This window comes from Emydura macquarii, unplaced genomic scaffold (genome assembly GCF_026122565.2).
Source record: "Emydura macquarii macquarii isolate MOO-44397 ecotype Brisbane River unplaced genomic scaffold, CSIRO-AGI_Emac_v2 contig_1253, whole genome shotgun sequence".
NCBI lineage: Eukaryota > Metazoa > Chordata > Testudines > Chelidae > Emydura > Emydura macquarii.
Window position 1 is genome coordinate 38,899,369 of NW_027131390.1, and position 137,101 is coordinate 39,036,469.

General features: G+C 48.1%; 2 protein-coding genes across 5 annotated transcripts; one reads left to right on the forward strand and one right to left on the reverse strand.

Moving 5' to 3' along the window:
• Positions 1–18,634: 18,634 nt before the first annotated feature.
• On the reverse strand, positions 18,635–50,334 carry LOC137154038 (protein eva-1 homolog C-like). Of its 4 annotated transcripts, XM_067549786.1 has the most exons (8): positions 50,131–50,334; positions 38,670–38,869; positions 28,613–28,736; positions 27,355–27,507; positions 26,424–26,567; positions 25,760–25,831; positions 24,146–24,235; positions 18,635–21,749 (listed from the first exon to the last, which is right to left on the reverse strand). In XM_067549786.1, exons 1-8 carry the CDS (start codon positions 50,234–50,236, stop codon positions 21,361–21,363), a joined length of 1,278 nt encoding a protein of 425 aa, XP_067405887.1. In that variant the 5' UTR covers positions 50,237–50,334; the 3' UTR covers positions 18,635–21,360. The 4 variants fall into 4 exon arrangements, with proteins under 4 accessions (XP_067405887.1, XP_067405889.1, XP_067405888.1 ...); XM_067549788.1 differs by lacking the exon at positions 27,355–27,507; XM_067549787.1 differs by lacking the exon at positions 24,146–24,235.
• An 8,063-nt stretch (positions 50,335–58,397) lies between these two features.
• On the forward strand, positions 58,398–81,211 carry CLIC2 (chloride intracellular channel 2). Its single transcript, XM_067548530.1, has 6 exons — positions 58,398–58,881; positions 71,811–71,920; positions 72,832–72,957; positions 75,509–75,615; positions 76,393–76,574; positions 79,095–81,211. The coding sequence occupies exons 1-6, from the start codon at positions 58,825–58,827 to the stop codon at positions 79,254–79,256; spliced, it is 744 nt and encodes a 247-aa protein (XP_067404631.1). The 5' UTR covers positions 58,398–58,824; the 3' UTR covers positions 79,257–81,211.
• The last annotated feature ends 55,890 nt before the right edge of the window (positions 81,212–137,101 follow it).

Here is a 137,101-nt window from a genome sequence, read left to right on the forward strand (position 1 = left end):
CCAGTTAGTGTTTTACAGACAGGAAACTGAGGTACAGAGAAGCCAAGTGACTTTCCCAAGGTCACACAGGAAGGCTGTGGCAGAGCAGGGAATTATCCCAAGTCCTATGCTAGTGCTCTAACCATTGCACAATCCTTCCCTCCAAGGCTAAACTTTTCTTTTAGTAGAGCTCAAAGGTCCACATCTGCAGTGGCAATAATGCAACCCAGTCTCAGACACTTGCTGGCATTCAGCTGCTGTATTTCCCTGAATGCTCCGGGCAAATGCCATCAGTCAGAGCCTGAGCATCAGCACTGGTGCACTTAGCAGATATCTTTCACCGTGGCCTCTCTCACATGGTGACTGTAAGTGTTCCCCTTCTATTGCACTTGAAAACACAGTGGGATTTGGGACGTGGTGTTTATGGCATCAAGGAATAATGGGTCAGATTCCTGGAAAGAGGTGGGACCTTCCTCTTTGACAGAGCGTTTCAATGTAGCAAACACTACCCACAATATTGACACTCTATCTACCCAGCCTCCCTCCCCCCACCCCCCGCAACAAACAAATCAACCAACAAAGCCCCTCCAAGCAGCATGTTACCCAAAGAGAGAGATGAGCTGGAGACTCCAGGAAATCCAATCAGCCTTTGCTATTGCTGTGAATTGGCCTGTAGGATGCTGTGATGATGGGCAGCTGTATCAAATCGACGGATGAATGGATTCTTGGCCCTGCCAGGTTTGTGCTGCCTTAGCAGAGAGAAATAGCTGGAAATCTGCCTCAAATGGGCCAGAGAAGATTTCCTCTCACCAAGTGGGTGCCTGGGGCAGGACGAGGGCATGGATGGGATAGGAAGGAGGGGTGGGAGCAGATTTGTGACTGGCACATCAGTCCCCATGAGACCACCTGCAGCCAGCATAAAACTGAGCAGCCCTTGGGTTGCTCTCATTTACACAGAGGACTATTCGAGCCCTCAGTTGGCCTAGACTCTGGGGAGCAGAGAGGTTGCTCAGGTGAGGATCTAGCCCAATAGCACACACGAATAAAACCCCTGGGGAAGACTGGACTCACAGCTGGCACGGCACGCTGTCTCCTGGCTGGGTATGGCAGAGCAGCTCTTTCCCCTCTAGTGCCCCCTGCTGACAGCTGCGCTAGTCCCACGGTGCTCTGCCTCGTCTCATGACTCAGCCCTGCAGCTTGGTCACGTTTTCGTTCTGTCCCTTCTGGGGTAACAGGAAGTGCAACAAATGGAAGTCCAGTGTCCTTACATCTGGTCTTCGGCCCTCAACTCTGGGCCCCTTGGTCCTCACGTCCTTCTCTCAGAGCGCCCAGCCAAACATATCCCCTTCTCAGGGGCCTCCTGTCACCTCCCGGCGGCTGGTTAGGGACCCCAGGGCCTCCCACTACACTGAGTTCCAGCCCAGGAACCCTGAAACCAGCAGCCAACCTCAGCTCTGTCAGGCTCCTGGCTGCTGCCTCCCTGGACTTCTCCCTACCATGGCCCTTTGTCAGCCCTTCTCCCTACCACCTCTCGAGGTTCCCCTTCTCTCAGGGCCAGGACTCAAGGGCCTTCCCCACAATCCCCAGCAAAACCCCACCTACCAATACAAACATAACCTAACTTCCCCTTCTGTGCTCTGCCTTTCATTCTTCACCTTCCCCTTGGCTGAAGGCCTTCTTCCAGGCTTCCTCCCTTGGATCAGGGCTTACCACCAGCTCTTGCTCCACCCCAGCAGCCACCCTGGGTCTCCCCTAGCCTCTCCCCAGCACTCTCTACTCAGGAGAAGCTCTCTGGGCCAACTCCCCCCTGGGCTGCCTCTTCCACCCTGCTGGTGTCACTTGCAAAGAGAGGGATAGAAGTGCGTGTCTTCCCCCTCTCTCTAGAGCCTGGGCTTCCTCTCCTCCTTCCTCTCCCAGTTCCCCCCACTGCTCGGACTCCTCTTTAACTGGGCCTAGCCCACCCTCCAGGGGCAGCTCTACAGCAGTGGTTAACACTTTCAGACTCAGATGGGGTGTACATCCCATCACACCTCCCTGTGGGGACCAGGGCATGGGCAAACAGGCCTAATGGTTGGAGTCAGGGGCCTGGAACCAGAGCCAGCTGCCAAGCCAAAGGTCAGAGCCAGAGGTCAAACCCCTGGGATAAAGCATGGGTGCAGGGGCCTGGAGCAAGGCAGGAACTAGGGACCGATGGGTCTGGGATAAGGAGGACAAGAACAGGTAGGCAAGTGGGCCCCCATCCATAGCAGCAACCAGCAAGGGATTCAGCTAACAGCTCAGACAACCTCCTGTGCCTCTTTGCAGTTTAAGTAGTGCATCCCAGCCAATGGATGGGGCTGGACTTCTCCCCCAATCAGAAGCTTTGTGGGTGGGGCCCTTCACGAACTAGAGCATCACTGGGCCCCTTCTCCAGTGACTATGAGATACCGGGCAATTGTCATGGCCTGAGAACAACCTTAGAACCAAAGGGGCTGGTTTTGAGGCCTGCAGCCACAGCTAAGAGTCCACAACTTATTTCTGGTCTATTAGAACATGCATGCAGAGAATGGGCAAAGCAGAGCTTGGATTTGTGCAGAGATTTAACCCCCCATGTGGCCATGAAATTGTTTGGAGATATAAAAATAATCCTATCAGACATCCCAGTTACTCCTGTATTGAGCCCAATAACTTGGGTTTGGATAAAGCCGATCTTCAAGAAAGGCATCCAGGCTGGATGTGAAGAAGCAAGAGATGGCTGATTTTCCCTCTGTGTACAGCGTTGGAGAGACCTGGTGTTCATGTTTTTAAAAGGATGTTGAAAACCTAGAGAAGGTGCACAAAAAAGCCAGAAAAATGATTAATGTGCTGGAGAAAATGCCTAATACTGAGAGAGTTAAGGAGCTCAGTTTGTTTAGCTTGTCAGAAATAAGATTGAGAGGTGACTTGGTTACGGTATATAAATATGTTCATGGGGACACTCTGTTGGGTACTGAAAGGGGCTCCTTAGTGGAGAAAGGCATAAGGGAAACCAATGGGAATTAAACCAAGCAAATTCAAATTAGAAAATAGGCACAAATTTGTAGCAGTGCGGGAGACAAACCATTGGAACAAACTGCCAGAGAAAGCGGTGGTTTCTCCATCTCTCAATGTCTTCAGATCCAGACTGGAGGCCTTTCTGGGAGATGCGTTAGTCAACCACAAGTTACTGGGCTCAGTACAGGGTTACTGGGTGAAATTCTCTGGCCTGTGCTACACAGGAGGTCAGATTAGATGATCTCATGATCCCTTCTGGCCTTAATATCTATGAATTTATATAAGACTTTTCACATGAGGACCTCACAGCACTTCACCGCTATGAAGGAGACAAGCATTTGGATTCTTGTTTAACAGATGGGATCTGGAGACCCAGAGAGAGGAAGGGAGCTGCCCAGGGTCACCCACTGAGTCAGTGTCCTAGTGAGGGCTGGAACTTTGATCTCCCTGTGTTTGTAAAGCACTCAGAGGTTGGCAGATAAAGGGCACTATAGAATTATGCAGTGTTATGGCCCCACTTCCACTGGCCTCTGTTAAAATCTCTGGCTGGTTTGAAAATAACAGTCGTCGTTGCTGTGCCATTTCTCCTTTTGGGGGGAAAGAGAAACCTGCATGAGACAGCACCAGTGAAAAGAGCTGCCTGTCCTCAGAACCAGAGGAGAGGCACAACTGTCTGTGCAAAATACAGCGCTGAGTGTGTCGCATTGCCTTGGACTCTTGCACCCAGCCCTGGCTTTTATGGACTCAGCTGTGAGGGAGGTGCTGTAGGTGAAGGGCCCTAGTGAGAGGGGTAAGGAATGGCCTCATAAACATTCCTGGAACTAATAAGTGTGAGAACCCTGCCCTTTCTCTTGAATCCATAACACCTAAGGGGGAGGGATGATGAGGTCATGAAAGGGCTCTCCCTGCAGAGAATCTAGCCACAGATGGGACTTGGAAAGTGGCCGAGGCCCAAGAAGTTTCAGATTAGCCAGCTGGCTGCCAGCCCAAGCCATCCCGGTGCCAGTGCAGGGACTGAGAAGAGGTTATTCGAATGGACTGGGTTCATGGGCTACTGGAATCATCAGGGGCCAAAGCAAAATGAAACAGAAATAATCCACTAACTGCTGGACAAAGTAAACTCTGAGATGAAGGAGCTGGTGGGCTGCCATGGGGAGTGAATCCCAAAGCTCCCTGCTGCTGGGCTCTGAGTGTGTCACCCTAAGAACTATCAATCAACAAAAACATCTCAACTTTCCTGGCTCATACACTACCCCGGTTTAGCTGATTATCAAAAGGAGTCCTTGCTCTCACTCCCTTTACCCACAGGCCGGACTGACCTCCAGGACTCCCCTCCCACTCTCCTGTGTGGGCCCAGGATCCCTGGGAGCTCAACCCCCAACCTTGTCGTGGTCACTGAGGGCAGGGGCTAGAGTGTCCCCACCCTGGGGTGCCCTCTCTGCACTGGACACTTCCCTGACCCACTGCGCGATGCACAGAGTTCACAGCAAATACAATTGATTAAACAGCCACCAATTAACAAATATAAAGAAAAGATGAGAAAGGTTAAAGGAAAACATCCAACGCTGCCCCCGGCCTGGGGACTCCACTCAGCGTCTCTGGGGTATGAGGGATGCTCACAGCCTGCTCCTCACACGTTGCAGGCCCCCTGCCCAGGTCCTGGCTGCGCTGCAGGGACGCCGCGGGTTGGACACACTAGGGGCGAGGCCCTTCTCCCAGCGTTGCCCTGTCGGAGTCACAACCCCCTTCCAGTCCGGCCTGCGCGGCCTCTGGGCTGGGGGCGTTTCCCTGCACTGGGCCCTGGCCAGGCCCCCCTCACATTGCTGCCCCCGGCCGCTCGCTTACTCACTGCACCCGGCTCCAGGTGGCCTGGCCCCAGGCCCTGCTCCACTCAGCTCGGCTCCCAGGCCTGGCTTCTCCCCCACCTGCCGGCTGCTCTGTCCTTAGCTATTCCCGCTCTGCTGAGGCAGCTCCAGTTCAGGGGGAGGACAGGACCCGCCCACATACCCTCCTGGCTCCCTCATTGGCCTGTCCACCTTGTCAATCAGGCTGACCTGGAGCATTGGCCGCTCCCCACTAGCCTTGGGGGCTGTCCATCTCAGGGTCCTGCATCTTCCTCAACCCGCCCCTGTTCTTTGGTGCTGAGAGATGCCAGCCCAAAAGACCTACTGAGTGTCAGTGAGGGGCTAATTCCCCCCGGCTAAAATTCTGCCACACCCAGGATGTTCACACCAGCACATCCGGGTCCATGTCAATAACATTTACCAGCTTTAACCTCATTAACAATTGATAAGAACATTTAACATATTTCACACTCTATGTCCACTTTCTATGCTGTACAGGGTAATATTCATCAACACTACCTAGAGTTCATAACACAGTCATCTCTAAGTGTAACAGGTGGTACACCCTTATTAGTTCTCTGGGACCTTCTTAAAACTGGCGGTTCATTATCCATATTTTCTACCCTCCTGTCCTCGAGTAACACTGGATCAGTTTGAGAGGTCTGGTCATTTTAGTTAGGGTTTGGGGTTGCCCCACTCTGTTCCCCTCAGTTTTCGGTTTGTGGGACTAGAAGCATCCCCCCTATTGGTTTCAGTCTCCTCAGGGCATGCTGGCCTACTTCTCCTATCGTCCCTGATGGGACAAATCAGCAATGTTTTAGCTGGTCCCTATGTACTACTCTCTCAGGGCCGCCTCGTTCGTGCCAGACAGTGTAAACTGGCAGCTTGGGATTGGTACAAGCATCTACAATGTAGGGATTCAACTCCCACTTGTCCTGTATTTTGTTGCACCCCTGGTGTCTATGGTTATGAACCAGTTACACACGGTTGCCAGGCCTGATGAGAGCTCCACTGAACTTGTGATCATAAGTCTTTTTCCTACTTTGGGCTGTGTTTTTAGTTATACTGAGAGCAACTTCACAGGCAGTCTTCAGCCTGTCATGGTGACCTTTGACCTAGCCATTCAAATTGGTCACCTCCTCCTTCTCCGGGCTCTCTGCCCAGAATATCTAACGGCAACCTGGGATCTCTCCCGAACATGAGATAAAAAGGAGCATAACCCGTCGACGAATGAACGTGGCTGTTATAGGCCACCACCAGCTCAGGGAGATGTTCCTGACAGGCTGGCTTCTTTTCAGGTGGGAGTGTTCTTAGTATGTCATGCATTACACGATTAAACCTCTTGCACTGAGCACTTCCTTGTGGGTGATACAATGGTGTTCAGCTTTTGGCGCTGCTGTACAGTTTGCACAATTCAGATATCACATGGAACTCAAAATTCCTCCCCTGATCCAAATGTAATTGTGTTGAGCAACCATAGTACACAAACCAGTGTTTTATGAGGGCTTCGGATGTAGTCCATGCCATCTGGTTTCTAGTTGGAACCACGGCGGTGAACTGGGTAAACATGTCCCTAAGAACCAATATGTTCTCATACTCCTCTGAAGATCTCTCTACCCATGTGTAGTGCATTGCTAGGACCTCCACTGGGGCAATCACATTAGTACAGGTCAAAGGGGCTCGGGTGGGGGAAACACATCCTTGGTTAGGGCACCCTGTTTGCACTAACAGATCCACGATTGCACATTGCTACCCATCGTGGGCCAGTAGTAGTTTCTCCTCATCACCTCAAGAGTGGTCCTGTCTCCAAAATGCCCCCAGTGATCATGCCTGGCTTTCGTAAACTTGCCAGCATAGCAACACAGGCACCACTAACTGCCACACTTCTTCGCCATCTTGGGGATGGTATGTCACTTGGAACAGCACTCTGCAGTGTAATCTAAGTCATTCCCACTGTCTGGCCAGATTCTTAGACTGTGGGTATCTGACCCTAAATGCTCGGTCTGGTTTTGTTTGGCTTGTGACTGCTGCTAAAACAGGTCTGATGTCACCTTCTTGTTGCAGAGTTTGAATCTCCTCCCATGAGTACCCTGAGATTATCGTGATATCTTACCAGGTTTTGTACTGCATCCTGTACTGCCACTTCATCCTCAGGCTTTAGATTCTCTAGCCACAGACGGGTCTGCACAACATCTGCAGGAATGACAAGGAAATCTTTCTCCAGATCTTTGCCCTCTTCTGGTTCCTCCTCTAGAGAAAATCTAGACAAGGTGTCTGCATTGATGTTCTGCTTTCCAGGCTTATACTGTACTTCAAAAGTGAATTCAGCAAGTTGGGCTATCCACAGGTGTTCAATTGAACTTAAGTTACCTATTGCCAGGTTTCGGAGTGGATTGTGGTCAGAGATCACTGTGAATTTAGAGTACACTAAATAATCCTTAAGATTTTCAGTGACTGCCCATTTCAAGACCAGCAATTCTAATTTAAACACACTTATTCTTCTGACGTTCTCAGCCGTTGGCTCGCATATGCAATCACATGCTCAGCCCCTCTTGCCTCTGGCTGAGCGGCAGGCTAAAGTTGGGATATGCGAGTACAGGTGGGGACATTAGCTGGTGTCTTAATTCATCGAAAGCTGCCTGACAGGCATCATCCCATACAAAGCATTGGTCTTGTCTCTTCCTCTGAGCCAGTTGGCCCACTAGTCCATATAGAGGTGCAGCAACGTGTGCAAACTTTGGGATGAATTGTCTGTAATAACTCATGAAACCTAGAGCCTCCCGCACTTGCTTGACATTCTTGGGGACTGGCCAATTTTCCAGTGCCCTGGTCTTCTCACCTACCTGGATTCCATCCTTCGAAATCACATGGCCCAAGAATTTGACTTTTTCATGTAAGAGGCAACACTTGCTCGGCTTCAGCTTCAATTAGTGTTCCTTCAATCGTATGAAAACCAAGTCCAATTTTTCCATATGACTTGAAATCTTTGGAAAACACAATGACATCATTCAGGTATATCAGCAAAGTGTCTAGGATATAGTCTCCCAACACCCCATCCATTAGCCCCTGGAACATAGCAGGCACATTGCACAAACCGATTGGCATATGGGTCCATTCGAACCGCCCAAATGGAGTCGTCACCGCCGTCTTTCCCTGATCTTGTTCTTCCACTGCCACCTGGAAGTAACCAGAAATTAGATCGAGGTTTGAAAACACTCTTGCACTTCCTAATGCATCCAGTGACTCTTCCACCTGGGATAGAGGGTAGGTATCCTTGCAAGTAATCTCATTCAGTTTCCTGTAGTCACAGCAGAATCGTACCCCATCATCTTTATTTATTACGCTCACTGTGGGTGATGCCCAGCGGTTGTGGCTTTCTTTAAGGACACCTTGAGCCATTAGGTCCTGGATTTGTCTTTTTACATCCTGGAACACTGGTGGTGAGATCCTCCAGTGTCTCTGCTTTATCGGGACAGCATCTCCCATAGGTATTTGATGTGTCAGCTGTACAAATTGGGTATTTGCATGGTCAGCTCTCTCTCCTTTAGGTAGTTTTGGAAGTAGGATTTGGAAATAGGGGTGACTTCTGAGCCAGTGTCTATCAAGCAGCGAGTCCTCACACCTGCTATGGTTATCTACACTGTCAAGCAGTCTCCAAAATCTTGACCACAGAAGTCATCGAACACACTAGCATCATCAGGGTCTTCCTCCTGACTGCTGGCATGCTGTCCTTTTCCTAGGGACAGCCATAGAAACCCTTCTGTTCCCACCCGGTCTTCTCCTAACGTGGGTTACTTGCTCCTGGTGCCTCTTGGGATTCAGTCACCTGGGACTCTGGTTTCCTTCTCAGTGGACATTCTCGGCTAGTATGTCCTGGCCTTTCACAAGCGTAACAAATGTACCTTCCCAGCTCGTCCTTCAGTGGGGGATCTTTGGGACCCTGAGGCCCTGGGGTGTTTTGGTATGCTAGCGGGGAGGGGTTTCCTTTCGTCACCTCAGTCACCACTTTCAGCATCTCCCCCTTCTGGATTGTCAGCTTCTGGACAGTTTCACTTAAACTTTCCAATGTTAACTGTGTTTGGGGAAGGGCTTTTTCCCCAGTCGTTGCATTCACTAGGCCCCCACTTTGTGTACAGGGATTAGGCTAGGCCATCTCTTCCACAGGAACTTCCTCTGCTTTGGACCAGATAATAGCAGCCTGCATTAGTTCCTAGAACTTCTTACTGGGCTCTTCCTTAAACCTCCTTTTCATTTGATGGCGGAGGGAATCATCCCGGAGCCCCAGCACTAGCTGCTCTTTCAGAACCATATCTGGGTCTGGGACTCGTCAAGGGTCTCGCCACTCCATCTTGCTCATTTTCTCCTGGAGATCAGATGTGTATGCCTGGACAGTTTCACTGGGCTCCTTCTCTCTCTCAAAAAACTCATTTAGTCAGGTACCTTGTCCCTATACACTTCTAGGAGTTCAAACACCTTTTCCACATATTTCTTGTCTGCTCTTGCTATGAACTTTATCATGACCTTGGCCTGGTCGTTAAGGTGTTCCTCAACGAAGTCCATATGATCTTCCTCAGGTACTTGTAGCACACACATAGCTGCCTTCACAGGCTCGATCCGCTCCTCCACTGTAATGTCTCCTGGTGTCATCGGGAAACTGCTGAACTCTGCGACCTTCTGCTCCCGTGGGACATAAATGGTAGGAGATTTCTTAGCTTTTGCTGTCTGTTGGTCTATTACAGCCTTAGCCAGTGATAAGGTTTCTCTGTTCAGTTATGGCTTGTTGTAATGCTTCAGCTTGGTCTGAAAATCTGCACTGAAGTTCAGCAAACTGGGCTCGTAGTTCTTCAATTCCAGCCATGGTAGGAATCTCAGCCAGGCCTGGACCATGCTACTGAAACTCAACAAGTAAACCAATGGGGTAGATCCTATCCATAGGATCCTGTTTGTGACACCAATTATGTTGGTGGGGGAATGGGCCCGCTATTGTGGGGAACTTTCCTGGCTCATACACTACTCTGCCTGGTGGAGTTGGCTAGCAAAAGGATTTGAGTCCTTGCTCGCCCTCCCTTTGCCCACAGGCCTGCCTGCCCTCGAGGGCTCCCCTCCCACTCTCCTGTGTGGCAGGGTCTTTGTAACCCAGACAAGGCTGGGCCCAGGATTCCTGGGGGCTCGACCCCAAACCTTGGCGTGGTCACTTAGGGCAGGGGCTAGGGTGTCCCCACCCCGGGGTGCCTTCTCTGCACTGGACACTTCCCTGACCACTGAGCGATGCATAGAGTTCACAGCAAATACAATTGATTAAACAGCCACCAATTAACAAATATAAAGAAAAGATGAGAAAGGTTAAAGGAAAACACCCAACGCTGCCCCCTGGCCCGTGGACCCCACCTAGCATCTCTGGGGTATGAGGGATGCTCACAGTCTGCTCCTCACACATCGCAGGCCCCCTGCCCAGGCCCTGGCTGTGATGCAGGGACGCCGTGGGTCTGACATGGTCTCTGGGCTGGCCACACTCCCCCAGGCGCTAGGAGGCAGGGCCCTTCTCCTAGCGTCGCTCCATCAGGGTCACGACCCCCTCCCAGTCCGGCCTGCATGGTCTCTTGGATGATGGTGTCTCCCCACGCCGGACCCTGCCCAGGACTCCCGTCATTCCCCTCAGCCGCTCATAGCACCTGGCCCCAGACAATCCCATCCCCAGCTCTGCTCTGCTCAGTTTGACTCTCTGGGCTGCTCCTCTGGCCCTGCTGCTGGGGGTCTGCTCAGCTCAGGTCCTTGGCCTGGCTTCTCCTCCAACCCCCGGCCACCACCAGCTGCTCTGTCCTTAGCTCTGCCCACTCTGCCCAGGCAGCTCCAGCTCACACAGAGGACAGGACCTGCCCGCCCTCATTGGCTTGCATGCCCTGTCAATCAGCTGACCTGGTGCGTTGGCCTCTCCCCACTGGCCCTGGGGGCTGTCTGTCTCAGGGTCCTGCTTCCTCCTCAACCCTCCCCTGTTCTTTGATGCTCAGAGATGCCAGCCCAAAAGACCTACTGAGTGTCAGTGAGGGGCTAATAGTCCCCTTACACATGCATAACTCTGGTTGAACTAAAGTGCATCTCTCATTAAAAACACACCCAGTCTTAATCTGAAGACTTTATGGTCTGTGTTATGCACAAGGTCAGACTAGATGATCACAATGGTCCCTGCTGGCCTTGGAATCGACAAGAATCCAGCATATCCCTTACGTGTTCCAAGAGGCCAGTCCTCTTCCTCGGCTGATCTCACTTCTCTTAGTGGAGGTAGCACAGGATCTGCTCGTGCAGGGGGTGTGTCTCAGGTTCCCCTTTCCTGGCTACCATTTTTAGGACAGAAATGCTAGCGGGAATTCTAGGTTCTATGTCTTATAATGCACTTGAGGCAAATGTCTATTGCTGCTACACAGCCTGTTGTGCAACAGACAGGTGTATGTGTCACCATCGGTCTCAAAGTCACATGATAGGTACATGTATGCTACCATAGCCAGCACATCTCGATAGATGTCTTGGGGCTGAATGAAGACGTGTAGGTAGGACATGTACGCTACATTGTAGCACACAAGGCAACACTGGCAAAATTTTCTGCTTCTAACTGTGCGTAAAGACTGATGTTGCTAATAAGGAAGTCAGTCTTTGTGGGTGTTTTCTTCCCCTCTCACCGAGCTTGAGAGAAAAGGAGTAATTCGCCTATCAGGAACGCAGAGTTCCTGCTCAGAGAGGAGTCCAGGGCACTGCACCTCTGGCTTCACTGCTCCAATAAGACATGCACCGAAGTGTCTCGTGTTCTGTGACTCATTGTGCAAATGGCAAGATTTCCTCCAGCACTGATGCATTTAGTAAGAGAGAGGATAGGTGCATAGGACTATGGGACAGCCACTCACCTCTGCCATGCGTAGAGGGAGTCATAAGATGGCTTCATTCTCTCTGCTGAGCTCCCAGGGAGCAATGCATGCTTGGGGCCATTCAGTGTTTTGATAGGAAGTAAATGTCTCCTGTGCAGAGTCTCAGCTGGAGTAAATTGTCACAGCTTCTGTAGCTTCCCTGGAGCTGTGGCAATTGATACCGGCTGAAGATCTGCCTCATACTGTTTGTATTACAATAGTGCCCAGGGCCCCAGCCCTCGGTGCACAAACACAGAGGAAAACAAGCTGAAGAAAGTAGTTTTTTGATGGCATCCCTCCTGTCCAGAAGGCTGTGAACATCCCTGCAGCCAGGGTACTTCCTTTGCTTCTGGGGGCTGGTTTCCCTCCCGAGAGCCCTGCTCTTCCTCTCCTGATCCCCACCATGGGGAGTCGCTTGGGGCCTGGCACGCTTTGCAGGGCACACCTCTACTAACGCGCTTTCTCCTAAGCAGAAGTGAATTGGCCTCAGTGCCAATGTTGTTCGAGTCCCATCAGTGGTTGTTGCTCATTGGGAAGAGGCGGGACTCTGGTAAAAGGCAAGTGATCCAGTTACCAAGCTTGAATGTTGTGTTCTCAGGCAAGTGATCCTTAAGTTTCCTCCCCAGGTACAATGGCAGGAGTTTTAATCCTACGGCCTCCAACTGAGAAACTCCAGGAAACTGTTATGGAAGAAGGTGTGTTTGTTCCATCTGGGCTGAAACTTGGTGGAGACAACATTAATCAGATGGCCAACAATCCCCACCCCTTCAGAGGCTTTTAGTCTTCATCACAGCTGTTGCACAGGAATGTAAAAATGACTCATATGGCAACCGATCAGATCGAACTCTGGACTTTCATCATCTGCTTGAGTCCTTGGTAAGCAATGGTGAAGTGTGAGCCTGAGGCTATTGTAAAGACCGTCAGGTCTAGGACAGAGCTCACATGTTTGTGGCTGTAAAGCAATAAAGTAATTCTCCCTCTATTACAGAAACTTTAGAACCATAAATTCCAAATGATGAAGGTTGACTCTCTTAAGAAACAAAGTGGAGTTTTATGGTTGGTTTAAAGGGCCTGTCATTTTCTGCTGATGTTTGAAACAGCTGACATTACTATAACACGTGCAGCTGTCTCGGCAGTCAGCTATGGCTGTCCGCTTTCTTCTGCTGTCGCTCCAGCACATGGCCACGACTCGAGAATGGCAAGTCCCATTGAAGTCAGGGTGTAGGGTGGCCTCTCTCTCCCATGCACTCCCCATACTGAGCCCAGTCACCGTGGTGAATGGATGTGTGGATAAGGATGCTGATCCAAATTCCCTAGAGTTTTTGGCTCCAGGGTTTAGTTCTGGCCCATCTCTACTGAGTCTTGGTCATTCACTGCCTGATCGACTAGTTACAAGACAGAGCATTGTGGCTGCTCCAGTTGTCACTAACTGTCCCCCGTAGGGCTTGATGCACAGCCTTAGACACTAATCCATGGTCTGCTTGCTGATCAAAGGGCTGGCAGCTCTATCTCTTCTTGCTGCTGTAATCTGCTTCTTTTAGGATCTTAGCCTCTGCAAAAGAAAGTGGATGAGACCTTGGGAGAAGTTGCAAAAATGGGTAGTTCCTTGGTAATACAACTTGTTGGGTGCATGTCAAGGACTGAGCTGTTTATGGAGGGCATAGCCAGCACGGTTCCCTTTAGCTATCCAATATGGCTTGGGTTCTTTTCCATGTTGAGCACTGCAGGTGTACCTGATCTGTCTACATGGTAGTTAATGGGTTTACGTAATACAGAACCACTTCAGGCGTGTGGACTTGTGCTCAGAGTGAGGAACTTACTGGCTAAGAATGATGTGATTTGGCATTTCCTGGTACGCACCCCAGAAACGCCACTTGTATAATAATGTATTTTGTCAGGTTCTTTTGAAGAGTAAATAACATTCTCTGGCCCACTCCCTCTCTGTCTTACCTTAACCCAGTAATTATACCCAAGGGGTTGCTGTAAATATGTTTGGGTAGAAATTCCTTGGCCTCAGCTGAGTCTGAACAAACAGAACAAAGTTTTCCTCCTTCTTTATCAACAAGAAAGCGAAACCAGTCCCAAACTAACCTGCAGAGTTGGCTTTTAGCATCGCAAAGTTCATGGTCTTGTACAAATGTTTTATTCTTGTGTAAGATAAGAGGAAACATTCTGAACTGTGTTTAGAACCTTAGATTAGAAACGTAGTAAAAGCCTATGCAAAAAACTTCCATTAATGCAATTTGTACCTATGAATTCACGGTATTCTTACAGCATCATTAGACACTTCATCATGATCCCATTCTAAACAGTGGGAGTTTTGGTTTTAGCTCCAATGAAAAGCACCCAAGTGAAAATATGTAAAACCATGGGATCCATGGCATTTGTGGGCCCCAGGACAAACCTGATGTTCCATCGATTTTCACAACCCAGAGGAGACAACACAAAAGGTAACAGCTACATAAGAAGGAGCAGCTCCTTTGTGTCATTTTAACTGACAAATGGTTTGTCACGTTGCCGAGAGTTGTGGTTTTTTTTAAATGAACGACCCTATTGTAATGCACAACTCCAAGGGGGACTCATTGGACCAGATTTTCAGCCCCATGCACTGCATGGCCCAGCCCCTGTGCAATCAATGGAGCTATGCCCACTGGCACACGTTTACGATCTGTCCCATTATTCCGAATGGCCTGACACAAGAGAAATAAACTCTGTGCTCCTCATTATCCTCTCACTTATTTCAGTGTAAACCTGGAATAACGCCGGTAAAGTTCATATAGGCACTGCAGTGGGAGAGGAGAATCGATCTCTGAACCTTTGCCTGGCAAGTACTGCGGCACCCATCTAAAGCCCATTTAAGTCAGTGGAAGTCTTTCCATTCACTTAGCTGACTTTGAATCAGGCCCTTCGTTTTTAGTATACAATTGCTGCGGCTTTATGTAATTGTGGCGAGAGAGCCAGGCACATCACGCCTTTGCCACCTCAGCCACGTAACATGGAGAACCACAGTGAACTGCTGCCCAAAGGGAAGTTAGAGGCTGAAGAAAAAGAGTGTTGATCAGGGCTAGGGTGACCAGAGAGCAAGTGTGAAAAAGCAGGACAAGGTTGGAGGTAAGAGCCACCTATATAAGAAAAAGTCCCAAATATCGGGACTGTCCCTATAAAATCGGGACATCTGGTCACCCTAAGCAGGGCTGAGTGACTGAGCAAAGCTGCCAGATGCTACCCTAAATACATAAACGTGCAGAGCGCTAGCTGTATAATTCTCTTTACCCTTTTCTGCTCTACCCTGCTGCTAGTGGAATCAATGCATTTGCAGGGGATAAAAGGGATACGTATTCAGTGATATGCGGGGAGCATATCTGCACGCTTGGCTGAGTCAGGAAGGAAGGATGGTCCAGTGGTAAGGACCTGCTCTCAGTTCTCTGCTCTGCCACAGACTTCCTATGTGACCTTGGGCAAGTCACTCTGGGTGCATTTTTTCAGAGACCAAGGAACGTCTACACTGCAAAAAAGGTCCCACAACAGCGAGTCTCAGTGCCTGGATCAACTGACTTGAGCTAGCACTATGGGGCTAAAATTAGCAGTGTAGACTTTCCCACTTGGGCTGGAGCCCAGCCTCTAAGATCCACTCCTCTGGCCAGGTGTCAGAGCCTAGGCTCCAGCCTGAGCCTGAACATCTACACTGCTATTTTTAGCCCTAGAGCCCAAACCCCATAACCCTAAGCCAGTTGACCGGGGGTCTGAGACTTGTTGCTGTGGGTCTATTTTGCAGCGTAGACGTACCCTTGCTCTCTGTCTCAGTTCCCAGCTGTATAATGGGGATAATAGCACTTCCCCAACCACACAGGGGTGTGGGAGAGTCAATACATAAAAGATTGTGAGGTGCTCAGACACTCCAGTGAGGGGGACACATAAGTACCCCATAGAAAGGCAATGAAGATTTTATAAACCTCTTTTCCTCTCCCCCAGTAACAAACTCTGCTTCTGGGCTGAGGCCAAGCATGAGAGATTTGAGCCCAGTGGTTATTCTTTGAGACTGTTTTATGTGGTTGAAAATAGGGGCTTAGACTCTGATCCTGTGACTCCCCCTCCAGTTAAAAGAAGAACCCGAGAATCCACACGTACCTCTGCTGGCTGCACTGTAGAAGAATAATTGATCTCTCTTCCCTTGGTAAATATTGTGCTGATAAGATACTGAATTGCGGCTGTTATTTCACCTGATCTCCAGCTGTTTGTGACACGCTCACTTCTGCACACATGATTTCACAAATATCTACACAGATATTTTCAAGGCCAGGCTATTACTGAGGCTCAAGCTCCGGGCTCTGTCTGCCAGCCAATTATCCAGATATCATTAGGGACGGAGAAGCCGCCATTTCTTCACATCCAAACCTCCCAGAGCATGAAATTATAGCGCTTACATGACAATACCCCAGGGTAGAGTGGTGACAAAAACCGGCATCTAGAATTACAGATATGTATGTAGCAAACCAGCTGTGGAATCATACCCTCTGGTGCCCCTTTTGATACTCCACCTGCAGTTGCGGAGTGATGGGAAGCTGGCTTCTCTAAAAGGGCCGTGGTGAGGCAAACCAAAACGCTTCATAGATTATAAAGCCAGAAAGGACTGCTGTGATCCTGGCAACTCTGCCGGAACTCTTTAAGGCAGAGGGTATTCCCTAGGGGGCATTTCTATGGTGTTTTGACCCCTTTATGCTGCGTTGGTGAAAGAAAGAATATGGGGCCTTTCTATATTTCCACTGATCAAACAAATATTTTTCCCCCTTTTCAGAAACTCTTCCCTGACATCTAGGACTATCCATGAAATTACACTGAATCACTTCAGAAGCACAGCATCTGAAACATGTTAAAAACCAGTTATACCCAAACTGTAAGTGTAGCTGCTTTCAACACAGCCTAGCAGTTAGAATGGAGAAGAAGCCAGATCCATGTGAACTGCCACCAGCAAGTATCTGCAGGCCAGTTTGGGAACCTCTAGTTTCTGCCAAGCACACAGGTTGGAGGAGCAGGGCGGAACAAAGAATGGATTTTTCAGGAGGCCAAACCAAAAAGCTGGGAAAAAAAATCTTCTAGATTTGAACCCAAACCCATTGTTTTCAGGTTCGCTGTGGGTGGTGGTGGGGGATGGGTTTGGGCCAAATTGGAAAAAGAAGAAAAATTGTTTCAGATTAGCTGACATGTCTCCGTCAAACCGAAATTAATTTTGGTGAGCTTTTGGTTTCATGTTGTGTTGTTTTTGGGTGGTTTACACATTTCTTTCTTTCTTTTAAAATCACCCAAATTTGGAACAAAACGTGGTTTCGAATGGCAAAGTTGGAATGGAATGTCAAAACATTTTGTTCTGAAATAGTTCAAATGAACCATTTAGTCTTTTCTGAATTTTTTTTCAATTGAAACTATTTGTCAAATTTATGTGAATTTGGGAATCATTTTGGTGCCCTAAAATACATTTTTCAGTGAATTTACTATTTGCTGAAGAGCTTTCGCCAAGTTCTCCAGGATAGTATGTTATTAATCTCACTATTGAATGGCTTGTGCCAGATTTGCTAACTCGGGGGTTCTCAAGCAGGGATACGCAGAAGTCTTTCAGGGGGTACATCAACTCATTTAGATATTTGCCTAGTTTTACAACATGCTACATAAAAAGCAGTAGTGAAGTCAGTACAAACTAAAATTTCATACAATGACTTGTTTATACTGCTCGAGATACTCTATTCTGAAATGTAAGTACAATATTTAGTTTCCAATGGACTTATTTTATAATTATATGGTAAAAATGAGAGTGTGCTGTCTGGTTTTGTAGGCAAGTAGTTTTGAAGTGAGGTGAAACATGGGGGTACGCAAGACAAATCAGACTCCTGAGAGGGGTACAGTAGTCTGGAAAGATTGAGAGCCACTGTGCTAATTTGTTTTGGAGTGCAGATTGCCTGCCCCCACTAATGATACATGCACCATATGTCAGCCTGGCCGGGTGTTTCCTGCACAGCCTGGGCAGGAGAGGAGAGACTTGTGTAAATACAGTCTCTTTGCAGCTTCTGTCTGAAAGGAAAAAAACCTGCTCCAAAGTCTTTTGATCGGAGCGCTGGGTTTGGGTCCAATTGCCCTAGCAACCAGAGCCCACCCTTCCAGATATAAGCCATAATAACAACACCTAGCGCTTATAGAGAACTGTGCAAAGTGGATCTCCAAGTGCTATAAAAAGCAGGTCTGGGGCATTAGTCCCATTTTACAGATGGGAGAACTGAGACACAGAGCAGGCAGATGACCTGCACAGCACAAAGACACCCAGCAGGCCAGTGGCAGAGCCCAAGAATAGAACCCAGATCTTCCAAGTCCCTGTGCTCTAGCCACTAGGACACATTGTTTCCAAAAGTGCCAGTGGGACTAGGAAAGTTTGCCAGAGGCTTTTTGAAACAATCAAAACCAAAGACTCCCCTCATACCCTTGCCCCAGGGAGTAGGGCAGTAGAAGGGAGATGAGCGCTGCATGGATACAAAAATTTGGATCCACATCTGATCCACATCCACCGTAATTAACTTGTATCTGACCTGTAATCCGCATTCCACCTTTTATAGGTATCCGCATCCATACACGCACCAACACCCTATTTCTCCTTTAGAGCCATGTGCAGATACAAAAATTTGGCTCCACCTCCAATCTGTGATCCCTGGAGATGGTAAACAATACAACTCTGTTCATATCCGAGGATGCAGATATCTGCAGAGATAAAGCAGATATCCGTGAATTTGCAGGGCTGTAGCGATGAGAGGCCATCCAAAGCTGTTGAGTCAGCCAGAGCTCCTAGGGCATTGTCTGGAGGGCCAATCCGAATCTGAATTTTTCAGTGAAAAAAGGCTCGCCACGTCTGCCTGTGTGTTGGCAGTAGCCCAAGTTTAATGAAATGTTTCACGACTCAACCTTGTTTATTTGCTGAAAAAGGACCACGCCAGTGTAGCATGTTACCTAGAAACGGAGTCTCGCTGGCCAAGATAGAATAATGAAAGCAATGATAAAGGTGTTAAAGCTGAAATGTAGCAAAAGAATTTCACAAAGCTTTCAATGAGCGTGAAATGACGCATTACTTTTGGAGCTGTGATGAGAGCACCAGGAAGAGATCATTAATTTACCTCTAGCTATGGAAAGTAAACCTGTTTGAGAAGTCACACGTGTATAGCACCTTACTGGTATTTTTGGGGAGTGGTTTTCTTTCAGGGCAAAATCAGGTCATACTGAAAGTGAGGGACAGAAAACAGCAGCTGCAGACAGAAGAAGGCAAAGCAGGGATTGCTGTTTGCCAGAGACTGGGAATGACCGATGGGATGGATCACTTGCCTCTAACTGCTTCTTTTACTTTGTTATTTAGTCAGGGAGGCACTTTTTTGGTCCTCTTACTATGTATTTTTTAATTTGGGATATACATTGAAATCGAGCCTCTATTATGGTATCTTTAAACAGTTTCAATGCAACTTGCAGGGATTTCACTTTTGGCACTGTGCCTTTTAATATCTGTTTAACTAATTTCCTTATTTTTGTGTAGTTCCCCCTTCTGAAATTAAATGCTACCATGGTGGGCTGCTTTGGTTCTCCCCTCCTGCCCCTCCCCCACAGGATGTTAAATTTTATGTTATGGTCACTATTACCAAGCGGTTCAGCTACATTCACCTCTTGGGCCAAATCCTGTGTTTCACTTAGGACTAAATCAAGACTTGCCTCTCCTCTTGTGGGTTCCAGGACTAGCTGCTCCAAGAAGCAGTCATTTAAGATGTCAAAAAACTTTATCTCTGCATCCTGTCCTGAGCTGACATGTACCCAGTCAATATGGGGATAGTTGAAATCCCCCATTATTATTGAGTTTTTATTTTTATAGTTTCTCTAATCTCCCTGAGCATTTCACAGTCACTATCACCACTCTGATCAAGTGGTCAGTAGTATATCCCTACTGCTATATTCTCCTTAGTCAAGAATGGAATTACTATATATAGAGATTCTATGGCACAGTTTGGTTCATTTAAAATTTTTATTTCATTTGACGCTATGCTTTCTTTCACGTATAGTGCCACTCCCCCACCAGTATGATCTATTCTGTTCTTCCGATATATTTTGTATCCTGGTATTACTGTGTCCCATTGATTATCCTTATTCCACCAAGTTTCTGTGTTGCTTACTATATCAAAATCCTCATTTAATACGGGACACTCAAGTTCACCCATCTTAATATTTAGACTTCTAGCATTTGTACATAAGCACTTAAAAATTGTCACTTTTTAGCTATCTGCCATGCTGTGATGTAACTGAATGGCACTCTTTTACATTTGACTGTTTCTCATAAGATCCTACCCATCTTTTATCCTCTTCCATCCTCTCCTCCTTACTAGGATATAGAGAATCTCCATTAATAGATCCTCCCCTAAGGGATGTCTCTGTCCAAACAATGTGCTCTTCTGCACCTGTCCCAGCCCTTAGTTGAAAAACTGCTCTACGACCTTCTTAAGAGCATTCAGTATGGATTACATAATTAATTTGGCTAAAATTAGTCATATGTTGCCAAGAAAGCAGACAAAACACTTTGTAATTGATATTGTAACAACAATGCAAGATTTCCACTTCTGATTCACTTTGCTAACCAGGGTAACTCCCAGTCAGAACTCCTTATTGAAATTACAGACAAATCTGATTCAAATCTAGCCTGCAGCACTCCTTGCTGTTTTGGACCAGGATCTCATGGAGGACAGAAGTTCCATTTTGCAAAGGATATCAAGATTTCAAAAATTGTTTGTTCCGAAACGGAAGAGCTCAGAATTTCCTGTGAAGGAACATTCCAAAAACTATTTAGTTTGAAGTCATTTGAAATGGATTGTTTCAATTTTGATGTTTTTATTTTGTATTATAAAATATATTTTAATGTTACAATACATAATATAATACAAAATGTAAAAAATCTGGAACAAAAAGTTGTTTCAAAACAAAACAATCAAAATTTTCATTCTGAAAATGTTGAAACGGGACATTTCAACATTGTTGGAATCCTTTTTTCCCCCACGTATTTCTTCCTAAACAAAATTCCAGCAGAAATCAACCCAAATTTGCAAAATTTTTTGCTTTCAACAGAACTGTATATTCTGATGGAATATGGTTGTGTCTAAATTTCTCCTACCAGCACTCTTCTTGAGCAGGGACTGCCAATCATAAAAAATGTGCTTTTGTTGTGTGTGGTATAAATAAAAATTTTGAGTAGGAATCTATGATTTCACTAGCAGGAAATGTATTACATGAAGTTCACAGATTGTAGATTAGTTTGCCTATCTTCCCCTTTGCAACACTTTCCAAAGACTACCAATCTCAGTGGAGCTTCTTGAACTATAAAAGTTCTGTTGGGCATGTTAGTAGTCATTTTTGTCTCTAATCTCTGTCAGCGACCAAATTGTTATCAACAAACTCGTTACACATGTGACCGAAGCCTGCTATGAGTTTGGGTTCCCAGAGATGAAAATGGCTTCCCTTCCCACTCGCCCTCCATTACTTGTATCTGTAACTAGGAGGAACCACTTGCTGTTGTGCAGCTGGTGTTCACTCATTGCCCTGCTGTTGGCCCCTGCTCCATGTTCTCACTTGGTGGCCGATTTGATTTTGTGAATAGCATACGGACTGGACTCTTTGAGCATCCAGATCTCCTCTCCCTCATGGCCTCTGTGCTCAGTGGAACCCTCCATGGCTGCGGTCAGCTCCGGGCTGAAGATGTTGTGAGAGGCCCGGTAGGTGCGGGTGAGGCGGCGGAATGAGGAGTCTGAGGAGCTGCCATCACTGTGGTTGTCCTCATCGTGGTCATCCCGTAACTTGGCCCTGCTCAGATCCGAGCTGCTCCCCCGTTCCGAGTCTTTGAAGACTTCCTTCATGTCCTGTATGAAGGCCAGTTTGGGGGTGAAGATACAAAGCAGGAACACCAGGCCTCCGGAGACCCCACACAGAAAATAGAGGCCCACCTTCTCAGGGACACCTAGGGAGAGAGGTGCAAACACTTCACAAGAGAGTATGAATGACTCCTAAAGGGCAACAGGTATCGTTTTCCCTTGCAATGAGCTACCTGTCTCATAGCTCTACTGGGCAAACACAAGCACAAGGGGGAGGAGGAATGTAAAAGAACAAGGGGCCTCAATCCTCATGCTTCACAGTATAGGGGTCAGGAAGGAACAGCACCTGTCTCCCATGATAACATATCATGGAATTAGGACAGTATAGGGTGTTACACCTTCCTCAGAAGCATCTGTCACTGGTCCCAGAAGGTGCCATGCTGGAAGATATTGGTTTTTCCAGCAGGACAAATTCTATGTTCCTATAACTAACACAGTCAAAGATGGGTTTGACTCTTGGCAAGGTGGAGGCAGGGAGCACAGTGAGTTGACTGGTAACTCCAAGAGTTAAAAGGCAACTCATTTGCACCAGTAACTTTCAGAATGGAGATGCTAGTTTGCCAAATGATGCCAGTGCCCTGACACAGCTCATAGCGAGCTCAGTGGTCTGAGCTCTACACCCATAAGGCACCATCCCCTTGCTCTGCAGAAACGGATTCAAATCAATTTCCTGCAGAAGACCAAGGGTCTGCACTCAGAGGCGTGACTGCGGCACGTGAAGACAGACCCAAGCTAACTTTGGCTAAGTCTACACTGCAGCACTAATTCGAATTAGCTTAATTCGAATTACAGAAAGCAATTTATAGAAAGCGCTGCAGACTGTCCACACTACAGTGTTTGAGCTGGTTTCTTGCGTCCACACTGGCCAGCCTTAATTCGAATTAGAAAGCAGTACAATGTGGGAAGCTATGCCACAGTGCAACTAACCATAGAGGCTGTTGTGACTAGTGTCATCATCCCAGGATGCAGCGCTGCTTTCCCCACCCCCAAACAAACAGGAAAAGGATTTTCATGCTGTTTTTTTATTCCCCCGATTGCCATTGCTGCTGGCACATGGAGCCAGCTGAACTATGCTCTCATTTTGACAGTGACAAATACATCACAGCTTATTCTGGATTACTTTAGAACTGCATGCTGTTTGCCTTTTATGCTCCCCCCCCACCACCCCCTGTATATTACTTGCCTTTGATTTTTCCCTTCACCAAACGAACCCCCCCCACCTGTATGCTGTTTGCCTTTTATGTTCCCCCTACTACCCCCTGTATATTGCTTGCCTTTCATTTTGATTCTACAGGTATCTGTAGAATGTAAGATAAATAACAAGGGAGTCAGGTAGTATATTAATACAGTGATACAAATGTTTCCATTTTACTGATATAATGTATCCACATGTAGTGCTGTGAATAAACTCTTAAGAAAGTATCAATTTTCATGATTGGCCACTGAAACAATGTAGCAAAGAATTTCCTCTCACTGCTGGCATTTAAAACGCATTCACCACGTGGGGAGGAGGGTGGGTGGTGAAATCTTTCAAAGGGACAAACTTTAAAGGGCTAAACTTTCAAAGGGACAAATCTTAAAGGGATAAACTGCAAAGGGCTTGTTGTGTGTGTGTGTGGGGGGGTGATTGCAGCTTGGATTTTAAACCCATTCACTGCAGGAAATGAAGATTTAAATCTTCCCGGGGCTGCTTTGGGGGAGGGTACTGAAATGGGGCATCATAGGATACAGTCTGGAGGCCAATTAATTCAAATTAAGTCCCATTGTGTCTACACTCACACTAATGTGAATTAACTGATGCGCTTCAGGCGCTAATCCACTTGCAGAGGTGGTTTTATTAATTCGATTTTAAAGGCTTCTTAATTCGAATGAACAATGCGCAAGTGTAGACGTGGGAGTAATTAATTCAAATTAAGGGACTTTAATTTGAATTAAGTCACCAGTGTAGACCAGGCCTTTGATTCAGCTAACTCCAGTGACAATAGCAAGGCAGCTTCAGCAGCATGGGCTGTACAACCCCACCCCAGATCCTGGATGTGTTACTGGGCCTGTGCTGATGCACCTTCATTGCTATCACTGTTGAAGCAAGCTAAATCACAGCCGCCACTCTGACTGCAGTGCATGCATACCCAGTGGGCAGCCAGGCTGGCATCTTTGCTTCTCCCTAGAGTGAGTGAGGAATGCAGCAGGCATCACATGCATTAATGCCCACACTGTCTCAGCTAGACTTGGTACTGACTCCTCGCCCAAGAGGAAAGAGCAATTCAGTTCCTGGATTCATTCAGTCCTTGAGTCTCCATGATCTTGCTCCACCCCTGCAGCTGTTCCTTGGATGTGACTTCAATGACTGATGGGCTTAAAGGTGTGGGTTCTTTGCCCAGTGCACCCTAACATGCCCAGCAAGAGAGAAAGGGTGGAATGTCACACTCTGCCCAGACCCTTCCCACCGAGCGCTGTGCACATGCTCCAAGAAGTCACGTACCCCAGAGGTGGACAAATGTTTCCAGAGAACTAGTAAAAAACATCAGACCTCCACGGAGCCTGGATAGCCTTGGCCCACGGTACCAGCCACCTGCAGCGAACAAGGGGACACGGTCTTACTGGCTGGGGTGCCAGGACGAGGTGCTTCTCAACGCCCTGTGGACCTGAATCTTCATCTGTCACCAGACATCTGCCACCTTTCGTTCCCGCCCCTCCCTGCTCAGCTCTGCTCCTCTTCTAGTGCTCTACACGTCTCTTCCATGATCCTCACCATCCCATCATGAAATTCTTCCCACCCACTCTTCACTCCTTCCCCTACCGTTCCCACTCTCTCCTCCATGCTATGTTCCATACCTTCTCCTCCAGCTCTTCCTAGTCCCCTGTATAGCTGGCTTTGCTCCTGGCCACTGATCTCCCTCTCGGATCTGTTCTTTCCTTAACGCCTCTATAGTCTGCTCCCCTTTGCTATGTTCTGTGGCATCCTTCTTCTGTGGGTCTGGTGCTTCTCCCATCTGCCACATGCTCACTTCTCCTGGCTGGCCTTTGCCCATCAGTCATCTCCTCTCCAGAGACCCCCAGCTTATTGCCAGACCATTTGCCACAGCCTTGCTAGCTTACTCCTGGTTTTGCAATCTTCGTTTTGCTCATGAAAAAATGTTACAAAGCGAAGTGTGTATGTGTTGGGGGGGAGGAGGAGTTCCCTCCCCAGTTATCACTAGCCTTCTACCTGCTACCTTTTCTCTAGTTCATCTGCCATGGCATTAACTCCCAGAGTAATCTCACTACCACACAGGACACTATGAATCCACCAAAGAGACAGGCCTCACGGAACAACTCCACTCCCCTTTCACCACAGTGTTTGCGAAAGTGTTGCCTGCAGTGTGGGCTGGGACCCCAGCTCAGGCTGAAATAACTGTGGCAACTGAAATCTGCCCTTAGTCAAGGAGAAGGTGCAGCCCCCAGGAAGAGCTGGGATCCATTGGGAAAGAGCCTGGGAAATCCAGGAGAGAATAAACATGGTGAATAAATTCCCAGTGGAGAGGGGCCACTCAGGGCAGAGCTGGGGTCCAGTGAGAGCATTGATGGAGCAGCATTAAGAAATCGAAGACTGAATGAGCCATGCTAGTGACCAGCGCTGCACTGAATGGCCTGTATTACCAGGCCTGGGCGCTCAAAGCAGTTTCCCCCACACAGGAGACACAGAGGCTGTGTGTGTAATTAGGAGAATAGCGCCCTCCTTCTGTTAGCGCATCTAGAATAGGCAGAAAGAGAACATGAAATGGATCTCTGTGACCCCTGGAAGTGGACTGCCAGCCTCGTCCATGGAGGTACAAGGCCCTGATTTAGATTTCTGCTTCCCTTTCTGTGGGCTCTGACTGTGGGCATTCCTCCTGTATCTGCTCTGTGCCTGGCTCAGGATTTCACCTCTTTGCTGCCAATGCAGGATCCAGATTTTTGGCCCAGTCTGTGTGAGAAGAGACTATCTCGCACGTCACACCCATGGTCAGGAGTCAAGTGGATCCTCCGCCAGCCAGGAACCCACAACCTGTCAGTCTTAAACCAGAGCCTTCCTTAGCCCACTCGGCACAGCCTTCAGGAGAACCGCAGTGCTCACCATGTGTGTAGTCTGAGAGCGAGAAGGGATCTGGTGAATCCTGGCCCACTTGCTGCAGCAGCTGCCTTGGCACTGAAAAGAGAAAGGAGAGTGAACTGAAAGGGCAGCTCATATGCAGCCCCTGGGCCAGTGGGAGCAGCCAGGGATGAAGACACGAGGGCTGCTCAGGTATCTCAGGTATGCTGTAGAGCCATGGGGGCAGAGGCAGCTTGCCTGGAGCCTGCCCATGCCTGACTGGCTGGCCGTTAATCTCGCTTTGGTGGGCACTCGGGTCCTTACGATTTGCTGCTTCCAAAGAAAGACAAAAATAGTTCAACAAATGGGGAGCTGCAAGGAGTCTCCTGCTGTATCTGTGCCCCCTGGAGTTCCCGTCTCCCCCTCCACACCGGCATGTATGGGGTAAGATCCACGCCAGAAGAGGAGCAGTTGCTCAGATCTGTGCTGCTCCTCTGGGCCTCTGCTTTGAGGTCGGTTCTGGGGTGCTGCTGACAGAATGTACAAGCATCTCTCCTTGACAGCGCTCTCATTTAAACAGACCCTCCCTGGCATTATCTATATGATTGGCTTGCTAGGCTCTTCTGGACCATGCTGCATGTCACAAAGCGCTCACTGGACCCCTTCCAGTCCCCCCCAGTGCAGTGTCAGGGTGCCCAAGGACTCTTACCACACGTATAAGAGACCCTCAGCTGTTTCTTCACACCAGGGAAGCAGGGGTCACCAAAGGTGGCCTTGTTAGCCAAGATGGTGCAGTTCTCCTTCCTGTGACACTTCCTAGAGACTCTCCTCAAGGCATCAGGAGCTAAGCACTCTGCAAATAGAGACCAGATGGTCATCAGGCCACCTCTGCATTCCCAGCAGCCGGCAGGACAGCTTAGAAATTGCTTCTGGATAAAGAAATCAGGAAGCCCAAAGCCTGTAATATCCCATTCAAATGACCCACGTTTGAGTATTTGTGTATGAGCACATAGCGGTGACCTTGTCAGGCCCCACTCAGCAGGGAGCTGGCAGTGACGGAAGGGGGCATGCATGGTGTCCATGTGGCTGGTTATATGCCCGCACCCTCTGCCCATATGGCAGTGAGCTGGCTGTGCAGCACTGAGCTGGCGATGGCAGTGCAGTGCTGTGCCCAGGTGGCAGTCACCTATCCTCACCAACATGGCTGAGAGCGTGTATGTCTCGATGCCCATGCAGCAGCGACCGGCTGTGTACATTGTAAGTCTCTGGCAGCATCATGACTTATAAGAACCGCCATCCTGGGTCAGACCAATGGTCCAGCTAGCCCAGTATCCCATCTCTAGCATGAGCCAATACCAGGTGCTTCAGAAGGAATGACCAGAACAGGGCAATTATCGAGTGATCCAACCCCTGTCGTCCACTCCCAACTTCTGGCAGTCAGATGCTAGGGACACCCAGAGCATGGGGCTGTGTCCCTGACCAGCTTGGCTAACAGCCATTGATGGACCTGTCCTCCATGAACTTGTCTAATTCTTTTTGGAACCCAGTTATACTTTTGGCCTCCACAACATCCCCTGGTAATGCGTCTTCAGTGTGAAAGGGGCCCAGCCAGATTTCCAGTTCACACCTTCCCAACATACCTACATTGGGTCCAGCCCTGTTCGCAGAGTTGCACTCCGGTTTGCCCCGCACAGAGCTGCCATAGCTTGCGGAGTAAATTGCTAGGATGGATTTAGCCCTGCACTGCAGTCTCAGTTTGTCATTCTCACACACGGTCTTAATGCGGTGGTTAGCTGGGAAAGAACATTACACAATAGTCCATTGCATCATTACCATTCAGCAAGTCAGAAAGCAATTTTTGTGCTGCCCTCTCCCAAGTGGTAGCTCTGAGCTCCTCCCATTTGGCCACCATGTGTCCCTTCCCAATCAAGAATATAAAACACTTAACAAGGAGAAACCAAGACAGTTTTCCATTGCTGTCCTCTCTGCAACCAGCTGGTGAATGCACTAGCTGTGTCCAGTTTTGGGCCCCCCACAACAAAAAGGATGTGGACAAGTTGGAGAGAGTCCAGCGGAGGGCAACAAAAATGATTAGGGGGCTGGAGCACAAGACTTATGAGGAGAGACTGAGGGAACTAGGCTCATTTAGTCTGCAGAAGAGAAGAGTGAGGCGGGATTTGATAGCAGCCTTTAACTACCTGAAGGTAGGTTCCAGGGAGGATGGAGCTAGGCTGTTCTCAGTGGTGGCAGATGACAGAACAAGGAGCAATGGTCTCAAGTTGCAGTGGGGGAGGTCTAGGTTGGATATTAGGAAAAGGTTTTTCCCTAGGAGGGTGGTGGAGCACTGGAATGGGTTACCTAGGGAGGTGGGGGAATTTCCATCTTTAGAGGTTTTTAAGCTATGGCTTGACAAAGCCCTGGCTGAGATGATTTAGCTGAGGTTAGTCCTGCTTTGAACAGGGGGCTGGACTAGATACCTCCTGAGGTCCTGTTCAACCCTCATTTTCTATGATTCGGCAGAACTTTTCATCCTATGGGATTTTTGCCAACTGTTTGCTTTGGCTATTATCTGTGTCACCTAAATTACGTTCCTTAGTTTAGTTTACGCTCCTTAGAGGCCCTATGTCTTCCTGGTGCACCAGCACAGCACCCTGTCCCACAGGGCCTGATCCTGATGGAAGCCCTGGAGCATGACTGCCAGACAAGCAAACAAATAATAATCCCCCTCTCTCTCTGGGCACAGGTGGGGTTAACTGACAATGGACCGTCAGAGACAAAGAAACCCCTTCTTGCCTCCAGTACACTTATAGTGCTGACTACACCAAGAGCCTATGGAAAAACCAGAGGGATGTGAAGCAAAACCCTCCTTTGCCCTTTAAAGCCATTTGCAGAGCTCACCTGGTCTGCACTTGTATGAAACTATCAGGTACTTGTGTGTCCCAGGACATGGGTCCGGCCCGAACACTGGGCTATGCACAGAGAACTGACACCAGCGCTGGTCCTGGCACTCGTCCAGTAGTTTCTGTGGAGGGGCGAGGGCAGAGAGGAGACAGTCGTTAATTTAACATTAGCAATCCCGAGGTCACAGTGACATACCATAGAACACCTCTATAATAATGGATCCAAGCAAAAGGCACAGAGCCCTGGTGACAGGGCCTGCTGTTGCTACTCCCAAGCTCTACGTCACTAGCAAAGCTGCACGGCATTGAACTACAATACAAGCTCCCTCATGCAGAGCTGACCATTTCCTCCATAAGAACCTTTAAAACCATTTAAAAAACTGCCAAGCAAGACATTTCCTTTTGACAAGACTTTATACAGAAAATCAGACCAGACAACCACAATAGCCTTTGAATCTGTAAAAGGGAAAACCTTACAATCAAACATCTCTCTATTTCAAATACTCCCACCGACTTTTCTCCTTTCTCTGACTGTTTAATGTATTGCCATGATGGTTGCCACTTTCGAAATAGGCCAGCCTGACTTCTCGCTGTCTTCACTTCATCTCAGGGCATACAGAACATCTCCTTGTGCATCACACAAATCACACCTCTCCCCTTGATATTTAAAGCCTTCCCATATTTGTATCATGAACCCTCCTCTTTAGTGGAACCAGATTTAGCTCTTTGAATCTTTCCTCAAATCAATTCCTTCAGCCCCTTCCATCCCCACCTCCAACCTGGCAAGATCTTTCCAGCAATGCAGTGTGTGGAATCAAACACAGTAGCCCAGGTGGGGTCCTACCTGACAAATGTAGAGTGGAAATTTTTACCCTCTCCATGCAGTGCTGATTCAACTCTGCCCTGGCCCTCTTGGAAGCCACGTTACACTGCAAATTCATGGCTAATTTATTTGTGTGTTCCCCTCTAGTGCAGTGAAAAGGATCAAGTCTCTGGACAGCACCAGTGCTGCCAACTCTTATGATTTTATCAGAAGTCTTGTGCTATTTGGTGTTTTTCTTAAAGCCCCAGCTCCTGGAGCCCTGTGATTAGGTGAGAATTTCAGCTTTTGTTAAAAAATGAAAGTAAATTTATAGCTCTCATGGGTCACGGAGCACAGCTTGAAAACGTGACCTCCCAAAAGGCTCGGAAGTCAGAAGGCAAATAAATAGAACCACAATGTATTATTTCTACAATCTCCTGATATTCTTGGCGTGACTCATGATCTGTGAGGCTCAGGGCTGGCCATACTGCACTGCGCTAGGCAGTGCGGCCACAGGCCTTTGCAGAAAGCCAAACCAAGGGCAACATGCATCACACACAACGCACAGAGTGGTAAGGAGCGATCCAGTCCTGATGGACAAGGGCACTTCTAAGAAATACTGCAGGCCCAGTCTGGTGTTGGACTTGTACTGAACCGAGAGCGCCTCTCCTCAATGCGGCTGATCTTGACTGAGTTCTGAGCCTGTCATTGAACTGGGAAGTGCTGGCCCAACCCTCCTCTGGGCCAGCCACTCTCACAGCAGGAGGAAGACATAAAGAGACAGGAACCTATTTTGAATGTAATTAACTCCAGGTGATCTCTTTGGCTATTCTCTTCCTGGGCTCTCCTTCCATGGGCTCTCCTTCTATTCTCCCACTGATCTTCTAACTTCCTGTTGCTGATCTTTATCTAAGGATGTCCTTCCTCTTCAAGCCATGAGCTGACAGTATAGCTTTGGTCATGGGATACGGCAGATAGGTGCAACCCCTACCTGTGAAGTGGGCTGAACCTGCTATCACACCTAGATCTCTTTTTGGATTACTGCTTTCCAGACTTCACCCGCCCATTGAATATCTGCCCTTCAGATTCTCTTTCTACGGAGATTCTGGCCTGGATTATTCCAAATTTAATCTAATCTGGTTATTTTCTGCCCATATACGAAAACCATTGCACAAGACCTCATCTGGAATACAGGGTACAATTCTGGTCACCCCCCGTTCAAGAAAGATGCATACAAGCTGGAACAGGTACCAAGAAGGCTAGTAGGATGATCAGGGAATGGAGGGCCAATTTCAAGAGAGGAGACTTGAAAAGTTCTGCCAACCCAGTGAAGGCTTAGTGGGGAGCTGACTGAGCTCAATAAATACATCAGAGGGTAAACACCAGGGACGGAGGAGAGCTATTTAAAGTCAAGAAAAAAGATCTGATGAGGTTTAACAGAGACAAGTGTAGAGTCCTGCAGAGGATGGAAGAATCCCATGCACTGCTACAGACTCGGGACCGACTGGCTAGGCAGCAGTTCTGCAGAAAAGGACCTGGGGGTTACAGTGGAAAAGAAGCTGGATATGAGTCAACAGTGTGTCCTTATTTCCAAGAAAGCTAACGGCATATTGGGCTTCATTAGTAGGAGCATTGCCAGCAAATTGAGGGAAGTGATTATTCCCTTCTATTCAGCATTGGTGAGGCCACATTGGGAGTATTGTGTCCAGTTTTGGACCCCCCACTACAAAAAGGATGTGGACAAATTGGAGAGAGTCCAGCAGAGGGCAACAAAAATGATTAGGGGGCTGGAGCATATGACTTATGAGGAGAGGCTGAGGGAACTAGGCTTGTTTAATCTGCAGAAGAGAAGCATGAGGGGGGGAATTGATAGCACCCTTCAATTACCTCAAGAGGGTTCCTGAGCGGATGGAGCTAGGCTGTTCTCAGTGGTGGCAGATGACAGAATGAGGAGCAATGGTTTCAAGTTGCAGTTGGGGAGGTCTAGGTTGGACATTAGGAAAAAGTTTTTCGCTAGGAGGGTGGTGAAGCACTAGGATGGGTTACCTAGGGAGGTGGTGGAATCTCCATTCTGAGAGGTTTTTAAGGCCCAGCTTGACAAAGTCCTGGTTGAGATGATTTAGCTGGGGTTGGTCCTGCTTTGAGCAGGGGACTAGATGACCTCCTGAGGTCCTTTCCAACCCTCATCTTCTATGATGCTATGATATGATTCAAGGACAATGCTGGCACAAGGACAATGGGGAAAAACTGGCCATGAATAAACCCAGGCTGGAAATTGGAAGGTTTCTAACCATCAGAGGAGGGAGGTCCTGGAATAGCTTCCCAACAGGAGCAGTTGGGGTGGCAACAATCTAACTGGTTTTAAGGTGGAGCTTGATAAATTTATGACCCGCATTATATGATGGGGGTACCCGCAACAGAAGGGGACTGGGCATGGTGACCCAGGAGCTCCCTTCCAGTCCTGTTCCATTGATCCAGATCCTTTCGTATTATTTCTCTGTCCTAACATTCACAGCTCATCTCAAGTTCATACCATCTGCCAGTTCCATTAACCACGGCAGTTACTCCAACTTCCAGACCAGTTTTCTCAACCTTTTCAGGTCAGTGACCCACTATTCAAAGTCAAACCTTTTTACTGTAAATATGATATACTATTTACTACTAAAGTAAGAATAAAAAATGTATCGACGCTAGCAATGCTACAGCTATAGGATCGATTTGTGTGTGTTTCAATAGGTGGACAGGGAACAGTTGGCCTTGAAGGGTCAGAGTACACTGGGAGTGAGATTATTTTTACTTGAGCTTGTAATGAAATTTCTGACATCTCTTGACTCATGTGCTTGCCTCTTGTGACCTACCTGGGGTTGCGACCCACCAGATGAGAAACACTGCCTTAGATCATTAGGGAAGATAGCTGTAGCCGCCCCAGTTCTATACACTCTCCAGTCTGGCATTATCCCCATGAGAGATTTTTTTTTGGTCAACATAAAAGTGTTTTCATCCCAGACCATTTTGAATTGAATTTTAAGTTCAAATTTCATGCAACCATATCAAATCCTTTGCTAAGATCCAAATCCACTGCATCTACTGCATTCCCTTTGCCTACTAGTTTTGCAATTCTAGCCAGAATCAAAAATAGCAAATTGATTAAGCAAGACGTAACCCAGCCTGGTTACTGGTCATGGTTCTGCTACCTTCTAGGTATCTGGTGCTTTGCTCTCTTGATATTTGTTCCGTCATTTTATCAGTGAAAGAAAGAACCAATTTTAATTTTACAAAATGTTCTGACATTTATTTCACTGCGTCTGGGTCTGATTCTCGCCATGTGAATGTTCAGGTGTGTGGTGCTGAGCAAAATACATCATGCAGTCACAGCAAGATATTTTTATTTATCTCCTGGATAAAGAATTAAAAATCCACACTTCCTATAAATGGTGCAGACTGCTTGTCTATGCAAAAGGATATTCACTTATTGCTCAACTTCCCTTCACCCCTTCCAGTTGGTTACACCTCATTGCGGTGTCTGTTTTATGCATAAATAGTAAGGTCTTTGATGAATGGACTGTTTATTCTCTCTGTTTGTACAGCGCCTAACACAGTCAGATCCCAATCTACATGGGGCTTCTAGTGCTACATCCACAGACAGCTCACAGGGCTTTTTCTTTTGTTCCAGTGATAGAGCTGCTACTTTGTATAACAACATGGCCAGCTGGAGTCCCAACCAAGAATAGATTTCTTCATATAATTCAAACGCCTCTTATTGCAAAAGACAGAGAATTAGGGAAGCAGGGCCACAGTGCTGCTGGACATTGTATCTGGATATTAATCTCCTTAGATTCCCAAATGAAGACATTCACACGTACTGAACTTAGCTCGTCAGCAGAGAGCTGAAAAGGATGCTAAGCTAAGAAAAGGCCCTGCACCATTCCAAAATATTGCTGCTTTCTCACTTGGCTCAGGGCTTTCCTGATCTGTCAACTTTACTGCAGCCACCAGGCATCAGACTGTTCACTTGAACTTTGCCAACAAGGCCTTGCACACCGTTTAAAGGTTGCTGACTTATTTTGTCTTGCATTATAGTGCTGCATGAGCCGCCCCAGTGTCAGGCATGCACAGCTGCTTTTCTATAGCATAGGTAGGTGAGTGATATACTCAACAGCGCAGATTATGACATGCACTGGCCACCAGATGGCACTTCCTCCCTTCACAGAAAGGCCGTTCAACAAGTACTGGCTGCAACTCAGTTGTTCCCCAAACAGAGCAGAATTTGGGTTTACTGAAATCCTTTCACATGCGAAGTATCCCAGAGCCCAAGTCAGATTCTGGCAGCACAAACACAGCAGCCAGATGTTATAGCACAGCAACTATTTTATCTTCAATAGCAGCAGCTCGCAGAAAGCTATGGCTTGTAGCCTCTGGTTTTATACTGAACAAGGGAACGTTGACCAAGACACCAAGGTTAGTGTCCCGGGCTCTTTCACTCCCACACAGACAGCCCTTGGAGATGAGCAGAAGGGACCGGGGATGATGCACTGACAGCACAGCACTGGGTTGGAGTTCAAGACCTGAACTCCTGGGCCCTGTAGAATTCGAACCCCCACTTCCTGGCCCAGAGCTGAGCTGGTCAGTATCAGGCATTTTAAAGGCAGCAATGCCCCGATGGGGTTAAAGGCAGCCAGGAACATACACAGAACAGAAATTCAGCAGTGGCCGTTGAGTGCAGAGCCGATTGTTTCCAGCAAAAGGTGCAGTTGGCTGCGGCAGGAAGGATCTGACCTGAACTGATCCAAGTTCAAAGCACTTGACTCACGGTGCTCATCATCCTGCGTGATCTCCCGTGATGGGCTGGAGCAGGTGCTCAAAAGCCCCTTCTTAAAATGCAACAACCAGTTTGAAAAGAAGTTTTGGAGTGACTCTCCTCCAATGGAGTCACTCCTGCTTTGGACTTTCTGGCAGTGAGGAAGCATTTGAATTCCTTGGGGAGACCTTCCCCAGTCCCCCCCGCCACGCTCAGCAGAGCCCGTGCGCCCCAAACACATGGGTTTGGCACACACAGAGGGGGCTCATTTTCAAGGCAGGTTCTTTGGTAAAACACTGGCTTTGCTCCAGCCTCAGTCAGCGGAAGCCCCATGTCTGCAGCCTCAGCCAGATTTCAATATCAGCAAGACCTGAGCTTTGGAAGAATCATTGGTTAAGGCCAATGTCAGCTCTTCCATTCAATAGGCAGAGCTAACGGAGCTCAGGGCAACAAACTCTGCACTAGCACTTCCAGAGCTCCGTAGGTGCCGCGGTTCACCAGCTATGGCAAGAGGGTCAGAAGAGCCTGCACAGATGCTGGGTGCATGTTCACTGGTTTGCAGAGGGCAGGGGAAAAAGCCACACCCCAGAACGGCATGGCTGAAAGTTGGGCAGCAGCCGGCAATGGCCTTGGGAGGCCCAGGAATGGTCACATCAGGGATGAGAACTGATCGGCTGATCCAAACTGCTTTAATCTAAGCTGATCTACTGCAGTCTGAGCTTGTGGCCAACCCGAGCAGTGCTGGCCTGGCTCCTACAATCCTGGATCAGTCAGGGCCAGGCCCCAGCAGACACCGTTTTGGTGGGTGGGGATATGAAAATAAACCAGGCACTCCGCAGAGAGGAAGAACAGCCCAGTGATTAGAGCACTTGTCTGAGCAGTAGGACACCTGCCATTGATTCCCTCCTCTGCCACAAACTCCCTGTGTGACCTTGGGCAAATCCCTTAGTCTCTCTATACCTCAACTCCCCACCTTGTAAAATGGGACTAACATCCCTGCTCTGCCTTGCGTGGGGGTGGTGGGGCTAAGGGCAATACTGATTGTGAGATTCCCTGGTGGTGGGCACCAGGTACAAACAGAGCATGTATACCCACGCCGTGCCGAGAAGACTTGAAACCACAGAGAGGTGTCTCTGATAGCTCTGAGGCTAGAAAGGAGAAAGTGCTCTTTGTAATTGTGAGGTATCCTTGGATTCGTTGCACTGCACCCTCAGGTGACTCTGTCTGGATGACCTGGGTGGTGTGTCACGCTACAGACGTTCTTTACATACCATTTCTTTGGTTCTAATCCCATTGTCCTGTTTATAATTAGACCATTGGAGGCTTGAATGTCTTTGAAGGGAGGTCCCTATGCTACATCCGTGAAGGGCTGGTAGCCTTCTGACCTCTTGAGAGAGGCATTCGGGGGGAAAAGCATTTACCCTGAAGCACTTGGTCAGAAAGCCCACCTAAGAAATGGCCAGAGTGCTGGCTGTGGTGAATAAGGGAAAGCCAGTGGGCCGTGAGTGGCTGGCATAGGGGACTGATGGCTACAAGCCAGAAGGACAAATAACTCAATAAGTCTCCAAACCTGGCAACTGGTTCCCTGCGCACTGTATTTGCAATGATACAACTGGAAAAGAGTGTCGAACTATTTCACCCCTAAACTGCCATATCTTAAGTCAATGAACCCTGTAATCAATAAGCATAACCCGTGCAATCTGATATGCACAGTGAGGGTCACAGCTCCTGGGGCCTGGCTTATCCTTGGTCTCCATTGCAAAAGATTACCTAGGCGTGGATAAGCCCTGGCTTCCTGTTCCCATTGGCTGTGCAGAGCACAGGGGTAGGGCTTCAGGAGGACAAACTAAAATAAGCCAGTAAAGTCTGCTGAACAAACAAACAAATGTTTGCTGAACAAACATTTCAATTCCCATGCAGGAGCCAACTGGCAGATACTATGCCGCTCAATCCAGGATCAAAATGATCAGCAGCTAGACCAGATATTTCCTAGTTTACACACTTAAACTGGCCAGCAAGGTCCAATCCAAGGAGGGAACCAGAGAGTTACTCACCCCGTCCTCTAGCTGTGTCTCTGGGCTCAGGGAGCAGTGTCCTGCCTCTCTTTAGTTCCAAGGACAGCGCAGGCTGATGTGAGATGTTTGATGGGGAACAAAAATTGGGACTGGAAAGCCCAACCCTGGGGGGGAGGGGAACCTTTGATCTGTTTCTTAAGTCAAAAGTGAGATGGCAGAGAAAGAACTAGAGATGCTGAGTGGGGAATCTCCCAAAGAGACCAAGCTACTTGGACCATTCGGGTTTGGTATATGAGCGTTCACACCACTGTTATTGGCATTCATGCTTCACCAATTTTCAGTGACAGCAGGTTGGTTTCCAGTCAGCCAGGGAAGCTGGTTGATGCTGAGGGGTAAGGGGATTGCCCCACAGGTTGCCCGTGTTAAGAGTAGTGGTAGATCCAGCTATGAGCTATCAGGAGAGGAGAATTCTGCTCTCCCCTCTCTATCTCATTCCATCTATGACCCAGGGAACTTGGTGTCCACCTCCTAACTCCCTATGGTGGGTCGCTCTTATCAGGGAGGCGTGAACTACAAAAGGTTCAGTCTGAGGTTTTAAGGAAGGTCCCGCTCAGTTCTTAGTTCTTCTGTGCTGCTCTGCCCACCTCTCGCTCTAAGTAAGCCCAGCTGCCCTCGGCAGCGAAAGGCACACGGGTGCGGATTTCCGCTCTCCTGGTGAATCTAGAACAAAGAGGTGGTGTGAGGGTGAATAAAAGGGAGCCTGGTGGTGTTACCCCAGGCCCAGCTCCCAAACCAGTCCCTGCTCTCAGTTCAAAAGCAAAACCCAGCTGCATCCTGTCCCCAAGAGAAGCCAACAGTATGCAACTGAGTTTCACAAGCCCGGCTCATGAGATCAGAGACTCAGGACCAGTGTAGGGTCGTGACTCCGGTTTGACTCCCCAAGGGGTCAAGAATGTTCAAGAATGTTAAGAATGTTTCTACTAAATGAGGAGGCTGGAGATCAGCTTATGCCAGATGGCGATAAATGGCCTGTCCCCAAACAGAAACTTCCCACTGTGACTGTGAAGAGGCTCTAACTGATGTCAGAAAGTCATCGCCTGTTCCAGACAGTCAGAGGGTGGCTCCCACCCCAAGCAATTTTCACAGTCGCTGTCAGAACCTAGTGGGGGGAGGATTCAGTTGCTTTAGAACCTCAATGGATCTCCTAGTTTCTTATCCAGGCACCCCTCCTTAAAAGGGTGACCCCCTCCACCCAGAGAATGAAAAGTCAGCTGCTGGTCCTATCAAATAATCTGTACCTCTCTCTGGCACATGCTCCTTCGTAAGCCCGCATGAAGGCAGACCACACCCCAGCGAAGGGGAATGTTTAGGAAGTATTTAACCGGGTTCAAAATTCCTTTTGCCATTGGACCCTGCCCAATGTAAACACTTCTCAAGGACTCTCTTGGGTGAAAAGAATAATGAATAATAATGAATTATTTTTCCTGCACCATACATGGCTCAGGTACCCAGAGTCAAATGAACCCCTTTGGTTCTGTATTAGCCCCAGTAAATTAAAAATTGTGATCTTTCTGTATTTAATCTCTGAAATTTATATCCCAGTGACATCAGGAGAAGATGGATTCATTCTACAACTGCCTTGACCTCTAATTACAGAGCAATATGATGGGGCAGCCTGTGATAGCAGGGGTCTGTCTGGGCTTAATGACCCTTACAGCCCTCTGTTCCTAAGGGCTGCTGGCTGGAGGTCTGAAAACAGGACCAAGAGCTACTGCTAGTGAAAATTAGTAATGTTTTTCTATTATTCCCATTGAACAGAAGGAGAACCAAGGCCCAGAGAAACTAAGGGACTTGGCCAAGATTGCATAGGAAGACTGCAGCAGAACAGGGCTTGAACTCACCGCTCCCATGGTCTAGTCTAGGGCACCAACCACTGGACCATCATTCTGCTCTGGGTTAGGCCCCAAAGGGGGCAGATTTCTCTCAAGTAATTTTGTTTTGTATGACTACTCCAAAATTTATCTTGGTTACAAATGAATCTGTAATACCTCTTCCTTGGTTTATATCCCCAGTGCATTCCCAGGAGGTGAACCCCAGCCAATCCATCAAAGAAGGTCCCGTTGCATTCGTGGTACCTCCCATAACTCCACTGGCAAAATAGCATCCCTGATTCTTCCTGCATGTATAGGAAAGGGGAGGGGCTGCACTGCAAGGTCCTACACCACCCGCAGGGTTTCGGGATGGGACTGGAGGCTACCATGTTTGATGGCCACTTGGTAGATGTGGGAGATCCTTGGGGGGCCCTGATCAGACAATCTGCTCAACCTTGCTTGACCCCAAGAGTGGTCCTGGTCTCCCTGAACACCTCCATGCGTGGCGCTGCCCTGGTTTCCCGTGAAATGTTGTTACTTGTGAATTTCCAGGAGATTTGTGCTTTTACCTGGTGGGCTGTGGCAGACACACACTCAGTGCTCTCAGCTGAGATATCGCCAGTGCTGGGGCAGAGGTCCTGGCTGGGCACTCGGCGCCCGTAAAAGGCAGATAGGATGCTAATGGAGGTCTTGTGGGGACAGATGACCTCCACTTGCTCCCCATCACAGGCATGGGCTGTGTGGTTCTTCAGCACCTTCTGAAGGTAACCTGAGGGGAGTAAAACACAGAGATGTTGTACGCAGGGTTGCTGTAGCCATGCTGGTCCCACCTTGTCCCTGCAAAACATAGAGTCATTAGTCTGGGGAGTGCTAGAGCCACAGGGAATGAGCACACGCAGTCGCAAAGCTCCTGGCAGTGCAGGGTGGAGGGGTTGGAAGGAAGATGCAGGGACCCAGTGGGTGGGGATGGTCCTAAACTGGGATGGCATTGCAGGCAAATGCAAACAGAGAGAGGGAGGGAGGGAGAGAGAGGGATGTTGTGGCCAGGAGGGGGGCAGGGGCAGGGAAATATTGCACCAAGGCCTAAACTAAGGGTTGTCCAAAGTGGGTTAAAAGTAACAAAAACTAGCTCAACCACATAGACAGAATAAGCAAGAGTTGGAGACAAACCTTCATCGTTTTACCTGTCTTTAAAAGAACTGCGCTGGGGTTTTCAAGGTTTTCAGTGACATAGCAAACTCTGTTAGAAACAGACCAAGAGGCTTCATACATTCATGGCTTCTGAAGCCAGGGGGACAATTACAACAATCGAATCTGATCTTTTGCATAACACAGACCTCAGAAATTCACCCAGCAGCACCACCTCCAACTTGTGGCTGAACTAGAGCTTATCTTTAAGGAAGGCATCCAGTCTTGACTTAACGATGCCAAGTGAAGGAAAATGCCCCACCTTCTTTGGTGAGCTGTAGTGATGGAAGGTTAGTTTCTCTCACTGTTCAAAAGCTGCAGCTTTTTCCCACTTTCATTTTCTAACTTGAACTTCCAGCCACTGGATCTTGTTATCCCTTCACCTGCTAGATCAAAGAGCTCTGTAGTAACAGATCTGTTCTGTGCAGGTACTTACAGACCAAGCTTAAGCTGCCTCTAGAGACTGCACCTGGGGGAATCTGAGTTCAGATCACCAGCTCTTCCACAGCTTGTTATTCTCTCTCCCCCCTCACCCCCCCGGTGAGCGGAGAGCGTGGGGCACTAAGGAGATATGATGTTTAACCTGGGGGGAGATTTATATTGCTCTGCAGGAACCTGCACTGAGACCTCTCCAAGGTGACCTACTTAAAAACATGTATCCCAGGCCTTCCCCTGCAGAGCCTAACCACACGAAACGGCCATGCGTGGCTCTGGTCTCATTTACCCGGGTGTAAATCAGGAATAGCTCCACTAAAGTCAGCAGAATTAGACCATAACTAAGTTGGGGTAGGTCCTGCTTTGAGCAGGGGGTGGGACTAGATGACCTCCCGAAGTCCCTTCCAACCCTCAGCTTCTATGATTTTATGATACTAGGGTGGGGCGAACGAGCCAGTGGGGGCACAAGAATGGGGCGGCACGCTGGATCTAGTTCAGCGGCAGCAGCCCCACTTCCCCTGCAGGATCATGCCCAGTGACATCAGCTAGAGCCAGGACCATGGGCCCCGTGACCCTGGCCAGAGCAGGCTCTCCCCACAGGCTAGGACCGAGGCGGGGCAGGGCGTGGGGTGCCGCTTGGCTCGTGCTGAGCATGCTCACACAGACTGAGCGTTGCTCAGTAACATCTGCTGAAGCTGCTGCCCTCACCAGGGATTAAAAAGGTTAAAGGGAGGCAAAGGGGGCAAATCGGATGGGGTGTAGGAGGAACCGGGGTTAAACCAGCATGAGGCGCTGCCAGATGGTGGCAGGGAGCAAAGCCCTGGCACAGGGAGGGGAAGAGGGGTAAGAGTTACCCCGATGGGATGAGCCACCTGCCCTGTTTGCAAAAATAAGAGGGAGGGGGAAAGAGGCTTTTTTATCCCCCCTCCCTCATGATAGTACATCACAATCTGTTCTTCCCCTGGCGGGGTTCTGAAAGGCCCAGGGCATCCCAATGCCTAGACAAGGCAGCTCTTCTCTACCTGATATAACGAGCCTATGGGCTACAGGAGACTTGATTCAGTGAAATATTTTGCAAACACCTCCCAGAACTATGTGTCAGACACTGAGTGTTTAAAAGAGCCCCTGATCAGTTTACATGTCTGCCTAAGGTCTCCTCTCAGTTCACAAATTTGTCTTTGCTGCTGCTGTGATTCCCTGAATTGCACGCCCTTTCTTGTAACCCACTGTAAATATAGGTTTGCTCCTGCTCATTGTTTACATTTTAAAATGTTATTTTTATTACTCTTAGCACTTCCTCATTTACCTCTGTTAACATTGTGCAGATAGTTGTCCTGGTGCTATTTAATTTATATATTGAAAATATTTATAAGTAAATAGTTCTAATAGTTGTAGCAATGACATCTATGTTTCTAGTTTAGCACTTCCTATGGTTTTAGTGTGATTTTTAATTTGGAGTTTTTAATTCTAAATTTTTATAGCACAAATTTATTCTGATGGATCATGTGACTTCCAGTCTGACTGATTTCCTAGCCTAGCCTGATTTCCTCAAAAGGTAGTTTTCATTTGATCCACCAATGGGAATTGCTTTTCTCAACCATTATTTTGCCTCTCAATCCAGTCCTTAGTGAGCTTTTTCGCATGTCACTGGCTGTGTGTAGATTATTGGTTACCAAATATTCACTAAGGGCTGTGTACAATCACATATTAAATCCTTCTCAAAACAAAAATCTACTGTAATTTTTCTAGTACATAGGAACATCCATCCAGGGTCAGATCAAGATCCATCAAGCTCAGCATTGTGTCTTCTGACAGTGGCCAATGCCAGATGCTTCAGAAGGAATTAACAAAACAGGCAGCCATCGAGTGATCCTGTCGTCCACTCCCAGCTTCTGGCAGTCAGAGGCTAGGGACACTCAGAGCCTGTGCTTTATTGATGGACCCTATCCTCTAGGAACTTATCAAATTGATTTCTGAACCCAGTTTTGGCCTTCACAACATAATGAACACACATCCACAACCCCAAGATAACTTGACAGCCACAAGAATTCAGAAATAATGAGTTATATGCCCCCTAGTTTGGTGGTGAGTGTACTCACTAGGAGTGTTTGTGTTGATTCAGAATGCAGTGCACCATGGATGTGTGTGAACCATCTGTCTTTGCTACCTTGCACCTTTGTCATCCCCTGCTCCAGGGGCAACAAGTTTGATGGATGGTTGATGCCTGTCACAATCTGCTACTGCCGGACCAGAGGATGACAAAGGTGCAAGGCAGCAAATTGTGACAGGCGTACTCTCTCCATCTGAATTTGCTACCTCTGAACTAATGAGAAAGGAGAGAGGTAGCAAATTGTGACAGGGCAGCAAAAGAGAACATCCATAGATGTCAGTAACTGCTACTGGTAGGAAAATCTGGTAGCAGCAGTTTTTGACATTACACCCTGGCTGCTGGCAGGCGGTGACGGTTTTCAAACTGGAGGAGCCTGCCACATAGGACAAATGGAAGGCAGAAATCTGGGGAGGGAAGAGGTGGAGCACGTAACCCTGCATACCCCCCCCCACGTGATGCCTCTGGGGGGGGGCGCCAATCTGAGTGCTCATAAAATGCTTGGTTAGGGTTCTGAAGTGTAAGTGGAGAATTAGCTTCTTCCCCATCCCCTAATCACTGCGGTTGAGCCCTTTCTAGCAGGGAAGGTGAGCCACTGGCTGACACGAAAGCGTCTACGGAAGGATTTCCCCATGGCTGAGGCTCAAGTCTGTGTCTGAAATATGTGGCTCGTTTCAGGGAGCTTTCATTTATCAGTCAACTGAGCAGTGTGGCTTCACTGGGAACAAGAGAAGCAGCAAGAAGGCAAAGCTAAGACCCAGTGAAAGCTTGTCCTAGGTATTGAGGAACCACTGTTCCACGCTTGGAGCTCTCAGGTCTGACACGTGTCATTCCTCACCCTGATCTTCTCTCTCCTGTGCCACTAATTGTACAACAACTCCACCACGTGGGCCCCACTCAGCTACACGAGGAAATAAAATCAAGGCAAGTCACAGCTGCCTCCCTCCCAGGTTTCTACAAGTAATTTAATGACATGGACCTACCAAGTGAAAGATCCAGGTGGAGAGGTTCGTCCCTGTAAATCCCTGCCCCGTCAGCCTGCGATCCTGGGATAATTGGCAGTGATCTGTACGGCAGCAGGAGGGACCAAAGCAGCAAGAGCTACACAGTGTCAGCAAGCCAGCCAAGGCCGGAGCATGGCACTGAAGGCCACCGTCAGTTCCCATTACCATGCACACGTCAGCTTGAGCGTCTCCTGATGCTCATGAGTATATCCAGACTTTGGAGGAAAGGCCACTAGGGAACCCTCCCTGCTTCACCTCTCATGACCCCATATTTAGACAGACACCATTCCATGGGGCAGCACCAGTGCCCCCGACACTGCACTCTTTGCAGCCATTGTGGACAAGATCCGCAGGTGGTTGGGCCCACATCCAGCATAAAAGTTTTCTTGGCGTCCATTGCAATCTGGGGTGTCAGACTGAAAACTCCACAACAGCTGAAGGTGAATTACAAACCCCGAGGGCCTTATGTCATTAGCTGCGATGATGAATATAATCCAATCTGGGCACGGTGTTATTCATGCCACTGATTTCACTCAGCCCCTGAAGATCAGTGCTCAGGTGTGGCAAAAACTGCCATGTAGGTATCGGCGGGGGGCGAGGGGGGAGGAAAGAGGGAGGTTCTGGCAGCTGAAGAGGAGGCAGTTGGGATTTTTGGCTGCATGGAAGGTGAGGGTGGCAGAGTGGGATTGTGGATGTCTGTGCCCAATGGGTCAGCAGTGGAACAGTTAATGAGGTTGCAATATAAGTGGTTTTCGTTGGGTTTCAGAGATAACACTGAAGCTCAGTTCTCTTAGGGCCATCGGTTAACAGTGTCGGGCTGTCTAAGGCCAGATAGCATCTTCTTCCATTCGATTCTCTTCTGGCAGTTTTCTTTGCAGCCGTCTTGGGCTGGGGTGGGTTATTTGTAGTGAAAGTTACCATCCTTTAGAACATTTCTCTGGCAAGGGCTGGAAGCTGGCCAATGCCAAAGCTGAAGAATCATGGAATACACAGGGCCCTGACCAGGAGCAACTCACCCTCTCCCTACCCAGGATGCATCGTACTGGGCCTTTAACTAGATTTGAGCATATTGCCCTTGTCAAAATTCAGAGCCAGGTCCAGGGGGAGGAAATCTGGCTGTGAGTTGCCTTCCTCAGCCCTCCCGCTATTTGAAGGAATGATTAGCAGGGAGCTGCCCCCTCTCCGAGGGAAGAGACCATGCCTTTCAGTACCAGTACTGGCCAGGAATTGCTGAGGTTGTATGAAGGCCCTGGCAGATGGGACTCCATGCAGTCCCTTATCTCCTTCTTTCTAGGCTGATCTCACACCAGTCCCCCAAAATTATCCCCTAACAGTATGGCCCTGCCCCAGGGAGGGCTGGCGGAGGGTTCTGTGCCATCCAGGGAAGATCCTTTACATATCTACAGTGCATGCCTGAACTTGGGGATTTAAATACCACAGGTGGAAGTGCTTTGCTTACCTAATTCCCGCTTCCAATCTATGTTTTAGGCCTTGTCTACCCTGGAGTTTTAACCAGTGATGTAGCAGCATCAGTGCAGATACCTGTAGACACAGTGTACACCAGCGTAGATCTCACCCGACTGGCTCTGCTAGGCGTTTGTAGACAAGGCCGTAGAGACCCCACAAACAGCAGCTGCCCCATTTTAAAGTGGCTATCTGGGGAGAGAGCTGCCATTCAGCCGTGTTGTCTCTCAGACCGAGAACCCAACCATGTATCCGCCTCGTCTCTCCCGAGTCCATCCCGAAACCCTGGTACCAGGCACTGCTGCACAATGGGCCTTTTACCTTCCACTCCTCACGGCCTGCAGCCAGCAACACAGTAACCCTTGGAGTCAGAACTCCTGTTAGTGGCTCTGACAGATCTGTGTAGGGTTACTGGATCCAGGCTCGCTCCGGACCCCAGCGGGTTAATTTTACTCTTGGATACAGCAGCTGTTGATGTTTTTGGATCTTTTCTTGCCTTCTCTTTTCATCAGTGAGAAAAGAGTAAACAGCTGAAATCTGTCTTGGCTTTTCACGACTGGTTCATTCATCTTAATGTCAGTACAAAGGAGGGAAGCAAAGGCATTTCTTGGAAATGACTTTGGTTCGAGGAAAGAACAATGCTGGCCCAACTGCGTGAAAGATGCTTTTGGGGCATTGGTGCCCCTGAGAGACCAGAGACAGGAACAACAAGGCCATAGAGCCACACTCGCAACTGGAAAAGTTCTGTTCTTCAAGGGTCCCCACGGAGCACATTGGGACCAGCTTGTAATTGATTATTTTCCATTATAGGGTGGTGCCTAGGGGCCCCAATTAGGATCAGGCCCAATTTGTTCTAGGTGCTGCACATACATGGTAAGAGATGGCCCCTGCTCCAAAGAGACAAGACCGACAAAGGGTGGGGGAAAGCAAATATAGTTATTCCCTTTGCACAGTTAGGGAAACTGAGGCACAGAGCGATGAAATGACTTGGCCAAAGCCATACAAAGGGGCAGTGGCAGAGCCTGGTTATTCCCAGCCTGGTGCCTTATGCTTTAAAACTGAATTTGGTGTTGCGAAACGAAACAGACTGATAGTCCCAAAGATTGAAGTGTTCCACTTAGCCAAAGGACAGGGGTGGCACAGACAATTTCCCCCATTGGGGCCATTCTTCGTAGCCCATTCAGTCCTTTGGGCCAATTAGTATAAATGAATGTGGGCACCTCTCCATTAGGAGCTAGACCCCTTATTACAATCTATAAATATCTACATGGGGAGTGGAGATTTAATAATGGCTCTTCAGTCTAGCAGAGAAAGGAATAACACAATTCAATGGCTGGACGTTGAAGCTAGACAAATTCAGACAAAATATAAGGTGTAAATTTTAACCATGAGAGTAATCAACCACTGGAACAACTCACCAAGTGTTGCTGTGGATTCTGCATCGCTGACCCTTTTTAAATCAAGATTGGACGTTTTTCTAACAGATCTGCTCTAGGAATTACTTTGGGGCAGTTCTCTGGCCTGTGTTCTACAGGAGATTGGTCTAGATGATCACAGTAGTCTTTGGAATCTATGAATCTGGCCTCCTACATAACCCTGACCATAGACATTCACCCACTGATTCCTGTAGCGGATGGAAGGATTTTCCCAATGATGTAAACCAACCCTAGCGAGCTCAATAATTTGGGGGCATTTAAAACATACCAGGCCAAATTCAGCCCTGGTGTAAGAATGCACCAATCCCCTTGGCCTATGAGCCAAATCCTGACCTCAATAGAGTTGCTATGGATTTATGCTGGTGTAGCTTAACACAGAATTTGGCCCGTTGGGACCACTGACTTCAGTATGGCTGCACTAGAACTGGGAGAAGTTTTTTGGCTGAATAGTAAATTCTCTCAAAAAATGCAGCTTTGAGGCGACCAAACTATTTCAATCTTGATTTAAAGGCTTCAATTTACAGAGATGCCACCATTTACTCCAGTTCAAACCAGCAAGTGACCTGGGCCCCACACTGCAGAGGAAGCGAAAACCCTCCATGGTCCCTACCAATCTAACCTGGGGGGAAATTCCTACCTGACCCCAAATATGGTGACCAGTTCGATTCTGAGCATGTAGGTGAGACCCACCAACCAGACAGCTGGGAAAAAATGATCTATAGTAGCTCAGAGCCCTCCCTTTCTAGTGTCCCATCTCCAGCTGTTGGAGTGCCCTCATTAGCAAGATTTGGCTTGATGAGCACATATTATTATTACATTTGCTGTAATTAATTATTCAGGAACCAGAACAATAAACAAACCCTTAAACAGCAAGATTCAAAGAGGGATTGGACATTTATATGTATAATAAGACTATGCAAACCTCAAAATTAATTATAATAACCAGAGTATTGGAAGGGATATAAAACTTCCTGTTTCAGGGCTTAAGACAACCTCTAACTATCAGGGATGAGGAAGAGATCTTCATGGGGGACAGATTATCACCCAGCTGCCTACTGCAGAACCATTTGGTACCTGCCACTGTTGGAGACACTGGACTAGATGAACTCCTATGTTTGATCTAGTTTGGAAATTCCTAGGTTAATTTGAACAGGAGCATTCTGGGAACTGTAGTTCAGATGGTCTCACAGGTCAGGAAAAAAAATCATACTTTTGGCACCCCACAACACCTGAGAATGTGGTCCAAACAAGAGAGATTTAATTGCTTTGTAGCCTGTAACATGGTGTTGGCCTGCTCTTTAAACTCCTGTTTATACTGAATGGCAAACTGAATTTACAATGGCAACTTAATTGATTTTGGTGGTTTTATTAAAGCTCCAGTTCCTGGAGTCAAGTGAATATATGAGACTCTCAGCTTTTTTTTTTTTTAAAGGAAGTTTCTAGTCCTGATGGTCATGGAGAAAAACATGAGCTGAGGGCACCCTAAAGGCTCAAAACTCAGAAGGCACCTAATAATCCAAATCTGTATCAACCTATAGTGGGTTTTCCTTTAATCTCATGATTTTTAAACTGATTTTATGAGATTTAGGTGCCTGAGGCCAAGCATTCAAAAATCATCCAGTACTGAAGTGTACTCCCAACACCCACTGTCTCTTGTAGATGGCATCTCCCAGCAATGATTGTCCTGACAGTTCAACAGTTTTCTTTGTAACCATTAAAACTAAAAACTTATTTTAAAATGAAATCTGAAATGTGGCCAAAGCTGATGAGGACACTGGCAGAATGTGGGCATATGGTATGTCGCGTAACAACAGGGTCCAGTTTCTGCTTTCACAGATGCTGGAGGATTGAGGCATGTTGCTTTAGGGGCGTTAGAATTAAACAGGCTTCAGGCCACATGTTGAAGGAAAAGGGCTCGTAGGGAATTATTCCGGTCTCGAGGTTTCCGTGACTCAGACCCTCTTCTCATGATTACGAAGTTACCATAACCCAGCCTGATGAAGTCACTTCCTTTAATCTTACTGCAGCCCCATCGGCTATTCTTGGTAACATCTTGATATGCATCAGTGCCTCTGTAGCATGCTTAGGCTCAGTGAAAGGCAGGCTCATTGTCCCAACTAACGCTGGGCTGGTTGTTGTGAAAGCCAAAAATACACAGCAGGTTTCAGTTTACCACAGAACAGGAAGCAGGAGGCATTTGCTTTTTCAGTCCATGAGTCTTTGGACAATGGTGGGTGAAAACATTTCACACTTTCTGGTTAGGCCCAAATCTCTAGAGGCTGAGCTGTGGTGGCCGGGGTTTGGTTGAGCTTAGTTGGAGAAATGTCACATGCAATGATGGTCACACAGCAGGGCCAGTTTCACTACTTGCATAAATGGGTGTGACTCCATCGAAGTCACAGGAGTCTGGGGAGTTCAGGACCACTGATCCCAGAGGGGTACGTGTAGCTGGGGTCATTAATTCTAGGGCCAGACATTTATAGTCTCATAGACTCTAAGGTCAGAAGGGATCATTATGATCATCTAATTTTCTGCCCTGGGGAAAATTCCTTCCTGACCCCAGATATTAAACCCTGAGCATGTGGGCAAGACTCACCAGCCAGACATCCAGAAAGAATTCTCTGTAGTAACTCAGAACCCCCCATCTAACACCCCTTCACAGGCCATAGGGCATATTTATCACCAGTAATCAAAGATCAGTCATTTGCCAAATTAGCTGTCCCATCATACCATCCCCTCCATAAACTTATCAAGCTCAGTCTTGAAGCCAGCTAGGTTTCTTGCCCCCACTGCTCCCCTTGGAAGGTTGTTCCAGAACTTCACTCCAAATCACCCTCATCCCTTGAGTTCAGATGGGTTTGGATTCCAGGGGCACAATGAAAAACCCCGGCAGCTCATGTTCCAGCCAGAGACTCCCTTTGTGGCTATGTGCTCAGCCGACCCCTCCTTTCATCCTGTGCCTCTTACAGGAGCAAAACACTGCTCAAATGAGGGTCCCAAATACATATTGCTGGGCTGCCCCCACTGGGCTGCCCTCCAGGGTCAGGCTGTGCCTGCCTCAGTTTCCCCCACACAAAGGAATATTCCTTCCCTCAGTGGCACATGCAAACCCTTTTAGTCATGCAGATTCTTCATGGTAAAACAAAACCCCCAGATCACAATGCACCAGCTCTTCAATCCCATGCAAGGGTCTCTGTCGCCAGGTCACCCACGTGAGAGTCATTAACCACTTGGTCCCAGTTCCAGCCCCCACCTGAGAGTTCCCAGACCCCCTGCTCTCCCATGAGCCTTCTCCTGAAGCCCAAAGGCAGGTCTCCTGTGAGAGGGCCCCCCTCCGGGCTCCTATCTCTTCGCCTATGTGCCCCATCCCATGCAGGGGAGCCTCCCTCTGGGACCAGCCCCTGGCTCGCAGGCCTGGCTTACACCGACCAAGCCGGTTCCTCCCCTCATTCCCAGGGGCCTCTGCACCGGCCTGCCCACAACTTGGTAGGCTTCTCCAGCTCCAGCTTACAAGAGCCTGCCCCAGAACTCAGCCTCACAGCCCCATTACTGCTCTCCTGTACAGGCCTCCTGTAGCTCTTTCCCCAGGGCCACTCAGCATCTTCTGTCTGACTGTCTGTCTCCGGCAGCTCTCCCCTGCCCCTTCCTGCCTTCCCCCTCTGGCCAGGTTCCTTCCCGTAAACCCAGCTGGCCAGCCACAGGTGTACTGGGCTCGCTCTTCTTTCAAGGGTCCAGTCACCCTGTGAGCCAGGTTCTGGAGGCTGCTGGGCTTCGTCTGTGTGCCTCACAGCTCACTCACTGGCCAGACCTCCACGGGGCAGGGAGGAAACGTTCCCGAGTTAAAGCCTCCTTGAGTTTCAGCTCACAGAAGGGATCTTCCTAGAATTTATTTGCTGCTTTGGGACTTTGCCATCCTAGCCTGGCCAGCAGCAGCGCCGGCGGCAGGCAGAGCCCTGCTCCTAGACCATTCGTAGCACACACAAAATGGCCACAGCTATGGGAAGGCATTTGTTTGCTCCAGGGTCTGATCTGGGCCAGACAGAGAATGGTCGTGCTGGTAAATCGTGGCCGGCTTGAACTCAGACAGGGTGTATTTGTTCATGTCACTCATTCCCTGCCCCACCAGAACCAACCACAGCCTGGCCACCCCCAACAAACATAACCATGCCCTGCCCTCCAGCTGCACTGGTGAGAATCCCTCCCTGGAGAGGGCAGAGAAATCGAATCTCTTGCATGTACAATTAGAGGAAGTTGTCCTCCCATCTCCACCCCACCCGATCCCCATTCACTGTCTGATAAGAAGTGGCAGCAATAACAGGGCTAAGACTTAAGACAATTCCTTCCCCCTTTTCCCCCACCTACCCTCACCCCACACTATCCCACCTCACAAACTCACCCGAGAACTCAGGAGCTGCCTTCAGCACGGTTGAGAAGCAAAGGAAGCCCAGCACTGCCCCCAGACCCGAGACCCGCGCCTCATGCAGCCGCCGAGGTCCAGTCATCCTGCAGCTTATCCCAGCTTCCCTGCTGCCTGGGTGCCGGAGCCACCACGACTCCAGTCCGGGTGGGGTCTGTCATCTTTCCTTGCTGCTGGCTCTAGAGCTCAGAGGCTCCTATTGTCCATTAACAATGGGCTGGTTCTTTGCATTGCCAGAATTACTAGGAACTGTGTTTGTGTGTGTGTGTGTGTGTGTGTGTGTGTGTGTACGCCCATGCGTGCACCTCTCACCCTTCAGTGAGAAAATGACTAATTAATTAACCAGTAAAGTCTCATTCTCAGAGCTGGGTATTTCGCCCTCCCCCCTCTCCCCCCCCTTAAAAGGAGGAATATCCTACAAGTCCCTCGGGAATTCTACAGCGGGAATGGGTGGTGAATTGTGCCATGGAGCTGGGCGTACAACGTTCTCACTGCCGGTGAAACCGGCCAAAACGGACCGAAACAATAACTCCATCCCTCTCCCAATCAGGGGTTCAGGTATTAGGCCAGGTTTCTAGCTTACACTTTAGTTTCTGGAAAAGATGCAAAGCCATTTTCACTGTTTAAAGATGAATAAAGATATTAAATATATATAATTTCCAGCTCAGCAAATGTCCGGTTATTCTCCGTTTTGCATGGAATGGAATGGTGCCAGGGGCTGCCTGCCACACAAACAGGCATTTTCCAGAGGAAATGTCCACCCTGTACCAACCACACAATTGCTCATGAAATGATCCCTTGCAGGAAAATTCACTCAGGGAGAGGTGGTGGGCTAGTTCTCCCCTGGAGCAGTAAAGCCCTGTAGTGTCTACCACTATGTATTCAGTTCTAGCTTGCCTCTATTCATCCATAGCTGTTTTTCCCTGCCGAGAAATCAGTCATTTGTTTCAGGCTATTGACCTTTTTAGAGACACACAGCACTTTCACAAGGGGGCAAAGATCTTCAACACTGTGTTGTTGTGCCTGGCAGTCTGAAAGGATTACAACTTGGTCTGTTACTTCAGCTGTAGAATTTGGATAAGCCCAAAACAGAGGATTCCCTCATCCACTGTCCAGTGAACCAGCTGATTAGACTCTGAGGTCAGCCACAGAAAGACAAGTCAACAGTGTCAGGGGCAAGGGCCCCAAGCACAACTCTTTCAAGAGCTCGCAAATGCTTATAAATTAGAAATCTGTGAATACATGGTATCAAATAATTTTAAGTGGAAAATGTCACCTGAAGCAACCTGTGTGGAAGTTGGAGGGAGGAACACAGAGTGCAGGAAAGAAGAATTTGGAGAAGTCAATCTGGTTGGAATGCTAGCTGCAGTTGCAGCGTCTCTGTAAATAGTTCTCTTAAGAAAGAGCCAGTTTAGTTTTAGAAATAAGAAGCCCTCTCATGTGATTACCCAGCAAGCAGTACATAAAATGGCCTTTTCTTGTCCATGGACTACTCAAGAACTGGCTGCAATGTCCTTAGATTTATTTATGACTAAATTGTTTGTCAGATAATTTGGGTCAGCCCCTGCTTTGCAGCAGTTTGTTGGAGTAGTCAATAGCTGTGCTCTTGTGACTGGTCACATGGCATTACTTCTGTTCCCTACTGGATGAGCATAACTGTTAAAATCTGGTTTTCCCCTTGTGGACACCCAGATTACAGACAGCAAATGTGAACATTCTCCAGCATTTGCGTAGCGTTATCTGTTTCAGGGAATATTCCTGCCAGTGAATTCGTTGGCTGGAATATTTGCTAGATGCACCCACAAAAGCGGCACAAAGACAAGCTGATTTTTTGTTTCCAAATTCAAACAAACATCTGCAGCACTCTCCTGTCTCTGGTGTGGTGTTTATTTAACAGCTGTCTGAGGAGTTGTCTTGCATGCTAAACATTCCTTCTTCCCTCTCTCCAGTGGTCTTGGAATAAGGGGACGGTTCTTTGTCTTTTTTAAAGAATTGGCAAACTAGTTCAGACCATGGGTCTATCTAGCCCAGAATCCTGGTTCTGACAATGGCCAGGATCAGCTGTTTCAGAAGAATGGGCAAAAATCCCTGAAAAAGGCATTTATTTATAACCTGCCCATAGGGGAACTTTCTTTCTAACTCCCATTAATTAGAGGTTGGTTTATGTTTTAATATTGCTCTTTGAAAATGCTTCTGTATTAATTTAATGGCCTTAAGATCAATGGTCCCACGCTGCTCCTTCCCGCCTCTTGCCCTGTCCTGTGAGCATCAATGTCATTCAGTGATAATGCTTTGCCTTCTCTGTTGCATTTTTACACCCATGGAAGTTATAGCCCTTTATAAACATCAATCTGTTATTTCCACTCCCATGACTCAAGCTCCAGATAAAGAGCCTAGGATTAATGCACTTCCTTTTTCAACTAAACAACCAGCCATTTGATATTCTACAGTACTCAGAACTCCTTCTACTTCAGACCAGTGTGTACTGTTGCCTACATCGCACCTATTGCTCCACTGCATTGTGATACGCTGCTGCTATACTGTGCCAGAGTGTGAGAGTTCCTGTCCAGACTGTTCCTCAGTGTACCAATTCCTAGCTCACCCCAAATGCACTGCTCTCTCATCTTTGTTATAGCTCTGCGGGCAGGCCTGAAATAAAGGGGGGGAATGGATATTTCACCAGGACCTGGGCCTGCTTTGAGCAGGGGATTGGACTAGATGACCTCTGGAGGTCCCTTCCAACCCTCATCTTCTATGATGTTATGGTCCAACAAGGAACCCGACTAGAGGGCCACAAGCCTGTCTCCATGAGAAAAAAATTCAGGCTAAATTCTGGACGTGTGCATTTGACTTAATGTTATTTATAGCATCTCGGTGAGTCTGTTTGTACCTATGTATCCATGCAGCATCCAGAGCTCACCAGATCATCTAAGATTTACCTGAGCTACTCAGAAGCAGCGTTAAAATAGAAGCAATATTGTGAATAATGAGCTGGTCCTCCAGGGTGCCTAGAAGGGCCAAGAGTTGAGCCCAGATCTCAGGGACGGAGAAGACAAGTTGTAAGGGGCTCAGGCCTATCGATGCCACTTCAGAAATCAAAGATCATTTTTTCATTCATTAACTAGACTGTCTGTGTGGGATGGGACGGGTCCCATGGATGAATTTGCCCTGGGCCCAGCGAAATGTTGTTGGGGGCCTGTCCATGTCCTTGCTATAATTATACTCCAAGGAGCTCATGTCTCCCACCTCCATCCTAGCTCAGTACACAGCTGATGTCCTGCATTTGTTTTTACCTGCGTTCACTGCTACCCCAGCTCCGCTGCGGGCAGGGGCAGGGGGCTGGAACAATGTGTAGAGTGGGGGTGCTGAGAGCCATCGAACCAAACTGCAAATGCTGGAAACCACTTCAAGGCAGGGAGCGCAGCTGTCCTAGCTCCAGCAGGGGATAACAGAGGCTGTCTGCTCTGATGGAAACAGACTCATTCTCCCCTACACACAGGTTCCCTTTTGGAGTTGGCAGAATGATGATTGGTTTCATTAATACTCCTGATATTCAGTAAGAGCATTTCCTGTGCCTAGGAAATCGCAAGGCCAGTCTCCCAGAGGTGGATAGGAGAGCTATCTCAAAGCGCACCCCTTCCTTCCTGCCCTTGTGCAGGAGATCAACAGCAGAGGACAACTTCAAAGCTTCAGGGTATCACCCACTGGAAAAACACGCTCCTCACCAGTGGCTGAGTCTTGTGGCTCCGGGCTGTAACATGCCGAGTTCCCAGCAGAAATGCCTCCCCAAGGCCTCCACTGCAGCAGACATTTGTCATCAAAATGTCCTTACAAAGGCAATTTTCTGACCGGGGCATGAGTATTTTCAGAAAACTCAGAACTCTCTCTGGAACTCTGGGGTGACTCATTCTCTCAAGATAGGAAGCTGGGGCTGTGCGCTGGGTTTTGAGCTAATCACCACATCCTTAAAACTTCCATGGCACTCATTATCTTAGAGCACTTTACAAAGGGATTTTTGCTCCCTTATTACAGCTAGGGAAACTGAGGCACGGAGCAGCGAAGGGACTAGACCAAGGTCATGTAGCCACACAGTGTCAGAGTGAGAACAGATAACTCCATGATCTGGCTTAAACATCAGGCATTTATCAGGCGCAAACAGCAGCATATCAAACAAGCTGCCTTCCATCGGTATTTCCAGTTTCATCCTTAAATCAAGATTGGCTGTTTTTATAAAAGACGTGCTCTAGTTCAAACAGGAATTATTTGGGGGAAGTTCCACTGCCTGTGTTGTACAGGCGGTCAGACGAGAGCTAGTGTGAGTATGTGTACACAAGCAGGACAATCACACGTCAAGCTCCGAGTGCAGCCGTAGCCTAGATGATCTCAATGGTTTCTTCTGGCCCTGGAATCTATGAATCCTCCATTTTCGCTTAGTCCCAGAGAGCCCACCCTTTCTGAAATTTTCAGTACAGCCCCTCACTACTCAATAGCACAGCTACAAGCAGCTGTCATTACAGAAAACAGCTCTCCTGATGCCAAAGCTGGGGCTTGATTCATTGATCCATACGTGCAGCCGGAACAGAATCGATCAGCACTTTGCACTGTGGCTGACGCTGGGCACTGGGCTGCTACAATACCTAAGTGTGCAATACTGTCCCACGTAGAGACATTATCCTCCTGACCCCGGCTGGGAATCCACTTTTGTCCTGAAGCATGAGCCCTGAGAGCTGATCTGTGCGAATCATTGATTTTTTGGCCACATGGGAAAAGCAAATAAAGTTTCCTTTCAGGGTGAAGAAAATGGTCTGGTTTTGAGGGGGGTTATTTTTTTAAAAGTAAGCTTGAAGTGACATTTGAAACAAAAAAGTCATTTCAAAGCTAAAATGGAAATGTTTTGGCTTCCTTCCGAATTTTTTTTAACCGAAATGATTCAGGTACTTCGGCCTGAATTCTCGACGTGTTCTGGTCGACCAGAAGCTGCATTTTTCGTTGAAAAAAGTTTCACCCAGCAATTTGCCCCCAGCTGAAATGGAGAGGCCTTGCCTTTGTTTCCCTAGCGGGTGCTCTAGAGCTAATTCCAGGGCAGAGGGGAGGCAGCCAGCCGGTAATGATACATTCGTGACCCTTCCCTTCTGGAGAAAAAGCAAGCTGGGCATGTCTTCTAATGACATGCTTCATCTCTGTATTCATCTTGGCGGTATTTTAAAGAAACTTTATTGAGGGCACAGGAACAAACCATCCCGATGTGCAGAAAGAATAGCAAATATGGTAGGCATCCAGCTTGGCTTAACAAAGAAGTCTTTGGCAAACTTAAACACAAAAAAGAAGCTTACAAGAAGTGGAAGCTCGGTCAGATGACTAGGGAGGATTATAAAAATACTGCTCGAACATGCAGGAATGAAATCAGGAAGGCCAAAGCACAATTGGAGTTGCAGCTAGCAAGGGAAGTGAAGGGGAACAAGAAGGGTTTCTACAGGTATGTTACCAACAAGAGGAAGATTAGGGAAAGTGTGGGCCCCTTACAGAATGGGGGAGGCAACCTAGTGACAGAGGATGTGGAGAAAGCTGAGGTACTCAATGCCTTTTTTGCCTCTGTCTTCACAGACAAGCTCAGCTCCCAGACTACTGCACTAGGCGGCACAGAATGGGAAGGAGGTGAACATCCCGCAGTGCTGAAGGAACAGGTCCAAGACTATATAGAAAGATTGGACATACACAAGTCCATGGGGCCAGATGCAATGCACTCGAGGGTGCTGAGGCAGTTGGCTGATGTGATTTCAGAGCCATTAGCTATTATCTTTGAAAGCTCGTGGCAGTTGGGGGAGGTCCCTGATGACTGCAAAAAAGCAAATATAGTGCCCATCTTCAAGAAAGGGAGGAAAGAGGATCCAGGGAACTACAGACCGGTCAGCCTCACCTCAATCCCTGGAAAAATCATGGAGCAGGTCCTCAAAGAATCCATTTTAAGGCACTTTAAGAAGGTGATCAGGAACAGTCAACATGGATTCACCAAGGGAAAGTCATGCCTGACCAATCTGATTGCTTTCTATGAAGCAGTGACTGGCTTTGTGGATATAGGGAAGGCGGTGGATGTGATATACCTTGACTTTAGCAAAGCTTTTGATACAGTCTCTCACAGTATTCTTATCAGCAAGTTAAAGAAGTATGGCTTGGATGAATGGACTATAAAATGGATAGAGAACTGGCTAGAGCATAGGGCTCAACGAGTAGTGATCAATGGCTCCATGTCTAGCTGGCAGCCGGTCACAAGTGGAGTGCCCCAGGGGTCGGTCCTGGGGCCAGTTTTGTTCAACATCTTCATTAATGATCTGGAGGATGGGGTAGATTGCACCCTCAGCAAGTTTGCAGATGACGCTAAGCTAGGGGGAGTGGTAGATACCCTGGAAGGTACAGATAGGATACAGAGTTACCTTAACAAACTGGAGGATTGGGCCAAAAGAAATCTAATGAGGTTCAACAAGGACAAGTGTAGAGTCCTGCACTTAGGACGGAAGAATCCCATGCACAGTTACAGACTGGGGACCGACGAGCTAGACAGCAGTTCTGCAGAAAAGGACCTGGGGGTAACAGTGGATAAGAAGCTGGATATGAGTCAGCAGTGTGCCCTGGTTGCCAAGAAGGCTAATAGCATATTGGGCTGCATTAATAGGAGCATTGCCAGCAGATCGTGGGAAGTGATTATTCCCCTCTATTCGGCATTAGTGAGGCTGCATTTGGAGTATTGTGTCCAGTTTTGGGCCCCCCACTACAAAAAGGATGTAGACAAGTTGGAGAGAGTCCAGCGGAGGGCAACAAAAATGATTAGGGGGCTGGAGCACAAGACTTAAAAGGAGAGGCTGAGGGAACTAGTCTTGTTTAGTCTGCAGAAGAGAAGAAAGGGGGATTTGATAGCAGCCTTTAACTACCTGAAAGGGGGTTCCAGGGAGGATGGAGTTAGGCTGTTCCCAGTGGTGGCAGATGACAGAACAAGGAGCGACCGTCTCAAGTTGCAGTGGGGGAGGTCTAGGCTGGACATTAGGAAAAAGTTTTTCACCAGGAGGGTGGTGAAGCACTGGAATGGGTTACCTACGGAGGTGGTAGAATCTCCATCTTTGGAGGTTTTTAAGCTGCGGCTTGACAAAGCCCTGACTGGGATGATATAGCTGAGGTTAGTCCTGCTTTGAGCAGGGGGTTGGACTAGATGACCTCCTGAGATCCCTTCCAACTCTATGATTCTATGATCCTATGATCTCCAGGACTGGGCTTCTAAGATGAGTCTTGCTAAGGTGCAAGGCAGACCTTTCCCCCACTCCTGTGCTGCCAGGAAAGATGTGGACCCCCCCGTCTGGCCCCTGGGAGTCTTTGGGCCAAAGACAAGGAGACATCCTCACCCTCCTTGTTTTCCTCTGAAGAGCTGATCTATTGGTGATGGACTTTCATTGGGTCAAACCAATCTCTCTGTCCCAGCAGCCCCCAGTCAGCAAAGGACAGAGTATGGATGGCAGACAGTAAAATTCTCCAGCTTTGCCTAAGTTCCTGTCTTCCCCAAAGCCATTCTTCTCACTTCGTCTCTCCAAGGATCCCTCTCCTGGGTGACTTGGGCAAAGGCAGGAGGCATTCAATCTGGAGATATTCCCTTGTTTACTGTCGACCAGGCAGTTCCACCTCTACCCTTGATGACACACAAAGACCTGTGACAAATCAGTGAAACTCTCTAAGGAAATGGGGGAATAACACTTGGAAAGTGAACTTGATCCAGATGAGAGATGAGCCAGACTCAGAGAGTTCATATCCAGGATTGGGATTCAAACTCCTGCCGATTTGGGGGCTACCCAGATTCGGGGTTCTAGCTCAGCCCACAAAAGTGAGAGACCAGAGGTATGAAATTCGAACCCTGCCCTGGCTCTCTAGGGCCTTCCCCGAAGGGCGGAGAGGGATTGAGACCTGAGCTGCCAGTCTGGGCCCCGCTTTGATATTGATGTTTATGGCAGATGCTGCGTGTTTGAAAGCTGTGTCAGACCGAGGGAAGTTTGCCCTGTTTCCTGGTGAATCTGGGATCTCTCCCGACAGCGCTTGCTTTCTCTTTGCGAGTGTGTCTGGGTGGGGAGGGGCATGCTCTGCAGTTGGGGACTTTCTCGCCTCCTAGACCGCATAATTAGAGAAATGATCTCTCTTGCTGATGAAGCACAAGATGCTTCCAGCCCGTTTCCTGTGATAAAAGATCTTGTGGGTGAGAGGTTACAGTAACAGAAGTGGACGGACCTTTTCTGGGATGTGAGCCCACCGGAGAGTCCCGGGTAGCATCTGGTCTGCTTGATAGCTGACAGAGGGGACCTCCTGCTTGCTCTCTGATAGACTGGGATGCTGAGTCACAGCTGGGAGGCCTTTGTGGAAATACCCCCACCCCTCCAGCAGCTCACAGCACACACCCTGTCGCTCCTCCTCAGTTCAGCATTCAGGAGGAGGAAGGAAAAGAGCCGCGATAACAGAACTGCCCCCTTCGGCAACGGAGCTTGGTGCATCTTCCTTTAGAGAGGTCCTTCACCGGGCACCCCCTGCGCTCCCACTGGATCGCCACCTGCTTCCACTCAGAGATTCAATAGCAGCAGAAAACTGAGCAACTCGCTGCAGTGGTGAGCGGCGAGCACATAGCAATTTGCACAGACAGAAGGGATGGCAAGCCAGCGGCACAGCCTTCGGAAGGAGCCCGAAATTGAACTTTTTGTGAAGGTGAGTTTCCGATTCTGCTCTCCGGATTCACCTCAGCCATGAGGGACAAAGAATCGCTAAACTCACTGGGTACTTTTGATGAAGTTATCATATTTTTTATTTGCAAGCACTTTATCATTTCAGAGTCAAAGAATCCTAGAATACAAGGGTTGGAAGGGATCTCAGGGGGGTCATCTAGTCCAACCCCCTGCTCAAAGCAGGACTAACCTGCTTGTCAGGGGCATTGTCCCCGGTTTGCAGTTATCAGCGGTACGTATGGGCAGATAGCCCTGTGACTATGTAAGTGCATGCCCAGCGGCTGGCAGAAAAGTGTGCCAAGCATGTCCAGCCGGGGGAAATTTCCTGTCTGGGCTCTGCAGGCATCGATGCATAGTACCAAAGGAACCAGCAGGTTATACAGTTATCAGGGGATCACGTTCCTTTGGTGTGATGCTGGGTTATTAATTGCTGTTATGGTGATATAGATCATATGTACAGCAGTGTAAATATGGTATGTGCCTCACAGAACATAGCTAAGGCGTGACCCTGCCCAGAAGACATGCCAGACAGTAATACAAAAGTATACGTTCAATGTCAGTGTCTCTCCAAGTTGTGGCTGTAAGACAGACTCTCCGAGCTGCTTGCTCCGAGCTCTCTCTTTTACTCAGTGACTCAGCTGAAGGCTGTTCTGCTATAGAAATGTTTTTCCCTGTTAAGTGCTTTGGGGGCGGTTTCCTTTGGAATATTTCAACTCCCTTCTTCAAAACATTCAGAGCAAAAGTGCAGAGAGCAATAAATAAATCAGAGCCTGAATTTCCCAGTGAATGACTATGAGAGCCATGACCCCAAACAACTTCCTTAACATTAAATTCCATGGCAATGTGTGTGTTACTTTTCTGGCCCTTGAGGCACCATCACAGTAGTAGAACAACACGTGACCTAGTTTAGGGTTTTTTGTTACAAACAGCAAATGCTCAAGATTTCAGGCTGCAAATAATGTTGAGATTCTGAGTCTTTTAAAAAGAAATGTCTAATGTTCTAAAAGTGTCATTTAAATTAAATGAAAGGTTTTATTCCCCAGCGATTACAACAAATCCTTCCCACAACAAGTAACATATGGCTCTCTAGGTCTATGTTAGAAATCTAGGGATTCACTCTCTGCTCTCATTGTTGATGTATGCAATTTAACAATTCAGGAGTTAGGTAAAAGAAAATATCCACCATTAACCTCTCAAAGAATAGGCTAAGTTGCTGAGCATAGATACTTCATTAAGATTGTCCCATGGTTATTGGGCTTCAGTTGGTAAAACCAAACTTGGCCAAGGGTGAATTTGACGCTCCTGCGGTTCCCTATTTTATCACTTAAAAAAAACCAACAAAAAACGAGAGTCCTGTAGCACCTTAAAGACTAACAAATTTCTGTGGGCATAAGCTTTCGTGGGCTGCAACCCACTTGGTCAGATGCATGAAGTGTTTTATCACTGTTACCTCATCAGTCCCTAATCCCATCTTAGGGAGAGGTAGGAAAATGATACACCAAAAACCACATCAGAATCAAGGGGGTTTTATTAGAGAAGGGAAACAGAAAACAAACACTTTGTCAGTACTTCCCCTAAAACGTACTTAATTTAGCAGTAAAAACCCCCTCGGAAGGAGTAGCTTGGTGGTAAAATAACGGCCCCCCCAATCATAACCGTCTCTGTGTTTTAACCATCATTGGCAGGCAGGGTTTAATGAAACAGGTTCTGAGAGCAACTGCAGATCCCTATGGAGCTGCAGGCACTCAGCACCTCTCGAGATCAAAAGCCAGATCCTGCTCCCAGAGTAACACTGGAGTAACTTTAGAATTACTCCCAATTTACACCAGTGTTGGTGGGAGAGAATCTGGCCTTACACCCCTAGCTCATTTTGGGGTGCAGACAAAGCTTGTGAACTGTTGAGTGTTTCCTGCAAAGTGCAGAACACCCTAGTTCCCAGCATCTCACAGGATGGGGATGCTTGGAGCCTGGTCTGGTCTCTTGGCAGAGATAATGATGTCTAGGACATGCATGGTGTGATGCCACTGTCTCCTTTACCTTCTTTGCTAATGTTCTCGGAGTGGCAGTTCCTGAAGATCTATTGAGAACTTCTTGGTCTTGATTTTCCTTCCTTGTAGCTCTTGCATCTGTAGCTGGTAAAAGCTATTATTTGTCCTAATTATTTCTATTCCTGAGGCCTATGCTGTTGTGCCAGGCACTGTACAAACACATAGTAAGAGAAAGTCCCTGGCATGGCTGAAGGCATGTCTTTGCTGCGGTTAACTTGAGTTAGCCGCATTCGAGTTACCTTTCTGGCATCAGCCTAGCTTGGTGAGAGCAGCCACCCGGAGGAATAACACTTGAGCTGCTGTGTCCTCACTGGCATTGCATTTGCTCATGTGTGGCACTAAGGCTGCTGGGGGCCATCCCATGGTTCTCTGCACTGCAATAGGCTGAGACACAATACGACCTCTTTCTCAGTGAGTTGTGGGGAAACTTGTCTCTCCTTTCTGGGCACACAGGGAATTGTGGGAAGGTATCGGAGGACTATCAGCACTCGAGTGACGCTAACTTGTGTCCACATGCAGAGTGGTCATGCTAGCAGCTGATGAGCTGTACTAATTTAGCTTTACCCTATGCCCTCACTTGGGCCAGCCTGCTAGAGTCAAGGGCTTTTGTGTTGGGACAGGATTGGAGTTATAACTCGAGTCGACTTTGCAGTGAAGACAAGAGAGACACGGGGGGGAGGAAAGGAATGATTATCTCTATTTTATATATGTGGGAGAGAGGCACAAGGACACCAAGGGACATATTTTTAAAGGCACCTAATTTCCCTTGATTTCCAGGAGGCTGGGAGCCTGAATACCTTTAATAATCTGACCCTAAGTGACTTGCCCGGGAAGTCTGTGGCAGAGCTGGTGATGGACTGGCCCACTGCCTTAACTATTAGACTAAGGGCGAAATCCTCAGCTGCTATGGATCAGTGCAGTGCCACTGAAATTGGTGGAGCCAGACGAGTTTATATCAGCTAAGAATCTGCCTTCAAATGGTCTGCCAGTGGACTAGCTTTTGTTTATAACCGTTATTCTGTTGTTCAAATTCAGTTCTGTTTAGAATTACCCAGCTTCTGATTTAGTTTGAAAAGGATAGAAAAAATATAAATCTTTCCTGTGCCCTCGATCTGGCACTTTGCTCCCAGAGGTGCTGGAACTCGGAGGGAGGGGGAGTTGGGGGAGGGGGCACTGCAGCACCCCCTGGTTTGAAGTGGATTCCATCATATGCAGGGTTTACAGTTTGGTTCAGTGGCTCTCAGCATCCCCGCTATACAAATTGTTCCCTGTTTACGTCCATCAATTTCTATCCTTGTTTCCCGTTGGTCTACAATATTAGTCTTCTCTCTTCAGGTCACCCAACCAACAATTTGGGCTTGTCTTCACTTACCTCGGAGATTCGGCAGCAGTTGATGGGAGTTACGCAAGCTATGCAAAAAACTTGTGTAATTCCCGTCGACTTCTCTGCTTCTCTTCTGCGCGCTGTCTTCACTGCACTGCGCCGACGGGAACCGCGTTCCCACCAATGCAGTGGTACGCCACTTGAGAAGGTGGTCTTAATACGTCGATTTCTGGATCAACTGAGCGGGTCTTCACTGACCGCTCAGTCAAGCCAGAGAAGTCGATCTGAAGGTGGTGAATTTGCTGGCTTCAGTGAAGACATAGCCTCTGTGTCTCTTGCTCTCCCACTCCGGTTCCTGTTCTCCAGCTGTCATTGACCTCTCAAGCCTGGATGATACTGCTCCTCCTGTTACAATGGCAGGGAGAACTTCATCTCAGTAGTGTATTGCAAGGGCCCACTTGTCAAATTGCACTGGCCGCTCCCTGCTAAACACTGATTGCTAGGTGATTGCATGTGAATGTGGCAGATGGACAGTCCTGGGGAGCCTCTCTGGCTAAAACAACAAGAGTCCTGTAGCACCTTAAAGACTAACAAATTTCTGCAGGCATAAACTTTCGTGGACTGCAACCTACTTCGTCAGATTGCAAGAAATAGAAATCAGATTTGGATGTATATATATACACATCCAAGAGTAAAGAACAACAATGGGGAGGGTAGGTGTTAGCAAAGTCCATTCAGTTAGAGTAGATGAGGCCTATTCACAATCATTGACTAGAAGGTGAGAATGTGTGAACAGTGACAATTACTTCTTGTAATGAGAGAACCATTCCAAGTCCCTATTCAAACCCAGTCTGATTGTGTCAAGTTTGCATATGAGTTCCTGCTCTGCAGTTTCTTGCTGAAGTCTGTTTTTGAAGTTTTTTTGTAGAAGTATGGCAACTTTCAAGTCAGCTACAGAGTGTCCTGGGAGATTGAAGTGCTCTCCGACTGGTTTATGGATGTTACCATTTTTTAATGTCTGATTTATGTCCATTTATTCTTTTGTATAGTGACAGTCCGGTTTGGCCAATGTACATGGCAGAGGGGCATTACTGGCACATGACGGCACATATTACATTGGTAGATGTGTAGATGAATGAGCTCCTGATGGTGTGACTGATGTGGTTAGGACCTGTGATGGTGTCACTAGAGTCGATGTGCGGGTAGAGCTGGCAATGGGGTTTGTTGCAGGGATAGGTTCCTGGGTTAGTGTTCTTGTTGTATGGTGTACGGTTGCTGGTGAGTATTTGCTTCAAGTTGGGGGGCTGTCTGTAAGCAAGGATAGGTCTGCCTCCCATGGCTTGTGGGTTATAAATAGGCCTCATCTACTCTAACTGAATTGACTTTGTTAGCACTTGCCCTCCCCCATTGTTGCTTCTCACCCTTTGATGTATATATACCCCCATCTGTGATTTCCATTTCATGCATCTGACGAAGTGGGTTGCAGCCCATGAAAGTTTATGCCCACAGAAATTTGTTAATCTTTAAGGTGCTACAGAACTCTCATTGTTTTTGCTGTATACAGACTAACATGGCTACCCCTCTGGAACTTCTCTTTGGTTAATGAGCCAGTTGAGCGGTATGAGCAAAGGAAGTTCCTTGTCCTGCTGATATCCTCCCGTGCATCTGAATGTTAAACTAGGGAGATCACATCTAGGGCTGCCACTGTAGTTCACTCTCAACGGTTCATTCATTCACTGATGACAGTGTCCACAAATGCACACCACTCTTTCAGTGCCACTTGGATTGTAGCTGTGGAATGTGGTTCATTTACTCCTGGCAAATGGTCACCATAAATCAGCCAGTGATGGTTTCCAGCTGCTTGTGGCCTAGCCTGGATCTGAATCATCCCATCTAGCGCTGACAAGCTCGGCTTCCCATTATCAACGGCTGCCGGGTATCCAGTCTCCATCATACTCCATGTTATGTTTAATGAATTTGGTATTTGTTCAGTTCTCGGCAGTGGTAAAGGGCTCAGAGAAAGGCGATAAAGCTTTCAGCACCCAGAAGGTTTTAATAGTTTGTAAATATGATCCTTTTCTTAAATCAATAAGTAGAAGTTGGTGAGCAATCCAATTTATTATCTTACACACCTATTAAAAGAGGGGGTGACCAATACAGGAGATAAGGGCACACAGCTGAGGTGAGACAAAATAATTTCTGAGTGCTGCTAGATACACAAATTGTTTTTTAAAAAATTATATTAATTCATTTGTTCATATTTAATCAGTTCAGCCCAAGTTGGCCTATCTTGGTTCGCATAATTTAGTTGTTTGTCTAACCCATGGGAGTTAGGCACCTGATACCTTTGAGGATTGGGACCTGAGTTGCTCCATTTCTCCTAACTGAACTATTAGGCACTTCAACCCCTCTAAAAGTCTGGCCCTTGACTTTCAACGAGACCAAGACTCCCCAAGTGTCTAAGGGTACGTCTACAATGCAATAAAATGCCCAGGGCTGGCCTGTGTCAGACGGCTTGGCTCGCGGGTCTCAGGCTGCAGGGCTATAAAATTGCAGACTAGACACGCAGACTGGAGCTGGGGCTCTGGGACCCTTCCCCCCACCATTCAGTGGGAGCTAGGTGCCTAGCTTCCTTTAGCCATCTGCCCCCTCGGGGCTTTTGAAAATGTTACCCTGAGTGCCCAGTGTTGCCTGCGGAACCTGTATTAGTGGTGATGACGCTCGAGAAAGAAGGAGCCAGCTAGTGAGTTTATAACCATGACACCCCCAGGATGTCCCTGTTACCATCACTTTTTGGAGTAGACCATCACGTTGAGAAGTGGCCCACAGTTTAAGAGCTATTGCCTTGCATTGAATGATCCCACCTGGGCTGGACTCAACCCACAGCCTTCCAAATACATGCAAGACTCCTGGAGGAGGTCTGTCTAGATGTATTTGTTGATTAGGACTTCTGCAGATAATGAGGTCTGTTTAATCTGTGCCTGACAAGGTAGCCCCAGGACTTGCCCTTTAAGCTTGCAATGTTCTTCATTTTTGGTGCACTATCTGAAAAGTAACTTTCGTTTTTAAAAAGGGACTTGTTTGTCTGATCCATGGAAAATCTGAGTCTCTGGGAATTTTCTCCTTGTCCCTTTAAATCAAAGAGTGAACAGTGAAAAGAAAACAAACGTCTGTTTTCCTGGAAAACATTAGTGCATTTCCCCCCACACCCTCTCTTGAGTTTTTCCTCCTGCCAACAAGAGGCCTCCCTTCCTATTGTATCCATTATCAACCTCCATCCTCCTTTTGTGCCTCCCTCCCCCACCTCTGCCACCAGCACTGAGTGTACTGGCCACCCCCTCCCTTTATCTCACTTCCTGTCTCAGGAGCCCCTGACAACACAGCTTCTAGAGACAGGGCATTCCAAAATAAGGCAGCAAGGGGCACAGAGAGCTTTTATATTGCCTTCACCTCCAACCCTGCTCCCACCCCAGGAAAGAGAAACAATCCAATACTGGTTTAAAAACAAATCTCTGTGAGTGGTGCTGGTAGCATGAACTCAGCTGGCCATGAGGGGCATGCCCACCTGCTCCGAGGACAATCAGTGTTGGTGCATTTCAGGTACTCAGATACCATGGTGACAAGGGTGGGATTAAATTCACTCTTTCAGGGATTTGCTGCCATGTTCGCTAGAGCTAGGCCACCTGTTTGGATGGGACCCCAAAGCAGCCAAAGCCCTGACCCTGCATTTGGTGAATGCCCCAGTGCCATTTGTGACCCGCCCGTGCCCAGGGCAGCCACCTGAGAATGCCAAGATCAGGGCAGGCTGCAAAAGGAGAGCAGATTCTCCCTGCGCTGGTGGGTGACACTGAAGCTCGGCTTCCCAACCAGCCCCGAACTGCTTCTGATTTCGCCACACTGGTTATCAAGAAGCCAGTCCACAAATGCCCACAACCCCCTTTACTGCATTCCAGTTCCTGGCTCCCAAATCAGCACTAGGTCCAGTAAAGAGACCAGTTACTTAAACTCTATGCTCTTTACTAAAAAGGTTCTTTCTGACTCCAAGGGGTCAGCCACAGCACCAGTTCAATATAAGTTTGGATCTTACCTAAAATACTACGCTGCCAGTCAATCCTTTAGTAACTAAAACTAAAGGTTTACTGTAAAAAGAAAGAAAGAAACCATAAGAGAAATGTTAAAAGATTAGAGCAATCACATACCTACAAATGATTAAAAGTCCATATACATCAGGTTTCTGGAAGAAATGTAGAGTTGCAGGCTTGTATAGTTCCCTCTGGTACACATCCAGTACCTTGATGGGTCTAAGTTCTTCAGTTCAGTTGCAAAATGAATTGATCCAGAGATAGGTGTGTCTCTGCAGCTGTACAGGAACACAGACAAAATGGTTTCTGTGATTTGATCTTATATACCCTGTCTCTGGCCATGAGGTCTTGTGGAATGTTACAAGAACTAAAATGGAGTCCAGAGTCACGTGAGCCAATCCTGATAACTCTTCAGATATGCCTTTAGTTTCTTCCTGGGCCCTTTGCTTCTGTAAAGGTTTTGATGGGCTATTAAGCAGGCTATTGTCCTGCTGCCTCTCTGTCCAGGGTGTGTCTTATACAGCATAGTTTGAAACACGGGTACATCAAATATGTCCATAACTTCCATTACAGATATAACACATGAACATAAGTATCATCATCTTACTCAGCACATTACATCCTTTCTAACAGTACCTGACATGGCATATCTTACATGAATCGTTATGATTTTGACATATTAATGTCAAACAATTCAACAAATGCTCTCCCCCCCCAACTACCCAGCATGACACCCCCAACGTGAGACTGGTGTAGAAAGGAGCAATTGAAGCTCCTGAATACACCTCAGGGCCCCCTTTATCCAGACAGTGTGACACTTCCCATGCAAAACTGATGCAGAACGGGGTGTCCCTAGGCCTTGCTGAATGCATCATAGGAACTTTCCCTCTTCAGTTTTTTACATGTTTCATGGGTTTTACAAAATATCAGGCACATGGTCCATTTTTACAATTCTTGCATTAACAACAAATTAACTACAAGACTTAACAATGGCACACATATCATTAGCAAAATCATGTTTAGCTAAAACAGGCTTCTTCCTTGTAAGGTTCATCATGTAGGTAATAATGTTATTCAATTTTTTACAAACATTTGTAAGGGTTTTGTTAGTTCACTAGTGACACACACTTCCCCACTGGTTTCTCGGTTACCTCTACATTACCCTCCTGCTGGGGCTAGGCTTTGGGTCCCCACCCTGGCCCCCCTAAAGAAACATTTTTTCATTGAGCCCCAACAAACTCATTCTGCATGTGGCTCCAATTCAGAGCCCTTCCAGGCATGCCCCAATCACTTTCAGCTGGCCACACCGGAGAGGAATTCTCATTGCTAACAGCTCTGGGTGGATCTTTCCCCCCCTGTCAGGCAGGTAATTTGCATCAACACTCCCACTAGTTTGTCACTATTTTCCAAATTCTTAACTGTTATCCCTTTCCAGTCTGGAGTAGGTTTTAAAGAGATATCCACCATTTTCACTAGCATCTCATAAACAGGGTTCTGATGTTCTTCAATTGCCAATTTCTGACTCCAATTAACATCAGATATACCTGGGTTCACTAAGAGACTACAAGATATATTCAAAGAATTCAGAGGCGAGAGTTTATCTGCCACCCCCTCTTTTCCCAAGAAACTAACTTCACATCTGTCCTGCTGGGTAGCTTTAGCTGCCCAAATTTCCCTCTGAAACTGAGGCACTCTCTGTTCACGTACAGAGTTAGCAGCCTGGAGACATTCGGGTTCCAACATCATTGTCTCCCCACTATACTGACCAAGCACAGCCACTTGGTTACAGGGCTGTTTAAGCTTTCTAATAATTTCCACTCCATCTGGAACCTTTTTCAAGATATCCAAACTGGACCTTTCTACAAAAAAGTCAGTGAATCCATCCATATGTGAAAAACTCTGGCAGTTAGAAATTGAATCACTTTTCCTTACATGTAAACAGTTGCTTGCTACAGGCAGTGATCCATCTTGAGTTAACTTAACCAATTCACTTTTACACCCTTCAGTTGCAGAAAACTGCTTGCAAGGGCTATCATGGGGTTTTATTCTTTCAGGAGCAGCTTTAGGCAACAATCTCTCTTTCATCAACACTTCCTTTTTCTCTTCAGCTAGAGGTTGCTTTAAAGAGACACTTCACTGAGCCCTAACAGACTCTTTCTGGATTTCATTTCAGTCAATTAGCATAAACTGAGAATCACACCCTGTCTGCTTTTTAGACAGAACCTGGGAGATGAACTCTTTCTCAGCAGATAACCTGCCTTTTTTAACATTCAAACAATCTGAAATTTTCCCTCCTTTGTCCCAGCCCACAAGGCCGTTCCCAGACAAACTTTTGGAGACCGGGGTAACTTCCCCCATGGTCAAGTCATTACCCACAACAGACACAGGCTTAGGAACACTTCCTTCCTAGGTCTTAGTTGAATCCAGAACCACCTCTGGTCCAACTGACAAATCCTCCACCAGCATAAGCTGCGAGGCACTCTCTGCCTGCTCCACAGACAGAACACTGGGGATCACCTCCCCCTCAGAAGATAAACTACTATTCTTACCAGACAAGAGCTTTGGACTTTCCTCCCACTTCCCCCAGCCCTCATGGCTGTTCACAGACAAATCCTGGGAGAGTGGGAAGGCTTCCTTAACAGGCAAAGCGTCACTCCCAACAGACAAGCATTTGGAGACAGTTTTTCTTTCATCAGATAAACTGCTTTTTTGCACGTACAAGCTGCCATTATCCACAATCTTAAGGCTAGAGACACTTTCCGCCTTGTCACAGCATACCTGGCTAGACATAGACAACTGCTCACAGTCACGCACCACCCCTTCACAAATTTCCCCATTGATTACTGGTAACACAGGAGACTTACATTTATACTCCCTCTGTGACTGGGTGACATTAACCTGGGTATATATATTTACCACATCAGTATTAAACACATCAACATCGCTACAAACTCGAGAGATTTTTTCCCAATTGCTGTTAAGAGAAGCTGGGTTTCCAGAAGGATATAGTTTCTGCTTTTCCAGGATCTAGAGTTGTATTTTGCCTGCTTCTATCTGTTTTTGATACACCTCCATCTGTCTTTGATGAGCTATCTTAACTATTTTTTCTGCTGCTTGGATTTCATGTTTATTTTTGGCAAGTCTTGCTTCAGCTTCTAGTCTCAGCCTTCTGAGCTCCCGGGCTCTTTCCTCATCTTCAGCCTTTTCCGTCTCACACTGCATACGCTGTCTCTCTCTCATGGCTTGCAGCTTGATTGCTTTGTCTGATTGTGACTTGCTCATCTTAACCATCTATAATCTTTAACACTCTCAATATCAAATTTTAAAACTTGGAATAGCGTGAGGTTCTGATCCAAAACCTAAATGTTCTGGTTCTGTGGATCCTGCTACGACTACGCCACTGTGACCCATCCATGCCCAGGGTAGCCACCTGAGAATGCCAAGATCAGGGCAGGCTGCAAAAGGAGAGCAGATTCTCCCTGCGCTGGTGGGTGACATGGAAGCCTGGCTTTCCAACCAGCCCCGAACTGCTTCTGATTTCCCCACACTGGTTAACAAGAAGCCAGTCCACAAACACCCACAGCCCCCTTTACTGCATTCCAGTTCCTGGCTCCCAAATCAGCACTAGGTCCAGTAAAGAGACCAGTTACTTAAACTCTATGCTCTTTACTAAAAAGGTTTCTTCTGACTCCAAGGGGTCAACCACAGCACCAGTTCAATATAAGTTTGGATCTTACCTAAAATACTACGCTGCCTGTCAATCCTTTAGTAACTAAAACTAAAGGTTTACTGTAAAAAGAAAGAAAGAAACCATAAGAGAAATGTTAAAAGATTAGAGCAATCACATACCTACAAATGATTAAAAGTCCACATACATCAGGTTTCTGGAAGAAATGTAGAGTTGCAGGCTTGTATAGTTCCCTCTGGTACACATCCAGTACCTTGATGGGTCTAAGTTCTTCAGTTCAGTTGCAAAATGAATTGATCCAGAGGTAGGTGTGTCTCTGCAGCTGTACAGGAACATAGACAAAATGGTTTCTGTGATTTGATCTTATATACCCTGTCTCTGGCCATGAGGTCTTGTGGAATGTTACAAGAACTAAAATGGAGTCCAGAGTCACATGGGCCAATCCTGGTAACTCTTCAGATATGCCTTTAGTTTCTTTCTGGGCCTTTTGCTTCTGTAAAGGTTTTGATGGGCCATTAAGCGGGCTATTGTCCTGCCGCCTCTCTGTCCAGGGTGTGTCTTATACTGTATAGTTTGAAACACGGGTACATCAGATATGTCTATAACTTCCCTTACAGATATAACACGTGAACATAAGTATTGCCATCTTTCTCAGCACATTACATCCTTTCTAACAGTACTTGACATGGCATATCTTACATGAATCGTTATGATTTTGACATATTAATGTCAAACAATTCAACAAATGCTCTCCCCCCCAACTACCCAGCATGACACCATTGCACTGGGATGCTGGGTTATGACTTTTGTATGCAAGGGATGGGTGCAAAGCTAGTGAATCCAGCCCAAGGCCACAGCATCACATACCTTGCACCTCCTCCACTTATATGACTCCTCCGACTTAGCTTCCTGAACCTGTGTGTAGGTTAGCGTATGAGGGCTGATTATCCACTGCTTTGCATGCTGTGTGATCTTTCACACCTGTGCAGAGGAGATGTGACTTGCCACCAAATCTGAATGCTAGGCCTCAATCCTGGGCAAAGCTTAGAATAGCACAGGCGCAGTAATGGCTGTTGCAATTCTGGGCTGGCTGTGTACTGGGCTCCCCCTGCTCACACTCCCCTCTGCCCCCACCTTCCTGGTGTAATCTCGATCAGCCTGATGCCTGGTCCCTGTAATGGACCCTCAACCTCCAACCACCCCCAGACTTCTGGGAAGGGATTTCCAAAATACAGACGCAAACCTAGATTTGTGCAGGCATCTCTCGGTGGACCAGACCCTGGAATCCTAACATAGCCCTTAAAAAACCCAAACCCAGATGCAAACTTTGTAGCCTGGACCCATATTAGATATAATATAAATGTGCCATGTGACTTAGATTAACATTGCTATGGGAACCATATGAGCATCTCCTGTCTCTGGGCCATTTGAATCTCAATCATAATATTGCATTGAATTTCCTTTAAAAAAGAAAATGGCGAGGAAGGCACCTTTGAGGATCTGGACCTAATTCCCATTGAAACCAGTGGGAATTCAGTTCTGATATGCCTTTGAGGATCTGGGCCAAAAAATGTGATTGGCACTCACTGAAATACACGCAGGGCTGCAGGAAAATCACCCTTATCCTGCCTCTGCCTGCTCACCAGGCCAGGAGCTGTGCTAGCAACTCCTTGACCAGCTGCCTTTCAGCAAAACCTGCTGCAGAGGCTCAGCCGGGGCACACATCTGATGCCTAGTGACCAGCGTCGTTCTGTTGTGCTTCTTCTGCAGGCTGGCCTGGATGGAGAGAACATTGGAAACTGTCCCTTCTGCCAGCGTCTCTTCATGGTTCTGTGGCTCAAAGGAGTCAAATTCAACGTGACCACAGTGGACATGACGAGGTAAGGAAAAGGGGAGGGGGTAGGATCATGATTGCCACTGAGACATTCAGGCTGCACAGCAGGGAAGCTCAGGGCTTGCCCCTTTGTTTGTGTGCACCAACAAAATCTCAGTGTCATGCCGCACAACTGTGCTTTGTGCCACACACCAGATCTCTCCCTCTATCAGCATCACGCCCCCTTTCATTACATCTGCCACGCCGCTGGCAGTAGAATGAGCTGACTGGCCTCGTAGAATGAGCTATCCCTCTAGCAGTCAAGCCGTGACCAAATTCTCTCCTCCCCTGTGCTCCGTTTGCCCCCCGCCGCTGACTTCACTGGAGTTACACGTGGGGAAGCCAGCAGGGAATTTGGGCCAAAACTCAACAGGTCAGGCCACTGTGACCCCAGCAGCTGGGGACAGTGTGAACAGCCAAAGCTTGCCCAGGGAGAGTCATACACGATGTCATGCAGGGAAAGAGCCGTGGCAGGGAGGCTTCTCAGTGAATTGAAATGACTGTACGTATCCCACGGGCCGCCAGAAATGTGTCCCATGGCCAGTGAGTCAAAGGGAGCTGTGACCTGAGGCTAGAATTCAGCCCTTTATCTGGGGAACTCCCTCTCTTTATCAGCATGAGTCCGGCTCCAGGCCACGATTCCTTCTCCCCCCAGGTTCCCTGCATGGACTAATCTGTGCTGCTCACTGTCTGATGCCAGCACCGTGTGGTTTTTAAGAAAAGGTTGGACAAACCCCTGTCAGGGACAGGCCAGCTCATATGGTCCTGCCTCAGTGTAGGGGGCTGGGCTAGATGACCCCCCGAGGTCCCTTCCTGCCCCTCCATTCTCTTTGGTGGTTGCGCATGGTGGTGAGATGAGATTGCAAGGCCTTCTCCTTGGGCAGTAAATCCCTCTCTTTTAAAAAAAATTCACTTCAGGAAACCTGAAGAGCTGAAATCTCTGGCTCCGGGGACCAACCCTCCATTCTTATTGTTCAACAAGGAGCTGAAAACAGACTTCATTAAGATTGAGGAGTTCCTGGAGCAGACGCTGGCGCCTCCTAGGTATTTATCATCAGAGTTTGATACTTTTCTTGGCCACCTTCCAGCCTGGAGATGTAAAGTGCCACCAGATCACACCCTAGGCCCTGAGCAAGAGGGGGCCTTGTGCTTCACCAGTTCTGGGCTGGCTCAGCCCTCCGCCTCCTTTCCTCTCCCCTTGCACTTGGCAAACATTGATCAGTTTAGCAACAATTCTTGCTATCTTGGGGGGGGGGGGGGCACAGAGAGGGGCTGGGAGCCAGTGACAGGGCTGGGAATCTATGGGAACCCTAGTTCTCAGTCCCTTGCTCTCTGCCTAGTGAGGCCAAGGTGCTGCCGCAAGTCCCCTGGGAAGAAGCCCGGACAGGCTTTCTCCTAGTGCAAGACGGTTGGTTTAAAGTTGTGTTCCCCGCCCACCCCTCCTTCCTCTATGAATAGCTAAGCAGAGAGGAAACAGTTTGGCCTGTGAGCTAACACAATGGGCGGAAATTCACTCTGTGATCTCTGGCTGCAGGCAAGGAGGGAAAGGGGCTGGACGGGAGAGCCATGGGGGGGCCAGGCCGTGGTGAGAATGGCACAGGTGGATCTGTTTAGAGACCCAAGAAGCAGATGCCATTATTGTTGCAGCTGGGGAGGGGAAGGGCTCTGAACACTCTTTTTTTCTGCTTGTTTTTGAAAGGGGCAGATACACGCAGCCGAGCCAAGGCACACAGAAGCCCAGGGGTTAGGCGTGCAGCCAGCTCCAGGCCAAAGGGTTCTGATGTGCTCACTCTTGGCTCTCTCCCTGCCTGTCTGCTGCAGTGGTGGTAAACAGGAGACACCTTAAAGGGCCGGAACAGTTCACAGCTGGGGCTTTAGGCCAGATCCCGAGTTGATGCAAAGCTGCATAGCTCCCCTGAGCCCCCCACTGATGAGTTACTAGCCCCTCCTTTTCAGTTCTTCTCTGCCTGGCTGGAACCCACAGCGACACTCTTCAGATAGAAGGGGGAGCAGAATCCTAGCCTGGGTTTCCTCCCTGCAAAACTCCTCTATTGGCCTAGCCAAGCTTTGGGAAATACCAGGCTGGATGTCATTGCCAAAAGATCCCTTCCAGATTGCACCCGACTCCCAGAGGCTGCTGGGAGGGGGGCACTGTGGGAGCTCAGTTAGTTTTGGGTAGATCATGCTAGACAAATCCAAGGTACCCGCTGGGGATCTCCTGATTTCCCTGCTGGGTCCAAGGCCAGGTTTGCAAATGATTTGCACGTTGGCAAAACCGGCCGCAACAGCGGGGCTGAGTCATGCTGAAAACTCCAGCAGGCGAGGTGTGTTTCCTGTGGGAGGTAGGGGCTGAAATGCCTTTCCAGGAGTGGGCCCTTAGCGACCGGGGGACACATCAGCATGGTAAGGCTCCAGCCTGTCACTGGGCAGGTGCTGAGCATGGGAACATGGATGCTTCGCTCTCCATCCTCACTCATTTACCAGCCTCTAGCCAGGCAGGTGCAGTGCAGCAATGGGGCAGGTGTGAATCTCAGCTCAGTGCAATGGCAGGGCAAGCCAGCTCCCTTGTGGCACGGTGTAGTGCAGCCCTCTCCTCTCCCACCGATTTCCTCCCCCCTGAGAGCCCTTAGACCAACATCCCCACTCAGGGAGGCTTATTTATTAAGTCTGGTGCAGAAGACAAAGCTCTATAGACCCACGTGTCTTCCCCTTCTTCTGGGAGCGAATTCAGGCCTCTTCTACTAAGCTCAAGAGTCCCACAGCTTCCCCCAGGCCCCGAGTAATACTTCAGGCAGGCTTACATTTGAGAATCCCCCAGCCTGGGGCTGTGCTTGTACTTCAGCACTGCCCTGCCCCAGGAAAGCTCAGCCTGCAGCCATGCTGGGCTCCTGGAGAACCCCCCCACCAGCTGAGCTACCTTTTGTCAGGTCCAGGTGCTCCCAGCCGTTAATGACCTACAGGTGGACTGAGATGCTCTCCTTAAAGAGCCAGCCACCTGTGACAGGCTAATGGGAAAAGACATATTCTTACCTGCTCGGATGGTGCTGGCTAGTTACAGACCAGCACCCCCAGCTGAGGAGAGGCATTTGTACCAGCAGCAGTGTTATTTTGGGGGGTGCCCTCCAACCTTCTTCTCTCATGCCTCACCCCAGGCCACTGGGTATGCACTCGAGCTGCTAACCTGTGCCGCCAGCGCTTCAACTGCTGCTGGAGCTGGCTAGATCAAAACTAGCCTGGGGGCGTCTACACGGGCTGCAGTCCCAGTGTGGGCAGACCCTCAGCCTGGCAAAGCCCACGTTCGGGCCAGGGCAGGCCCTCACACAATAGCTGCGCTGCTCTTGGCACACAGGGCATACTGGGATGCCTCGAGAACAAAAGACATTTCTCCATCTCCCCCTCGTGCCAATCTGTGCACGCCTCTCTCTTTCCCCTTGGCAGGATGCGAGGCGAGTGGATCGTTGCCGTGCTTTATGCTTTTGAGCCTGTCCCAGTGCTCATGGCTCGTAGAGTCACCAGAAAGGCTTCAAGGAGAGTGCAGCTTTTAAAGGGTGGCGGGAATTCTTCATAGCTGACCTAGTACAATGATCTGTTTAAGGTACCCGCACCTGAGCCCCAAACACAAGGAGTCCTTTGATGTGGGCAGCGACATCTTCGCCAAGTTTTCTGCATACATCAAGAACCCCCACAAGGAAGCGAATGAGAGTAAGGAACCTGGCATGTTATTTATTTATTATTCTTAGTCCATCATCTCCCCTGGAAATATATTTCCCGGGATCATGGAGCAAAATACATTAGAAACCCAGCTCACTCACCCAGCGGCTGGTCACAAGCTGGTCACAAGCTGTGAAGATGGGGGTGTCGGTACCCAGAATGGGGGCTGCCATCCCTCCAGAGGAGGTGGGATCTTGCCTCTCCGTAGCTGCAGCGGTGCCAGGGCTCTTGGGGGCTGAGTATGGGTGATGCCCCATCTGTGTGCAGGATTCCTGCTATAGGCTGGCGGCCCTGCTGCCTCCCACACTCCATCCTCCCACGTGACGCCCCCCCTGGCAATTAAAGCAATAAACTGGACAGACAGAAGTGACCTGGCCCTTTCCCAGTACCATTTGAGGGTCATGATTCATAGCTTGTACTGTCACTGCCTTGAAGTGACAGCATCGGGTGCCTGGCCTCCAGCCGTGCTGCCAGAGCAGCAGCTCTGGGAGCTCAGGCTGCACGGAGCAGGGTCAGGTACACCTTACGAGCAGTTCTTGCACACTCTACTCGGGGGGCATCGCGTTGTGTATGGCAGATCTGGGCTTGGGAATCTACCTCTCTGCACTCCTTCCCTCAGAGAGCAGGTGGCAATACATCTCAGGGAGCTTTCCGGATCCTGGAGCTCTTTGGCAGGTGCCAGAAGGACGTAAGCTGGGGTGAGACTAGTGGGTGTGAGGGTAGAGGGCTCCTGGGCTTTCCCACTGATGGTTTCTCCTTTGGGTGCAGACTTTGAGAAGGCGTTGCTGAGAGAGTTCAAGCGCCTGGATCTCTACCTGAACAACCCGCTCCCTGAGGAAATTGACCAGGACAGTACCGAGGAAGTTCTGGTCTCCAAGAGGAAATTCATAGACGGGGACAGGCTGACGTTAGCCGACTGCAATCTGCTGCCCAAGCTGCACATCATCAAAGTAAATCCACTTGCTAGCTAGGGAAGCCACGGGAAGCATGGGGGCTTCAAAAGTGCCTTCGTGTCTGGGGATCACTAGTGCCTCTGACAGTCAGCAGAACTTGTGCTCCTAAGTCACTTAAGCCTCACTCCTCATTGAGATCAGTGCCTGTTAGGTGCCTAAACACCGCTGAGGATCTGGGCCTCAGGCGCTTCTGAAGATCACCTCCGAAAGCAGCTCAAGTCCCATTACACGCCCAGCTAGAGCCAGGCTGGAGCCAGAGCACCCCATCATGGCTCAGGCCTGTCTGTACTCGCCCCCTTTGGTGCAATCCCCTGTTCTATGTCTCGTGTTTCCTTTCACTCGGGCATTTAATCGTGTCTGAGCAGTGGGGGAGAATGGAGAGAACTGGAGAGCTGGGTCCGATCCTTAAGCATGGGTGAATTTCTTCCCAAGGAGAGTGAAGGAAGCTGGGATCATTCTGGCTGGCTCTCAAAGGCAATGTCTCCGTAAGCCTACACAGTATCACCCCTTTTGCCCCATGTGACATGCTGGTGTTATTCTCAGGGGTACATGCGGTGTTCGCAGCCAGTCCTTTGGGGAACGCTGGGACCCCTTTGCACCTCTCTTTCAGAGCCAAACTGGGTGGACAGCTCCCCTGCAGCCTACAGATCTCCCCAGCTTCTGGAGTTAACAGCCTTGAACCCAACCCATATATCCCCTCCATGATGAACAATAACTGTGAGATTAGGGAGAGGATTGCCGGGGAAACAGAGCCGAGTGTGTCACAGCCAGACCTGACATGCTGGGTGGATGAGCCAAGAAAGCGGAGAATCTGAGCTGACAGGTCTATTGGTCTCTGTCCAGCAAAGCTGGCCATGTCCTTTCTCTGAACTGGGGTATTGATCGAGACAGGGTGGAGGGATTTTTGGGAACACAGTGGGCTTCACTGTTTGTTTCATCCCTTTCATGATTTTCTTACGTGGACGGCCTTGACCAACCTTTAGCGGGCACCCTAGGAGTTCCAAATCAAGATTCATTCTTAGGGCTTGTCTACACTTACCTCAGAGTTCAGCGGCAGTCGACTGGAGTTACGAAAGCTACACAGAAAATTTGCATAACTCCCGTCTTCACTGCACTGCGCCGACGGGAACCACTTGAGAAGGTGGTCTTAATACGTCGATTTCTGGATCAACCGAGCGGGTCTTCACTGACCGCTCAGTCGATCCAGATAAGTTGATCTGATGGCGGCGAATTTGCTGCCGTCAGTGAAGACATAGCCTTAGTTGCTCATGTTGTATGGACATAGAGTCCTATTTGGTCCAAGCTGCTACCTCATTAAGATAATGACACGGAGAGTACACTTATAAAGTTTGCAGACGATACTAAGCTGGGTGGGATTGCAAGAGATATAGAGGATAGGATTAAAATTCAAAATGACCTGGACAAAGTAGAGAAATGGTCTGAAGTAAATAGGATGAAATTCAATAAGCACAGATGCAAAGTACTCCACTTAGGAAGGAACAATTAGTTGCACACATACAAAATGGGAAATGACTGCTTAGGAAGGAGTACTGCGGAAAGGGATCTGGGGTCCTAGTGGCTCACAAGCTAAATATGAGTCAACAGTGTAATGCTGTTGCAAAAAAAAAAAAAAAAGAAAAGAAAAGCAAACCTCATTCTGGGATGTGTTAGCAGGAGTGTTGTAAGCAAGACACAAGAAGTAATTCTTCCGCTCTACTCCGCGCTGATTAGGCCTCAGCTGGAGTATTGTGTCCAGTTCTGGATGCCACGTTTCAGGAAAGATTTGGAGAAAGTCCAGAGAAGAGCAACAAAAAATGATTAAAGGTCTAAAAATCATGACCTATGAAGGAAGATTGAAAAACCTGGGTTTGCTTAGTCTGGAGAAGAGAAGACTGAGAGGGGATGTGATAACAGTTTGCAAGTACATAAAAGGTTGTTACAAGGAAGCAGGAGAAAAATTGTTCCCGTTAACCTGTGAGGACAGGACAAGAAATTGCAGCAAGGGAGGTTTAGGTCGGACATGCGGGAAAACTTCCTAACTGTCAGGGTGGTTAATTGCTAGAATAAATTGCCTAGGGAGGTTGTGGAATCTCCGTCATTGGAGATTTTTAAGATCAGGTTAGACAGACCCCTGTCAGAGATGGTCTAGATATTACTTAGCCCTGCCTCGAGTGCAGGGGATTGGACTAGATGCCCCGTGAGGTCCCTTCCAGTCCTACCATTCTAGGGTTCAGATGCACTGAGAGACCCCAGGCACGATTGGGGCCCCACTGTGGTGAGAGACCACCACTGTCCCAAAGAGCTCACCGCCAAAGGTGGGATTATTGTGCCCATTTTAAGGATGTGAACTGAGGCCCAGAGAGATTAGGTGAGGTGTCCAAGGAGCCAATGACAAAGCTGAGAAGTGAGCCCTGAGCTTCTAAATGCCAGTCTAGTGCCTTAACCACAAGCTTCAGCTTATCCTGCTGCCCAGGAGTCTAATAATCACCTATGTTTTCTCACCTGTCACCCCTCTAGATTGCTGCCAAGAAGTACCGTGACTTCGAGATCCCAGCGGAAATGACGGGCGTCTGGCGCTATCTCCACAACGCCTACTCCCGCGATGAGTTCAGCCACACGTGCCCAGCCAACGAGGAGATAGAGCGCACCTATGCCAGCGTCGCCAAGAAGATGACCTAGGGGGGCTGCCAAGCATGCCAGTGTTTGAAGCCCCTCATTCCGTTGGAAACCCTGCCATGAATGCTGCCTTCTTCTCAGTGTCCAAGCCAGAAGAACATCCCAGGCCCAACACCTGCAAACATTTGGGGAGTTAGGAATTGGAGGAATCTTTCTGCTGCAATTAGTAACAGCCGCTCAGAAAACAACTCTGTGCTTCCAGCTGCTGCGGACACCCCCTACTCAAGTGTAGATTGACTATCCTCTGATTTTACAGCTATAATTGTTGCTTATATATAAATGCAGAGGCAGCTGCTTGTTCGTTCCTGAGAGCTAGGATTCCCAGCCTTTCTGTGGGATCACCAACATTTATTGTGCAAAACTGAGCAGAGCTGGTGAGCATGCGGCATAGTGCGGTTTAAAGTGTCACCCTTTTGGAGCTGGAGGACAGGGTGCATAGTATGGCTTCAATCCCAGCAAAATGGGTTTTCATAGCCGCATAGAGTTCAGGCCAGATCGTCTAGTCTGACTTCCCCTGTATAACACAGGGCATTACATTTCACCCACTTATCCCTGCACTGAACCCCATAACTTGTCTTTGGCCAAAGTATATTTTCCGGAAAGGCATCTGAAGATGCCAAGAGATGGAGAATCCACCCCTTCCCTTGAGAGTTTGTTCCAATGGGTACTCACCCTCTGTGTTAACAAGGGGTGCCTGATCTCTAATTAGAATTTGGAGGCGCTCTGACTAATTACTTTGAAAAGCCAGTCATCCTGCTCAGAGTGTGCACAGGGCTGGAGCAGCAGGGACTGTTGTAGAATAGGAACGAGGAGCCCAGGGGGAGCTGCGTGCAGGCTCCAGCATGGGAGGCGCCACAAGCCAGGAAAATACCCAAAAAGACTAAAACCCAACAGCTCACCTGCCTCTCAGGCCAGGTTTCCATTGCTCTGATTTCAGCCGGGCTCCTCCTGACGCATGGAGGTGCAGGTTCGAGGTGGATCAGACTCACCCAGTGCAGTCTCAGGGCAGAGCATCAGCGGTAAAGGGTCATTTCTTATGCAAAGTTCACCCCGTAAGTCTCAGTGTCCAAGAGAACTGCCCCTTTCTTACTGATGGCGCGTGCGTTGGCTTGGCCACTGCTAAAGCTCCACTGCTCCATCTCCAGATCTCCACGACCCCCTACAGTAACCCAGCTTTACCAGGAGAGGTTCCCATCCAGGTACAGGCGGGAGAGTTTTTCATGATCGGGCGCAGCTCCACTGATCTGGCCCAGATGAGCCCGGCATGATTGATGCTGGCTCAGGGAGACATGCGACACCTGAGGCTGTTTTCCACCACTGCCCACCTTTGGGGTTGCTGCCAGCGCCAGGTGCAGTCCAGGAGGCCCACTGACAGAGCTTTGCTGGGAGGGGTAGACCAATAATCATGCCAGCCCTGCCCCTTCCTTTTTTCCATCCAGCATTACCTGCTCTTTAGAGCATGCTGCCTTCCTACGGTAGCCCAAGGGATGTTGGTGACACTGTGCATGGCCACACCTCCCCTCCTCCATTGGATTTGTGCCCCTGGGACCCCCACCAAAATCTATACCCAGGAATCTAGCCCCCCATGCTCCCAAATAGCATAAAAGCCAGTGGCAACATAGATATTCTGTACAATGTAATGGCCTGCTTGTCATGTACTGAGTGTTGCAGGTCTGCATTGGGCGTTAAGATGGTAAAAGCCCCCTAGAGAACTCACTAAGCTTCCCTCTTACTTGTACTTTTGCACTAAAAGATGTGTACTTGCAATTCTGCTTTTGACATATTTGTCGGTTTCATTCCAGAGCTAATAAACTTTATTTTATGTACGACTTTCACAACCCGGCCCCAGAGCGCAGTCCAGAAGACACTGAGATCTAGAAAGGTAGCAGAGCGTGCGGTTGTGCTGGGAACGTGAGAAAGCAACTATTAATTGCACGTCTACAATAAACAGCACCAATAACCTCCATTTTCCGGGCTGTCCTTTGTGCTGAAGGATCGCCATGTGCTGTATAGATGAGAGAGCTAGACACCACCTGGAATGCAGCCCGCTCTGGGGTGGCACATGGCATCTGTTCTGAAGCCACAGTGCTATAGAGCAATGTCACGTGACCAGGCAATTCCATGAGCCCCTGGACTCCCCTCAATATGTGCAGACTGGGAGATGTCACTCGCTGGCAGTAGGAACCGGGGACCTGGGCAAAGGGCGGGGTTGAGACATGGCCCTGCATGGGGATCCCAGGCCCCTCTCAGCTTTGGCTGGTTCCTTTGCTGGTTCCTTTGCTGTGCTGCCATTAGTCCCCTGTTGGCCCATGCCACCAGTGACAGGCGCAGAGCAGGTAGGGAATTTCCTGCTGCTCAGTAACTTCTGCCCGTGCTTTCTGCCCCACCTGCTTGGATTGGGGAAAGGAACACACTGCATCCAAGGACAGGTCCCTGACTCCCCTTGGGGCTGGCCACATCCCCCATTTTACCTTGTCCATCACGGTGCCCAATTCAGAGTGCACACGAGTGTATTACAGCAGCAGCTGGTAGCAGAAACCTGTAGCCACTGGCGCTTTTAGGTCCGGAGGTCCCCAATTCAGTCCTCGGTGTGCAAGGGCCTCTAGGCTGCCTATGCGTTCTAAACTGCGCCATCAGATGCCACCATGCAGCAGCATTTCCTGTCTTTCTGCGTGCCCTTGCACGCTTCATTTACCCCCACCTGTTTCCTCCGTGCAATGTGAGGGAGGGAATTAGAGGGCCAAAGCCACTAAACAAGATGGACTCAGAGAGTGGAAGAGAAAGAGCCAAACACGCAAGAAATCAAGAACATGTTGTATTAAACACATCGGGGTTTATTAAATAAAATAGCTCCAAGGGGGGGTTAAGACACCATGTGCTAGCATGGGGGAATGAAAGGCAGCACAGCTGGTGAGATGGACAATTGCTAAGCGCGTGTCCTGGAGGCCTGGAAAATGATCAGGGAGGATTTTCTTTTTCTTTTTTTCCCCACTTAGCTCTATCTGGTGCTACACCAAATCTGGCCTTTATCCTCTCCACAACTACGCCATCCCAGCGCTGTAAACCACACTGCAACAAAAATGGCTTCGCTGCTTTACCAGTCATTCACGTGATGTGCAGGAAGCCACCGCAGCTGCCTTGTGGTTTTGAACACGATTTGATCATTCAATAATTTTCTTCTTAATCGTCCGCTGGGTCCTGGGACATGGAGCGCTCTCGCCTCGTGACCTGTGCACTGGGCCTGATGGGCGTAAGTACAAACCGACTAAAGCCCAGCATGCGTCACGCTTGTTTGTCTTCCTGTTTTGTCTGAAATGCGCAACGCTGAAACAAGACTGGAACAGTTCCAGCCCTTTGAGATTCCTCCTATAGTGCAGCAAGGGGTGTCTCTTTCCAGGATCTCAGCACCATTCAGGGAATTCACCCTGCAGGAGAAGGGAGACCTTTAAAGGGATCAAAAGCCTGATTTTCACACTTGTCTCCAGTGGGAATACAGACTTGGACTGTAGCCTCTATTTCAATAGGGACTATTTCATCTGAACAGAGTCAAGCCCTGTTCTCTCTCTCAACACACTAAGCCAGTTACCCTTGTATAATGCTGTCCCCTTTTCACCAATGCACACTCGTTATTTATACTGCTATTTACAAAGCAATGCATGCTTGTCCATGGCATCTGATGAGAGACTGGGAGGGGAGGGGAGGCATGAAGGCAGGGGCACGAGCTTGCAGGCTCTTTTGGCGGAGGAGTCACAAAGTGCATGTCTGCATAGAGACAGCCGTGTGGCAGGCAGCTTCCAGCCGGGCGCGCTCAGTTGGTGACGCAGTACTTCCAGAAGCAAGCTGGGAAAAGAAGAATGGAGGAGAAGTGAGACAGGCTGTGGGAGGGGATGTTCTGATACAGCAGGACGGCTGAGCTGTGTGGACACAGAGTATTTAACCAGGCTTCTATTGTAGCCCTCGCAATCAGTTCCACACACAATTTGTAGCAAAGCCAGGTAATTGGATGCCCACTGTTAGCATTTGGACCCACCATTTTGCATCCACAACAGATGGGGAGCATCCTATGAGTATATCAGGAAATGTCAGATAAAGCACCTGAGGATGTTCAACAGAGCTGATTGATGGAGCAACTGGACTTTCCTAACCCTTTAATTCACCACGCAGGTGGGAAATTAATGGTTTCCCTGGAACAGCTAAGACGTCTCCATTTTTGAGAAGGGGTCCTGAGAATCTCTCTCTTTGTATCCAAGGCTGTCAAGTTGAGGATTCAGATTGGAGAGACCGCTTTGCTGTCCCAGAGATGGAGACAGATCTCTGAAGACGCCCGGCTCCTGATTCTCCCCTCTGTTAAATTGGCTTCATACTTGCGCAACTTCATTCACTGCACTGGGCGTCCAATGGCATGAATACACATGAGAGCACGCATGACATAGAAAGGTCAGGCTGGAAAGGAGCTTGACAGGTTGTGTAATCTGGCCTCCTGCGCTAAAGCAGGATCAAGAATACCCAGACATCCCTGACAGGACTTTGTCCAACTTCTTCTTAAAAACCTCCAGTGAATGGGATCCTGAAACGTCCCTGGGTCACTTGGTCCACTACTTAACTATCCTTAGAGTTAGAAAGGCTTTCTTAACACCTAGCCTAAATACCCCTGGATGCAAACTAAGCTGATTATTTCTTGTCCTACCTTTAGTGGACATGGAGAACAGCTGACCACCAGCCTCGTGGGAACAGCCCTTAACGTATTTGAAGACTGTTATTGGGTCCCCCCTCGGTTGTCTTTTCTCAAGGCTAAAAACGCCCACTTTTCTAACCTTTCCTCCCAGGTCAGGTTTTCTGAACCTTTGATCGTTTTCGTTGCTCTTCTCTGGACTCTCCAATTTGTCCACCTCTTTCTCAAAGTGCGGTGCCTAGAGCTGGACACAATACCCCAGCTGAGGCCTCTCCAGTGCTGAGGAGAGCAGGACAATTAGCGCCCATGTCTTACACATGACACACCTGTTAATACACCCCAGAATGATATTAGTCTTATTTTGCAACAGTATCACATGGTTGACTCATGTTCAATTGGTGATCCACTCTAACCCCCGGATCCTTTCCAGCAGTTCTGCCAGTTATTAGCCAGTTGTTCCCCATTTTGTAGCCATGCATTTGGTTTTTCCTTCCTAAGCAAACCACTTTGCACTTGTCTTTATTGAATTTCATCTTGTGGATTTCAGACCAATTCTCCAGTTTATCAGGACCATCTTGAGAGGTGACTCAGAGCTGGTGCTCAGCCAGCAGTGCACGTTCTGCTGACAGTGAAAGTGACCGCAGGCAATATTCCATCTTCAGTCACCAATTAAAAAATTCCCAGAACACAGCAGGCCAGTTTCATGCCGGGAGCTGCACTGGGTGCAGGGAGTTGGTCAGGTTGGTGGTAGTGCAAGGTACTATGGTCTTCCCTTCGCCCAGAGCCTGCAGCCAGGCTGTGCAGCCCCAAGTCCCGGCTGTGACACCTATGGAGTGGGGCTAACTAGAGCAGCCAGTGAATGCAGCTGGGCTTCTCTACTGAAACTGGTGGGAGTTGAGGAATTGCACTGTGGGCAAGTAGGCCCTGGGATCAACTCCTGCCAGCTTCTGGGGATGAATCCTCTCTGGGATGCAGTGGCTTTTGTTGGCACAGGAGGGAGCAATTTTACCACATCCCAAGTCACTGCTGCTGCGTCCAATTCCTTGACACCTGAATTGGGCTGTCCATTGAGTAACTGACTGTTGTCAGCCTTTCAGGCAGGTTTCACACACAGCTGGAGCAAGGGGATCTGGCATTTCTAGCCTCCTCAAGGCAGTTTGGTGGTACCTAGGGCTCTGAAGTTTCGAGTTCCCCCCTCTCCCCAAATTGCACTCACCCCGACAATCCCAGCCATACACAGTACGAGTCCTTCGCTTACCCCCGACATCTTTCAAGGCTTGATGGGGAAAGCACCTTCAGTCCCTACCACTGGCCTTTCAACCCGCCCCCAGAGTCGGCAAGGCTAACGCTCTGCTCGATTCCTGCCGGGTCAGCCGGGATCTCTAGGGCTCTGCTGGGGTAAGCAGGTGATAAGCGTCCCACCCCCACGGACCAGACGGGCTGGCCCTTGAGAACATGGAACTGCACTCAGCAAACTGCCCCTTCCCCTTCTGCAGACTCAGCCCGGCGAGTGCTCACCTCGCTTGCTGGGTTTCTGTGGGATCTGGTCTGACTGGGTGAATCCCTGGCTCTGGAGCTGCTCTGCGGCAGCCAATTTCCACAGGATCATCTTGGCATCTTCCACCTGAAAAGACACAGGGTCACGCTAGGGCCCAACAGCTCCCTTGGTGACAAGGCAAGGCGCTCTACGGGCCAGCATGCTGGGATCCTTTGCATTGCTTTACAGTGCATTCAGAGTCATCATGGAGAAAACACAAGGTGCAGAAGATGATCTGAACATATTGGGCAGGCAGTGCCCTCCTGGGAACCCTTCCTTCCCTCCTCCCCTCCCAGTGCCAGGGCTAGGGAAGAGGTTGCCCCAGCAGCACTACAAGTGTGTTGCAGCACCAGCTTGGATTCCAGCCCCTGGCAGCAGGGCCAGCAAGAGCCCCTCACATCGGCACCCCACGTCTGCACAGCAAGGTCCTGCCGATGATGGATGAAACTCCAGCGGTGCACACGTTCCCCCACGACAGTGCCCCGGCACAGCCTCCTAGGCCTCAGCCTTTCCCTCTCCATCCCCATGCCTACTTCAGGATGACTGGCCCAGTGTCTTGTCATTTGCGACTCAGCATCTCAAACAAGGCTGATTACCCCATAGTGAAAACCGGCAACGATGCCAGCCTCTCTCACTCACCAGGTTAGCAGGGGTGTCCTGCAGGGGAGCTTCTTTGCCTCCTGAAATGACAAAATATATATGGAAACACCGTTGCCAACAGAGCACAGAGCACTGGTAACAATCCAGTGGGAAAGACAGAATACACCCCTGTATTCACAGACTACGTGTTTGCAATATATGCCTTGTAAGGTATCCTTTGAAAACTAATACCTCACTGGTCAGTGATATCATGGTGAAATGTGTGTAACAACATCATCTGTAAAGTTCTGAGTCCCCCTGAATGATGTCAGTGGCACACATTCAAACCCACGGAGCTCCAGTTAGGCGGGACCGGTCGAGCAGGTCCTAAACAAAGGCGTGTGTGGTTCCCTTAATTTATATAAGCAGTAAACAAGGTCCTTGAAACAGAAAGAGGGAGACAAAGCAAACTGGCATTTTAGCAACAGCTTGAAGCCTCTTGCATTACAAGACCCCATGTCTCCATCCTCACAGCTGGAAGGAATTTTATCTAGGGGTGACCCCAGGAAAATGCCTTTCAAAGGCTGGCTGAACTATAAAAGTGAGGGGCAAAACCACCCCAGTTCATCTCTCCCTATCCATCTCTCTCTTTTTTCAGTCAGAAGACAAAAGAAACAGCTGTTGGACTTTGGGAGCAGATCTGGCCTGAGCTGGGTCAGCAATGTGACTGGGGACGTCACCCTGAACCCAGTCTACTTAGTGAAGATTAGTACTAGGAAGTGTTTTATCTTTGTTTCTCTCTTAACCATTTCTGCCTCTAATGCCTTATACTTGTATGCACTTAGAATCATAGAATCATAGAAGATGAGGGTTGGAAGGGACCTCAGGAGGTACCTAGTCCAACCCCCTGCTCAAAGCAGGACTAACCTCAGCTATATCATCCCAGCCAGGACTTTGTCAAGCCACAGCTTAAAAACCTCTAAGGATGGAGATTCCCCCATCTCCCTAGGTAACCCATTCCAGTGCTTCACCACCCTCCTAGGGAAAAAGATTTTCCTAATATCCAACCTAGATCTCCCCCACTGTAACTTGAGACCATTGCTCCTTGTTCTGTCATCTGCCACCACTGAGACAGCCTAGCTCCATCCTCCCTAGAACCTCCTTTCAGGTAGTTAAAGGCTGCTATCAAATCCCACCTCACTCTTCTCTTCTGCAGACTAAACAAGCCTAGTTCCCTCAGCCTCTCCTCATAAGTCTTGTGCTCCAGCCCCCCAATCATTTTTGTTGCCCTCTGCTGGACTCTCTCCAACTTGTCCACATTCTTTTTGTAGTGGGGGGCCCAAAACTGGACACAATACTCCAAATGCGGCCTCACCAGTGCCGAACAGAGGGGAATAATCTCTTCCCTCGATCTGCTGGCAATGCTCCTACTAATGCAGCCCAATATGCTGTTAGCCTTCTTGGCAACCAGGGCACACTGTTGACTCATATCCAGCTTCTTATCCACTGTAACCCCCAGGTCCTTTTCTGCAGAACTGCTGCCTAGTCTGTCGGTCCCCAGTCTGTAGCTGTGCATGGGATTCTTCCATGCTAAGTGGAGGACTCTGCACTTGTCCTTGTTGAACCTCATCAGATTTCTTTTGGCCCAATCCTCCAATTTGTCTAGGTCACTCTGTATCTATCCCTACCTTCCAGGGTATCTACCACTCCCCCAGCTTAGTGTCATCTGCAAACTTGCTGAGGGTTTGCTTAAAACCTGTCTCCTAGTAGTCAAATCAACTTGTTTTACTCTTTAATCAAAACTAATCCAGAGTTGTGAATTGCATGGGTAGCTCCATTTAAAGTGACAAACTGCTGTAACTGATCCCCTTACAGGGGAATGGACCTAAGATACCTGGACAGGAGAGTGGCAGGCAGGTGCTGGGTACTCACCCTTCCAACGGCCAGATTTCTGAATCTGGTTCATTCCTTCTTCCAGTGCAGAGAAAGCTGAGTTCAGACTCCTGGACTGCCCGAGCCCGGTGGAAGGGGTGTTATCAGGTATGAACCCCACTGTGTTGTCTGCCAAGTTAAAATCCGTAGGAACAAAATCTGGGTTAAACAAAGAAACCGTGACAAGGTTCCTGGTATGTTTAGGACAGTCCTGCTCCCCAGACAGACAGGCACACAGACAGCCAGGCAGATAAATCGGGTATATATGTGAAGGATTTGAGGTTGCACAGGGGCGTTGGAGCCCTTTGTCCTGCATTACGTAGTCAGGAAGGAGATCCGAGGACACGTCCTGGTCCCTGTCCCATGCCCCACAGGAGGGCAGAAGGAAATGCACTCTGGCCTCTGGGGTGGATGAAGTACTTTGGCCACCTCTGTCGGGACCACAGTGGGCCAGTTTAAGTAAAAGGGATGTTCCAAAGGGCGTTGGTTATTGCCCTGGAAGGCATCCTACACAACTGCCCTATGGCTTTCCCCAGCACAGGCCTGCTGACAGGGGGCAAAGGGGCCAATTGCCCAGAGGCCCAGCAATTTTAAAGGGCCCAGGCCTCTCCCGCCTGCGGACCCGCCCACACTCCGAGCCCCGCCCACACACCAGCCCTGCCCAGTCACACCACTCGCTGCAGCATTTCTCCCTCCCTCCCCCCCCCCCGCTCACTTTCCTGCCTGTGCTCATCACATTCCCCCACACTCAGTCCCCCTCCACCCCCCGCTGTCACTCGCTGCCTGTGGGAAGGGAGCATGTGGAAGAGAGGAGGGGGATTGAGCGGGGGACAGGGATGCAGCGGGGAGCAAGGGAGGGGGCAGGGCCTGGGGTGGAGCAGGGGTGGGGCTTGTGTGGGGCCGTGGGCAGAAGAGGCAGGACGGGACTATTCTGCCCCAGGGCCTGAAATTGCTGTTGGAGAGGTGGGCCTGCCCTGCCCTGGTGTGCCTGGGAACCTAGAAATCTAGAGCATTGGCAGTGGAGACTTTGCACTCCAGGCTGTATCCCCCCCCCCCCCCCACCCCAACCCAAGTCTGCAGCAGGGAAGCACTGAGGGATCCTTCCAAGGGGACAGAGCTGTGCCTTCTCACTCAGGAGCCATCCATGGAGCTAGGCAGCAGGCACTTAAAGAGAGGGCTGGACACAGCTGGTCATACCAAGCTTCAGATCCCTCCCACACGCCGCTGGACTCCCGCGTCCAGAAGGACCAAGAGGCAGAGGTGCAAAGACACACGGCGGAGCTACAGGGAACAGCAAAAGGACACAAGTGACTGAGTAATTGACCTGCCACACAGCTGAGCTGTTCCGCTCAGGACAGCTTCCTGCACGCCCATGGCACTTTAAGGAACAGGCATTTGTATGTCAAAATGAGGATCACAAGTCAGATGTGCCTCTCAGACACCCCTGGCCATGACCAGTGCTTCATAATATACCGTATGCAGCCAGCACTGCTATCACTTGTCTATATCCAGCCTCTCTGGGCCACAGGTGCTGGGTCCCTGCAGCTGCTGTGGGGTGAAATCCTGGCCTCGTTAAAGTCAGCAGCACACCTCCCATTAATTTCACTGGGACCAGGATTTCACCCATTGACTTCAGTGGGATTTGCAGATGCTCAGGAACTTGAGCACTGGGCCCTGTGTGTGTTTTTCAGAGTTCCCCTTATGGCTTTTGCTCACTGCCAACGTGACCTGCATTTCAACCTATTCCTTCTAGCTCCCTTGTTCCCGACTCAGAATCAGGCCTGGTGTCTCTACAGGGAACGTTTGTTCAAAGGTTCCATAGAACGTGGGTGGGGCTTTGAAGAGGCAGCTTTACATGCGGCTCCCGGTCACCACCTTGGTCATTAATGGGACGTACAGACTGAACACACCACTCCCCTTTGAGCTGGGCATGCAGAGAGATCTCTGCCCCCATTGATCCCCGCAGGCACTGCTCACCAATACACTTGTCCAACCTGCAATCCTGCCCCGTACACGAGCCTTCAGGAGGCCAATACAAACACCGAACCCTTACAGAGCGTTTTTCATTTGTGGATCTCAAAGCGCTTCGCAAAGGAGGTGCATGTCATTACCCCCATTTTAGAGGGACACAGGTAGGTGAAGGGACTTGTCTAAGGCCATGCAGTGGCATGATGGGGAATCGAAGCCAGATCTCCTAACTCCCAGTTTGATGTTCTAGACATTAGGCCCCTCTGCCCTGTAAAATACCAAACGATGGACTCCTGCTGTCTCTGACTTACACAGTACAAATAATGTTAGTTACAAATCCCACGTCTCACAGCCCTGATTTTTCAGGCAAAATTCTCATTGACACCTCTCTGGGAGCTTTGCCTGAGTGAGAACTGATCAAGGACTGGGGTACCCAGTATGTGCTTTATGGTGTTCATAGGTCAGACTGGTAATTACATTAGTTATTAGCAAGGGTGGGAACGCTAGAAAATTGCTTTGCACATGCGCTGTGGTTTCCAGCTCTCTCATTTAGAAGCAGAAATGCCTGTGACCTCCTATTCTACATGGGGTCACTGTATATTTACTTCTGTCTGGCTACCTATAGGGCCACATAGGGCTCTCCCCACAGGCACATCTGAGCACTTTACCTGAACTCAGCTATCGGTGTCTTGTGTAAAAAAACAACAACAGATCAGTGAGACCAGATTGCTCATGAATAGTCTGGTCTTTAGTAATTCAATAATAATCCTGGCTCTTACACAGCGTTTTTAAACAGCAAATCTCAAAGCACTTTGCAAAGGAGGTCAGTATCATTAACCTCAAATGGGGAAACTGAGGCACATAGCAGCAGTGACTTGCCCAAGGCCACCCAGCCGGGCAGAGCCAGAAATTGAATGCCAGTCTCATGAGTCACGGTCTACTGCCTGATCATTTGGCTGTACTGCCCATTTGACCCTCAGAACTGAGTCAGTTGTCTCCCCTCTAGTTTGACCCAGTTATACACAAAACCAGACCAGGAAAGTCCATCTCTGGATGTAGAAAAATTCTGGCATGCTAGCTTGTGGTTCTGATGAACCAGATCAAACCAGGTGTAAGACCAAGGCAGGGAGAGGCAGGCAGGTTTGCATGCACTTTCCAGCAGTCGATGCCAAACAAAATGTCAGATTTGGTTTGATTCCAGTTGGAGCTGGAAGGGTCTGGCCATCACTCTCTGCCCGGCTTACCGGTGCTGCCAGCCAAGTGAAAGAAAAGCTCAATAAGGCCCTTACCTTGCACCCCGTTGCTCTCAGGAAACATGGGATAGGCGTCCATGTGGCAGGCTGCTGAAAGCACTGCCAGGGTGCACACCAGAACCCAAGGATGCATCTCCCGGACTCCTGTTCCCCTTGGAAACCTGATCAATGGTGGCAGAGCCTGCCAGCAACTGAGGGAGGGCTGGGGCGGGACCCCTCCTTTTATACTTTCCTCGTGCATCTATCACTGCGAGATCAATATGTCATCAGTGTGATTCTCCTCGTCCTAGCCGGCCATCCATCCTGGTGACAAGGACTGGCATCACTGCGTCACCCATGTGCCATCCCGTAAATATCCCCCCCGCGCTGCTTGAACAGGTAGTGTTAACAAACGTTTGGGCTGGACTTTGAAAAGCGTCATGGCTGTTTCCCTTGGCCCTGCTGAACAGAGCAAGGTGTCAGTTCCCTTCTCAGCACACTGGCAGCACGGGCCTAAGAGTTCACCATGAACGCGGCTGGTTTTGGCCAATGCTGAATGGAAATCTGAAGAGAGAGGACAGCGAAACAGAGCTGCCATTTGTAGAAAAATCTGCATTTCCTTTTCACAGGACACTGCTTTGCAAACGTCACTGAGCCTTTTCCCCCCAAAAAACACTTCAAATCAGGACTTTCCCAGCCAAGGTTAATGCTAACAGCCCAAATCTACAAACATATTTAGGCACCTAACTCCCATTGATCCTAAATACCTTTGAGGATCTGGGCCAATGTACCCCCACTTTGAGACATACCCCCCTAGTGCATTCCAGGTTAGTGACCATGCAGACCCTCTTCCATGGGGGAACACACCAGAAGTCCCTGTTCTCCAAGAACCACGCTGGGTTAGTGATCGTTTCCCCTCCTATAGCAGCCATAACAACCAGCACCCAGCTGCTGCTGAAATTCGAAAGGGAGCCCCCCTTGCTTTCACTTAACCCCAAGCTGTGGATAAAGGTCTTCCTTCTATAAGAGGCAAAAATTAGTTCAGTCCCTGTCAGGTCACACCAAAGTATTGATAAAGTCCCCTCTTCCAGGGGAGACCCTGACCAGGTGGTCCATGCTAAGAAGGCGCTGGAAATGTAAGGGGACTTTCACTGGGTTGTGCGATTTTGTGTACACGGCACCATTGATGTTTGTTTTTCAGTTCTGGACATTTTCAGTTTAGTGTTTAATATTTGTTCTTCCACGTGAGAAGGAGGCGGCAGGAGATGGAAACCATTGCATTGTTGCCTTCGCTACATCCTACAAATGCTCAGGAAACGGCGCCAAGGATAAATAGCCAGGTGGAAATTGGGCCTAAACGAAGGTGTCCTATGGAAGGTGAAGGTTTCCTGCGTCCTTGCTTAGCTCTTTGAGGCTCTCCCCCCAATTCTCGCATTCTCATGTCCTCCACTGGCTTGATGTTCCACACCACGGTCATTGTCATGCAGCCCTTGCCATGGAGGAGTAGACCGGGCTTGTTGGAGTCCAGCCATACTGTCCCTTAACCCACCAGAGAGGGAACTAATGGGTGAGATGAGTCACTCTCTCTCCTGGGCAGGCAGGGCATGCCCCCTCCACCAGTCTCCCCGTGGTGTTGCTGATACATCAGATGGGAGTGTCACAGGATGACTGGCCCCTTCTTAGGGAATGTCTACACAGCAAAGACAAACCTGCAGCTGGCCTGCGCCAGCTGACTCAGGCTCGTGGGGCTTGGGCTCTGGGGCTGTTCCATTGCTGTGCAGATGTCCGGGCTGGGACCTCCCCATCCCCACCCCACAGGATCTTAGAGCGTGAGTGGGCTAGAGAGGGAACCACAGGCTGGCTGGCTCCCTCCTGAACTGGGGTCTGCAGGGAAAAGGGTTTGCCACGGGAATCAGCCTAGGACCAGCGTCTAGTCCAGAGCAGAGAGAGAGGGAGATGCTCAAATGTAGCCCATTTAGGGGCTGGGAACAGGGCCTAGACAGCGGGCTGAAGAGAAGCCCCCAAAGGGCAGAGGGGCCTTTTTGTTCATTTGGGACTTTTTAGTTGGGTTTTGCTACCCCAGGAGAATCGTGACATGGGTTTTGCTACCCCATGTTTGCTGTGACATGACTGGAGGACTAAGCCACATCTCTAGCACAGCCCAGTGTGTGCAGCCCCAAGGAGACCAACCTTAGGGAGGGAAACTGAGGCAGGGCATGCCAGCTGCACCATGCTCAGCCAGCAGGGAGCACTCTGGAGCAGCCACGCCCTGTGATAGGGGCTATTGCCTATTCCATAGTAATATCAGCTTCCCGTGACAATTAAAGGCCAGTTAGAAACAGTGCTCAGGTATTCCCAAAGTAATTGCAATAAAAAAAAAGATGAGTCTTAGAAATATTAGAAATTGCTCAAAGGAGGGAATCATGACTCCAAAGAGGGTTGCAACTAGAGATCAGGGGGTCGTGACCCCCTGGCCTTTCCCATAGTGGTGTGTGTAGTGGTAGGGTTGGCTTCGACTGTAAGCTTTCTGGAGCAGGGACTGTCTATTGCAGTGTCTCTGTACAGCACCGAGCACAGCAGGGTCTCCTGGGCACAAGGAACACACAAACGATAAAGGAAGGGGGAGGGCTGTCGAAGGGAGCTGTGGCTTGGAAAAGGCTGAGAAAGAAAGAAATATTTTGCCTTCCACTTGCTGAGAAGAGCCGAGTTAGACTCAGAGCAATCGGGGACTCTCAGACTTGCATTCGTTGTTACTCCCTCTCCTAATCCTGGCTCAGAGGCTCATTTTTCATGCAGCAGCTTGAGGGCCAGGAATAGTGATCATTACCTTTGTCTGCACGTCATTGCCCATCAGCCGAGGGCTAGAGGAGACTGATGAGGCCCAGCCCTCATCCATCCTCCCACCCAAGTCTCAGACCATTCTCCTCTGATGAAATCCATTTCTATTCCGTTTTCAATTTGTTTCCCCTGTCTGGATGTCAGATTTCTTGAGACAGAATGAAAAATGCCTGATGGGAGCCCATCACTCCTGTCATTCGACCAGACAGAGCCAAGGAGTGAGCCAGGGAACGGTCACAAAGGGCTAAGCAAGAAGGTGGTGTGAGTGCAGAGACATGAGATTACATCCTAGCCATGCTACAGCTTTGCTGGTCCTTGTCTCCCCCAGATCTCAGAACCACAGTGCGGCTGGCTGGCAGACGATGCTGCAGGTTGGGACTGATGGCCACTGGTGGAGATGGAGGAGGGCCCAGGACTAGAAGAGCACAGAGAGTTGCAGGCCAAGAGGAAAGGGCCCGGGTATTGCTTTGGCGAGGCCAAAGACTGATTTCAGGGCATGCTGCACATCAGGAATGAGGTAGAGTTGAAGGACTGTGAGTGAGGGAAGCTTGCAAAGATGTTGCCAGTACCAGACCCGGCACCAGCTGCTACTACAGGTCTCGTATTTGTTCTGAAAATTCAGTCACTTGTATGGGTCCGATTCTAGCAGACTTGCTGGGCGAAACATCACCTTAGCAAGTGGTCCCCAGGATGAAACAGGTTGAGACACATTCTAGGAGAAACCTCTCAGCATGACTGTTGGTGAAAGGCTCTCCCCTGCAGGAAGAAAAGCTTCCTGTACAAAGGAGAACCCTGGTTCCCCGTTCTCCTCCTCCCCCCCCCCCCCACATACTGCAACTGACAAAGTTCTTGGGACTCTGATCTGGTCACTCTGCAACAGGACCCCAAGTAAATCAGAGCGTGGTCCAGGGGTCAAAGCAGAGAGTAGGGAGTCAGAAGATCAGGGCTTCTATTGAAGCACTTGCCTTGGGCATGTCACTTAGCCACCCTGCCTTGATTTCCCCATCTGTAAACTGTGCCAATATTTCCCTTCCTCACAGGGCTCTTGTGAGGCTTCACTGATCAGTGTTTTAATACCTATAATACAGACGCTACAGCATATAAGATGTGCTCTAGATCCCCTCTAAAAGCCACGTGCAATAAAGACAGCACACTGCACGCTGCTGGCAGAGCTTGTGGCCAGTGACTGATCTCCATGCTTCTGGCAAACATAGCTGGTGCTTAGTCGACTAGTACAGACTGCCATCTTGTGGTCTCAAGCTCCCACTGTTCCAATCCCTCTGGTCACTCTAATAAGCAGTTAATAATAAAGGTGCTGAGCACTCCTATAATACTTTCCAACTGTAGATCACAAATCATGTTACAATGAGGGGTCAGTATCTTTATCCCTATTTCAGAGCTGGGAAAAATCTCTCTCCTCCTGCATGTTTTGCTACCTCTCTAATTTTGGTGTCGCCTACAAATTTGAACAGTTAAATTCACCCCAAAGAAATCAGCAACACAGAGACAAAACAGCTACAAAGATGGAGCGATGAGGTTGGGGTATTCAAGTTTAGTTGGCTAAAAAGGCTTCTGGAACACAGAGACTAAGCAAAAGAAAAGTTTAAGAAAAGAGAAGGCTTAAGTACAGACAGAGAAGTTAGATAAAAATATAAATACTCTTGCAACATAGGACTCCTGGACTTCTAAGCATTCAGAACAGTAGCACACAAGAACCCAAAATCAGAGAGAGACAAAGCTGGCTGCTCTCTAAGGAAGCGATACACAACTCACCCCTGCATATTCTAGGCTGGCTTTTCTCAGAATGGCTCTGACTCTCTGATCACACACTTCACCACAGAGACCCCTTGCCTGCAAACAGGGCCAGGATGAAATGCCCGCCCTTTCCCCCCACACACATACATGAACTCTTAAAGTGATAGCTTGCAATCCCAACAGAGTCCTCACTGCACAGGGCTATCTTAATACACTCTGTAACCAATGGCAGTGGCTTCCCAGCTTCTGCAGAAATGCAGGGGATGTGGTTGAAAAATGGGGGGCATCGCCCAGGTGTCCCTCTGTCTTAGTCTATCCCAGCTGCCAGAACAGCCCCCTGGGGGCCATGGGTAGCTAGTATAAAATAGAGCTGCCCTGAGGCTGCTCTCACTTGTGCCAGTGGATCTAGAATCTGGGGGTTGCAAAAATAATTTAATGCAATCCCTATCTTTCAACAAGCACAGCGTGGTCTGGCTGTCCTCCTCGCCCACTGGTCACAAATGGATGCAAGAGAAATGTACAGGAAAGGAAATCAATGTGGTTGAGCTGCTGATTTAGCTGTGAGAGGCAGCCCAGCCACACCGCACTGACTACAGGTGGCCAATGCCCCTTCTAGAGCAGGAGGGGCCCAAACTTTTTTCCCTGCGGCCCATCTGGGCAGCTGCAATAGGCACAGCGGCCCACTGCTAACGCCTCTGGAGGGAACTCATTACCTACATCTGAACTATATGTACCAACAGGGGGCCAGTACTCAGGGGTGCATCTTTCCACTTCCTTCCTGGTCCTGACTCTGGCCCTTCAGTGCTGCGACTTGAGGGCATGTGCCACCCCTCCTGCCCAAGGGCAGTGCAGCCCATTGATGTGCTGCACCCTTTCCCTTGCAGAGCCGGGGACAAAGCCCTGACCTTCACCCCCACCCCATTAACTCCAGCCCTGCTCAGCTGCTTTCCCTGCACTGGCTGTCAGGCAGGCTAAGTGGACGGGGCTGTGTGCCCTGAAGCTGCGCTGAAGTGCCAGGATCAGGAGTGGAGTAGAAAGATGCAAATCGGGGGGCAACGCCCCTACATGCTCCCCACCTCCACCCCTGCCAACGAAGCCCCCTAGACTGTGTCGCAGCCCACAGTTTGGGGACCTCGTTCTACAGGACTGTCCTATGCTAGGGGGTCCCTGTTTTCCGTTTCTCCTTTCACACCCACCAGGGGTCGCTAGAGCTCTCACATCCCCAGCTGCTGGGGAAGCCCAGTTGCTCACTGGGATGCAGAGTTAATGCAATGCACTGAAAGGCCCTTAGTTGCTCTGACTCTAAGCACATCTCAGACCCACGGGCGGCTGGGCAGGGCTGCTACCTCTGAGAGGCAGGAAAACCAGCCACTGGCCAGCCCTCATCCACCAGCAAAAAGGGTCACACACACACACAGTGTATGTTATTTTACCATTTGTCTTACCGTATCCTAACACAGTGCCTCAGCCTGGACCACGGGGTGTGAAACGTAGCACATGCTAATGAGAAAAAAAAACACGGCACATTAAATCTTTTAACCTGCAAGGCAAGAAAAACCTGGCCAGGTGGCAAACTTAGCTGTGAGTAAGGAGAATAGTCTATTTAAAGCTTCAGTGGGGACATCTGCAGCCGGGGACCTGCTGTGACCTGTCCTAGAGTAGCTCACCTGAAAATGCCAAGGTCAGGGCAGGCTGCAAAAGGAGAGCAGATTCTCTCAAACTGGTGGGTAACACTGAAGTTAGATTCCCCAACAAGTGCCCCTGATTCCCTGGACTGGTCATCAAGAAGCCCCCAAAAAGAAATACACAGCCCCCTTATTGCATTTCAGTGTCTGGCTCCCAATTAGCAACTAGGTCCAGTAAAATGAGGAGTTATTTAACCCTCTGCTCACTGTATAACATGTTCTTCTGATCCTCACAGGGTCAGCCACAGTACCAGATCAATATAAGTTTAGATCTTATCCAAAATACCACACTGCCAGCCAATCCTTCAGTAACTAAACTAAAGGTTTATTATAAAAGGAAAGAAACAAACAAGATGAGAGTTGTTAAATGGTCAAAGCAATCAGAAACATACAAATCACTTAAAAGTCCATATATATCAGATTGTAACCAACACAAAAAAGCTCACAGCACATGGGCAGGGAAAAGCACTTGCAGTCTCCGTGACCAAAGCCATGTCCCTATATGTCCTGGTGACTCATAAGCACAACCCCTGGCTTCTCTTCCCTGGTCTTATTGTGTAGCTGAAGGCCCTTGATTGTCCCTCAATCAGGCTGGCCAGTGCTGAGGTTAATCGGTCGTGGGTGTCACCGCATAGCACAGCATGAGTGTTTGGATACAAATATATCACACATATAGCAAATTATAACCTTTCCAATGGCACCGGACATGGCGTATCGCGTACGCATTATTGCTAGTTTGCAATATTAATATCAATAACATTATAAATGGTGACTCATATACCAGACAGTTAGCTGGAGATTTTTCCACTGTCCTCAGGAAAAGATCCTTTGCCAGCAAGCCGGGGACTTCAGAAATGGAAACATTAGGAAACAGAGTCTGTGAAAGGTTTGTTGTGGCTACGGCCCCGCTGAGCTGCAAAAAACCAACAGTTCAGGGCTTTACTCCAGTAATCTCTCTGTTGTAGTTATCTGGTCCTCATCACCATGGTAGTATCTGACCGCTTCACAATCTTTTAACCTATTTACCTCCACAACACTCCTATGAGGTAGGGAAACATCGTCCTCAGTGTACAGGGGGAACTGAGTCACACAGTGGCTAAGTGACTCACTCAAGGTCACAGGCAATCTGTGGCAGAGCATCCACTTTAACGCAGGTCTCCTAACTCCTAGAGCAGTGCCCACTCCACTGGAAAATCCTTCCTAACAATCAGCAATAAACAGAGTGATAGCTGTAGAGAGATGCTTGTAGAAGACTGTGATTTAGAGACGCTCCCTAGCATGGGACAGCATTGTGTGAATTGGGAGATGTGCCAGCAGCCCTGCATCAGATCTAACATGGCTGCTCCCAGCTGCACACCTGAGAGTCACTTCAATCTGTGCTATTAAGGTTCTATTCCTTACTAATTCAATAGTTTATTCTTTAATGAACCCTCAAGATCGTTACATGGTGTTAGAAGTGGTGAATGAGTTGAGAAACTACAAGTTTGAGGAAGGTGACAGCATGAAGTTAAATATAATACTGACTAAATTTGAGGAATATTGCATGCCAAAAAAGAATGTAACTTTTGAAAGGCATAGATTTTTTTACATGCATGCAAAACCTGGATGACACCATAGAGCAATATGTCACAGAATTAAGGAAACTCAATAAAACCTGTAACTTTGGTGACTTGACAGAGTTTCTGATCACAGACCCACTCATTTGTGGCATTACAGATAATGTGTTAAGAGAGAGACTGCTCCGGGAGGGGGAGTTAACCTTGAACAAGTATGCAGGTCCACCGAAAAGATAAAACACAAGTAAAACAGCTGAATTCACCAGAAGAGGTCTTCCATGCACTGAGGAAAGCAGCATATAGCCAGAGTGGCTCAAATCACAGTGTGGAACCAACCCCTGCTAAAGGAAAGCCTGAATCCAGATGGTCATGTGGCATGTGTGGATCACGGCATGGCCCCAAACAGCATCTGGCCTATGGGAAACTCTGTCATAACTGTGCAAAACTTAATCATTTTGCAAACTGCTGCAGATCCCAAAGGCAGAAAAGTCAAGTGCATTTAGTTACTGGCAATGTGACTGAGGAGTGTTTTGTAGATGTGCTGGGATGAAGTGCAGGGACAATCATTCCACGGAACCTGCACACCGGAGGGCAGGTTAATATTCTGTCTGCACGAGATTATGAGAGACTGAAAACAAGACCTAAGATGGGACCAACAAACAGAAAAGTAACTGGTTATTCTGGAACAAATATACCAGTGCAGGGACCATGCTTCGCTAGTGTTAACCATAAAAACACCATATACAGGCTCCCTTTCATTGTAGGGCCACAGGAGGTGACATCAATTTTAGGCCTGGCTGCATGTGAGAAAATCAATCTGGTAAAAAGGGGTGCTATACTGCACCTGGCTATGAGGCACTCCTTCGGGAATATCAGGACCTGTTCCAAGGATTGGGTTGCTTGCAGGGTGAATATACAATCTGGATAAACAAGCAGGTCCCTCCAGTTATTCATCCATGTAGAAAGGTGCCATTTGCACTCTGTGATAAACTCAAGGCTGAGCTGGCAAGGATGGAAGCTATGCATGTAATACAAAAGTAGAGGAGCCAACAGAATGGGTGAGCTCCCTAGTCATCGTGGAGGAAAGCACCGGCCAGCTATGCATATGCTTAGATCCCAGAGACCTAACAAGGCTGTACAAAGAGAACATTTCAAAACTACCAACCAGAGAAGAGATTATGGCTCAGTTTGCAAATGCTCAATATTTCAGTAAATTGGATGCAGACACAGGGTTTTGGCAGCTAAACTTAATGGAGAAAAGCTCAAACTTGTGCACATTTACTACTCCATTCGGCAGATACAGATTTTTATGCTTACCCTTTGGTACAGCTTCAGCACCAGAGGTGCACCACATAACCATACACATGATCTACGAACATATTAGCAGTGTGGAGACCTCCATGAGTGACATCATCATCTGGAGCTCAGCGAAAGAGGAGCATGATTGTCGACTTCGGCAAGTGCTGGATGCAACCAGAGCCACAAACCTCAAACTAAATAGGGACAAATGTGTTTTGAGAGTTAGAGAACTGACTTTTGTAGGGGACATTATTTCCCATGAAGGTGTAAAACCTGATAAGAGGAAGGCTTCAGCCACTGAAATGATGCCACGTCCCCAGTCAAAGAAAGATGCCCAACGGCTCCTGGGAATGGTTAATTATCTTGGAAAATTTATACCCAATCTTTCTGCCAAAGCAGTGCCATTGAAACAACTCCAAGAGGACAAAAATGAATGGTGTTGTGGTGTTGCACAGGCGGAATCATGGGAAGGTTTAAAACAACACCTGCTACAAGAACCAGTGTTGAAGTTCTGTGCACCAGGAAGGCCTATTAAGATTTCAGCGGCTGCATCACAGTCCGGTTGGGTGCAGTGATTTTACAGATGCATGAGGATTGCTGGCAACCAGTGGCATATGCATCCAAATCACTGACTGACACAGAAATTAGATATGCACAGATTGAGAAGGAGCTTTTAGGAATCTTGTTTGCCTGTGAGAGATTCAATCACTATATTTATGGACAGACAGTGGAAGCTGAAACGGACCACAAGCCCCTGATTGCATTATTTAGCAAACTGCTAAATGACTGTACCTTAAGGATTCAAAGAATGATGATAAAGTTGCAAAAGTATAATTTGCGGGTGAGCTACAGGCCTGGTAAATTTATGTTCACAGCAGATGCGCTTTCCAGAGCAGTGGTGCCCACGACACCTGAGAAGACAGTGGAGACGTGCAAGCCTACCTAGATACCATTGTAAGGTCGATTCTCATAGCTAACAGGAGACTGCAACGAATAAGAGAGGAGTTGGAGACAGATGAATCGTTGGGAATCCTTAAAGAAGTGATAATTAAAGGGTGGCCTGAAGTAATAAGCAGTTGCTGTCTAAGTATGAGAGACTATTGGAACTGCAGACATGAACTGACCGCGATAGATGGGGTGATTTTCAAGGGCAGTAAGGTCGTAATTCCACTGAGCCTCTGAAAAGAAATTCTACAGAAGAACCACCCGGGTCATTTCAGAATTGAGAAGTGCAAAGAACAAGCGCAGTGCTATAAGAGGTGCTATATTGGCTGCGGAGCAATCACAACATCACTAATGTGATAAGAAACAGTTTTTCATGCTTGAAATACAAGCCATGCCAGCAGGCAGAGCCACTGTGACACCATCCTGTTCCACAAAGGCCTTATGAGAAGGTAGGCGCTGAATTATTTACCTGGCATTCAAAGGATTACTTAACAGTCACCGATTATTACTCTCTGTATCCAGAAATTTGCACACTGCCCGGTACTAAAAGTAAATCAGTGATCACTGGCATGAAAGGAATTTTTTCCAGACACGGAATTCCAGATGAGGTCTTCAGTGATAACCGGCGACAATTTTCCAGCACACAGTTTAGGCAATTTGCCTCAGATTGGGATTTTCATCACAAAACCTCCAGTTTAAATTACCCCCAGTCAAATGGACTGGTGGAAAGGTCTATACAGACGGTTAAAGAGCCTGATGAAAAAGACTTTTGACAGTATAAAGCGCTGCTGGTTTATAGAAGTACAACCCTGGAGAATTGCTTTTCTCCAGCTCAGCTGCTAATGGGAAGACGGATCTGATCTAATTGACCTATTACTGATAACTTGCTGCGATCTCAGAACAATGCCACCGTTCAGAAGATGAAAGAAAATCAGAAGTGGAAGCAGAAATATTATTTTGACAGACGGGCCCGTGATCTCCCATTTCTTAACCCAGGTGATGGAGCGTGCCAGAGGAATCACATTTCTAATACTTGGGGCCAAAAGGGTACCATTAAAGAACAGCTGCATCCACAGTCTAATGTGGTCCAGAGAGACCAAGGGGACACATTTCGACGTAATCAACGAGATCTACGAGTTATCCCAGAGAGTTCCAACACCGTGAAAGTTGAGGTAGATTCCAGCATATCTCCTCTGACTGATCCGGTATCATCAACACATGGGAAAGAAACTATTGGGGAATGAGAGAACTCCTCGGACTTGAATGAAGGACTGGTACTGAGAATATCTGATCAGGTGATCAAATGTCTGGAAAGACTCATAGAAACTTGCTAGGATATGAGAGGAAAATGAGTGGTAAAGACTCACTTGAGATTGATGTGCTAGTAACATGCTAGTCACCTCTCCTCTCTTGTTGAGTTTATGGAATTGTATAATGCATGTATTATTAGATAGCTGTTATGTGTTATTAGATGTTAGTGCAAATTGGGTTTAGGTTGGCTGCATTCCTGATGAAGGCTGAAGCCTTCAAATGAATTATGCAGGTCATCCCAGAAGCACCTCATGGACAATAGTCTGTCCTGGGTGAATGACAGGGCTAGTGACACATGAGGCATCAGGACCAGAAATGGAGCTAAGTGGAGAGTAACGAGGGGGCTCCCTTTCTAATGGGTTAAGGTGTTTTTTCTAACCTGGCAGGTCATGAGCTACCAGGACTTAATTCTGCAACACTGTGATTTATAGACAAGCTTGTTTAGAGACTTTCTAGAGATCTTAAATACTGATTAATTATTTCCTATTCTGGCATTGCTATTAAAGGCGCCCCCTGCCTTCCTTGAAGTTTTCCTCTTGTCTCCGGGGCCTGTTCAATTAGATTCATTGCACGTAACCAGCTAGATTTTATGAGAATTAATATCAGTAATAAAAATACCCTGTAAAATATTTCTGCGCTAGCTTGTCTGGAAGGGCTCTTTTCAGCTGCTTTTCCTATTGTGCTTTGAGCTGGCCGCTGCAGTGATCCAAGTGCAGCTCACTGAGCAAACAGCAACGGAGAGCATGACTCAATCAACCACAGGGTTTAAGATGAATCAGTGTGTGCACAAGCCAGCATACTAATGCGTCAGCCCTGATCTGCCTCCTTACATTGGTGCTTCAGGCGCTGTGGTCAGAATGATTCACAGCCCTGGGCGGAGTTAAGGTTTAAGTATGCTGGGACCCTCCCCTCTTGCCAGGTTTGAGGCTAGGCTCCACTCCAAATCTCTACATTGCGATTTTCAGCCCTGCAGTGCTAGCCCAAGACACTTGACCTGGACACTGAGACTCGCTGCTGTAGGGTTTTTCTTGCCCTGTAGAGGTCCCTGGGCCTACAGTACTGCAAGCCTCAAGGGATCCAAAGTCCTGAGTCAGACCCTCCAAACTCAGGAGGACTTTTTTTTTTTTTTTTTTTTTTTAAATCAAATCAGGTTTTCCTTAGCCTGCCTTTTTAATTCCCTTCTACTCCTCTGCCAGTGCGTGTGAGGATTTCAGGATGAAAAGTCAATCTGTAGTGCACGTCTCTCCTGCTTGTGCAGATGGAGATGTCACTTACCCTCCCATCACCCTAAGCTAGGAGAACTGCCATCCATTCCCCATACAGCAGCAATACTCCTCTACCTCCTGCTGCCCTGAGACTTCATTACCTGGGACCCTGTGGCACCACTTTGCCGCCTCCTCCTATAGCCCAGGACCCTCTCTGGGCTCTAGCCCATAGCTGAAGGCAGTGCAGGTTTGCATCCTCAGCCCTGAGGTTCTCACATAATGCTCTACCTGTGTGCCCAGTCCTGAAAAATCGCAGGACCAGAGAAGCGGGTCATGTCATCGTGACAGCTTCTCCAGCAGGCACTAAAATCCCATGATGTGTGAGCAGTTCACAGGAGCTTGCAACACTGCAGCATTGCCCCCCCACCAGCTGCTTGGAGAGGACCCCCTTCCTCACCACTATTCCCAAGCTGGGGAAGCTGCCCTTCTATTCTCTCTGTCTTCAACCCCATCACCACTCCCCCCTCAGTCTACCTTCTGCTCCCACCATTCTCCTGCACCCCCACTCAGACTTCCTCAGGCCTCCCTCACCTGCACCTGCACCACGTCTTCCTCCTGCGCCCACCATCCTGCTGCACTCTAGTCTCTTCTTTGCTCTTGTCTTTCGCTATGGATTTTTCGACCATGCTAACTCCTGAGTAACGAGTGCCCTGCAGTAGCAGATTAAGCACTGTGACCACACATCCATCAGGTGTGGCCCTTCTCTCATCCTCTGCACAGCGGGAGAAGCATATGGAGTGGAATGGCTGATTTTGGTAGGGGTTGGGGTGGTTGGGTTGGTTTTGTTAAACATCCCTGTTGCCGTGTGTTTCTGTTAGAGAGGCAGGTCAAAGAAACGCACCTTGCCCTAGGAGCAGCAGTTGAGGAGATTTGCGATGGTTCTTAGCCCCTGGGGAATTGAACAGCCTCAGCCCGGCCCCAGAGAAAGTTCTGTCTAACATAGAGATGAGCTTTACACTGATGGCTGGGAGTTCCATCATGCCAGAGGAGGGAAGCTGTTGACCACGGTCTTCATCCTGCAGTTTTAGACAGTCTTTAAGTATCCTGGCTCCTAACCACGGAGCTCTTTGAAGATAAGGATCAAGACCTTAAACTTGACTTTTAGCGTGTGTTCAACGCTGTTTGTTGTTATTATATTTTCTCTATAAGGCTTTTAGCTCAAGAATAAATGTGCTTGCTTAGAAAGTGCTGAGTGGTAACTTGTAACTGCTGGCGATACGCTGTTCCTAGCCCTCGGGGCAAAAGCACCTCATAGGTGCTGGCCGTTGGGCAGGCAGGCTTGCTAGGGATATCAGTGTAATGCAAGGAGATGTGCACCCTTAAAACCCCCTGGCAGAAGGGCAGGGGACAAGGGTCCCTGCCCACCAATAGGTGAGAGGTGAAGACCTACAGAGCACTCCTGCAGTGGGCCGTGGAGGGGGGGGAGACAGGTGCAGTTCCTCTGATGCTGCGGCAATATGGCGGTAGTGTGTGTGGGATCTGTGACGGAAGGAATTGCCACAAGTGCCAACAGCAGTGAGAGCAAGTACCGTGGAAGCCAGAAAAGCACAGACAAGTGGCTCGAGTCTTTTCAGGAAAAAGAAGAGCAAAGAAAGAGACAGGAGCAGGAACTGAGAACAGCTGCAGAAAGGCAGCCAGTGACATTGCGTGAGCAGCAAGATTTGGTTGCTGCTGATCCAAAGCAATCGGAGGCAGCGGCCAAGCTGCACTCACATGATCTGAGGCGGGATGGGGTTGTCTCTCCAGACCAGGAGCGAGAAAATCCAGCTTTTTCTCTGGGAAGGGCAGAGAGAGTGAATCAGACTCTCCAGGGTGACTCCCAACATGCAGAAGGAGGTGTCAGCCAGAATGCAAATGGAGAAGGGGGGACTGGATTTCCCTCTGCAGGTGAGGTAACACAGGAATCAAGATCAGAGACAGGCGGGAAGGAGAGGGAAGGATGCGAGATGAGAGCATCTGTAGCAGGAGCCAAAACCCCCTACCCAATAAATGTGGGAGAGAGGGCAGGATGGGGTGTCGCGTGCGTGTGCACACACATGCACAGGGGATAGGCAGAACTAGTTCCATCATCAAAGACAAACCCAAAAAAACCAAGGTTTTTTTTTTTTTTTTAAATGTCATGGTTTTGGGGCCAATCTCTTGATTTTTGCACTTTCCCTCCCTTCTTAACCATTTGCGCAAGGAATGAGACTAACAAATATCTATTCTCCCTTCTGTTCAAGGTCTTTGGTGGGAATACAGCATTGTCTTCTTTCCCTCCCTTGCATATGATATATTTTAAAGAATGTTAGTAAGTTTCAAGGTAATGTGCCTGCACTTGTGCAATAATCATGTAAACAACAAACAGGGGCGGGTATAATTGTATTCATTATGTAGTAGTTAATATTCATTTTATAGGTGTCAATGTAACCAAATAAGGGTCTATGGGGAGTTGCTGGAAATGTATACAGTTACACACTGTTATGGATAAAAGGATTGTAAAGAAACCCCCTCGTCGCTCACTCGTGGCGTTGAGGTGGAACAAGCAGGCAATAAAGGGTTCCGTCTCCCCAATCCACCCCAGGGACAACCTGTTTGGTTATTTCTAACAATTACCAACCAATAAAATTTAACCTCTCTTTAGGAAAATAATTTAAAAGTACAAATACAAAATAAGATTAAAATCAATTATTTAAATCAAAGTTTCCTGCTTACTGATTTAAATCAATAACAACATTGGTGATTTAAATCTCTTCAATTTAAATCAATCCACCCTGCAATGAGGTAATAACTAGTTTAGATTTTTTTAATTTTAACTTTTTGTCCTTAACTAACAGTGGCAATTGTCCAACGTAAACTAACAAAACTTTCAAAGTCCTTCTTAAGTAGGATCATTGTCTGGTGTATTCTTCCATTTCTTACAGTTCTTCTGAGCTGCAGATTGTCTTCCTTTTGCCAGACATGACTTGCCAGACGGCGATGGCTGAAGGTATGCTGTAAAAGAACCATTAAGTTTGAGCCACATGCAGAATGCCAGCATGAATGGATAGTTTTGAAGAAGCAGTCTGAAACACACCATCCTCTGCTGCTTTCTGTGCTTCAAATAAATAATCATCACCACCTGATTGGTTCTTTCATGGCTTTAAAAAATGTCTACTTGCCTAAGTATTGTCTTGTGTGCAGTCACAATACTTATGTCATTCTTCTGTAAACTTCTGATAGATCCTTGCATTCTAGAAGAACATCGTTTATCACTCCCAAGTTTTTCACAACTGCATTGGGTGTTATCTTCTTAAAGCCATCACACTTACTTCTCTCTCTACTGTCTTGAGACATGTCTATGGGGGCTTCTCCAAAGAGCCTACATGAGGCTGAGTAGGATTTCCAGATGGCATTTGCGGTTCTAAAACTTGATGCAACCTAACAGGTGTCAAGAATTTTGCCCATCTTTTGTAATTCAAATCCAATTTTGCTGGCATACCTTTCAAAGTCTCACTTGTCTTTTGGTGACAGGCTGTAAAGTGAATAGAGAGATCCTACAAAAAATATGACGTGGTTGACACCAGCAGTTTCATTAACTGTCTCCAACAGCCAGTTCAATTCAGTGAGCCAAACAAAACCAAGTAACAACAAAACTGGAATATCAAGCTTACCACATTGCTACTTTTTCTCAACATTACTGAAGCTCCATCAGCACACATTCCAAATTTCTTGAAGAAGAGATTTCTCTGCACCACAACTTTTAAAATTTGCCAGGAGATAACCTTTGAGGTGATCAGCTGTGGTTTCACTAAGCTCAACCAAACCAAAGGATATAGCAATTGAATTATCTTCATTTTCAAATACATCACGCAGATAAATAATCCACAGAGACATGACTGATGGCCACGCTTTTGTCAATCAAATCAGATAGTTTGGGGTTCCTGTCCTTCATGTAGCTGACAAGTTTCTCTCTCATTTCTAGAGCAATATGACCAATAATGTCTGCAGCATCGTGGTGTTTTGCAGAACGCTGCCTATTTTGATTCCATGAGCCTCTGGTAAGTCGATGAGCTCTGGATGATTAGCAAAAGTCAATGTCTTTTTGAAATATAATACACGGTCCTAAACACTTGGCTGCTTGTTTCAGTGTGGCTGGAATCACTAATATTTACTGAGGCTTCTAACTTGCCGTCCTGTCTTTTGATCATAATTTCTTCTGCTGCAGGATGTGTTGAGCTACTGGATTTTTTCAAAGCTGTTTCTGTCTAAAACTCTTGCCTCCCCCATCCCCTGCCCCCCCCCAGTCCCCTGCCCCCCTCAGCCTTCCTCCTGTCCCCTGCACCCCCCTCAGCCTTCCTCCTGCCCCCCATCTCCCTGCCCCCCTCAATCTTCCCCCTACCCCCATCGCCCTGCACCCCCCTCAGCCTTCCTCCTGCCCCCCGCACCCTCCTCAACCTTCCTCCTGCCCCCCATCCCCTGCAGCCCCCTTCAGCCTTCCTACCCTTTCAGAAGATGTTATTTGTGTCAATCCGCTCCTTAGTGAAGTCGAATCCCTGGCAGAGGCAGAGCAGAGGCTGGACCCAACACAACCCCATGTGCAAGGTCCAACACCACGCACATTTGACCTGGCCACTCCTCTGTCATGCCAGCAAGGATGGAGCGCCATCAATATGCCACCCAGCTCTGGTTACTGCCTCCCCATTGGCAGAGGGCTGTCACTGCTGGGAGGGCCTCAGCAGAGCCTGGTGGGCTCCCAGCTCCCGGTCAGCCAGAGGGGAGACAGTCACTGAGGCTGGGCAGCATGGGGCGGTGGCGGAGCCTGTGTTGATGGGGAAGCAGAGCTGAGTTGCTGAGCGGAGAGGTATGAGGCAGCATCCGCCCGGCAGTCTGCGATCCCCTGTGACCCTTGCCCGTGTCTGGCTGAGAGCTCGGAGACATGTGAACAGCCTTATCCCTCTCAAAAAGGGATTAATGACACCCATACGTGGTGATGGGCCCGCAAACGGCAGCCCAAGAGAGAACTGAGTGTGTGGCAGGAGGCCCAGCTCACCCAAGGAGAAGCACCACAGCTACTGGGCTAAGTACTGGGGGCCTGACTTTCTATGGGGACAGATGATCCTGCTGACGTTCCTAGGAGGAGAGAGGAAGGTGCAAGTGAGGGTGGGGTCAATGGCATACGGTGTCATGAGTGGAGCCATGGGAACCCCATGCTGTGGGGCAGCTGGGGCCCTGAATTGCCTTCACCCAGCCCTGAGCCCAAGTGCCAGCAGAGCTGCCACCATGCTACAGCAGGACCCATATCAATGCCCCTTTGCAACATTTTGAGTCCCTGCTATCAGCATTCACACGTGACGCTCGGGGGAGGTAGAAGGGGCGAAGAGCCCATTCAACCCTGCAGATCTGACATCTTCAGCAATGCACAAAGCATCCCTGCAGCAGCGACACAGAGAGCTCTGGGGAAGTGGACTGGTCTCCTCAGACAGACCCCTGGCCTATGAGAAAATTCGATGCACACTGAAATGTTACGTCCTGGAAACAGACGGCTATTGAAACCGGATATAAACAAGCCTGCCTGGCCCCCACGTCCCCTCCAGCCCATCTGAATAAACCACAGCAACATCGGCACGGCTCTCATTTCAGCAGTGCCAGGCGTGCCTGATATTAATCACCAGCACCAAGCAAACCTCAGCTTGCTGTTGTCTTTAACCGTACAGCTGCTGGAAAACTCTGTGTGCTTCTAACGGCACAGCACAGACGCAGCTTGAGAAAGTGAGAAACCCTATACATCTACTCGGAAACTTTGGCTGCTCAAAGGTTACGCTGATATGTCACCAGCCTGTGGTCTGTTTTCCATTGTTAATGCTTCTGTTGAATAAAGCCCACACACCATTAGCTATCTAGCCTATATGCTGGGCACTGGACTTGGGTAATTCCCCACTTCTTGTGAGTAACCCATCCGAATTCCTATCAGTGAGAGAGCCATCTTCCAGAATGAGACACGTTCGTTGTTAAAGCTCAGAACTGAGCATCAAGGGACTTGGGTCCTCTATCTAGTTCTGCTACTGAAACACTGTGTGAGCCTGGGCAGGTCACTTAGGGAAACTGAGGCACAGATTGGTTATCTGCCAAAATGGGGATAATACCATGGACATACCTGCCAGTTAATAGGTTGTGGGGATTAATTCTTTACCGGTAAAGGTAAAGTGCTTTGAGATCCTCACATGGAATGTGCTAGAGAAATATATCACTTTAGCAAATTCAGCATCTCATCTAGCTCCCTTTGCAATAGCTGCTCTGCAAGCAGAGTATACAGGCAGAAAAGAAAGAGTGCCTCTTTCTTCCTCCGCTCATCTCTTTTCATCCTCTTCTTTCTACAATTACTTTTCTCTAACATTCAGCTGTGCACATAAGTAACCCACCATACGGCAATAAACATGGACTCGAGAGTGCCACACAGAGTCTGTGGAGCTGGTGGACACTTTCTGCATTCTGCTTTGTGAATGAAAAATGTCATCAACACTGTAAATTTTAATTAAAAAAAAAAAAATACCAAACCCCACAAGGAAAAATTTCAGAAATGTTGGGAAATTTCTTTACCTCCATTTGTCACACAGCTCTATTAACCACCGTATCTCTTTTGTTTATACACCAGCCGTTCCGTATCCTGCCAAGATGCCAAGAGTGGACTTTCTTTTCTTTTTTTTGGTTTTGTTTGTTTGCAACTAGCTACTCTTGTTGCACTTGTATTTAGTTTTAATTCTTAATCTAAACTGATATCAAGGGTTAGGCATGGCTAGTCAGGGCAGAGACCGGTTTGGCTGGATGCTTTCAGTCTGAATTTTAGACAGTATTTTCACCTTGACTTACTCCTAAAGTTGTAGCTTAGGAAACCATGACACCACAGGGGGTGGGATTTTCAACAGGGTCTAAAGAAAATGGGTGCCTGACTCCCTCAGGTCTTTTTGAAACTCTCAGCTGAGAAGATCATGCCTAGCACATGTGTCCCAACCACAACTCTCTTCCAGAAGATGGGCCCCATATTTTGCACGTGCTGATGGAAGTGCTATGAAAACCTAGCAGGGGAAGGCAAAGTGCTCGATGATTTCCTCTCCTGTTTTTGACGTGAGTCAGGAAGGACCCCGTTGCTCCTGTCTTCAAGATCTCAGATACTAGAAAAATTACACTGTGGTGTGATATGTTCTTCACATGAATCAGCTAACCCCAGATTTCAGAACGAAACGAGGCCTGGTATCAGTGCATGGGAGGAGAGGAGAGAGGATCACTGAGAAAGAGCATTACAAACACTTAGCCAGGTGCCATTTGTACATACGTGAACAAAGGGCTTTCAGAGAGGAAGGGGCAGACGGAGCAGAAAAGAGAGCCATAGAGCATGGTGATGAATCAATTAGTCTAGCACAGTGTTTCTCAAATAGTGTTCCGCAGAACCGCTGAGTTGAAGGGTTCCACGAAAAAGCGGAACCGCGACGCTGAAATTAAAAGAAATCGCGCGCCGCCGAACAGCTGATGGCGCGCCACTGAACAGCTGATGGCGCCGCACCAGCCTACACCACGCTGCCGAAAAGGGGAAGATTTCCTGGACTTTTCGGCGGAGGGTATGGCATGGCCACGCAAGGGTTCCGCAGCGAAATATAATTGAGAAACATCTAGCATCTCAGGAATGCCCCTGCGGCTAAGGCCAAGATGGTGTTTTCACCTAAAGTCCTTGCAGAGGGTCACAGAGGAGGAGTGTGCTTTTGTCACCTCAAATATTGGGAATGAGTCATGCATCAGTCACCGAACTTTCATCAAAACAAGGGCATCAACAAAACGCAGGACAGCCAAGACTTTTCCCTTTCTCCTCTGTTCTCCGATACCATTTCTACTCCAACCCCTTCTTCCACAGGGCCTCCTGGGATTTCTCCCCACCAGCCTGGAGTTGGCAGATCTCCTTACTGCGCTCCACAATCTATCAATCAATGTTCATATTGTAGATAGCATGGGTGAAATCTGACATCAGTGGAGCAAGGATTTCACTCCATGTATCTAAACTGGAATCCAACCTCAGCAGCAGATCAGGCAGTCAGCAAAAGATAACAGAACCCATTACTGGATTACAAAGATTCTGGAAAAGGGAAGGGAAGGGAATAAAAACCAACCAATCATCATTATAAAACAGTTATTGAACCCACTATCTTTCCATAGGTGATGGCAACACAAACCAGGTTCTGAAAAGTAAGTGGTTCCGTTTCCCCATAGGGAAAACCCCAATTTCCCTAGTATATTTCTCATACATTTGCTGCAGCATATTACTTTGTATAATGTATGCAGAGCGGGACTGATCTTGCATGACACAGAAAACAGCATGAAAGAGAGGCATTTCCATAATAAATCAGTGTTCTAAGAAAGAGATACTTACAACGTACATTCAATGTTTCCAGCTTCACACCAGATATATACATATCTGAAAGAGAGAGTCAACCCCTCAGTTTGTCTGCCACTAAAGCTGTATGAGAAATGTGATTCGTTCTGATCTCAGAGGGGTAGCCTAGTTAGTCTGTATACAGCAAAAACAATGAGAGTTCTGTAGCACTTTAAAGCTGAACAAATTTAATTTCAGCAGGCATAAGCTTTCATGGGCTTCAGCCCACTTCCTCAGATGCAGTTGGTAGAAATAATACAGCAAATATTGGCAAAATATGTAGGAGGCAACATATACATATCTGATCTCAGGAACCCCTTAGAGCTTTCCCTGGGTTTTGCTCTGTGTGGGTTTCACATCCCTTATGTTTCCCTTAAGTTTCAGGTTCAAATGGACCCACAAACTCATACTGAAACTCAGTTGAAATCATGAGCCTCCATTGGTTTCTATGCAGGTGGGTCTGGACCAAAATACTGTATCTAAATTCACAGCTCAAACCTCTCTCTATTGGCCATGTGGCCAATTCCCATCACCCAGGCAGGGAACTTTCAACTCAGGGGCTGTTGTTCAGGAGGGCAGGTTTCTAGGTTTGGAGCTGGGGTTTTGGTTTCGGCCCAATTCCAGGGTCTGATCTCACTGGTTTTATGAATATAACACTCCAGTGGAGTCAATCTTGATTCACACCACTACAAGTGAATCCAGAATCAGATCTTTCGCATGTGGATAAACATAGGGGTAATCTCCCTATACACTAACGCCTTCTTCCCAGCTCTATCTTCAGAATCATTAGCTACAGGGAAAGCACTGAGGGCGTAATTCATAGCCGGAGAACGCCATGATCTTTGAGTCATCAGCCTTGGAGTACGGCTCCCCACTGGGGTCACTGCTAAGCTCTATGCACTCTGGCGGGCCATGCTGCTCTTGGCTCACAGGTCGGTACTCCTGCTGCTTTACATCACTCTGACCCAAGTCTGCTTTGCTGTCCTTCATTGTCTTATCAGCAGTGTGATTGTACAAATGCGTGGGAGAAGGAGCAAAGTGGTCTTGTGTTGCCTCATAGGCCGGCAGTTTCACGGAGCTGAGACAAACATCAACGAAGAACATGGGTGGCCACCCTGTGCTCTTGCCATCAGTGGTTTTTTGAAGGTCTCTGAGGCTGAAGGCTGCACCTGAGGGACGTGGTGAAAGACGGCAGGTTTCCGATACTGGAGAGGAGTGCTTGGAATAAACCTGGAAGTGCAGAGGAATCTGAGTCTCTGAGCAAGTCTGGTAGCCCCCATCACCCATGTGACCGTCTTTGGCCAGTCCAGCTGACACTGGAAATAGCTGCTCAGAAAACACCACGTGGCCCACAGGAAGCTGGGCCTCCAAAGCAGTCCTGTAGTTCCCCTCACCTGCATAGCCAGCCTTCGTCTGCCCTGCTGATGACAAGGGGGTTTCCAAGTCTCCAGTGCCAGCAAACTCCAGCTGGCCCGAGGACCTGGAAGAGGCCATACTATCACAGTAGCCTGGACCAAACCCATTGGCATAGTAACCTTCCTCCCCCCAAGCTGCGCCACCTCCTGGGAGAAGCTGGAGTTGGAGTCTTTCTGGCTCCATTGCGGAGTTCCCATTGGAGGCAAGCCCAGCCACTGAAATCAGAGTGATAGAGGCACCCTCCAGGTCTTGGGCTGGTGACTTGTTCCAGAGGTTCACAGTTAGCTCTTCATTCAGAATAGCCTGCCAAAAACAAACAAATCAGTACAAAGCAATAACAGCGGCTCAGATACAATGGCCCTGAGTGCCACAGCAATGCCCATCAACACCCGAATAATGGTGAAGAAGGAAATAATCCCAGGAGGGAGTGCCCGGTGAAACCATAAACCACAAGAGAAAACCCTCCTGGACCGGTTGGTTTGTTAATGTGATTCTCTTATGGTTGACACCAGTAATGGTCGCAGCAATTCATTCTCATTCTCCTTCCCCTAGTTACTACGATGACATGTCAGTTTCAGCTGAAAAGCCTGTACTTTCCAGCAGACATGAATGGCTGCAGGGAATAGGAAAATAATTTGATGCTGCCCTCTATAAGGGACTGTCTCAGAAAGAGGCATAGGTGACTCTACCTACTTGCCTAGTCATTTAAACCACCCTCGTCACTAACATACACATAAGAATGGCAGTACTGGGGCAGACCAATGGTCCATCTAGTCCAGTATCCCATCTTCTGACCGTGGCCAATGCCAGGTGCTTCAGAGAGAATTAACAGAACAGGGCAGTTATCAAGGGATCCATCCTGTCATCCAGCATGGGCATAATATGGGGAGGAATGGGGGGGCATTGCCCCCCCAAACTGCAAGCTTCGGACAGGCGTGGAAGTTGCCCCCCATGCATGGCCCTGTTGGCCTGGCTGGAGCTGTTCCCTCAAATACAGAAGTCAAATTACACCTATGTCATCCAGTTCCAGCTTCTGGCAGAGAGACTGAGGCACATCCAGAACATGGTTTTGCATCCCTGACCATCTTGGCTAATAGCCATTGATGGACCTATCCTCCATGAACTTACCTAATTCTTTTTTGAACCCCGTTATAGTTTTGGCCTTCACAACGTCCTCTGGCAGGGAGTTTCATAGGTTGACTAAGTGTTGTGTGAAGAAATACTTCCTTTTATTGGTTTTAAACCTGCTGCCTATTAATTTCATTGGGTGACCCCTGGTTCTAGTGTTATGTGAAGGGGTGAATAACACTTCCTTATTCACTTTCTCCATGCCATTCATGATTTTATAGACCTCTATCATATCCCCTCTTAGTCCTCTGTTTTCCAAGCCGAAAAGTCCGTTTTTTTAATCTCGCCTTATATGGAGGCTGTTCCATATCCCTACTAATTTTTGTTGTCCTTCTCTGTACCTTTTCCAATTCTAATATATCTTTTTTGAGATGGGGCGACCAGAACTGCATGCAGTATTCAAGGTGTGGGTGTTCCATGGATAGGTACAGTGGCATTATGATATTTTCTGTCTTATTATTTATCCCTTTCCTCATGGATCCTAACATTCTGTTAGCTGTATTGATTGCTGCTACACATTGAGTGGATGTTTTCAGAGAACCATCCACAATGACTCTAAGATCTCTTTCTTGAGTGATAACACCTGATTAATATCCCATCATTTTGTATGCATATTTGGCATTATGTTTTCAGCGTGTGATTTGTGTATCATTCATGTTCACCCTCGTAGTGTAACTGTGTAGTGTCTAATGCCAAGTATGTCATGTAAGGTGTTTTTGGAATGCTTATGGCATACTGAACATTATTGTTCTGGTAGCATGTTTCCTGCAATGTCATGCATATTACAGATATGAAACTCTGCTATGTCATGTCCCCAAATGTGTGTTTCATATGGCTTGAATAGATGTAGACAAACACAAAGCTGAAGTTCCATGCCCCGCGGAGGCATGCATATGGGAACAATGGACTGGCCTAAGCTCCTTTGAGTACTTTGGCTCAAGTGGAAGAAATCATGTCCGTTGCCAGACATGGCTGATCACCTGACCCCAGGGGGAGTGAGGAAACTTGTTAAAAGAAAGAGGCATCTTGGTTTCAGGGCTATCCCCTGGAATCGATCTACATAGCATCAACAAGGACTCTGACAACTGCCTCATGGGGGGTGGAGACCTGGCTGCAAGATTCATCTCAGCCAGCTGTGGGTACGCGAACATCAAGGACTGAAAACCTTTTGAAATATTAAGCTTAGTTTAGGCTGCGAGTTACCGTTTAGTTAATTATGACCAACTCCTTGATTCATATTAATCTGATTTATAATCACGTAAAATCTTGCTGTAGTCAATAAACTTATTTGTTTGTTTTATCTAAAACAGTGCATGTGGATTGAATGTGTGTAAAGACTTCGTTTGGAGTGACAGAGCTGGTGCATAGCAATTTCTTTGATAAATTGACAAACAACTATAAATGAGCTTGCAGGGTGCAATGTACAGCACTGAACCCTGCAAGACGGTAGTTCCCGGGGTTGCATCTGGGACTGGGTGTGTTTCCTGGGGGTCAATCTCATGAGCGGCAGGCCAGAAGCGCTCCTTCACTGGGCCAGGGATTGATTACTCGCAGGAGGCTGGGCGTGGGCTGATGTGGGAGTTGGTGGTTCACACAGCAAAGCAGAGTAAATAAGGGCCCAGGAGTGAGGAATTGGGGTAACAGCCACACACGAATCCAGATTGCAGTGGGGGGGGGGGAGGAGGGAGAACGTCACAAACAACTGATTAATATCCCATCATACTGTCTCTCACAGTATTCTTATCAACAAGTTAAAGAAGTATGGGTTGGATTAATGGACTATAAAATGGATAGAGAACTGGCTAGAGCATAGGGCTCAATGAGTAGTGATCAATGGCTCCATGTCTAGCTGGCAACCGGTCACAAGCGGAGTGCCCCAGGGGTCGGTCCTGGGGCCGGTTTTGTTCAACATCTTCATTGCGGATGACACTAAGCTGGGGGGAGTGGTAGATACCCTGGAAGGTAGGGATAGGATACAGAAGGACCTTAACAAACTGGAGGATTGGGCCAAAAGAAATCTAATGAGGTTCAACAAAGAAAAGTGCAGAGTCCTCCACTTAGGAAGGAAGAATCCCATGCACAGCTATAGACTGGGGACCAACGAGCTAGGCAGCAGTTCTGCAGAAAAGGACCTGGGGGTAACAGTGGATAAAAAGCTGGATATGAGTCAGCAGTGTGCCCTGGTTGTCAAGAAGGCTAATAGCATATTGAGCTGCATTAGGAGGAGCATTGCCAGCAGATTGCGGGAAGTGATTATTCCCCTCTATTCGGCATTGGTAAGGCCGCCTTTAGAGTATTGTGTCCAGTTTTGGGGCCCCCACTACAAAAAGGATGTGGAGAAGTTGGAGAGAGTCTAGCGGAGGGCAACAAAAATGATTAGGGGGCTGGAGCACAAGACTTATGAGGAGAGGCTAAGGGAACTGGACTTGTTTAGTCTGCAAAAGAGAAGAATGAGGGGGATTTGATAGCAGCCTTTAACTACCTGAAAGGGGGTTCCAGGGAGGATGGGGCTAGGCTGTTCTCGGTGGTGGCAGATGACAGAACAAGGAGCAATGGTCTCAAGTTGCAATTGGGGAGGTCTAGGTTGGACATTAGGAAAAAGTTTTTCACTAGGAGAGTGGTGAAGCACTGGAATGGGTTACCTAGGGAGGTGGTGGAATCTCCATCTTTAGAGGTTTTTAAGCTGAGGCTTGACAAAGCCCTGGCTGGGATGATATAGCTGAGGTTAGTCCTGCTTTGAGCAGGGGTTTGGACTAAATGACCTCCTGAGGTCCCTTCCAACTCTAATATTCTATGATTCTATGATTTTGTATGCATAGTTGGCATTATGTTTTCAACTTTGAATTTCATCTGCCATTTTGTTGGCCAGCATGGGTGAGGTAATATCTTTTTTTGGACCAACTTCTGTTGATGAGAGACACAAACTTACAAGCCATACAAAGCTCTTCTTCAGATCTGGGAAAGGTACTCTGAGCATCACAGCTAAATGTAAGATGGAACAGAGTTTAGCATATGTAGTTAGCACATATTCCAAGGGACCTTACGAGTTAGAGTGGTCATCTTACTGATATTGGGTGAATATCATCTGATCCCGGTGACTTATTACTGTTTAATTTATCAATTTGTTCCAAAAATCTCCTCTACTGACATCCCCATCTGGGATAGTTCCTCAGACATGTCACCTAAAGAGCCTGGCTCCAGTATGGGAATCTCCCTCACATCCTTTTCAGTGAAGACTGATGTAAAGAATTCATTTAGTTTCTCTGCAATGGCCTTGTCTTCCTTGAGCGCTCCTTTAGCGGCTCAGTCGGTCAGAGGCCCCATCGGTCAGTGGCCCCACTGGTTGTTCGGCCAGCTTTCTGATGTACTTTAAAAAATGTTTGCTGTTCGTTTCTGTGTCTTTTGCTAGCTGCTCTTCAAATTCTTTTTTGGCCTGTCTAATTATACTTTTACACTGGATTTGCCAGAGTTTATGCTTCTTTCTATTTTCCTCAGTAGGATTTGACTTCCAATTTTTAAACGATGCCTTTTTGCCTCCAACCACTTCTTTTATTCTGTTGTCTAGACATGCTGGCTTTTTTTTTTCTGGGGGGGAGGGGGACTTCTTACTATGTTTTTTAATTTTGGGCACACATTTAGTTTGAGCCTCTATTATGGTGTTTTTAAAAAGTTTCTATGCAAGTTGCAAGCATTTCACTCTTGTTACTGTACCTTTTAATTTCTATTTAACTAGCTTCCTCATTTTTGTGTAGTTCCCCTTTGTGAAGATAAGTGCTACTGTGGTGGGCTTCCTTTGGTACTTTCCCACTCATAAGGATGTTACATTTAATTACATATTGGTTGCTATTATCAAACGGTTCAGCTATATTTACCTCTTGGACCAGATCCTGTACTCCACTTAGGACTTAATCAAGAATTGTCTCTCCCCTTGTGGGTTCCAGGACTAGCTGCTCCAAGAAGCAGTCATTAATGGTGTCTAGAATCTTCATCTCAGCATTCCATCCCGAGATGACATGTACCCAGTCAATATGGGGATAGTTGAATCCCCCACAATGACTGAGTTTTCTATTCTTACAGTCTCTCTAATCCCCTGGAGCATTTCACAATCACTGTCACCATCCATCAGCACTGTGGTATCTAGATGTCTTAATCAGATTGGGCAAAGAACATCCCCCTCTTCCCCCCCCAGGCCTTCACATATTTTTAGACTAATCCTAGGATATTCTGAAATGTGAAGCAGTTCTTTAGTGTTCTGGTTTCTGGACTCCACCAGGCCTGTGAAATACCCCAAGAGCAGCCTTTCTGTGGCATTTCCATGGGAAAGCCTGGTCTCATATGGCTTCCAGCCCAGTTTTGCAGATTCAGGGAGTGCCTCTCTGAACTGCTGGACCATGTACAGAAAAGGGGAGATCCAAAATAAATTAACAAAAGATTATGTCCCTTTATGTCTCCCTTCCTCAGGGAAGGAGCGGTCTCTGCAAAAGTTCAGAGGCGCCCAAACAAAGTCCCTGGTGCCTGGTCCAGCTAGCCAAATGGAGGCTCAGGGAGAGAAAGCTACCATTTGTGGCTGCCCACGTGGCATCTAACCTGCCCTCTCCTCTGCCCAGCTTCCTCTTCATGTAGGCCCTCTGTGGGATGGAGCAAGGAGTTCCTTGATTATAGCCTGGCTGTTCGGGCTGTGAGCAATCAGCTGCCCTTAGAGAGGTGTAAGTAGAAAAGTGGCCTATGAGGAGCTGCCCTAGCCATTTTGTCAGCCTGGGCAGAAAACGCATCCTCTCTATGAGTCAGAGAGGTAGGGCTGTCCCGCCAGTGCACAAGCTAGCTGCCGGACGTCCTCAGCAATGTAACAATTTACTGACGCTTGAAGGATGAGAAGGGCTGTCGCTCACTCACCAGCGTTTTTGGGAAGGGCATTTTCGATGTGCTTGGATACATGTAGAGCTTGAGGAAATAGAAGCCCCCAACACTCAGCAGAAGCATCACCAGAAGGGCAGCCAGAGCGGTATCAAGGGCCAAAAGGAAATCTGAAAAGAATTAAGAACAATTCAGGATGGAGAAAAAGACAGAGGGCTGAGGCAGAAATGCTCACACTCACCCACCTTTCAGGGGGCTGGTCACCCTGACTGCTACAGGGCACCATCATATGACAGTTGGGCTCCTCTTGCTGCTGGAAGTCACTCTCGCATCACTTTGCTCTCCTTTTCTGAGGCAACCAGAACACGCCCCTGGTTGTCTCTCATTCAGTGGCCGGACATGCCCCGGGGTGGGTGTGTGGATGTCAGAATCGGAGTTCTATCCCCAGATTTAGACCAGAAGTTTGAATAGGAAGCACAGCAGCGGCGCTGCCCTGGCGGTGCCTTACCTGCTGGACCGTCTGGAGTCTTGATGCACTGCACTGATGTCTTGCTTTGTTGTCTGTGCACTCTGGCAGTGACACAGTAATTGGTGTTTGGTTTCAGGTACTCAAACGTGTACAAAGTGATCTTGTCCTTTGACTCACAGAGCACCTTAAGGAAAGAAGGAGACATTGCCATGACAACCCCGGCCTAAACGGCACAGCAGAGCAAAAATTCACCCATGCCACCCTCGTGAGAGTGTTTATGCTTCCTGACTCCTGAGGGATATGAACCAACCTTTAGAAGAAAACTACAGTCATTTAAGAACATAGGGATTGCCAAAACAGATCAGACAAGGGGGTCCATCTAACCCAATATCCAGGGACCAGTACCAGATGCTTCCAAAGAAGGCCTAATCCCCCTCCTTCCCCATGGGCAATTCCACAACAACATGGCTATGCGATCAGTTTCTTCCTAAGAGGTAGTTAGTGGCCAGTTTGCGCAGGTTAATATCCTATGTGCATTTTTATCCTAGCTAATGTAATTTCAGCCATTTTTGTTACCCATGCACAGTAAATGTCTCATGTTTTCTTGAACCCCATTGAGCTGTTAGCTTCAGTATCTTGTGGCAAGGAATCACACGTGTTCATTATGTAAAAAAAGTATTTCTTTATGTCAGTTTGAAACTTGCTGCTTTTTCATTCCACTTACTGTCCTCTTTGCATTAGGAGAAAGAGGAAATAGAAGTGTCTGATTTACCAGTCTCTCCCATTCATTACTTTATATATCTTGGTCTCATCCCCTCTTCCACAACTCCTCTCTGACTTAGTCACTCCTGCTCTGTCCGTCTTTCCCATATGGAAAGCTTTTCCATGTCTCCAATTTTCATTGCCTTTCTCTGGACCTTTCCTGACTGCATTTTGCTCTGTGCAGCTATTTGTCAGCTAGTTCCAGGGCAGATTATGTTACACATCACTCGGGGGTCTTTGATCACCTCTAATACATTCTTTCCATACCTAATCCAGAGTTTAGTCCACATTTCTGTTGTGCTCTTCCCCATTTACACATGCCATCTAATGGCTTCTGACGCATTCCATTCTCTTTGCCCTTCACTTACAAGAGTACCTGCTCCGCCTCCTGATTCGGAATGGGTGAGCCAATTTAGAAAAATAAGAAACCACCCCCATCCTCAAGCCTTTGCTAGAACCCAGTTCTAGAAACAAACTCAAACCCTTCTGAAATGTTCACAGGAGTAGTTTCTTGCCTGTCTCCAAACACTTGGGTCCCAGAACCACAGGTAGCAAACCACCACCACCAGAAAGGCTGCCAACTGGGATCGGAATTTGAAGGACCAGAAAGCCTAATCTCGTAGACCAATTTTGCTGACTCAGGTAGCTCAGCTAAGAATCCAAACCGACATTCTTCTATCCAAAACAAAACCAACCCCTGCCCCTTGTGAGATTCACCCACCACAATATCTGATACCAACCACCACTCTGCCCATCCTCCCATCATACAGAAGTGCTTACCCTCCTCTTCTCCTCCCAACACACAATGTTCCTTACACTGTTGATGTTAACATCCTCTTCAGAAAGGTTGACCAGGTAGTCCAATTTCCACATCACTTTCTGGACAGCTTTGTATGTGCCGTTTCTCCTGCGATAAGGGGTGAGCGGCATGGAGAGATTTACAGCCAAATTCTGATTCATCAGTTTAAGAGTCAGTTTAGGAGGACCCACGATCGCTGTGAAAATCAAAGAGAAAAGACATATCTGTTGGGCTACTTCTTTCCTTTGAAACAATCACCTCTTTTTGTAGATTCCTGTCCTATAGTTTGGTAACTTCATCCTCTCTCATTGTCTGTCTAAGAGTAGTTCCATCTGATGGTGACGTATGCCAAGTTTGAAAGCTGCAGAAACTCTCTCGAATCTTCAGCTAGCTACCACCCGTTAGCACCTGTTTCCTGCTAACCTGCTCTGTGCTTCTCAGATTACACTCTTCTCAGTCTTCATTAAGCCTACTGGTGCCACTAGGCAGCCTGAAAGTCAAAGGAATTGAAGTGTCCAAGGAATTTTTGAATGTTCCAGGGGAACACTGTAGCTCATGGCTTTGCTGGGCAGAAAGGCGAGTGCATTTTATCTCAAGAACCAGGTGGGCTGGCTTTCCCCAGCAGTGCATTACAACCCAGACTTGGAGTTATAGTATAAAACAAACCTCAAGTAGGGCCAAGGCTCAAGCACTAGCTACACATAGAGACCTGGGTGGGACTTGGTCTCCAGGACTGCTCAGAGATTCCCATCTCCTGGGATGACAGGATTTCAGTAAAGCTGCTTAGGAAATTATTTTTTCCCCTGTGATTCATTTTGATGAAATTGTTTTTTGTTTTTTTTGTCCCCCTCCCCCCCATTCACATTGAAGTTTTTCTACATTTTTTTCAGATTTTTGGTCGAAAAACCAATAATCCCAAACTAGAAATGTCAGCAAAATATTGTCAGTTTGTCAAAAAGCTATTTTCGGTTGGCCTAACCCTAACCGTAGCCTTTTGCAATGGAAACCTTTCAACTGTCTCTAGAACTCCATCTTTGTGTTCACTCACTGCATTGTCACAAGTTCTCAGCCATGGAGTGAGAGGGGAATTTATTCAGTCTGGATGATCAGTCCGTACCCCCTGTTGCTCCATGAATGAACCCCATCTTCTCCTGAACAAACACTCTGCTATGTGGGAAATTCAATCCCTAACTCTATTCTATGCTATTCTGTTCCATCCTACCTACATTTATTCCATCCTGGTCTATTCCGCACATCACCTGGAAGGACTGCGTGGCCAGAGGAAGATCCAGTCACTATGGCTTCCTTTCTGCTTTTAGCTTTGGTTTGATCTGGATAACTCAGCCCAGCACCATTGAAAGAGTAGCAAATCTAGCTCTCTGCCACGCACTCCCTTGCACTGTATATTTTAAAATGCAGATATTTGCCGCTGATCCACTTTAAGAACTGCCAGATGAGAAATCCATGTTTGCCCATTGTTACTGTAAAGGAGATACTGAGTCTCCTTCCAATGAAATGATGGGATTTTCAGATCTGTCCAGTTCACTTTAAAAAAAAAATGTTTGTGATTGTCTTGAAAGCAAATGCTCGCCTTATAAAAAGGAGAGCTGGTTTGTATTGTAACAAGTGCTCTTTCAATAAACTATGAAATACTCTTGTTTAAAAAAAAAAAAAAAAAAAAAATCACTGTCAAAGCCCCGTAGGAGTTTCAGTCAGTAACAGAAACCTTCAACTGAGTTATTTTCAGCCAATGTGTTTCAGTCCATTTACGTCAGCTCTTTTTTCCCCATTAAGTCATGAGCTTTTACAATTAAACAAGAGGTTCCCATAGAGACTACCCTCTTCTTTCATATGAACATCAGAGAAGCTCAGAGTATAACAGGCGAAAGCTTGGAACAAAGGAAAGAGGCTTAACCAAAACCAACTGACGAATAGATAATGCAGCGCATTGAAACAGCACACGCAAAATCCATGGGAGAGATTAAAACACACAAGCTTTTAAAATATGCTAAGAAATGGCTCTAGTCCAGATATTCCCTGTCTGCTTGCCAGTGTTCGTGGGAACATTTTCTGCCAAATACCATAACACTTCCCTTTCCCTGAGATTCACAAGTTCATCAATTTATAGGGGTTCATGCAGGGTTTATTAATTATTATTGATATTACTACAGTGCCCAGATGCTCCATTTGGGGACCGGCTTCATTGGGCTAGGCTCTGTACATAATGGAAAGTTGGTCTGTGCCCCAAAGAGGTTACAATCTGTCAGTCAGTCAAGGATCTGCAGGGAGACTGGCCTTATCTAATTCAGGTTAGACTGGACACAGAAAAGACACTGCAGGTTTCCCAATCTTCTTCTCCATCTAGACTCCAAGGGCTTCATCCTCTATTGCCTGGATTCCTATACCCTTCCTTTCAAGATGTTGGAAGCCATAAGTTCCATCTTTATGCTCTTCAAGACCTCTTTTTATCTCACAAGGTAGTTTTCTGTTCCAACTCTGTCTAGCAAATGTAGGTGTCAGCAAGGTCTGAGTGGCCCTGCCCTGCTCAGACAGCTGAAAGGGGAGGCACTCTGTCTGCACGGACACTGTATCTGCAGAAGCGCACCTAGGTGCTCAGCGTGATGGGAAATGGTGAGTTTGACTGGTATTGGGTCACAAATCACTGTAGTGTTGACTGCAGGGGTAATGAAATGTTGTCCTCCGATTGTGTGAACTAATGGCAGCAGAACTGTGCTTAGCCTGTTCTGATGAAAGCTTCATTCTCATCCAAACAGAACTCAACAAAGGAGGCGTTTGGAGGCCAGAGAGCTGTCTGTGAGAGCAGCAGGGAATGGTCTGGGAACTCCCTGTGGAGACTGCATCAGCTCTAAGGGTTGTCCTCAGGCACGGACTGACTACCAGTTAATGCGATTCCTCTTGGAGGCTTTTGTTTTGTTAAAATCAGGGACAATGCTCCTGTCAGCGGGGTTAGTCTAGCCCAGCCAGCAGAGGGGGCTAGCCAAGCCCTGCTACAGAGAGAGGGACAGCGCAGCTACAATGGTCAGTAAGGCAAGGGGTAGCGAGCAGAGAGAGGCGGAGGACATGTCCCACGAACTCTGGGGTGGGCTGGGTTCTGCTCATAGTTTTGGGTTTATGAATTCTGTTTGCAGTGTTTTCCAAAACCAGTGCTGTGCTACTTCCTTCCTTTTATTAAAAAGTTTATTTTCTACTCAGACTCTGTGCTTGCGCGAGGGGAAGTATTGCCTTTCAGGGAATAGTGTGTGATTTCCCAGGTGACTGGGTGGGGGCCAGTGGTGTACCATGAGTCTCTGGAGCCCAGGGGCCAATTCTTGAATTTTCACCCCCCTCCCCCTCCGTTGTGGTGCAGCTGGGAGTGGGAGTGACAGGGGCAGATGCCCCCAGCCACATGGCGATGACGGGTTCTGCCCCGGAGCCCTGCCGTTGGGTTGGCTGCCTGGCCCCTATGTGGATGGGATCCCCACAGCTCCCTGGTGTCCTTAAACTTCCAAAGCTGGGCTGTCTGTGAGGATAATCAGCCCCTGAATGTGCCTGGGGCAGCAGCCCCCGCCCCCCCTCCCCACTGCCCGAGCAGCCCTGTCTCTGCCAGTGTCACACAGAGCTTGCACCTGCCTTTTAACATGTCACTGTGAAGGGGGGCAGAGATTGTGGTGAAATCTGCAGCATCTTCAGCCCAAGCTCAGAGCCGGCTGCTGAGAGCTGCCTCCCAGCTGAGAGTTTGCTTCCAGAGAGGCTATCCCCCCACAGCCCTGCCACAGGCTCTGCCCCATGCTGCATTCCTATTGGCTGAGCAAAGACCAGGCTGCTGAGGGGAGGGGTAGAGGAGCAAGCAAAGTCATTGCACTGCTCCCAGTCCTGCCACTGAGGAAAGGGACGTGGGGAAGGGAAGCAGCTCGGCAGGCAACGCTTGCTGCCCCCCACAGCAGGAGTCCTGGGCAGCCAGGCGGGGACATCAAAGCCCAGCCTCTGGCTGCCTGTAACAGCAGCAGGGTGGGGGGCTCTTCTAGGGGAGGCCCAGCCAGGGCCCCCCAACCCCAGGCCAGCACTGCCTTGGTCCCCGTCTCAGTAGGCCACTAGTGGGAACTTGAGCCGGTTTGGTGTTGTATCATTGACAGGAACCCCTAGATATTGTACCCGGCCCTTGTCGCTGCCGGCTCTGTCTGGCAGAAGGGTCACATGTGGACAGTAAACATGGGACCTGGCAATCCTGATGTCACTTTTGCGGCCCACAAAATGCCATCCTGTCACAACGCTACGTCACTGGATGACTGTCTCCCTGCATCCAGCCATGAGGACGTCAACATGATGCTACCCCAAAGCATCACGTTTCACTGCAATGTGCCTCACTGCGTCATGATGACAGCTGACTTTTTCCACCGGCAGACAAAAATCACTCAGGGGGCAACTCCAGACTCTCACTCTGAGTCCCATGTCACTTTTACTCAGATTAAAAGCTAAAAATTAGAGTACTCTGGCTGCTAACTCTACATCTTCACCTAGGCTCCGAAAACCAAGGTGTCTCCATCTACTTGATATTTTATCACCTACAGAACTTCTGGAATCAGAATTTAGCAGTCAGGGATTCAGGACTGGTAATTTGCAGTGTTGTAGCTGCATATTTGTGAGAAGGCGGGTGAGGTAATAGCTTTTATTGGACCAACTTCTGTTTGTGAGAGAGACAAGCTTTCGAGCGACACAGCGCTCTTCGTCTTCAGGACCTGAAGACAAGCTCAACCTAAAGCTCACCTCTCTCATCAATAGAAATTGGACCCTAAAAGATATTACCTCACCTTGTCTCTCTAGGATTGGAAATGGCTCTAGGTTGCTGTTTTCAAATCAGGATGACGCTGAGTGACAGGGGTTATCATCTGACAGTCGATGAATAGCCCACGTGATATGAGGATGTGGTCTCAGTCCAGTTCCTAGGGGCAAGACAAACATCAACGATATAAATCCACCGCTACAAACAGCACCATCAGCAAATGGCCAAGGAATGGATGAGCATGGGACTACAGCCGCTGGACAGTTCTGTGTCTCTAATTTATTTCTCTGCAGTCTGAGAATGAAGCCAGACCAGGTGAATCCATTTTCAAAATGCCCCAATCTGGCTGACCATAAAAAGTCCTTAGAGAAACTTGAGCCTGAGAGACCTTGCAGCAGCAAAAAGCCCGGGGGGGGAGGTGGGGGGGAGATTTGCAGGAGAAACCAACTCTCCCAGATTGGACAATGAGATATGAGAGGGCTGTGACCTCAGAGAGGATTACAACACAACCCAGCTACAAAGATTTCCTCCTCCTCACCACACACTCCCCTGCTGTGACACACGTGCCCTGCTATGCACAACCCTTCCCATCTGCTCCTTCACAGCAACATGCTTGGGGCAGCACAGAGGGGGGGCGGCAGCTTTGGAACACAGAAGTGTGGCTTGGAAGATACTTGGTCTGTCTCTCTGTCTGGTCTGGGTCTCTGCACAGTTTCTCCACAGAGCTCTGCGTGTCTCCCTGCTTTTTTTTTTTTTTTTTTGCCAAAGCCAATGTTGATGCCTAAAAAAAATTGCTACAAAAATGGTGACAGCTTATGTTTTACAAGCCCTGAGTGTTAGTCTTTCACTTGATTTCTTTTTTTGTTTGCAAAACAGTGGGGGTGATTTGGGGGGTGTTTTTTGTTGCAAGTTTGTAAGGAAAATGTTTCAGTTTGTTTCTATTGATCTGAATGTTTTTAATCTTCATGTGCTTTTTGTTTTTGCTTTATTGAGGCACGGATGCTTTTGAACAGTAGAGCAAAATGCTGTATATGGAAAACATGCTCTGTTTGTCCTTTATACATTTCCGTAGTTAACAGAACACTGTAATGTGCCTTGGAACTTAGTAAATTGCAATACATTCAACTGATATTAATTAAAAAAAAAAAAAAAGCAGCATGACTCTGCCCTGACTCCTAGGTCTACCCCTGTCCAGCAGCTATTCCTTGTGTCCCTGTCTGTCTAGCTGTCTGCTCTGGTCACCACTGGGGCATCTCAGCACCTCCAGTTACATTCAAAATGTAAATCTGCATTAGCTCAGACAGAGGCACCCCCGTATTTCCAGAGAAAACGTTCCCTGCCTTGGACTCTCGCCCATCTCTTCTTCTCCCCTTCCCTCCCCAGGATCTCATGGGTTTCATCAAGGACAACACAGTCATCCAGCAAGAGTCTTCTCCCAGCCATCCTTCTCCTCCGCACATGCCCAGACTCCCTCCTCCCCCAGCCCTGTCCCTGACTCAGATGGGTATTTTTGACTATCCACCTTTGACCTGTAACTCAGAACCTTTGACTCCATCCTGTCCTCACGTCTCAAGCTCCAGCTCTCAGCCCTTCTCTCTCCCTCCATTTTCAATCTCTCTCACATGTGGCTTCAAACCACGTCGTCATTTCCCCTCCCCTCCCCTGACCACTCCATCCTCTCTCGCTACTGCCCCATCTTCCGCTTGCATAACTGCACGGAGTTTAAGACCAGCCGGGACCATTACTCCAACTACTCTGCCCTCCTGAATAGCACAGGTCATTACATTCCACCCAAACTCTCTGTGTTGAGCCCAACACCTTCAGTCAAACCAAAGCATTTCAGACCTCAGGAGACTAAACCATTGTGAGGCCAGGCAGAGACCAGGGGAGACCGAGAAGCCACCAGGGCCTGAGGCCCTTCAGTGGCAGAGAACTGATCAGGTGAGACATGTTCAGATGATCCCAGCAAGTGAAACATTGTCCCGTGCTGCAGAGGAAGGCAAAAAAAACCCCAAGGTCCTTGCCAGTCTGACCAGAGGGAAAATTCCTTCTTGACCTCATGTCTGGTGATCAGTTACACCTTGAGCATGTGAGCAAGACCCACCAGCCAGGTACCTTAGACAGAGGATTCTCTGTACCACCTCTGAGCGCTGGTCCACCCCAACCAATATCCCATCTCTAGCCAGGGCTGATCTCTGATGCTTCAGAGGAAAGTGGAAAAAACCCAACAACCACCAGATTACAATTGTGCATCAAGGGAAAAAAATTCCTTCCCAGCCGCTGCAGACAACCAGCGAAAGTCCTGAAGCAGGAGATTAGATTGTAGTCATTGTCTTAACACAGAGCTGCAAGTGTTATGGGCATATTAGGCAATCCTGTTCTCTGCAGGGCCCATGAAAGAAGGGGACGAAAAGGGAGATTTGCAGATTCCAAGGCCAGGTGGGACCACCATGACCACCTACTCCAACCTCCCCACCTTTGACACACACGCAGAGCCCTCAGAGTTTCTCCCAGAAGTTGGATTTCATCTTGCCTCCACTCCCCCTGCCTATTCAAAACACAGTCACCTAAATCACTGTCCTCTCTTCTCAGAACTCCTTCGCCTGCCCAATCAGCGTAACCATGCCATAAGCCCCATTTTGCTCTCCCCGGGAACTCAAACCCTTGGGGACTCTCCCTACATACAGTTGCTGCTCTGCCCCTCCTCCTGCCGGTGGGCTCCCCAAGGTCCTTACTGTCTCTGTACGGCTGCAGTCCATTGGAAACGGCCCATTCAGACATCCAGGCACCATCCATGGCTCTCACCCTGGCCCAGTATATTTTGTGTATGTCTTCGAAGTACAGCTCGCACGTGTGGGATGACCTGGTGCTGTTCCTCCAACAGGCGTCCACTTTGGTACAGTTAGAAGAGCTGCATGGGGAAGCAGCCACATTAACGCAACAAGAAGAAACCATCAGCACCCCTCACCCATCACCTCCTCCTGTGTCCACTTTACCCCCCTCAGCCAGGGAGGCTCCAGAAGGAAAGACCTTGATCAGGTGAGTCAGGTGGAAATGGAGAATCTTGTGGACTGATCCTTTTTCCAAGGACTGATCCTTTGCTCCGCCTCCTCCCCATCTTGACCAGTGGAAAGGGTCAGAAAATAGGGCTATATTCATACTTAATTAAAAAACAGCCCTCTGGTTGCCATGGTGCCCTTCACTTCCTGCTCACTTCCTCCCTTTCCCGCAGATGACCAGGCTGTGGCTGGCCCAGACACAGGGGAGAAGCAGATGTGGACAAAATTTTTCAGACAAATAATTCATTCGCTGAAACATGCCCTCTCGGTTGACCTGAAACGATACAAATTGGACACAAACTGGCCGAAGAGTTTCAGCCAGAAGCTTTTTACTCAGGACTGAGACGGCATGCTGAAAAGGGCCGTTGGTGCCCTCCCTATTATAAACTTCAGTCCCACAGTTAGGACACTCACCTAGGATATGGAAGACTCAGGTTTAATTCCCCCTTCTCTACATCAGGCAGGATTATCATCAACTTGGGTCTTCCCCACTGAAGGAGACCGCTCTAACCACTGGGCTATGGGCTAATCTGGGGAAGGCTCTCAGTTTCTCCTGCTGAAGCTGTTCCACTTTGTATAAATAATTAGCCATTGGAAGAAGGACTTGAACTTGGGGACAGCCCAGGTGCATGCCCTACATTATAAGAAGGGCACCGCTGTCTTTGGCTGCTCCACCCCCCACTTTGTGAATCTAGTCCTTGAAAAACATTTGAGAAAATACATTTCAGGTCAAATGAAACATGTTTCATTTGGCCCAAAAAAGATTTTTTCGATTCTCAGAAAATGTTTGCAATCCTGGAGTCAGTTTGGATTGACCTGAATTCTTTTTTGACTTTTCAAAACTGCCATGGAACCTAAAAATCAATTATTTGCCCCCCTCTAGGTAGAAGAGGGAAGCCAGGCAAGGGACAACCTCACCATTAAGAAACTAGGACCCTAGAAGGTAGAGAGGTTAGAGACAGGGACAGGAATACACAAAACTGGCTGAAGAAGAGTCAGTCTGCTCACGGCTGTGACATACCGCTGGCAACTTTCAACCTCGTACTGGGTGTCACTGCCTGAACCGGAACCCGGCTCCCACGCCAAAAGAACATGGAAATTTTCAGATGTTAGTGTCACATTCTGCGGAGGAGACAGCATCTCTTGCAATGAAAACAAAGGAAAGCAGATCAATAGTATTATAAAGCTAAGGGACCACAGAGCTGCTTTCCTATTGGTCAGCTCTTTGGCAGAGACCTGCAGCATACGAAGGATGCCCAAAGTATAACATCTCAGCATCTAAGGAGGTCATTCCAACATGTGGATTTATCCTGCACAATTGTCTGTTTCCTTAGCAACAACAGTTCTTAGCATCAGTTCTGCTCTTGGGCACACTCATGAAATCTGAGGTTCAAGCAACCTGACATTCCACTGTGCACAACCATGCACACACACAAAGTGATTAGACAAAGCTGCAGACCAGTCTTAGTCTAATGCAGTGTCCCTGATCCCTGGCCTCGCTTTGCTGGCCTGCACTGATGAACTAAAAGCCCGTTGGTGGGGGAAGCTAGTATATAATCAAGCCAAAAGAGAGAAGGTCTGCCTAGAATTAGAGCTGTTTGAAAAACACTGTATGTTCGGGGAGGGGTAGGGGGGAAAAAAATCGATCAAATGAAAAACATGCATTTCATTTGAATTTTTTTGCTGAATTTTTCATTTTGTCAACAAAATTAAAACCTGAAAAATCAAAAAAGTTATACTTTTTTTAAAATAAAATCTTCTTTATCTTTCTTTTTTTTTCCAGTATTGGAAAAAAGGAGAGAAAAGAAAGTAAAACCCCAAAAGAAGAAAAAGAAAAATGATGTTTTTTATTTGGTTTTGGTTTTGTGGCCAAAAACCTGCAAAATTTCAACCAATCAAAAATTTCAATCCAAAAGAAAACGTGTGCTGGTCAAAAAGTTATTTTTCATAAGAAAAAACCCAGTTTGACAAAAAGAAATTCTATCAGCTCAGACTGGAAGTGGGAAAAGATTTCACTGGGTACACATCATGCATGTATGCACATCCTACCTACACCATATATAATTCACATGTACAGAGAGGACTCTGTTATTATTGTTTCTCCTTTTTCCTTCCCATACAGGTACTCAATTATACTTTTAAACTGTTTGGATTCTTTATCCACCTACTTCCACTGAAGCATTTTTTCCGAATAAAGTATCAATAGCTTAGCAGTAACAAGGCTCTAAGTTATGCAGAGATTTGAACATGCTGTCTTGTTAGGATATTAACAATGCAGGCTGTCAGAAGTCTTTTCTTTTGCTTACAGGGCACAAGCATAATTTTTTCGGGCCCAGTACAAACTTGTAACACGGGCCCCCCTTCCACACACATAATGGGGGTTGCAGCTGGGGCTGGGGCCAGACCCCGGTAAAGTGTACCCTTCCCCCCCATGTGGGGGCTCTTTTTACTTATAGCACAGGTCAACCTTTACTTGGACTCTGCAGTAGCAAAGTCACTGTGCCATTTACTGATCTTTTGCTTTTAGGTTTTCCAGGTATTTGATAGAGAGAGATCCTATGGGGCCACCATTGCACAGCTGTACCTGGGCCTCAAACATTTTTGCCTAGGATTGTGAATCCTTTAGTACACAATAGCCACCCTCTCCTTGCCAAGTCAGAGGGTCACAAAGGAGCTTACCCATTAGGCGGATCTGACCAATGAGGAGAAGCACACACAACATAATCCGCATGGTTCCTACACTGCTACTGGATCGGCCACTTCCATCTGTCCCTGTATCCTACACCTGCATCCTGGAGTCGGTCACTTACAGGAAGGAATGGAGAGAGAAGGGTACAAACCTCACTGGGTTACTCAGGCAAATTCAAATATCTGAGAGGACTAGGAAGTGGGAATCATGAAACACATCTATAAACGAGCAAGAGACAGCTGAGTAATGCCCACGTCACATGACTGTGTATCTGTGGTTGCCTCCTACCTGCTGCAGGCACAGAGCTCACAGCCAACACACCATCTCCATGGTGAGAAAGCCACCCCGGCGTGAGTGACTCATGGCATGGCTTGTCTCTGGTTGGGAGGCACAGGCACAGGCCTGCAGTGAGCGCTGGCTGTCACCCAGGACAGGTTGGCTTTCACGTCATGCTGGCCCGGGGATGGCTGACGTGAGCAAAGACTCATTCCAGCTCTAAGCCTTGAGAGGCACAACACAGAGCCTGCTCCTGTCTGCCTCAAGCAGCCCGTCGGCCAGACAGTGGATCCTAGGGAATGGATGGGTGATGTGGAGTCCGGGGGACAACTTGGAAAAACTTCTGCAGGTGGCCTGCAAATGGTTCGAGCAGAGGGGAATGCCTAGGCAGCTCAGGGTTGGGCAGAGCTACGGGAATCCCTCTGATATGCACCACTGGGGGGGAAAATGGAAGGGACGAACAAGGGTCTGTATTCCCCACCACACCAGGCATGGTGCCAGGAGCACATCTACATGGAAGCATTTCTGAGCGAACACAGAGCTGGCTCGATAGTTCTGAAGCCTCCATTTAGCCACAAAACAGGGGCACGGCCAGCTTTCACGCATACGGATGGTTGGCACCCCACTCCCCATTGCTCTTTGCAGCACATGAAGAACTGGAATTTGGGGAGGAGAATCTGCCTGCAGGGAGAGGGAGCGTTTGAATGCCCAGATTCAGAGCAAGAGGAAAGCGCTGGGGAGGGCGATCTGGCCTGGGTGGGTGAGCCACGGGCCTCCGCTCAGCCTGTGCAGCAGACACTTCCACGAATGTCATGGTGTGCTGGTGAATGAACCCACGGGGCGTGACTGGGCTCTGAGAACCATAGTTTGTTTGCTTTGTCGATCAGTGGCCATCCTTGCAGCAGCCAAGAGTCTGAGTTCATTTAACCACATCGTCCCTCAGATCAAACCAGCACCCTGTCTCCAACGGGGGACAAGAGTAGCTTCTTCAGAGGAAGGTGCAAGAACCTCCAGTTATGAAGTATCCTGCCTCTAGGGAAAGTTTCTGCCTTTGTTAATTAAAAGTTACCTGATGCCCTGAAGCTTGAGCATTTCTATCCCTTTGTGGTTTTTATCCTAGCTAGTGTACCTGTGGATGTTTATCCATATATGTCTCCTCCTTTTTGGAACCCTGCTAGACCTCTGTTCTCAATGATTTCTTGTGGCAATGAGTTCCACAGGTCAATTGTCAATTATATTAAATACATTCATCTTACAATTTTTAATTTGCTGCCATTTCCCACCTCCCCCACTGTTCTACTCTGAGATGGAGTAAACTGAAGCCAAGTTTTCTACGCTATTGTAATTTCTCTCTGGTTGTCCTATTCGAAAGCTGATAGCCACCAAAATTCTTACGGAATGGAGGCTACAGTCCATGTTCATTGTGACTGTTGATAAAGGATTAATTGGAGTTAATGTCTCTGCCCCCTGAGAACATCTTGCCCCTAACACCTGTGCAATGCCCAGACAGACAGACAGACAGACAGACACACACACACACACAAACGTGCCCTCCGGCAGCAGTTCCCAAAGGTGGGCCGTGGGACGCTGTCCTGTGTGGTCCACTTGCTCAAGTTGCACAACTGCATTCTTCAGTCAAGCTCTTAATAAACCTTTAACTCCAATGTGACTTGTATAATCTTGTGCAGTTTTATACAAAATTGTGTTTTCCTGGTTGGAACACCCCATTTTGCTCTCACCATTGTTTTTTTAAAGTGTAGTTTTACTAAAACTGTTTGGCTTCAAAGCTCTTGAAGCATTTCTTTGAGTGCACATTGCTCAGGATTTCTATCACTAAAATGAGACAAATGTACATTCAGTTATAGTTTATATGTAATAATTAAAATTAAGAATTCCTTTGACAAGTGTTAGCAGTGGGCCACAGTGCCTATTGCAGCAGCCCACGTGGCCTTGGGGAAAGATGTTTGGGACCCCCACGCCCTACGGCATGGATGGGGTCATTTGTTTCTATATCTAGCCATGCCGTATGCATTACTCCAGGTCTTTGGAGAACAAAAACAGCTCTGTCAAAGCAGGACCTGGGTTACTGGCAGCACAGTTTACATCCCGCTTGCTCCCCTCACATACCTGTGGACAGATCCCCCTCCGTCTCACCTGTCTCCCTTCCAAGCAGGTGGCCCCCACGTCTGGACTCAGAGAGGCTTTGGACAACGACTCTCCACCAACTGCTCTCTGAGTGACTTGTGCAGGTCATGTCCTTTTCCTGGTTTCGTCTTTTCTTCTCTTCCTTCCTTGTTGATGGTTTCATGTACATCTCCAGCTCACAGAGCGCTAACCCCAGCAGCACCATTGCCTGGGTGAGCAGTGCCCTCAGCAGGCAGTGAAGCAATACAGCCTAGCACTCTCTATTGTTTGTCAAACCCATTGGAGGCTTCCAGTTTCAGCTGCTTATCTGACACACCTCTGAATGACACTAAGGTCAAAGCAAATATTTATGGCATGTGCAGAAGCCAACAGCACAGCAAAGCCGCAGTCTATTGACTCTTTGATATGCCTGACACTCAAGCTTGCTTGACTGTGTTCAAGCAGGCATTCATTTGGAAATGTATCAACATTTTTTCATTAAATTTGACTGTCAGATACATTTTACAAGATAGCGTTTTCAATTGGGCCAGTGAAAAGTTTACAGGACCTTGCTCGCGATTTCTGGTCAAAATGACCCAGTGCTAGCCAACATTTTTTGGCCCTAAAGTTTGCTGTGTAGTTTTGCTGCCTGGTTCCACGCCAGAGATGGCTGCATTTCAGCAATACTGAGGAATCCCTCTACATTCGCAGGCCTCAGCTATTCCTCTGTGAGGCTGAGCCATGCTGTGGAAAGGAGAAGTGGGTACAACGGCCCAGTGGAGGGTGATTACTGCGGGCATTGCACTGAGACATGCCTATTGCCACACTTGACCAACAGGCCTGGCCAGCACCATCCATGGAGGAACGGTCCTATATCCACCCACATCCCACCCACACATAGTCCTTCCACCTCTCCCCCGTTTAGAGACCCAAAGGGCTGGGAAACTTGGTTTAGAGGGTGTCCTAGAATGGGGCAAAAGTGGGGCATCATCTGGCCGACCACCTGTGAACTGCAGTGGATGCCTTCAGCAAGAAGCATCCTTATTAGCACAATAATACCCGCTTAACACTGCACTTATTCAAGGAGTTCACAGAGCTTCCCCGAGTAGCATTAAGGCAGTGGTTCCTAACCTTTTTGGCTTGAGGGCCACAGATACCATTTTTACAACCCTGAAGGGCCACCAGTCTCCACAAGCAGCCCTTTCCCCGCCATTGCAGCCAGATGGAAAAAGTTCAGCAAGGAGGCTGCCTCCCTCCTCACTGCTCTCCTGTAGCCCCGTGAGCTCCACCTGGGTCCCTAGGCAGTGGCTCCCTTCTGCAGCCAGGGGGATGGGAGATCAGTGCTCCCCTCCGGCTCCAGCAGGGACCCCAGCACCTAGGGACCCAGGCAGAGCGCTTTGCCGTGCTCCCTGCTACAGCCAGGGGAAGGGGAGCGCTGATCTCCTGTCCCGTTAGCTGCAGCAAGGAGCCTGCACTGGTCTTGTAGCCCCACGGCAACACGCTCCGCCTGGGTCCTTAGGCTGCAGCTCCCTTCTGTAGCCAGCAGGAGGGGAGCTGTGGGCCACTTTTGGCCCCCAGGGCACGGGTTGGGAACCACTGCATTAAGGATATCAGATTTGCTGGCACTGATGCAGGAACATAAAGCAGAAGTAATTACCTCTGATCACCCATTCTCACCTCCTACTCAATGGTTGTAATTAGGCCTCAAGTACTTCCCTTGGATATATATATATATGTTGCCTCCTGTATGATTTCTATTACTTGCATCTGAGGAAATGGGTTGGAGCCCACAAAAGCTTATGCCTGCTGAAATTAAATGTGTTAGTCTTTAAAGTGCTACAGAACTCTCATTGTTTTTGCTGTATACAGACGAACATGGCTACCCCTCTGAAAAGCAGAGCTTGATTAGGCTGCTTGCCTTCAGGGTATGGTACTCAGTTTGCAACCAAAAAACCTTGCCTACGTCACACGTGAGAATTTGCACTAATGCTTCGGGATCCTTTTGCATATTCCTTACTTTTAAACCAATACACGTGATTTTTTTTTTAAATGGAGTTACTATACTCTTGAAAACTTGTCATGAAAACTTCTGAGCCCTCACATTTAACATGACTTGAATAGGTAAAAAAACCTGTTTTACTAGCCCTGGGAGTAGAATTTTGCAGAGATATATGAGTATCTGCCTCATCTGGTGTTTTTCCTCTGGGGTCACTAAACAAGGGCATGATTTTTCTACAGTAGGTGGAACGGCCAGAACCCGGGACGTTTCCACGTGTATGTAGTTAAGGAACTGGGTATGGCCAAAGTTAGAGCACTGGGTTCAATGAAAAGTGAAATATATGTGCACAGAGCACATAATCTGCAATATTTAGCAATCAGCCTCTCAAACAAATAGATGCTGCTGATCTGTAACAATCTAAACAGGGTAACTGTCACAGACCAGAAGCAAGGTTTTAAAGCGTTCTGTTCCATAACAAGGTTAAAGCTAAAGGAGACCCTCGTCAGGGAGTGCTGGCTGATTTTAGTTTGTTTTTTCAC

Bases quoted from the DNA above. Each gene is read 5' to 3' on its own strand.
- LOC137154038 (XM_067549786.1), bottom strand. From the start codon at position 50,236: ATGACTGGACCTCGGCGGCTGCATGAGGCGCGGGTCTCGGGTCTGGGG. The intron at 25,832-26,423 runs GTAAGAGTCCTT...TTCTCTTTTCAG, and splicing joins GAGGGTCTCTTATACGTGTG to TGCCAAGGCAGCTGCTGCAG. The intron at 24,236-25,759 runs GTGAGCACTGCG...TGTTCGCTGCAG, and splicing joins GCTCTCAGACTACACACATG to GTGGCTGGTACCGTGGGCCA.
- CLIC2 (XM_067548530.1), top strand. From the start codon at position 58,825: ATGGCAAGCCAGCGGCACAGCCTTCGGAAGGAGCCCGAAATTGAACTT. The intron at 71,921-72,831 runs GTAAGGAAAAGG...AATTCACTTCAG, and splicing joins ACCACAGTGGACATGACGAG to GAAACCTGAAGAGCTGAAAT. The intron at 72,958-75,508 runs GTATTTATCATC...GATCTGTTTAAG, and splicing joins CAGACGCTGGCGCCTCCTAG to GTACCCGCACCTGAGCCCCA.